Source organism: Octopus sinensis, linkage group LG7 (assembly GCF_006345805.1).
Source record: "Octopus sinensis linkage group LG7, ASM634580v1, whole genome shotgun sequence".
NCBI lineage: Eukaryota > Metazoa > Mollusca > Cephalopoda > Octopoda > Octopodidae > Octopus > Octopus sinensis.
Window position 1 is genome coordinate 30,045,485 of NC_043003.1, and position 144,179 is coordinate 30,189,663.

Here is a 144,179-nt window from a genome sequence, read left to right on the forward strand (position 1 = left end):
CTTTATCCATGCCTAGGTTTCTAATTGGTCATCAGACAGCAGGGACCTGTCAAAGACATTTTCTAAGTCCACAAAAATCATGTAATTTTGTTAGTTCTCAGCTAACTATACCAGCTAGCTCATTAGAAATATATGGTTTCAGTGAGCCCATGTCTTTGTACAAAACTCAAAGTATACCCTATCTAACTGTAAACAGTCTCATACTAATTTCCTAATGACTATTTATTGTATTGCTTAACACTTGTACTTTCTTCTCTGTAAAATATCTGATTGTGGATGATAATGAGTCTACCACAGTCATTTGCAAAGACACCTTCTTGTACAAACAATGGTAAACTAAATAAGTAGCAGGTACTTTCCTGTACAAACTAAGTGTCTTCTACTATAGCCTGGAACTGACCAAAACTTTGTAATGGATTTGATAGATAGAAACTAAAAGAAGCCATCCTATAAGTGAGAATTATTTTTCTCCATGGTAAAATGCAGGTAAATTGCCTTCAAAAGTTAAAATATGTCACAAATATATTTGAACTAACCTAAAGTTTGTATATTTCTTATCATTGCTTAGTACTACTACTAATATATTTGTTCTGACTGGGTATTGGCAAAATCTTCATTTGGATATAGGAACTAATAGCAAAGTACACCTAACATTTATCATACAGCTTAGCCTTTATGTATTCTACTACCCATTCCTTTCTACTCCTTACAAACTCATAGTTATATTTAAAAACTTTATTTACTTTACTATTCCATCCTTGTCATATACTGCCTATGTGTGGTCCTGCTCTAATTATGGAATTAGTTCTTGACTTGCAGCATGTTTTATCAAAATCCAAATCTCTGTTATACTGCAATTCTTTATCAAAAATTTAGATTTCCAATAGATGTTACTAATTCCAATAAAAGCTATTTTCAACTTCTACATCCCCCTTTTCTAAGTTATAGTTCTATTCTCAAATTGATAATTTGAAATATTTATTTTATTTTTGAATTGACATGTTGAATACAATAACTTGCAAACAAAACCATTTCAGTTAAAGAATAAAAAAATCTTACAGTAAATCACCTTTCTTCCAAACTTATTGCATAAACAACTGATATAGATTATTGCAGCTTAAATTCACAAAGACAAAAGTAATTGAATCATAATACACAACTATCAACTGTTTGTAACATCAAAATAGTGACAAATGTGTGAAATCAGATCAGATATTTATATTAATCCAAAGTGAATCAATAAAGAGGTTTATGAATTTATATAAAGTTTAATCATACATATCATAACTTCTTTTATTTACACTGATTTTCTACCAATGAAATGGCCCCATTGACACAAGTAAGTCCAAATTTATTTGCATTGTAGAAGGTTCAGTTCAACATTATATCATTATTGCATAGTACTAACTGCCTCATAGGAATTCCATTGTGGTTTCCTGAAATAATAATTGGTATAATTTATTCAAAGTAATTCTATTTTTTCATGTCTTGTCTTTCAAGTGATTTTGTCTATGACTACTCAAACTACCATTTTTTGGGAATGTTTCTCCACATATATCACAATGATATGATTTTTCACCTGTGTGAATACGTCTATGTCGAGTTAAATGTTGATTATCAGAGAAGGTTTTACCACAAATATCACAATAATATGGTTTTTCACCTGTGTGAACACGCACATGTAGTGTCAAATGACTGCTCTGGGAGAACGTTTTGCCACAGATATCACAGTGGTATGGTTTTTCACCTGTGTGAACACGTACATGTAGTGTCAGGTGACTACTCTGAGTGAATGTTTTACCACAGATATCACAGTGGTATGGTTTCTCACCAGTGTGAATGCGTTTGTGTTTAGATAATTTACTACTGTCAGAAAAGGTTTTCCCACAGATATCACAGTGGAATGGTTTCTCTCCTGTGTGAATTCGTTTGTGACTCGTCAGAGTACCATTCTCAGAGAAGGTTTTCCCACAAATATCACAGTGGTATGGTTTCTCTCCTGTGTGAATTCGTTTATGAGTAGTCAGAGTACCATTTTCAGAAAATGCTTTCCCACAGACATCACAACGATATGGTTTTTCACCAGTGTGAACATATTTATGACTACTCAAATAAGAATTTCGGGAAAATGTTTTTGCGCAAATACCACACTGATATGGTTTCTCTCCTGTGTGAATACGTTTATGAATAGTTAAGCTATTACTATGGGAGAATGTTTTGCTGCAAATATCACAGTGATATGGTTTCTCTCCTGAGTGAATATATTTGTGTCTAGTCAAATGACCATACTGAGTGAATGTTTTGCCACAAATATCACAATGATATGGCTTTTCACCAGTATGAATACGTCTATGATTAGTTAAAGTGCTACTTTCAGAGAAATTTCTACCACAGATATCACAATGATGTGGTCTCTCACCTGTGTGACTGTATCTATGACTAGTTAAATAACACTTTCGAGAGAATGTTTTATTACAAATATCACAATGAAATGGTTTCTCACCAGTGTGAATATATTTGTGAACTGTTAAACTACTATTATAAGAAAATGATTTACCACAGATATTACAGTGGTATGGATTCTCAGCAGAATGAACAGCTTGGTGTCTTGTTAAGTGACTATATTTAAAGAATGTTTTACCACAGGTTACACATTGATAAATGTTCTCATCTATGTAAATATATTTATGAATAGGTAAAGAATTGCTTTTAGCAATCATTTTACTATAAGTCTCACAATGTTTAAGATTTTAAGCTTGTATGAATTCATTTTTAATCAAGTACATTATTAGATTGTGTGAATATCTTCCTACAGGCATTGGAGTGTTGAGATTTTTTTTTGTATTTACACATGAGATACAAAACTAGATTCTGACTGCATTTGATTGTGAACCTTTCTTTCACACAATTTCTCCTCCACAAGTTTCCTCCTTCTTTTATAATATATATTTCCTTTTTGTAAATTTAGTTAAATTTCAGATGTCTCATGAAGAAGAATATATATATTATATGAAACTTTCAATAAATACTGAAGATTACAATATATATTCTCTGGGTGTAAAATGTGATGTTTCACAAAGTCTGTAGATGTCTTAGTCATAAAGAAACAGTTTCAAGATATTTTATTAGGACAGTTATTTTTCTTTTTCCTTCAATCTTGGAATTAAAAACAAGTAAACTGACTCTAGCTTTGAAGAGACGCCTAGATATGAAAGATATTATACGTATCCCTTTATAACTATAACTTAAATTTCACAGAAACCTAATCAAGGTTATAAAGAACAGTTAATTAGGTTCCTTGATAATGTCTGTCTTCCATTTTCAAAATCTGAAGTATTTCTTGATATATCTTGAATCAGCAATTACCATTTCAATATCACCACAAACTCTGAAATAAAGAATATAAAGTAGAAAGGATACTGAAAACTGAGCATGAGGGTTATTAAGCAGGGGAGACTTCAACAGAGACACGAGATGACAGAATGATAATAATAAAAAGGCTCAGAAAACATCTCCATAAGAAAGAGATAATAGAATGGATATGTAGCACAAATGGATGATGTGGTGTGTGAATGGGGACATTAGAAATGAGTTAATGATAAGCTACACACAGATGTCAAAAGAATAGCATAATTAAGGATCATAAACATGACAATATAAGGCTGGGAAGCTTAGACAAGAATAAGATCATTGAAATTCTAGTTCTAATCACTTCTGATAACAGATCTTTAGTAACAGCTTGATATCAATGTTGAGATGTCAGTTTATATGTATAGATGTGTGTATGTGTGTACTAAGAAGTTTCCTTCCTAACCACATGGTTCTGGTTCAGTCACATGGCATGGTACCATGGATAAGCATCTTCTACTATAGTTCCAGGCTGACAAAAGTCTTGGGTGTGCATTTGGTAGTCAGAAACTGAAAGAAGCTCATCATATGTTTATTTATATGTGTGTGTGCATGTGCTACTGTCTCCTTTTTTTGATATCACACTAGCAGTATCGCCCGACGTTGCTCGGGTTTGTAAGGGAAATAACAATATAAACATTTTTAGAGAGTTACTTCCCTTATATAAACCGAGCAAAAAAACGCATTAAAAAAAACGAAAATATGATGGTAAATTTTTTTTTAAATCGTAGACTCATCGTAGACGCGCACTAATACTCAGAAGGGCTCGATATGAATCACGACAATAAGATACCCGCTTTTGGTTAAACTGCACCACAAAATGTGCAGTTTAATGTGCAAAATCGGAGGAGACAGACTCTCACACAACTTCAGTTTTATATATAAAGATAAAAGTTGTAAATGAGTGTTAGTGTCATGCAAGCAGCACTCTTTATTTCCCATATTCCATGAAAACATGTCTGGTGATGGGGAAATATTATCTCACTTGAAAACAGGTAAGGGTTGGTGACAGGAAGGACAGCTGGCCATACAAAACCTGCCTCAACAAATTTCGAGTAACCGATGTAAGCAAAGAAATAAATGGATATTGAAATGATGAGATGATATATATATATATTTTTACACACACACACACATGTATGTATATACACCTGTGTCATTATAACTTTTATATCCACATTCCATGCTGGTATTGGATGAATCAGTTCTTATTTGGAGTTACCGCTCTCACAGATGGGTCAGGAGATTGTCTCACTTGTACATTCCATTTTTGACATGGCTTCTATGGCTGTATGCTGCTATTCCTAACACTAACCACTTTACTGAGTGTAATTGGATTATTTTATCAAAGCACCAACTCAAGGGAGGTTGTGGTGTCCCCAACCAGACTAAAGAGTCTTCTCATCTCTGAATTGCCTCTACCCTTTTGTCATCCACTTTACAGAATGTACTAGCATATTTTACCATAGTACAAGCCCTGATGAGGTTGCACCGTGCAAGGCTAAAGAGTCCTCACTACCCAACAATGTTTCTGCTCACTCAAGGTAATATGATCAAGAGGGTAAATAGGAGTGAGAGTAATGACAGAGGAAGAACAAGGGTGAATGAAAGAAGACAACAAGAATATAGAAAAGGAAACAGAATATGAGAAAATAATGAAATAAAGAGAGTGATAGCCGCTACATGTTTGCTTGTGTGAGACAAAATAAGAGACAAAGATACAGAGAAAGAGAAACTGAGTGGTTGAAACTAATAGAGATGGGTGGTGGTAAGAGAAAATGATGAATAGTAAGAGTGAGTGGGATAGTGAGGAAGTAGTAATAACTAATGACACAAAAAATGATGGTAGTAAGTATTGGTTATGATCTAACATAATCCTTTACAAATAAGTATGTTGCAAAGAGAGAGGTTGAATAAGGATGGAAAGAGGTTTTGAATCTGCTCATTATCCAGACAGCATGGCACTGTGAACCGAAAAGATACTCAGTGTCAGAGAAATTAGATGGTTGGATAGAACCATTGCTATCTTTAGTCATACTTGCTGCATAGTACAATGAATAGAAGAAAAAAGTGAGTGATAGAGAGTTGAGAGAATTAAAAAAGTGATGGGACACATTAAGCAAGAGACCTAAAATGTAGGTATATTATATCTCCCAATTTCCTTCATTCACTCCATTTTAATGCTTGCTCTGCCATGCCTTTATGGGTATTCTCCAGCACCAAATCTTGCAACACAGTCCCTTCTTATATCCATCAAGAGGCTGAACATATTGAGGTCAGTTTTCACCACTTCATCTCATATCTTCTTAGGTCATTCTCGTCCACAAGTTCAATTCACTATGAGTGTTCTGCTTTGTACAGCTGCCACCCTCCATATACATCTGCCCCAGAATAAACTTTATCCTTGCCTCTTATTCTCAGATTTTCTTTCATACATACTAACATTACACATCTAGAAAATCAAGCTTGCTTCATCTCTTTCTGCCAATCTCAAATCGTCTCTATTTAAGAACCACGTCTAGCAATTGTGCAGCATCACAGTTTGTATACAAGTATCATACAATCTACCTTTTACTTTGAAAGGGAAATACCACTTTGTTTACCAGTGGATGTAATAGCTCACTGATCTTTTTCCAACTTGATTTTACTCAGGTTGTTGCACTTTTGAAACCACCAACTTCATTATATATTAGGTCACCGAAGTGAAAAAAACAACAACACAGAACAAACAAAAAAAGCCAACTTCTAAGGTACTATTTGGACGTTTGAAAGTCTGTTTCACATGTGTACTTGTGTTTACATGTAAATTTGTTGCTGAGCTTTTTGCTGACTGAACTTCTGTACCTTGCTTGTGAGACTTACAAGTCATTCATCACTTGCGAGCTTCTTCAATATTCAGCAAATTACAGTGTGGATGCCTTCGGTAGCAACCACCACATTACAAAAATTGAACCCAGTCATAGATCTTCTATAATGGAATAGGAGAAACGAGTTGTTTTTGACAGCGAAAGTGAACACAACAGTGACAAAATATACGTAGATGAGTGCTAAAGCATCATAGGAAGGAAACGTAGATCCAATGGGTCTTTTTTTATATTTTACATGAATATATAATTCATGAAGAATTCGATGACAAAAGTTTAAAATAAACACATTCACCAATCTGTTATTACTGCAGGCGTTCTTTTTATTCCGGAAGTGATTTTGTCCAGCATCGGATCATATAATATACCCAGAGTTAATCAATTTGTAGCATCTCCGTTTCTCTAACCAGTTTCAATTTATCGTGTACATCATTCAATTTAAAATGTAACTGTGAAAGTGCAAAATCAAACGTAGTCATCGCACCTATAGAAATTGCAGGATAGATGATTCGAGTAACTAAAATCGTCTTTCTCTACAGGGAAAAGTCTATGTCATTTTTATACATGTTATAGTTTAATTATCGTACGATTCCTCATGCGAGCAGTTCAGAAAATCAGATCAGTGCACCCTAAACTCTCCTCTCCCATACACCAGCAGAGGTGGTTTAAAAAATGATTTGAATACAGAATTGGAATATTTTGTGATGCAAGCTGGAAACAATACTGCTATCATTACGAGGAATGGGATTGGATCTTTGCTTCATATAGACCAAATTAAGCCTAAACGTAGTCACTTTAAACACTAGTGTAGCTAGTGGGGGCGGTAGGGGCTGCACTTTTGGGGTCTGCTGAAGGCAATGTATTTCTTGTGGGGTCCGGGGGCAGCACACATACTAGCTACGCTAGTTACTTTAAATAAGCTAGTATAATGACAAGAATGGTGACGATACTAATTTTTCTGGTAGTGCCCCTCTTGGTATGAGAAGCACCTGTGGTAGTGACGAGGAACACTAGGGTAGAAAATGTTGTAAAGGAAATCGTAGGAATACTCGATCTATATGTGTATGAAGACCGGGAAATATGAAGATGTTAGCATAATAGAACCAAAAACGATGGCTTACCTAATTATATATTGTGTTAACAAGTCTGAGCAGAGATAAGAGACGAGAAATTACAAACAACGTAGGGAACAAACAATGGTTTTAATTGCTTTTGGATTTTTACCACAACTGATGTCTTTCGTTAAAGTGACGATAATTAAGTACAATAACACGATAAACCAAACTATTTATATACACAGAAACTGCTTTAGCAGTTGTGACAATACGTTACAATTAATGACAAATATTTCAAAGTCATAAATAGTAAATAGTTTCTTAAACTGAGCGTCACCAATGCTTATTTTTAAATAGAAGTTAAGCCTGCGTGTAAATAACATCTCAGAATTAATACATATTGAGGGTGGTTTCAAAGATATTTGCACTAAAACATATTCAATAATTAGCTACTGATAGTAGATTAACTTACTGTTTTCTTTGTCTAACCTCATTCTTTGATGCCACAGTATTGATAGGTGAAATAAATATATAGGTATTAACAGACATAATACACTTCTTACATATTCTTTTAGCTTAATTCACTTGTTTCACAGAAAAACGTGATCAATCTATCGAATAATAAGCCATACTTTCGTAAAACTAATTCTGCATAACTACAGATTTCGGCGGAGGTAAAGGACGAGCACTGCACCCCATTTCGGTTTTTTTTATTCCTACAGAAACCCACTTTTTCGACTGCGGAGATTTCAAATCTGCAAAAAAAAAAAAAAAAAATTGGTGAAAGACTTCCACTCCTCCATGTTCTCGCAAATTATTGGGTTTTTTCCCCAAAAAACAACTACGTTTTCGGATACGGAGATTCCGGAAAATTGCCAAAAAACGGAATTTTGAAATTTCTGCCCCCCGCCCTAATTTCTTCATTTTTTTCACTTTTTTCTGTAATGCTAACCCTAACTCTAACACCCTAACCCAAACTCTAACTCTAAAACCCCAACCCTAAAACCCTAACCCTAACCCTAGGTAGAAAAATCTTTTGAAAATTTTTTCAGAATCATAATAACCGTATTTTTCCGCATATTTTGACAAAAACAATTTCTGAAAAAAATTTTGGAAATCTTTTTCAGAATCATAATCTCCGTATTTTTCCGCATATTTAGAAAAAAAAATTTCTGAAAAAAGTTTAAAAGGAAGAAATTAGGTGGGTAATTTCAAAATAACGATTTTTGCCAATTTTTTTGGAGATTCGTATTCTCCGTAGCCGAAAACGGGGGTTTATGTAGAAGAAATATTTAAAAAAAAAAAAAAAAATGGGCTGTTCTTTGGGGGGGGGGGGACAAAAGGAAGTCTTGCCAAATTGGGTTTTTCAAAATTTTACCCCCTTTCCCCAATTTTTCACTTTTTTTAAAAAGAAATTTTGGTCAATATAAAGATCCTCACCCGGGAACAAAAAAATTAAAAATTAACCAGCCTGGTGGGTGTTAACAAGTGTGTGGAAAACGAATATGAAAAAATAAAAATGCTCGCTGATGACCCTGGAGATGGGGAGGGGACTTTCGGAAAATTCACAAGATCTGATTTTTCCGTCATAAATTCGGATAAACTGGATATATATATACTCTTTACTCTTTTACTTGTTTCAGTCATTTGACTGCGGCCATGCTGGAGCACCGCCTTTAGTTGAGCAAATCGACCCCAGGACTTATTCTTTGTAAGGCCAGTACTTATTCTATCGGTCTCTTTTGCCGAACCGCTAAGTGACGAGGACGTAAACACACCAGCATCGGTTGTCAAGCAATGCTAGGGGGACAAACACAGACACACAAACACACGCATACATATATATACATATATACGACAGGCTTCTTTCAGTTTCCGTCTACCAAATCCACTCAAAAGGCTTTGGTCAGCCCGGGGCTATAGCAGAAGACACTTGCCCAAGGTGCCACGCAGTGGGACTGAACCTGGAACCATGTGGTTGGTAAGCAAGCTACTTACCACACAGCCACTCCTGCGGCTATATATTGATTTTTTTTAATGGAATCCCACGTTTTTGGTTTATTCTTTAAAAAAAATATTTCAAGCATCACATTTTCAACATTTCATCATGCTATCACAGTTTTGTGAGATTTGGCTGTTATTTCTAGCATGTGGATAACCTGCTTGAAGGCTTGAGGGTGTATATATATGTCCATGCACGACAGAGTGTAAGCGCCCTGAGAGAAATGTTGGGCATTAGAAGCATTGGATGCAGCGTGCAGGAGAGACGATTACGTTGGTATGGTCATGTACTATGGATGGATGAAGAGAGATGTGTGAAGAAGTGCCACTCCCAAACTGTTGAAGGAATTTTGGGTAGAGGTAGACTCAGGAAGACATGGGACAAGGTGGTGAAGCATGACCTTCGTACGTTGAGCCTCACAGAGGCTATGACAAAAGACCAAGACCTCTGGAGACAAGCTGTGACTTCGAAGACCCAACAAATGAAGTGAGTTCATGGCTTGCAGCAGTACATAGGGCCTCACAGAGGAAATGACGAAGACCGAGACCCCTGAGATATGCTGTGACTGTGAAGACCCAACAAATGAAGTGAGTTCATGGCTCGCAGGACAGCCTGCTGTGCTAACCCTGGATCATAGAGTGACCCGCTGTTCTCAAGGAGACCTATTGAGTCAAGTTCGTTAACATCAAAATATAATTCAAATGGAAATTGTAGTTAAGATACCGGTACCGGTGACACGTAAAAAGCACTGTCCAAACGTGTCAGATGCCAGCGCCACCTGACTGGCGTCTGTGTCAGTGACACGTAAAAGCACCAACTGATCATGGCCGTTTGCCAGCCTCTTCTGGCCCCTGTGCCGGCGGCACACAAAAAACACCCTCTACACTCACGGAGTGGTTGGCGTCAGGAAGGGCATCCAGCTGTAGAAACACTGCCAAACCAGACTGGAGCCTGGTGCAGCCTTCGTGACTTACCAGACCCTGGTCAAACTGTCCAACCCATGCTAGCATGGAAAACGGATGTTAAATGATTATATATATATATGGCTGTGTGGTAAGTAGCTTGCTTACCAACCACATGGATCTGGGTTCAGTCCCACTGCGTGGCACCTTGGGCAAGTGTCTTCTACTATAGCCTCGGGCTGACCAAAGCCTTGTGAGTGGATTTGGTAGACGGAAACTGAAAGAAACCTGTCATATATATGTATATACATATATGTATGTGTCTGTGTTTGTCCCCTCCCCAACATCGATGGAAGTATGGTTGATGATAAATATCAGTATGGGGGATGTGGGTGAGAGAAATGATATAACACAAATTCGTAGAAGATTTCATTAAAAAATATCCATTTTTCTGAAAGTTATGATCCCCCAAATTCGGTGGGCTGGGGATTCTCTTTAAACACATAGTTTGCCTTTGGTAGGAAATATGTCATCAAAGTGGAGTGAATTACTTCTCAGACAAATTTAAAGATCCTGCATATTTAATTCTCAACTTAAGCATCTTTTAATTCCATTTTCTTTTTATTGCAAAATGAAATAAAGTTTTTTTCCTTGCAGTCTTGCTAATCACGAATAGCACTATTTCAAACTTCCTGGGAATGATCGGCATGATGTAATTCAGAAGTTAATCATGTTAAATCCCACCTTCTATGAAGTTACAGATTTTTGAGGGACGATAACAGACATGAAATAGTTCAAAAAACATTTTTCGTGCTTTGTTTCTTTCTGCTTTTTCTTTCTAATTTGTCAGCTGTTCAGCAGTCATCTTCCTTTATGTTCTTCAATGGCTGCACTAATTCTGTGTAATATATATATATTAATCTTTTATATAATCTTTTACTTGTTTCAGTCATTTGACTGTGGCCATGCTGGAGCACCACCTTTAGTCGAGCAAATCAACCCCAGGACTTATTCTTTGTAAGCCTAGTACTTATTCTATCAGTCTCTTTTGCCGAACCGCTAAGTTATGGGGACGTAAACACACCGGCATCAGTTGTCAAGCGTTGTTGCGGGGACAAACTCAGATACACAAACATATACACACACACATACATTCATATATATACATATATACGACGGGCTTCTTTCAGTTTCCGTCTACCAAATCCACTCACAAGGTTTTGGTCGACCTAAGGCTATAGTAGAAGACACTTGCCCAAGGTGCCACGCAGTGGGACTGAACCCGGAACCATGTGGTTCGGAAGCAAGCTACTTACCACTCCTATGCCTATATATTTTTTTTTGTGTGATACAAATATGAGGAATGTCTACACTTGTTAATTGATAAGTTTTACCAATATAGTTTAACAAAACCACTCTGAATTATTTCTATAAGTTTAAATTTGTTTAAATTATGCAAATTACCTACTCTGAGTCTCTCGGATACAGAAGATAAAGGGACAATTTTCATGCTACTGAGGCAGAAACGGGTGACTATGTGTTCTTATCTCAAGACAATAAGTCTGCTCCTTTCCTAGTGGCATATCAACATTGGAGAATTCTTGAGATTATTCTCCCCTTATAATATAGAGCTGATCTTGATTGGTACTTGGTAATTATGACACACACACATCCTCTAGAAACAGAGACCATTTTTATTAATTGAAAATATATGCTGTATAGTATTAGATATACTTCTGTTTGTATATGCTATTCCTTTTATTGAACTGGGTACTCATTTAGTTTTGCGGGTTTTATGTGCAGGTAGATGCATGTGACACACACTGGCCAAAGATGTACACAATTCCATATATGTATCTTAAATAGATTGATATTAATATAGTTGCTGGTTATGGCTGGCCTCCTGCCACCCACCCACTAATTTAAGAACCTAGTGATGGGTAGCAGTAAGAGGATTTTGAATTTTTATAGAGATTTTCAATGTTGCATCTCCCTATTACAATGAGCTTTGGCAGCCAGCAGATTTAAGGGACACCACTACTTAATGCTGGGACCTAATACCTGCAAAAGGAATTGCCACTGTAAAGTCATTTGGTTTACTCCACCCTTTTCACTCAACATCAAGACATACATGGGAAGGATATTCCTCAGATTAGTGAACAAGCACTTCACGTAATCCCATAGATATGGATTTTTATTTAATAGAAACAACTTAAGGGTCTCTTTCAGCTGTATGTTCAGTGCTAAAAAAGATTTCAGTGAGCACCCCTAAACCCTGCACAGAAGCAGGATGCCCCTAAGGCTGTGGTCAAGGAGGCTGAGGTGGAGTCTGGCAGTAACAGTTGTGATAGCAGCACCAACAACGTATCCAGCGGTAACAATGATTGCAGCAGCAGCAGTAAGAGCAACATTAGTAGTACATCTGGCAGCAGTTGTAGCAGTACATCTGACAGTAACAGCAACACTGGCATTGGTAGTGGTAGCAACAGCAACAACTGCAGCACCAACATCGTATCTAGCAGCAATAGCAACAGCAACAACAGCAGCTGCACCAGCAACATGTGTAGCAGTAGTGCAAGGATCCAGACACAGAGATATGTTGGGGCAACAGAGAGCCCCTTCAAGCGATGTCTAAACAACCACAGGTCTTCTTTCAGGATCCCAGAGAGGTGCAATGATATATTATTGGTCAGCTGTGTATGGCCTTTAAAAGAATAGGGGATGTCATACAATATTAAACAGTAGCTCCTGGAACAACCTGGACCATACCTTAATGAGAGTAGATAATGTAAACCTTGCATGGCCAAGAGAGCAAGGATCCTGAAGAACTTGCTTAACCAAGAGGCCTTCTTAAACTCCAAAAGTGAAGTATTTAGTTAATGCCCTCATCAGAGGAAATTTATGTTGAAAAACATGGAATTCCCCACTATAGCTATGTAAGCTGTTCCTGTGCTTACAGCCACAACAAGTCACAACAATTTTTAATAACATCCTATTGTAGGAAATAATTATAACTATTGGACAATTTTAATTACAAAATAACTATTTACAATGAAAAATAAGCGCTACAGATTGTGGATATTTTTTAACAATTATTTTTTGTAAAATGATTTTATCTATAAGACAATTTTAAATATAGAAATAACTTTTAATATAAAGTAAGTCTAACGAATTACAATTTTAAACATAGAATAATTCATAATATAAAAGACAAAAATAAAATTTCAATTCAAAAGTTTATTTTAAAAAAGAGGCATGAAGATCATTTGGGCCATACCCTTATGATTTTTCCGTGCAATGGAATCTAAATTTATTTTATAATTTTTAAGTTAATTACACCTGATAAATGTTGAAGTGCAAAATTACTAAATTCATGTGATAACAGAATTGCATTTTATCTAATAGAAGTTCATCTTCAACATTTAGATGTTTTGAACAAACATTTCCATTGAATTGTTAAATTTGAGCTGTGTTAATATTGGATTTTATGACTGATTTAATTTCATTGTGGGAACAAGCACAACTTCAAATATGTCCGAGAGCCATGAAATATGTATGATACTGCAAAACTAAAATGCAGTGACACCATCATGCACTTCTAGATTGAACTGTGAAACTGCTTCAGCGGCTTGGATACTCTTTAACAAACTGAGTCCAAGGCTGAAAACCAGTAGCACAATTTTAAGCATCACATGTAAAGATTAATAACTCAAGAATTCAGGTTTACCAGGAACAAGCAAAAAGATTGGACATAAGACTGCACTACAGAATTCATTGAGAGTTATAATTGTGCTTGGACACCATTAACTATCAAGTACTCAAAAGACAAACAATTCATTTTGCCTATGCTGGTGACAATGAATACTGTTGCTCTGGACATGAAACAGGTAGCTCCTGTTGAGGACTCATGAAAACTGAACCAACTTAAGTCAACTGTGAAGGGCTACCTATCAACAAAAAAAAAAAATTCTTGGTATTCAAGGCGTAATTATTTTGAATTTTGAAGAAACATCACAGTCAATGATGTGACCATTTTATGACCCTACTCAACTATGATTTGTTCATAGATACTACTCCTCACATATTATGAGTGCCTAAAATATAAAGGTGTGCAAATCTAACCACAAACTGAAGAACAAAGCCCCAGGTGTAGATGGTTTGTCTGGCAAAATCCTCACAAATTATTTCAATGTCTTGTTTTCCTGGTTGTACGGTGTAATCACCTGCATCTAGGAACAGGAGACTTAAAATCTCTCCAACAAGACTGGAGTGACACAAGTCTCCTCTCTTTCTTTAAGAAGTATGATACATATTCTTGCAACAATTAATGAGGCATCGCAGCCAAGATATTCACTGTCATTCTACGACAAAATTTCTCCATGAGCATCAACACAGAGCACAAAATCAGTACAAAAATCTTTGCTGATGCTCCATGTTTTGGATTTTGTGTCAAATTCTGTTTGTTGTCATTGATAGAGTGATTCTTTTCAACAGCTCTTGCTCAAAAGATACCTCCCTGGGTTTTGGTAATGCATTCTGCTGTTGACAAAACAAAGTCATTTCTGATGTTACACCAGAGTCCTTCCCAGAATGACTTAAATGGTAAGGTAGACAGCTAAAAAGAGAATTAGTATGATCAAACTGGATCTTGAATCAATGTATAGCATCTGCCATTAGAATCATGACTGGCATCAGGCATATGTGATTACATAGCATGGTCAGCTTCTGTGGATTCAGTTTCAGTTTTAACAATATATATATATATGTTTGTGTCTCCTTGTCATTAACATTGCATATTTGTAAATGAGTGTCAGTCATTTCCCTATTCAGCAAAAAACTTATAAGGCCATGGAAAAATATTACTTTGCTTGGAAATAAATGAGGGTTGGTGACAGGAAGGACATCTGGCCATCATAAGAATGCCTCAACAAACTCATGCAAACATGCACATTAAAAATGATAACAATGATGATCTATAATAGTTTAAATGCAGTCATCTGCAAGGGAACTCTTTTCAATTAAGACCGGACTTTTAAAGTAAATCACCCTTCCAGCTACACAAACTTACTATACTATAAATAACTGATAAAAGATATACATTGTAGATTATTGCAACTTCAATTTAAAGTCACAAAAGTAATTCCGTTACGAAACACAACTATTGTCAGCTCATAACATTTTAATAGTGACAGATATCAGTGTAAGCAGATAAAATATTAAAATTTAATTATAAAATACATCAACTTTATTTGTTATTTAAATAAATGATCCCATTTACACATGTAAATCTATATACACTTCTTTAATCATGCTGAAGAATGTTCTGGAAATTCTCCAGATTGTGTTGGAGAGAGAAAAAAAAGAAAGTATAGTTTGTAAACATTGCAAATCAGTAAAATTATTTTTTTATTAATCAGTGTATGAAAAATTTTATTGAAAATTTTCTTAACTATGTAAAATATTTGGGTGATATATAAGACAAATTTTTAGAAAATTAACAGTTAATAAAAATTACAACACACTGATTTATAACTTTTTGCAAATGTTACAAAATATTCTTAAATAATTCAAGTAATATTATATAAACATGTCTTTCGTTAATTTTCTGTGATGTTCTTCAAACATTCATGGTATTAATTCCATTATGTCATAAAGTAATAATTTTACAAATTCTTTTAATTATTTCCCTTGTTTTACAGTCTGTTTTTCATGTACTTTTTGTTTGTGATTAGTCAAAATTTTATTCTTAGAGAAAGTCCTACCACAGATGTTGCAGCGATATGGTTGCTCACCAGTGTGAACAGGTCTGTGGCGAGTTAAATGCTGATTATCATAAAATGTTTTACCACAAATATCACAACTGTATGGTCTCTCACCTGTGTGACCACGTACATGAATCTTTAAATGTGTATTCTGAGAGAATGTTTTACCACAGATATCACAGTGGTATGGTTTCTCACCAGTGTGAACCCGTACATGTTGAGTTAAATGAACATTCTGAGAGAATGTTTTACCACAGGTTTTACAGTGGTATGGTCTTTCACCTGTGTGGATGCGTATATGATTAGTTAACCTACTACTACGAGTGAATGTTTTCCCACAAATATCACAGTGGTATGGTCTAATTCCTATGTGAGCTTGTTTGTGACTAGCCAAACTATAATATGCAGAGAAGGCTTTCCCACAGATATCACAATGGTATGGTTTCTCACCAGTGTGGGTACGTCTGTGGACAGTCATGTTACCTCTTCCAGAGAATGTTTTCCCACAGACATCACAACAGTGTGGCTTTTCACTTGTGTGAATGTATTTGTGAACATTTAAATTAGAACTTCGGGAGAATGTTTTACCACATATACCACACTGATATGGTTTCTCACCTGTATGAATACGTATGTGATGAGTTAAGCTGTCAGTCTGAGAGAATGTTTTCCCACAGATATCACAGTGATATGGTTTCTCACCTGAGTGAATATATTTGTGTCTACTCAAATGACTTAGCTGAGTGAAACTTCTCCCACAAATATCACAGTTATATGGCTTTTCACCAGTATGAATACGTCTATGATTAGTCAAAGTACTGCTGACAGAAAAGGTTTTGTCACAAATATCACAGTGGTGTGGTTTCTTGCTTCTGTGAATAAGTTTGTGTCTAGTCAAATATGTATTCTGAAGGAATACTTTACCACAAATTAAGCATTCAAAATCTTTTTGATCTGACTGAACACCCTTTGAGAATAAACGAGTTTTTGCAATTGCTTTGCTGTAAATTTTTTTAACCTTAAGGCTTGTAAGCAGTACATTAGACTGTGTAAATGTTTTCTTATGAATGTCAAAGGGACATGATTGCTTTTGTACATCTACATGTACCAGATTAGATATGTCATTGGATTCAGGCTGTGTTTGATCATAAACCTGGTTTTCACAAAGCTTTTCTTCCATAATTTTCTTCTTTCTTCAATGATATATTTAAAAAAAAGGAGATTGATTTATAATGTTCAATGAAAGGTAAGCAAATTCTATGAAACTTCTTAAATACTAAAGTTAGAATGAATTTTCTTTTACAATAAAAGTTGAGATTTCACAAAGTCTGAAGATATCTCCTTCATAAGGAAACAATTACAAGATATTTTATTAGGACAGTTTCATTTCCTAGAGTTCAATATTGCAAACAAAAATCAGCAAATAAACAAACTCCAGTTCTCATGATCCACTCTGATATGAAAAGACATTATAGATAAACCAAATTGAATCTTCATGTTCTATGTCTCTGTTACAATCTATTGTGTTCTTGATAATGATAATCTTCTGTTTTCAAAATCAAATTTCTTGATACCAGCAATTACTATTTCAGTATCTACACAAATCCTGAAGTGAAGAATATAATGATATAATGTAGAACGGACGTTATGTACAGAGAACAGACACAATAGTACAGACATACAGTGAAAACAAATGAAAATTTTGAAGGGAAAAAAATACAGGGATAATAGATTTAGACAAGCAGAATATTTTTTATTAGTGTTAAAATATAGAAAGTTTAGAGTAATAGTATGTATAAACAGATTGATTTAAATGTCTTTATATCCACCTATCCATGCTAACAGAACCACCTCTGTTTACTACAAGAGAGCCTATATGTGATTAATGAATGCGAGAAATAGGAGCCAAATATTCCTGGAATTATAACCTGTCTTGAAAATGAAATGTAGCTTGAGAAAAAGTGGGCTGGCGTGTTATAGAAACCTAGCTCAAACTCGCGCACTTTTATGTTGTTTCAGTGTTTTGTTTAAATAAAGGAGAAACAAATTCTTTATTTAAGGAATGTTCTGTTTTCAGAATGTCTCAAGATAAGATTTCTAATATGGCACTTTTCCTGTCGTATCATAGAATGGTTAATACATGTTAACACAAAAACTATTTGAGGTAGTTATCGTTTTCGTCCGCACGATCTGATTTGGTTTGAATTTCCAACATTAATGTAGTTTTACATGCTAGTCATGAAAATTACATTGTTTTTTTTTTTTCCACACTATTTAAAAATGAAAATGTTACAACCCTTTAAAATTCGAATTTTTTTGCTAGTTTTAGCCAATAGAGATTAAACATAAATGTAAATAACATCTCACCATTAATACATATCGCGGATTGTTACAACAAAGTTGTTTGCACGAGAAATACTAAAATATCCTGTTCAGCAATTAGCTATTGACAATAGATCAACTTACTGTTTTCCTTCCGTATTTTCATACTATTTGATGCAATAATATTTAGAAATGAAGTGAAATCCAACATCTTGCTCCTTCCATGAACTCAAAATCGATGACAGATCAACTTGAAATTCATTAATACAGAGCTGATGAATGTATCATTAGCCGCCTTTTCGTAAAAAAATAATCCTTATAAACTTAAATGATATTTGTTGGCTTTATTGCATAACAGAGGGTTCATAGATTGACTGTTGTTATCGAATGATTTCATTATTTAAATTTTATAAGGGCAATGAAATGGCAGAATCGTTCGACTGTTGGTAAAAATGCGTTGCACCATTCGTTTCGGCTCTTTAAACGTTCTGAGTTCAAGTTCCACCGACGTCAACTTAGCCTTACATCGCTCCAGGGCCGATAAAATAAAATACCAACTAAGTCTGTGTGTGTGCGTTGGTCATTCGGTAATGTCTGATTATTTTTTGCGACTGCTACTGTGTTGGGCCGTTCATATTGAATATGTGGTTCTATGTTGGCTGCTCGACTGGCGCAAGTTAACTGCTGACTGTCTGCTTGTCTCTTGACAGTCCACCTGGTGATGGCTACTTTCCCTCTGCCGTATGTCTGACTGTATTTATAATGGTCATGACAGCTAGAAGGACAGACACACCACAGGAGTAATTTCTACCTGTGTAGGTCGCCTTCTGTCCACTTGAACCTTAAATGACACAACTCAGGTTTTATGTCGAAGAGAAATCCATCCATCACTTTTTGACAGGACAACGAAATTTGTTTCACGCCTGTTTGGCCAGTGGTGGATCAAACGAGCGAGAATCATTAGATTCGATTTCGAATTTCAGCTCGGAAAAAGGAAGTGCTAGTTTTTACAAACTATATTAACTAATGTGTCTTTTTTAAGACAGTACGGTGTGATTTGGTTGCTTTTGCTTTTTTCTCTTAAAATGAAACATTTGGTTTTCGTTTCTGTATTTCATGTAATTCTTGATGTTTTTATATCCCGCCCCCAATCTCCACGGAAAATTTGCCGTACTTCTTCACATTCACCAGTTTCTGGATAGAACACTTTACTCCACATTCTTTCATTTAGACTTCTCTCTAAATCTTTCTTGGGCAGTAGGAGGATGGCTGCTATCTGCCACGACATTATTTGTATGATGTCTCTCAAAGAGGGATAATGTATTTCACTAAACGCTACAGAAGCATTATTTCTTTTCACATCTTAATATGCAACAGGACTTTCTTTCCAGCCTAATTTCTTGATCATTACAACCATAATGAAAGTTAGACACTTTCACAGATATATATTGTTCTGAAAAACTTAAACTCCTACTTCAACTGTTGTTTATTGTAGAGCTGAGGCGATTTTCCTTTTCGACTTGCACTTTAGATTAAATACCAAAAAAATATGGATATTAGTGTCTTACTAATGTTTTCTCGAGAAAGAAATTCAAGATTTATCTTGAGAGTTGGGAGTACTATTGAAGCTATCATCGAATCCATCAATAAAACAAATAAATCAACGGTGTAGTCCTGTGGGAACAGTGTTCCCTTACATTTTCGGAGAGGGGAAACAGTGTTACCTCACTATTGCACAGAAATCCAAGCTTAAAATTGTGTAACGTATTGAAAATGTCCACCTTTAAAATTACTTTTGCTTCAGCTGAACTGCACACACACACACACACACACATATATAAATATCTCTTTGAAAATCAAAGAAAAAGAAGATATCTATGGACAACTGCTTCGAAACCTCCAGCTTCTATATCCAGACTATGAATTCATATTCATACCAATAATTGGAGCACTAGGTTTTGTTAGTAATTGCTGGGAAAACTGGGATTTTCAGAAAGAGAAATCGACCGGCTTATTCGTACTATTGCAATCTGTAAGTGGAACAGTAAAAATATGCAAGACTTTTCTCAAGTTCCAAATGTGAATTTGCCTGTGTTAACTACATCCCAAAGATGGAACTTTGTATCATTGTTGGAAACCGGCTCCCTTCTCAGTGGAAGATCTATAATAATTTTTAAAAAATAGAAGAAACAAACATACAGAGAGAGAGAGAGAGAGAGAGAGAGAGAGAGAGAGAGAGAGAGAGAGAGAGTGAGTGACGGTGGGGAACGTATATTCAATATCAAAGACGTCCACACATTCCATACACAGTCTTGATAAGCGATTGTCTTTTGAGAGACACAAGGGAACGAAGGGGCTGACAGAATTCACACACACATCCATCCATCCAGCATCTTCGCCCACCATTCCTAGGAGGGGGGTCATTGGGATAGAGTCCTCAGGTACCTCCTCCATCAGAAGCAACTATCATTAGACTTCCAGATGGATTCCCAAGTGTGACCATATGAGACGAGAGATATTATCCAACCATATCGTTCTTAGTCTACTCCAAGGTCTCCTATAGGTTGGCTTAGCTTCAAGTGTCTATCTTGCGATTATTTCCTGCGGTTTTCTGATCAAGTGTCCAGAGCTGTGACCTTTTATCGCAGGGAAATTGGGGCTCGACCTGGAGAGAGTCCTTCATCTTGGAGCTACATACCTCGCTCGGTCCTGGAACCGAAACTACAATCTTAAAATCATGAGTGCAACATCCCTAACCACTAAGCCACACACCTCTACATTATCTAAAATGTATCTGGAAAATTTCATGAAAAAATGACTTGAAAAAGATGCATGGTAACAAGGCCGGAAAATTTAATTGTGCCAGTAGTTGGTGCAAATTACGGCGCACATGTTGATGTAACCCGACCCCTTCCCCACTTAAAAATTATTTTTATTTTTACGGAAACCCACATTTTTGACTATGGAGATTCCGATTCTGAGAAAAAAATTGGCAAAATCGCAACTTCAAAATTTACCCTCCCCCCCACACACACACACACGCATTTTTTTTATTTTTCGCTTTTTCAGAAAATTTTTTAGGCGAAATACAGAAACAAACAGAAAAATACAGAGATTATGATTCTGAAAAAAAAAAAATTGCTGCTAATGTCGCTGGCCATTAACTGTGGCAATGTCTTTGTTATTTATGTCTGCAGACGCATTTGAATACACCGTTCGGACTCTTATTACCTCCCCTCCCATTTTCTTTCGTTGCTAATTTCACTTTTTCTTTTCTTTGTTTCCTTGTTGAAAGAATCTAGGGGCTGCTATTTGGATGGTTGGATTCTATTTTCACTTATATTTTTCTAAAGCGAAAGATCGCTTTAATTTTTCGATAATATAGTTTTTTTACGAAAGAAAACTTAGTAATGTCTGGATAAAGATTTATCGCTTGATTTAGTCTGACAACGAATTTGTCCAAATGTTTATAATTTCTATCAATTTCATTAGCTTCTTCTGTCCGTCAGTGTTATTACGAAATGCAAAAAGAAATATTATACTAAGTGACGAGAAATTACATAAGCCTAACTATCAACAGACTGTATTTTCGGGTATTTATTATCTTTTTTAGTTTCTTTCCCTAAACATTTGTAACTAATTTTTTTCTTTATATTTTGCCGATTCCACAAGTTTCTTTCTTACACGCACGCACACACACACACACGCACCAAAATTACTTGGGTTTAAACCATGATAATCTTCATTTTTTTTTTTTGTTTCCTTTAATATGCTTCTGAACTTCAAACAGCGAGTTAGAACATACTTGGGGAATCCGTAAACTTTTATTAATCGTATAACATATCCTGAATCTCGAGAATTAGTTATTTTTAATCCAATCCTTATGACTTGAGGGTGTTAATATAACATGGGTACGCCACACATCCACTTTACTGGCACTCCGCGGATTCCGACGAGTGTTCTGGTTGATCCAATCAATGGAACAGCCTGCTTGTGAAATGAATGTGCAAGTAGCTGAGCACTCTCCTGACACGCGTACCTTCACGTAGTTCTCAGGGAGATTCAGCGTGACACAAAATGTTACAAAGCTGGCCGTTTGAAGCATTGGAACAACTCATTTTTTGCCACCTGAGTGAACTGGAGCAACGGGAAATAAAGTGTCTTGCTCAAGGACAGAACTTGTCGCCATGAATCGAACTCATAATCTTACGATCGTGAGCCGAATACTCTAACCACTTGGCCATGCGCCTTCACTACACGCTCACTGGGCATTTGGGAAAGACACATAGTGCTAGTCTTACACTCACCTGTGACATGAGTCTGTTCATTAGTTTGTGTTTGAATCATGCATTAGGACTCCTTGCCAAATTCAACATTTTTAGTTTTACCTTCATAGAATTAGAGTACATAATCTAATATATGAAAATTCCGAGACATTTCATAGCCAAACGGCACAGGCACAAATTTGCTAATGGGACAGGACACCGGGACATATGGTATCTCTTTTTCCCCCTACGAAGAAATTTATATGGAATGATTAGCATTAAGTAAGCAGGAGTTTTCTAGCCCCCCCCCCTGCACTGCAGCAGGCCGAGTCAGTTACTAGTCTTTATAGAAAGACAAAGTCAAGCACAGCAGTGTATAAGTTGTTGGGTCTTCTATCCCTTATGTCAGAAACAATGTCACTGACTCTGACTCAGTTTCCCCAGGCATTCCCTTTCTACCACTTTCTCCAACAAGTAGTAGTAATAATCCTTTCTAAAATAGGCTCAAGGCCTGAAATTTTACAGGAGAGGACTAGTTGACTATATTGAAACCAGTGCTCAGCTGGTACTTATTTTGTCAACTCCAAATGATGAAAAGTAGTAGTAATAATGACAGCACAGATATAGATGGCAATTCCATCCTCATATAAGTCCACCACACTATTCTAGATTACCTAAGCCCAGTAAGCCTGTGTTATATTTTTTGTTACTTTTTTATTATTTATTGATTGTATGTTAATAAACTTCATTGTAAATATTATTCTAACCATGAAACAATATTATTGAGTGTTTAAAAATTGTTTGTAGGTGATATTAGGGAGACAATTTTGTGATCATGCAATGAAACCTATTTTTTTGACATATTCTATTATTAATTTATCACGGATTCATTTAACATTATCTTTTTTTAAAACCAAACCCCCATGATAAACAAGGATAGACATGCATATATGTGTGTGTATGTTCTGTGTGTGCACACACAAATACAATAGGTTTCAATTTCTGTCTACCAAATTAACTTACTAAGCTTCAGATGGCCTGGAGCTATAGCAGAAGACACTCATGTGAGATGCAGTGAGATTGAACTTATAGATGGTGGATTGGTCCATTTAATGCGACTCACTCAGAAGGCTATAATATCATTTAACAGGAACAAGGTACAAAGAAATACATGAAACAAGGTGGTGACTTTAAATGTCTTTAATGCTGGCCCCAAATATATATACACAAGCTGAATGAAAATGATTGATGGATATTTATTCATACATCTACATGCATTTGCATGGGTTGTATGTTAGCTGTTAACCCTGGTGAGGAAAGCTCACAAACAGCGATATGTTAGAACCAGTGCAGTATGTTGGTGCTCTTTAGATGTTGTTAACAACGTTGGTGAGAGACATGATGGTGGCAACAAAGATGGAGGTCACTGCAATGTGGTCAGTAGTTAGACCTTAGAAGGTCTGGAACCAACAGACTCCGAACTAGAAGGAGGTGAGTTTTTATAGCTGATGGTAGGCTCAACTAGTGTTTAGAACAGACTGTCTCACGTGTTTATATGGAGGCTGTGATTGGTTGTGTTGCATATTGGTGCGCGATAGAGTAAGAGACAAATACCAACCAATCAGAGTGGTAGACACAACAGGGTCCAAAACAGTGCTCAAAGGTTAGCTGTCACCTTCTACATTCGTATGTATATATATATATATATATATATATATATATATAAGAGAGAGAGAGTAAGTTCACTACAGACAGTCCCCCCACCCCCAAGTCATTTTGTGGGAGACAAAATAGATGATAAAAGGAAGATATTTCTGTAGCAAAGAGGTGAGATTAAATAAAGCAAATTTCTCATTTGTAAATTTGCAACAAATATGTTATGTTTCTAAATATTATCAACACTGTTGCAATCTACTCCATTGAAAGCCTACCTCTACAAAATTTCATTAAAAAACGTGTATTTTTCAGAAAGTTATTGTCTGGCACCAAGCCTTGTATATGCCCTCATTATACACCACTATGTTAACCCCCTCTCTTTATACAATATAAAGCATGATTGGATAAATCAATCAACCAACAATTATTTGGTTATTATAAAGAGATTTTGTCTCATTTTTTAATTTTTATTTCAGATTTTCTTTTGACATTGAGAGAACATCAACAAATGTATGAAATTTTAAAGACTGCTGAATTACATTATCATCAAGAAAGCTTGTGACAGTTTATCCAACTATGATTAAATTACTGTAAAAAATTAAATTTCATTAATAATTGTGGTGTTGATTGGAAATATATTAGTTGGATGGTGATGGTCATATTGGAGAAAATTTGACATTACACCAGAACTATATTTTTGTTGTGTCTGATATTTGTTTCTTTGAAATATTGGCAAAAGAGTAAATTATGGAAGAGAAACTGTGTAGGAGTGAAGTTCATGGTGAAATACACTCTGATAATCTTTGTGTATCTAATCAAACAATGTACATTGAAAAGAAATCAAATCTCAGTGGTAACAATGGTAAAATATTTGCACAAAGAACTAACACCTCAAAACATAAGATACTCAACACAAGCCCACTCCGTTACCAATGTGAAATTTGTGGTAAATGATTCCTAATAAAAAACTTTTTGTCTTTACATAAATGTATTCACACTTCAGATAAACTATATCACTGTGACACCTGTGATAAAACATTCTCTGAGAGAAGTCAGTTAATTTGTCATATATGTTTCCACACTGGTGATGGATTATACAACTGTAATATTTGTGGTAAAACATTCTGTGCGAGAGGCAAATTAAATCGTCACAAACGGATTCACACAGGTGAGAAACCATATTACTGTGATATCTGTGGCAAAACATTCTGTGGGAATAGTAATTTGACTAGTCATAAATGTGTTCATACAGGGAAGAAAGCATACCACTGTGATATTTGTGGTAAATCATTTTCTCACAATAGTGCTTTGACTTGTCATAAACGTATTCACACAGGAGAGAAACCATATCACTGTGATATCTGTGGTAAAACATTCTCGCATACTAGTGGTGTAACATGTCATAAACGTATTCACACTGGTGAAAGACCATACCACTGTGATATTTGTAATAAAACATTCTCCCACAACAGTGGCTTAACGTGTCACAAACGTATACACTCAGGTGAGAAACCATACCATTGTGATATCTGTGGGAAAAATTTCTTTCAAAGTGGTAAATTAACAATCCATAAACGTCTTCACACAGGTGAGAAACCCTATCACTGTGAAACCTGTGGTAAAACATTCTCACGACATGATAGCTTAAACATTCATCAACGTTTCCATACAGGTGAGAAACCATATCACTGTGATATCTGTGGGAAAACATTCTCTCAGAATACTCATTTGACTAGTCACAAACGTATTCATACTGGTGAAAAGCCATACTGCTGTGATATTTGTGGCAAAACATTCTCTCATAGTGGAATTTTATCAAATCATAAACACATTCACACTAGACATAAAGCATGGCACTAAAATATATCCTATGGTAAACATTGTCTCAGAATGGTAATTTAGCAAAGACCTGAACAGAAGATGAATCATAAAAGTTTGAACCAAAGAGAGAGCCTCTATGCAACAAAATTTCTTTTAAATCATACACTATTGTCTTTAAAAAAGATATATTGAATGCTGTAATCTGAAATGAACTTTGTCTATAAGCAATAAACTTGTTTCACTTATTCAAACAATGTACTTAAATATTATTATTTTTGTCAGGTTGATCATGATAATTAGGTAGAAGTGAGTGGTAAAGGTAAGAGGCTGTGTTCTACAACATGAATTACCCATCAATTAATGTTTTGCATTTCATATATTTATTAATCAATCAATTATATTTACATATATACAATGTATAAATTGTAATAAAAGTATGTTTTGTGATATTTAAAGTTTTAAACTGCTTAAGATGAAAATAATATTTTAGTTGATACTGTTATGTATGATAACTGTACATAGTATAAACAGAGCAAGGCTTGTAATTATATGGAAAGATATTTGCATGTATATAAATATGTATGCCAGCATTACAACCCAAGTTTGATAACCTTTTGCTTGTTATTGCAAAAGAACAAGTAGAAGAAAGCGAGAGCATCTCTTATGGAACTGAGTAACAGAATTCTGTGTAGCACCAGAGGCTCAATATTCCAACTTTAAATAACATTGAGCAAAACTTTTAGAAATACAATTTGGCAGGAATTCACACAGTTGTCTATAAAGTCCGCTGCCTTACTGGTTACATGCCTGCTGAAATTGGTTGGTTGAAAAAAATCCCTGTAGTCATTCATGCCTTTTAAGTTTTCAGAGCTGGGCATGCCTTTTATGGAATTATATTAAGGGTCTGGTTTTAAACTGATAATCTGAACAAGATGGTCTGAATGTAGGCAGAATCCTCGCTACACATTGAATAAATTGAGATTGCATTGTACTGACCGAGTCCATTTTGTGAACATTGGAACCATCATCAAACATGAATAAATTATATCACAAAACAAGCAACATATCCATGTCCTGTCTATTACATTGGTTTTTCACACATCAAAACACTGCATGATAAATCATGTAAAATATATAATATACTCGTGACTGCGGCCATGCTGGAGCACTGCCTTTAGTCGAGCAACTTGACCCCGGGACTTAATCTTTGTAAGCCCAGTACTTATTCTATCGGTCTCTTTTGCCGAACCGCTAAGTGACGGGGACATAAACACACCAGCATCGGTTGTCAAGCAATGCTAGGGGGACAAACACAGACACACAAACATACACGCACACATATATATATACATATATACGACGGGCTTCTTTCAGTTTCCGTCTACCAAATCCACTCACAAGGCTTTGGTCGGTCCGAGGCTATAGTAGAAGACACTTGCCCAAGATGCCACGCAGTGGGACTGAACCTGGAACCATGTGGTTGGTAAGCAAGCTACTTACCACACAGCCACTCCTGCACCTATATATATGCAAATCTGCATGTTAGTTGCTTCATATCATTCGGTTATAATCATGCTAGGCTTCATGAGCCTGACAGCAGAAGACCAAGTTGTCAATAGAAGCAACAGAGGTTGCCTCAAAGTGGCAGTGGATTAGATGTGAACCCTGGGAGGGTTAGTACTAATAGGACAAAAGCTGGGGCTTGATCAACTCTGGCTGGTGGGTTTGATTGTTGAAAGACCTGAAACATCCAATGGTCTCTGGAAACGTCACTGATGATGTGTTCAAGTACATCAAAGGATAATGTAGGATAAAGTTAGTGGATTTTCTCTAATATCATCACCTTCATTGTTTTATTTTAACATTTAAAAGAAAAAAAAATTTTTTTTTCATGTTTAAAACTGTTGGACAATAAAACAAACTGTCCATTTCAAACCAATTGTATATGTTGCTTAGCAGACCAGATGTCAGTACTTCCTTCCATAGTCTGTCAACTCATGACTCCTTTTGATCACCCTACATAACCATAATTGATTAAGAACTTTACTTTCTTACTATATCATTCTTTGTTTGATCCTACTATGTGGCACGTAATGCAGGTATCTCCTACCAGTTTCAGGTTAACCATGAAACCTGTCAGATGACCTAAGTAGCAAATGTCAAGTTGAGATGTTGGTGATTCATGCAGTTGTAATATTTATTCTCAACTTCCTAAAATAGTTGATTTATATATAATTGTTGCTGTATTGATTTCTGTAAAAATATAAACTTCACTACTTGGAACCATTTTTACAGTTCGTTCTGTTGGAGTTGAACTTTTGTGAACATTGTTCCAGAAGCCTCTAAGACATTGTGATTTAGAATTAGTGTCAAAGTAATCTTTAACCTGGCCTAAACTATGAATTTGTAGTTTTGAAAAACATTACTGTTTGAAAATGTGTAGTGGTTACATTTTCCACTGATTTGGAATGAATGAACTTAACCCTTTTGATACCAAAACATCTGAAACTGTCTTTGGTTCTGTGATACCAATTTCCCTGCTTGAAAGTGTTAATTTCAAAATTCTTTATAAGAAAGGCAGTGAATTTCACCAAAAATATGGTAATGAAAAGGTTAAGATCTAGTCTGGTTATATTTTACTGACACAATCCATTTTAATCAGTTATTTCTACAGAATATAAATGCATATTTTGATGTAAGAGTTAACCTAAATCTTGTCCTTCAGAGAATTTAATCATCTCTTATTATAAAAGGCAGATTTTATCTGCCTCCCTTTGGGAGTTATACAAATCTACAATATAGGATTTCTTCAATTACAATTTACCTAGCAATTTTAAGAGTACAATGCATGGCGTCATGCCAGGTCCAGTTTTTAAAATTTAAACTCCAATTAAGCAAAATTTACAGAAAACTCACATTCTGGTGTGTGTGTCAAATGCTTTTCTTAGTCTGGTTTACACCACACGCAAACGCACACACACAGTGGGCAACGAATAAAGTGAAACTAGATGTAATATTTGTTTCTCTCTATCACGCTGATAGATACATGAGTAAAATGTATGGGAAGCTAACACATAAGTGTGAGTGAAAATGTTCTTGGAAGAGAGTAAATAGCCAGAGATAGTGATTTGAGGAACACTCATACATACATACATACATACATACACACACATACATACATACACACACACACATACATACATACACACATACATACATACATATACATACACACATACACACACACACACATACACACACACACAGTATTGAAGCTTGAGAACAATCAGATACATTTGCAACACATCTGTTGAAAATATTATTGTTCACACACATACATATACATATATACATACAGACAGACAGACAGATAGACACACACACACACACACATGATCCAGCATGGCCACAACCTCAAGGCTGAAACATATAAAAGAATAACAGAATATAAATGTGTGCATGTGTGTGAGAGAGAGAGTGTGTGTGTATATGTATGTATGTATGTATGTATGTATATATATATAATAATGCGGTTTTTTCAACAGCTTGAACTAAAAGTCAGAGGGGAATGGGATAAACTACTTATATTAACTTGCTATAAAAGCAGGTAGTAATTTTATCTTGTCCTTATTCATAGTGCAAGTTTTGAAGAGTGCATTTCGATTTTAACAGCTATTTTTTTCAAAGCTATATTGGAACAGCCTAGAAGACGAGCCTCATCCTGAAAGATCTGTAGAACTCGACAAGGACATCCTGAAAACCCTGGTGGAACAAAATCTCATCGTAACTGTTGAGGAACTAGCAGAGAAGCTTGGATTTGGTCATTCAACCATTCATTGAGACCTGTGTGCTATCGGAAAAGTCAGCAAATTGGGTCAATGGGTTCCTCACGAACTTTCCGAGTCTAATTGCATGCAGAGAGTGAATGTATGCTTTTCTTTGCTGTCACATCTCACCACTACTGCGCTATGTATATCTATATATATAAAACTGTAGTTGTGTGAGTGTCTGTCCCCTTCGATTTAGATTCCTAACTACTCCCACATTTTGCGGTGCAGTTTAACCAAATTCGGGTAGCTTATAGTCGTGATTCATATCGAGCCCGTCTGAGTATTAGCGCGCGTCTACGATGAGTCTACGATTTAAAAATAATTTAACATCATTTTTTATTCCATTTTAATGCATAATTTTTCGTGTGTCGTTGGCGTCCACGCTCACACCTGCACCTGTGGGGAAGGGAGTGTAAGGAAATCAACGTCGTAATGCGTTGTCAAGGAGACCAGCGTTCTTTTAGAACAACGACTTCATCGCTTGAAGACACCAAAACAGAAATGGCTAAGAAAGCGTCTACATGAGGCTAAGAAAGCGTCTACATGAGTCTACGATTTAAAAAAAAATTTACCATCGTTTTTTTTCCATTTTAATGCATTTTTTCGCTATTATATAAGGGAAGTAACTCTCTAAAAATGTCTACGATGAGTCAACGATTTTTCAAAAAATTTACCATCATATTTTTTCCATTTTTAATGCATTTTTTGCTATAACTCTCTAAAAATGCTTATATAGTTATTTCCCTTACAAACCCGAGCAACGCCGGGCGATACTGCTAGTTGTAAATATAAAGTACCAAACAAGTAGTGTGAAACAATTGTTATACTGAGTAAATAAAAATGTGGTTTTTTCCATGTGATTATGTTCGTATATGCCATGGCCAACCCTCAAACTTCTTTTTGTTAATTAAATCTCTGATAAAATTGTGTTGGTGGCACATTTATGGTTTATAGTTCTTTACTATGTACTTGATCTGCTAATGGTAGTCTATCAGTTTCACGGTTAGGCTGTTGGTTACTTAACTGGCAATACCACTGGGGCTTTACCCTAGTTTATGGAGGCTGGATGAACACTGACAGCACAAAAAACATTATCTGTTTGCAAGAATAGACAAACTTAATGATTGTGGTCATTCATTAAATTTTTTAATGGAGGCCTCATTAAAGTTTTTTGATCTAGCATTTCTGAATCTTGGTTCTCTATGTCAGATATATAGGCTTGCCTTTCCTTTGACCTAAAGGCATGGGTGAGAGAACCCTTATTGATAAATGCAAAGACCATCCAAAGTAACTTAAATCAGTCCTGGCTTTACTTTTGTTCTTTCTTTCTTTGCATTGTTGAAGGCAACAGACACATTCCACAATTAATATTCTATAAAAAGATTTTTCTAAAAGTATTATTTCATATTAAATGTAACCACAAGTAAAATGAATCATCTGGGATGTTTAAGTGAAGTTTTAAAAAGGAACATCACATACATAACTTAATGAGCATAATATTAAATGATCAATGCATCCAAATCTAACCTGAAACACCAACGGGCAGGGGAATAAAATTGCAAAAATATTATTCATTCAGCCCCCACCACCATGTGAAAAGTAGTAACAAATATAAAGGCATGTAACTTTTTTGCTTGTGAGAACATGGAAGACTGGTGTTGAAAAAATCTGGTTACCAAAATGTGGTAAATGGAGCAGCCAGCTGAGCCAAAATGGTAAGCTATGGGTATGTAATGGTGGATACTATGAGACACACACACACAAACGATCTAAATGCTGTCCTGTTTTGTCTGTATAGTGCATTGCAAAGTCTGCATGTAATGCAGTAGATAAGGTTGGTTAAAATTTTGAGTGACATCATTCTGGGATTTTAGATTGTTTAAAGGTGTATTGTTGGGGTGAAGTTATAGAAGTGACATCTGTGATGAGAGCATCTGGTTAGGGGGCGAGGATGTTTCTAATCAGCAGGTTATAGAGATTCCATTTCATTCTGATGGATAATAATAAAAATAAGACTGGGAAGATTGTTTTAGAAAGACATAAATATTACAAAATATTCTTTAATAATTCAATTAACAAAACAATAGTATATAAACATGGTTTTCAAATATTTTGCATAATGTTTATAACATTACATAAACTGTCACACAGAAATTCCATTACAAAGTAATCATATATACAATTTCTTTTTAAATAATTCTATTGTTTTACCAATTGACTTCCTTTGGGATCATAGTACCATTTTTAGAAAATGCTTCTTCACAGACATGGCGCTGGATGTGTTGCCTGTGTGAACAGGTCTGTGACGTGTTAAACTCTGCTTATCAACATATGTTTTACCACAAATATCACAATTGTATGGTCTCTCACCTGTGTGACCACGTACATGAAGTGTCAAATGACTGCTTTGAGAAAATGTTTTACCACAGATATCACAGTGGTATGGTTTCTCGCCTGTATGAATGCGTAAATGTTGAGTTAAATGAGCATTCTGAGAGAATGTTTTATCACAAATATCACAGTGATATGGTTTCTCACCTGTGTGTGTGCGTATATGTCTAGTCAATCCAGTTCTGTCAAAGAAGGTTTTCTCACAAATATCACAGTAAAATGGTTTATCTCCTGTATGAACCTGTTTGTGAATAGTTAAAGTTTGACAAGCAGAGAAAGTTTTTCCACAGATATCACAGTCATATGGTTTCTCACTTGTGTGAATACGTTTGTGATGAGTCATGTTACCTCTTTGAGAAAATGCTTTTCCACAGACATCACAGCTGTACGGCTTTTCACTTGTGTGAATGGATATGTGTCTATTCAAATAAGAACTTCCAGAAAATGTTTTAGCACAAATACCACACTGATATGGTTTTTCTCCTGTGTGAGTTCGTTTATGAATAGTTAATTTATGACTTTGAGAATATTTTTTACCACAGATATCACAGCGATATGGTTTCTCACCCGAGTGAGAATATTTGTGTGTAGTCAAATGAGCTTGCTGAGAGAATGCTCTCCCACAAATATCACAGTGATATGGTTTTTCACCTGTATGAATACGTTTATGCTTAGTTAAATTACCGCTGTCAGAAAAGGCTTTGTCACAGATTATGCATTGATAAACTTTCTTATCCTTCTGAACATTTTTATGCAAAGATAAAGAACTGGTTTTAGCAATTGTTTTACTATAAATTTTTAAATATTTAAGCTTTGAGCTTTTATGAAGCAATTTTTGCTTAAATAAGGTATCAGATTGTGTGAATGTTTTCATATCATTGTCAAAGTAATCTGATATCTTCTCTGTATCTTCATATGTCTGATAAGATATGTCACTAGATTCAGACTGTGTCTGATCACAAGCCTGACTCTCACACAGTTTATTCTCCATAATTACTATACAAATATTCTAAAATATTCTGTAATTGTCAAATACCTCCATGGAGAATACTGAAGTGCTTGAATCCACTTAATAAATTGAAGTTGCAATGTATTTTCTTTTGAACTAAAAAGTGATATCTGATAAAGACTGATGATGTCTCAATCATAAAGTTTCAAGATATTTTATTAGGACTGTTTCTGTGTTTTTTTCTTCTTCAATTTTGGAATTAAAAACCAGTAAGTAAACTGACCCCAGTTTTCAATAAACGCCCAGACACAAAAGAAATTACACATAAACCAAGATAGATATTATGTTATCATGTCTATATTATCTCTTTATAACCATAATATAAACTTCACAGAAACCTAATCAAGGTCATAAAGAATAGTTGAGTTTTTTGATAACGTCTGTCTTCTATTTTCAAAGTCTGACAAAGTCCTTGATAAATCTTGAATCAGCAATTACCATCTCAATGTCACCATAAATCCTGAAATAAAGAATATAAGGTAAAAAGGACAATGAAAAAGTAACACAAAGTTTATTCGAGAAGAGGTATTTGATCTCAGACATTGTGTGAGATGTTGGAATAATAAAGAAAAATGAGAAAATAGTTACAGGATGACTATGTAGTGTGTAGGTGAGTCTGTAGGAAAACATGATAAATTTCTCTTTTTCCTTGAGCACAAGTTAGTTGTTTGGACAGATGCTAACCAGGTAGGGTTGCATTGTACACATTCAAACAACTTCCACCCAAGGCTAGAATGTGCCTTCAAACAGAAAGTTAATTGAGTCGCTGTTAATACGTTGCACAGTTAGCCACATCATTTGAAGCTTCTCATTCTATCAGCCTCATCCAGAACATGGAAGGTAACCAGTTCGCTTTCCTGGTTATTATATTCATTGGATCGATAAGTTATTCTGAGCAATTCTGACTCTTCATACCTAATTTTTCTCTTGACATTCAAGTTGTATGCTGCGATGAGTTTATATCAATTTATCTGGCTTGCAGAATTTAGTCTCTTCAGTAGTACTAGCGTCTGTACTATGAAATTTATATCCAACTTCATCTTAAAGGCAGTTGAACTCATGTAAATATGTAGTAAGTGAAACCAAATCTATTTATGTCTTCCATTATATTCTTGTTAGACTGAGGTCTAAACATTATGATTTGTACAAAATAAAAGTTCCTGTTACACACAATTGTTCAGCGTTCTAAAAGTGTGTAAAATAAATTGTTTTATTAGACCATAAAAAGAGATTATTGCCTTCTGATTCTTTCTGCACACAGTTGACTTTCTTCATTATGATATTCTTGAATGAAACTAATGTTTGTACTAATCGAATTTATCATGGTTATTTGAATGTATATTCTGATAACCTTTGCATATTGACTTACAAGGTGTTTAATAACTTTCTGTAACGCGTCATATTACTAACTATCATATCTTTTGCAAAAAGTCATTCAGAATGGAGATAATGATGGGATACATAGACGTAGAAAGAACAGAAGCGAGACTGTGTACGAATAGATAAGTCAAAGATGTTATCTGCATAGTAAGCAATAATTTAGCTAATGTTTGCATATTTCATGAAAAAAAAAAAACATATCCATTTCCAAAACGTCAAGCAAAATCCAATTATTAAAAATTCCCTAGCATGCTAGATATAGCAACTGTAAAGTTCTTTGCAGCTCTAAAACATTTTGTCTCCCTCATTATTACAACAACAATACATTTGTAATTAAATGCTACAATTTACATAATGTAACTTCTCATTGTCATTCTAGCATTACTACAGCTTGATGTCTCCCCCTATGCTTTTCTTTTCCTTATAACAGAAAAAAAAAAAAAAGGAGGAGTGTTTATTGGACATGTCCACTACAGACTGCTAAATGTTTAGGGTGGGGGAGAACATACTCAGAATAAAACAGCAGTTATATTTTCCTATCATGAGCGCTTCCGGCCACTGTGTCTGAAGACTCGTCAATACTGTCAAGCGCAACAATTGACATGTAACATTCTGACCATAAACAGAAATATAGGGCTCGACGATATAAATACAAGTTTGCTGAGCCGATTAGTTCGATTTGCATAAACAGTGCTTCTTTGACAGTAGTGTGTCGATGTTGAAAGGCAAAGGAAAAAGACAGAAGAGTTGCGACATTAGAACAATTTGAAACTAATACTTGAAAAATCTATGATGGATTTTATGATATAGTTTACGAGTATGACAGTAACTATGCAGTACGATTTAAAATATGTGATTGCTAAAAGATAAGCAAATCTTAAAATAATTTTCACTTGATTTATATGATTAACACGTCTAATTAGAAATTACACGAGAAGGTACAATCAACGGTTGGGTGTAAATATATTTAATATTTCCACCGCATTTTGATTTAATTATATCTTGTTAAAATACAATAATTAAGCATGAACACAAGATGAACCTATATATCTATGTACACACACGAGAACTCGATGAACTAGAAAATTTCCCTAGATGTCAGAAATAAAGGCTGACAAAAACTGATTTGGCTGAATTAACACTCGGTTGACAACGAGAGAAAAAACAAGGAGAACGTCGTGATAACATGTGATAATTAATAAACAAATACTGGAAGTTACCATGTTTAATGTCGGCTAAACATTTCTAAAAGTAAATAGATAATGGAGATTAAACATAAAAGCAAAATAACAAGTAACCATTAATACATATGATGAGTTGTTACCATTAGAAATACTAAAACCTTACATTCAATAAAGTTTTCTTTCTGTCTTTTCTCAAAATTTGGTACAAATAATACAGGGATGAACAGACCTAGACATTAACTGTTGTGCGACAAAATTTGGACACACTTCCGTAGTTTTAAGCAGCTATCTATCAGCCGTATTTTCGTAAAAGGATTTCTCTTTCAATAACTATTTGCTGGCATAAAACATGCGCTTTCCTTTCCAATTTTTAAATGTATGAAAAAAGTTGTCCTGCATCTTATGCGCCCCTATTACGGTTGGAAGACTGAATGTCCTAGGCTAGGGATCCGGATAAGTATATGTTTGTTTCGTTCAATAACGTAGAAGATTCGGTAAATTTTGGGAAATACACCCACACGCGTTCCACTAAGAAAAAAAAATAACTGCGGATTTTTTGCGTGGAAACAAGGGTAATATTTGATTCTTTCACTCGCACGATTTTCTCTAAGAAAAAAAATACTCGGATTTTTTGCATGGAATCAAGTACCTTGACCTCCTAATAAGCTACAAACTCCTTGTTTTTGTTCGGAAAAGTGGGGATGGAGAACCGCCCCCAGCATATCCCGGAGTCATTAGAATTTTTTTTTTTCCGTTGAATGAATCCAGTGATCGGATCTTTTCCTTTTGAACGGCACAGGTCAACACAATTTCTAGTTAACTAAACACTTTAAAACTTCGTATACTGGTAGTTTTAGACGCAGCAAATGATTTTAGCTCACTAGAGGCAATTCATTGGTTAAAATTCGAAAATTTAAACTATGTTAAACAAACAAATTATAATTTTCTCAAGAAAGCCAAGAGGAAAAAATGTTTTATTTTGACACATTCTACCAGTATACGAAGTTTTAAAGTGTTTAGTTAACTAGAAATTGTATTGACATGTGCCGTTCAAAAGGAAAAGATCCCGGTGATCTCCTAGTATGCTACAAAACCCATTTTTGGGTCGGGAAAATGGGGTTAGGTGAGGTGGGAGCCTCGGAAATTTCACTCCCCACTCCCATTGATCTTTCTATCTGCACGATTTTCACTAAGAAAAAAAACTCAGATTTTTTTGCATGGAATCAAGTACCCTGACCTCATAATATGCTGCAAACCCCTTATTTTTGTTCGGAAAAAAGAGGTGGGTGGGAAACCGGATCTCACCCTCTATCCCGAAATCATTGGAATTTTTTTTACATTGAATTTATTCAGGTGACCTCCTAATATGTTAGAAAACCCTTTTTTTTGGGTCCGGAAAACGGGGTGGGTGGAACCCTCGGAAATTTCACCCCCATTTTCAAATATTTTTTGCTATTTCTTTCTCTGCCCATAATTTTAGATAGCATTTAGCAGAAATATGTTTTCGGGAGAGTGTGGATTACGTTAGATTGAAAATTCAAAGAAGTTTGAAATGAATAAGTAAAGATGTAGAGGTTAGAGAAGTTAGTGGTAACGAAGTGTGGAGAGGTAGACAATAAATTCATCTTTAAAAAAAAACACGTTAGAGTTTTTGCATATATGAGTGAAATGAAGTAAAATATTAACAAAATATCTTTTTCCTACCTCTTAAAATCACTGGATAAAATATATATAATCCCGAATAGATTTTCCTGGCTTGCCACTCCTCAGTCAAACCGATCAACACATGCCAGAATGGAAAGCAGACGTTAAACAATAATGGTGATGATGATCATATATATAATTATGATAGATTGTTACCTATTCAATATTTAGGTAAATAAACTTAGTCACCCACTCATTCTCTCTCTCTCTCTTCACTGCAGTTTGTGCCATATAAAAAGCATCCAGTACACTCTGAAGTCGTTATGTTAGGAAGGGCATCCAACCATAGAAATCATGCCAAAACAGACAGCAGAGCTTGGGTAGTCTTCTGACTTGCCTGTTCCTGTCAAACCATCATATTCTTGCCAGCATGGAAAACAGATGTTTGATGATAGTGGTAGTGGTGATGTAATGATATTGATGATGATGATGGATGGTTTCATACTTTATTCGAGTATACTGTCACAACATCATATTTACATCCATACTTTACACTTAGTACACTGTATGAAATTTTTACTGGCTCCTTTAATTCCCATCAAGCCTGGTAGGCTCCTTCTATCTTGGTGGTTGTAGAATCCTGTTTTCTAAAATCTTAAGTTTTTGTTAAGTTTACTTTGAGGCCAATTGATTCTGAGTTTTGCTTCTATCTCTGGCATTCCTTCTTTAAATTTATGGCAGATTCAGCTATATGAATTAAGTTAACATATACAGTTCCTACAGAGACTATCTTAAACTTCTCTGTTTACAACCTTAAAAGACTAAGTAAATAAGAGGTAGGGTGAGGAGTAAACCTTAGTAGACCTCTACTCACATGTTAAGTTTGTCATTGTACTCATAACTCTCATCTTGCTGACGTCACTTCTCTATATAGGTTTCATGGTGATCACAAGCCATTCATCTACTTGTAGCAAGCATCTGCCTCAACTTGAGTTCAAACTACTTATTCTTCAATTAGAAGAAGATTTATGTAAGTGGAAACAGAATTTTTCAAATTGTGTGATGAAGTTTTAAAAAAACTTATGATGGTCAATAACTACACATCAAATTTACTGACTGACATCAGCAAAAATACTAACAATCTGTTGATTGAAAATCCATCAAGCTTTGATTTAGCTGAGTTTTTATATGAAGAGAGGAATGACAGATAGTCAGATGGTTTCTCAGTTACAGACAGACAAGAGAGAAACAAACTCAGTTATGTATCCCATCAGAGGTTATTGACCATTGGACAATGTAAACAACTGTAATTGCTACTCATCTAAAAAATGGTAGGAGACACATGCATTCATATCTACATATAAATAAGCTACCCAACTAAATCCCTAACATGAGCAGAACATTGTCTTACAGAATCAGGTTACAACATAATTCACATTTGCCAATGGTGTCTGTATTTCTTTTCCTTGAACCCATCATTTCCACCTTTAACAATAAAACAATTCATGACTTAAAAATGACAGATTACTCTTATTTTTCTTTCAATATTGTTATTGTTTACTACTCCTAGTTCCCTTAGCAAAATCCAGATTACAGAAAGTGGAACCTTGTCAAAGAACTTATCCAGGTCATTGTATGGTAGGTACGAGGGCTTACTCCTTGCTAAGTAATTTTTCTGTTATTGTCTCATTAGGCAGAGATTTTTGGTAATACCTTTTGTAGCTGAAACCTAAACCATGTAGGTTAATTCTGTTCCAATGGATTGCATTAGCTGGGTCATCACATCATATATGTGGACACAGTTTATACAGAACTTTTTGGATGCGTACAGTTTATACAAATTCACATGAATGGATACACACACAGGTTACTAATCTGTAAATCTTATCTGTAATATCATTCTGCTAGGGATGATGTATGTTTTGTTTAACTATGAAATAAAATCAAAGACAATCTACTATGCCCACAAAAATTTATATTTCTACTAAACTATGGAACAAAATCAATGAGGTGGCCAATACTGTTATAAACAGCATTTAAATTATTTGCAAATTATTTCAATGTGAAATAAATACATACATACATAAATATATATGTATGTGTCAAGTGTGCGTGCATGTGTGTATGTGCAAGGTTTTTTTAAGAATTCACTGTAGGACAGCTGCTATACTTCATTCAAGGGGAGTGTATGTTCAAGTCCAGTCTTATGCCCTTTTTTGATATGAAAGGAAAGATGTACAATATATCAAAATTTTATTAAAGCATTATCAACATAGTCATACAATAGTAGAATTAACATCTTTAATTTCATTGCATAGTTACACAGTTAAGATTATTTAAAGTGTTTGATTATTATTTCTTAATCATTTTAGTCATAATGGAAAGACAAAGAGAAGTGAACTAATATTTTTTAACAGAATATTATATATAACACTTCCTAGAGTATATTTACTCAGGATGTAAAGATAAAAATAAGAAATTAGAAGAAAGATAAATTGAGATGGGTATAACAAATATAATTTTCAAAGATGATTTATACTTTTTTTAAAAATGACTTTGAAACTTTACTCTACCTCAAGAAACAAACATCACAGCAACAAATGCAGTTTCAAAAGAAATTATACACTTCATGGGTCTCTGTAAACTTCAGTCTTTCAGTTTTCAACAAAACTGTGGGACTTCCATGGATGTTGCTAGTTTACTAAAACCTGCATGCTTATGCAGTTACTAATTGTTGATACCGCAGCCATCACTACATACTAATAAGGCCACTGATCTTTAGATCACCCCCTACCCAACCTAAACAATGAATTAGATTATCAACATATAGGGACATCATATATTGTAACCATATCTGAAGTCTGTCATTGACAATAATAAACCTTGATGAATGCCTACATATACACTATATTCTGTATCTTTCAAGTATCAAAATTTTAGTTAGTCATGGCTCTCCTCATAATTTATATCTTAACTCTTTTGACACCAACCTACCTGAGGCTGCCTCTGGTTCCATGATTCAAACTTTATGTTTTAAAGTGATCTAAATTAAAACTTTCCATAGAAATTCCATATTAATTTGTTTCAAACACCAGCTTAATAATGACAAAGTTATTTTACTATTTTTTTTATTTTCAAAATCAACTGAAACAAAGACAATGTATTTCAACAGAAATATATAATAACAAAAATTTTAAATCACAAAAATACAACTGTCAACAGCATCAATAAACATAGTGACAAATGTCTGTGAAACCAAATTAAGTTTGATGTTAATCTAAGGTAAATTGTGAACAATTTTACACATTTATATAAAATATAATTATATAATATTTGAACACCTCATTTGTAACTGACATTAAACCAGATACATTGACAAACAGTCAGTTCCATTATCACATCAATTTTATTTAACATTTTTCCAGGACATCCCAGAAAAAAAAAAAAATAAAATATCCAGTTTGAGAGAACCTGACACCAGAAATTTCTCAAATATGAGATTTTTCAAGTTTGAGAGACATAAAAATAACACAATAAGGTAACATAACAAATCAATGAAATTAATTTTAATATATTGTGTGTGAATATTTTATTGAAACTTTTCTCAACCAAATAAACATTTTGGCTGGTATCTGATAAAACAGTGTTATAGAAAGTTAACAATAGTAAATATTACAACACTGAGACATACAATTTTCTTTAAAAATGTTACAAAATATTCTCAAATACTTCAAGTAATATAACATTATATAAACTTTACTTTCAGCCAATTTTCATGATGTTCCATGACATTTGATTTATGATCAGTAAAGCTACCATACTTAATGGATATTTTGTCCTGATTTCATAAGTTTCTTATTTGCGTGCATGAACAGGTTTGTGACGGGTTAAACTTTGATTATCAGCATATGCCTTACCACAAATATCACAGCTGAATGGTCTTTCACCTGTGTGACCACGTACATGAAGTTTTAAATGACCTCTCTGAGAAAATGTTTTACTACAGATATGACAGTGGTATGGATTTTCACCAGTGTGAATACGAACATGTTGAGTTAAATGACCATTCTGAGAGAATGTTTTCCCACAGATATCACAGTGGTATGGTTTCTCACCAGTATGCATGCGTATATGTCTAGTTAATCCAGTACTCTCAGAGAATGTTTTCCCACAGACATCACAGTGGTATGGTTTCTCTCCTGTGTGAACTTGTTTGTGACGAGTCAGTTTATTATATTCCGAGAATGTTTTCTCACATATATCACAGTGGTATGGCTTCTCACCAGTGTGAGTACGTTTGTGAACAGTCATATTGCCTCTCTGAGAGAATGTTTTCCCACAGACATCACAGCTATATGGTTTTTCCCTTGTGTGAATGTATTTGTGTCTTTTCAGATAAGACCTTCGTGAAAATGTTTTAGCACAAACACCACATTGATATGGTTTCTCTCCTGTGTGGGTTCGTTTGTGAAGAGTTAATTTATCACTTTGAGAGAATCTTTTGCCACAGATATCACAATGATATGGTTTCTCACCTGAGTGAGTATATTTGTGTGTAGTCAAATGACCTTGCTGAGAGAATGCTCTCCCACAAATATCACAGTGGTATGGTTTTTCACCCGTATGAATACGCTTATGCTTGGTCAAATTACTGCTGTCAAAGAAAGTTTTGTCACAGATTATGCATTGATAAACTTTCTTATCCTTCTGAACATTTTTATGAAATGACAAAGAGCTAGTTTTAGCAATTGTTTTACTATAAATTTTTAAATATTTAAGCCTTGAGCTTTTATGAAGCAATTTTTGCTTAAATAAGGTATCAGATTGCGTGAACGTTTTCATATCATTGTCAAAGTAATCTGATATCTTCTCTGTATCTTCATATCTCTGATAAGATATGTCGCTAGATTCAGGCTGTGTTTGATCACAAGCCAGACTCTCGCACAATTTATTCTCCATAATTACTATACAAATATTCTGTAATTGTCAAATACCTCCATGGAGAATACTAAAGTGCTTGAATACACTTAATAAATATTGAAGTTGCAATGTATTTTCTTTTCTAAAAAGTGATATCTTATAAAGACAGATGATGTCTCAATCATACAGAAACAGTTTCATGATATTTTATTTGGACAGTTTTTTGGTTTTTTTTCCTAGAGTCTAATCTTGGAATTAAAAGGCACCAGTAAACTGATTTTAGTTCTTAAGAGACACCTAGATAAACCAAGAGAATCGTCATTTTTTTAAAATTATTTTTTTAATTATAATTTGTTTATAAACTTCATTGCTGCTTTAGGTTACAGAGAACAGTTACTTGTATTCTTGATAATGTCAGTCTTCTGTTTTCAAAATCTGACAAATTTCGTGAATTGGCAATGTTGCCACAAACCCTGAAATAAATAACATAAGGTGAAATGGACAATGGAAAGTTGACACAAAGGTTATTTTGAAGGTAAATCTTGACTAGAGATACTGAAATGATATGTACAGAAGAAAGACACAATAGTATGAATATGTGTAAATGGAAGATGTGATATTTGGATGAGGACTTTGGAAAGGAGATAATAAATATGCTGGTGTAGAAAGAAGAGTAGAATGTTTTTTCATAAATGTATTTACAAATAGATCATTTATGAACATAGATCTGCATGAAAAGTAATAATTCAGTCAGTTCTATCACATTTGATGCAAGAAACACTAAAAAAAAAAAACTATAACTAGAAATGATTATTAAATGAGAATAAAACAATATTAATCAATGACTAATATAATTTTATTAATTATGGCATGTATAGGCAACAACTCCTGGTATATTTTGATCTGATCATGGCCTCATTAGCGAAGCATACAGGAGTAAAAATGGAAAAATCTAAGTATATGAACAAATTTATACATTGGGTTGTATAGGAAAATAGAGACACATCTGTTTCAGTCTTCTTTTGTAATTTACATTACCGATAAAGCCATATTAGTCTGAAAAAATATCTTAGAACAAATATCTCAGAGATATTTTTTCAGCCAAAGTGTAATTATAATATCTTAATAAGACATATATAAATTTATGTTAACAAACCAATTCTCATTACTATTGTAAATTCAGAAGATACCAACAACCAGCTGTGAAACACTGTTAATAAATAACTAAAGGAATCAAAGCAATTCATTTTCCAGGTGGGTTGATATTATTGCAGGCAATTTGAATGTCTGCATGGAATATGGTCTATTCAAAGGGTAACAATTCAATAGTAACTGTTTGGCTATATATGCAGTTGTACCTGTCATCAACTTTTGCCCTAATCTATCCAACTTACGCACAATAGATATACACGTGTATATATATATATATATATATACACACATGCATAGAGATATACTCCAAACTATGGGTGTTTGATCTCTTTGCTTCTTATTGGCCTGTTTTAAGCCATAACCTCTAATTATCCTTTATATTCAAAAGTTAACCTTCTCAGACCAGGGCACTAGTGTTTAACTTTACCTTCCACTTGGGCTCCTGAGCATAAAAATTAATAGTTCCATATATTGCTCAAGAATAATGATTGTAGGTAAACTAAAGGACAGAATTGGCTGCATCTTATTTCTCTGCATGTGTTGTCCATTACCGCTTTACTGAAAATATGGCAGAAATAAAATTTAACCTATTTCTGCTATTGCAGGAATACGGCGTGACAGGGTTAAGTTTGAATGAACCACTGATCCAACAGACGTTAGATTTGTTCAGATCGATGTAAGAAATCTCACCTGTTAACAATTTTACTTGATGATGGTGGATTATGTGTTATGTAATCTTCAATGAATGCATTAATAAAATTCTACTGGAACAGCTGTCGTATATTTTGAATATCATTTATGTTTACTTTATATGTACGTATATATCTATGTATCTGTTTTTGTCCCCAACAACCATTGTCGGTGTGTTTACGTCCTGGTAATTAGCAGGTGGGGAAAAGATTCCGATAAAATAAATACCGGGCTTAAAAAAAGTAAAAACAAGTACAGGTGTCGATTCGTTCGACTAAAAATTCTTCCAAGCGGTTTCCTGCACGGCCGCAGTCTAATAAATGAAACAAGTAAAAGAATATATTACGAAATACACATTTGAACAGAGGCTGGAGAGAAAAGGAACTACAAACACCAACAAAAAATAAATGTTTTTAATTATATTTTACTGCCATATATTAAAGTGAATTTAATAAGCACACTGAACAAAAAGTAAACGTATGTATTCATATTAATTGATACAGAGACATCGTCAGAAGAGAAACTACTCAGATATATAAAATATATGAACACTGAGTACAAACTGTGATTGTAACAAAAATCAGAAGACAGAGAGAGACAAAACCAATGGAAAATATGTTACAATTAATAACAAATACTTTAATGTTACCATACTGGTAAATGACTTCTAAAAGTAAGCATCACTGATGTTTCACTTGTAAATAGAGATGACACCTGCATCACCGTGAGGTGTTTATATATTGTGGTTTGTTAAAACAAAGGATTTTGCACTAGAAATACTAAAATATCATATTCAATAATTGGCGACTAACAATACATCAACTTACTGTTTTCTTTCCAACTATATCGGTCTGTTGATACATTTTCAGTTACTATTTCTACCTCTGACAAAACAAACTTCACGGATAGCACAACAAACTGATATTCTTTTAAACAAAACTAAATGACATTAATTCATGAGCCGTACTTTCGTAAAAACGTTTTTTTTAAATTATTTTCCACAATAATAATCAGTATATTGATGCAGGAAACACTGTACATAAAATTCAATTTCTATATAATCTAAATATAAAGACTGTTACATTTCGATCAACCATAACATTTATTTTACTAAAATTGATAAACAATATAGTCAAGGTGTACATAATAACTTAGTTATCTTTAAAATTCTCCAGTATGAAGAAAAATCGATATCAGTTAATGACTTAAGTTATTTTCGTTTTACATGTAAGCACAGGAAACTGACGATACGAAAGAAGTTGTATAAGAAACATTTAACATTAAAAACTCTTTATATACTTATTGCCAACTTTTGGTTTTATTCTCAAGGAATTTGCTGTTGAAAATATCATTCATCTGACCCACTGACTCGCATTCCAACCCCACATTTGATAATTGACTTCTGTCTTCAACAGTTACAAAATGTCACTATAATTTTATTGTGAATTATAAAAAATTTGCTCAAATAGTTATTCTATTTTAAGCTAGAAGTGAACTAACAGAAGCTTACACAGCACACAGGTAGTGAGACATTTTAGTGAGCAGAGGTGATGGATATATGCTTATTAGAATAGAAGCTGGTATGCCTGCAACAGATGAACGCAATGAATTGTGCGTGTTTAAGAGTTCTCACCCTTCCCCGTTTTGAGAGTAATTTTCATTAATGTTGATGACTTTCGTTTTCATTCGGATTTATTATTCCACATGATTAAAAATTTAGTTTTTTTACATGAAATATGGTATTTTGCACTAAAAGAATAGTGTTAGCAAAAGTGTGTATTGGAAATGATTTCAATATTGAATTTAATTTGTAGATGAATTTTAATACGGTACCTTCCTCCTCTTCTTTTATAACACATAAAGCAGAAAGTCCTTCCATATGCTGTTGATGTTGCCACTGAAGATTATAAGTGAAAGCAGAAAGAGAATCATGGAGGTCAACATTGTAGGCCAATCTTCTACCTTATTTCATAGGGTTTCGAGTTTAATCTCACTACATGTCATCTTGGATAAGCATCTTAACTTTGGAATGACCAAAACCTTCATCATCATAATTATCATCGTTATAAGTTTGTTTTCCAAGCTGGCGTAGACGAGATGACTCAACAGAAATCAATGAGTCAGAGAACTGTCCTAAGCTGTAATGTCTGATTTAGTGTGGTTTCAATGGTTGTATACCCTTCCTAATGCCATCTACTTTATAGAGTGTACAGGATACTTTTTTTTATAGCACTGGCACTAATGATGTTACCAAGTAACTCATAATACAAGACCCCTCAACTGAGCAAGGAGGGAATTAAAGGCATGATAGAGGGAAAGGAACAAATATCACGCTGCAGAGTAGAGAAATGGTTTCCCCAGCTGGGGTAGAGAGAGTGAGAGAGAGATGAGTGATATTTTGGTCAATGGATACTGCATAGAAGCTTATCAAAGGGACCATTTCAGTTCTAGAATTGTAGACTTAATCTGTCATCTAGTTAAACATCACCATATAGATTTTGAATGCTTTTAGTGGAGAATCACTTTATAGTAAACATTCAGATCAGGTCTCTTGTCTTCAGATAACTTTCCCCTACACAAACCAGTTTTAGAGCTACTGGGAAAAATGATGGATACTGTCTCTTCACCTAAAGATTAAGTAATAAAAATGCTGTAAAGTGAGTGGCTGATTGACAGGAAATGAGATGAATCAGATGTCAACAGCTGTATCTGAATTGAAGTCTGAACAACTTGTATAAAAATATGATGCCTGATAATGAAACACAATTGTTAAATATGGAAGATTCACTGCATCTAATGTGTGATCTGTTAGAGGTGCAAATTAGTTGAGCATTAAAATTATAAACTAGACTTTTGAAACATTAGAATGAAGTGGTTAAATGTGAGGTGATTAAATTTCACAAATCAATTGACATACAATTATAAAAAAACTAGCTTAAAAACCACTCTCCATGTGGACTTTTAATCTAGCTCCAGCAGAGGGCCAATTGGGCTTGCAACCCAAAACTAAAGAGAGCTAAATAACATGACTATATGTCGTAGTGGTGTTTGATTAGAGATTAAGGATGGATGAGCATTAATTCTGTAATGTAGTCATTCTATTGTTCCAGTTCCAAGTTGAATTACAGCCACTGACCAATTTGTCCCAAAGTTCTTATCTTAACATAAAATTAACGAAGTAAATGTCATTTATGAAGGTGGTGTGAATCATCCAAGCTTTACCTGCTAGAAATAGCAACCCAAATGCTTTTAAATCAGATCCTAATATTGGGTGTTCAAGAACCAAACGAAGGGCAGATTTTCAATCCCAGGATCATCCTGATTCCAAAGAGATATAATATGTCTATGTAGAGCAAATGTAGACTGAGATACAAGGATCCCAGAGACAAAATTTTGCTTTTATTAATATAGACATAAAAGATATGTCCAACTCATGCCAACCTGGCAGAAAAGAAAATGATACTGCTACTGCTATCTGATTATTTTTTATATATTTCTTTATATGTCAATTCTGTCTGTTTGTCTCTCTTTACCTGCCTGCCTACCTACCTACCTGTAAGGCCCAAAATATCTATACAGTCCAACCCATGCTAGCATGGAAAGCGGACGTTAAATGATGATGATGATATTCATATATGTATATATGCTTGCGAAGACATGTTGGGGCAAGCGAAATCGAAGTCAAAATCGAATTGAACCATCCAGGATCCCTGGTCTGGTGGTACGTAAAAAGCACTATCCGACTCGTGGCCGATGCCAGCGCCGCCTCCACTGGCTTCCGTGCCAGTGGCACGTAAAATACACCAATCTGACCGTACGACAGGCACCCATGCCAACCCCCTTGCTTGCGAAGACATGTTGGGGCAAGCGAAATCGAAATCAAATTGAACCAGCCAGGATCCCTGGTCTGGTGGTACGTAAAAAGCACCATCCGACTCGTGGCCGATGCCAGCACCGCCTTGTCTGGCTTCCGTGCCGGTGGCACATAAAATACACCAATCCGACCGTGGCCGTTGCCAGCCTCGCCTGGCACCTGTGCAGGTGGCACGTAAAAAGCACCCACTACACTCACGGAGTGGTTGGCGTTAGGAAGGGCATCCAGCTGTAGAAACACTGCCAGATAAGACTGGAGCCTGGTGCAGCCTTCTGGCTTCCCAGATCCCCGGTCGAACTGTCCAACCCATGCTAGCATGGAGAACGGACGTTAAACGATGATGATGATGATGATGATGATATTATATCATATATATTTGTACTTTCTTTTCCTACTGTCTCTCTTTTACCTTTCTGGCAGTTAATGATGACAATGATGCAACCGCTGTCATTTTCGAAGATAACTTCAACAACCTAATAAACTATAAAGTACTTTCACATCAACCACAACTCACGGTCTGAACATTTCAGCATTCCTTGATGAAGCTGCAAACCTTCTCTCTTTTTGTCAGTTGTTTTACTAACCACCTCTACATCTGAACACATGTGAATCCATTACAAATACATTTTTTTCAGACCATTTGCACAGCAAAATTATCATAAACATGGTCATTACATTTTGGACACATCTGGCCCACCATAGTATTGTGGTTTTACATAGGTATATTGTTTTACAGTATATCCTTTGTCATTCTCTACTTAAACAGTAATTACAAATTTCTTTCTATTGGCAAGGCACATTCCAATACACTTCATATCTACAATTTAACTTAGTTTCTTTGTATTATTTAGTGTTACCCACTTTTTCCATCACTGGTCACTCCTCAGACCTACGCATCTCTTCTCATCTTTACATTCTTACAGCTTCTACCCACCCAGACTTCATGGTCTCCTGTGTCCATCCATTTCTGTTCACCTTGTATCTTGATGGTCAACTCTAACTTCATTTTATCTCTTTCCAGCTCTACTCTGGCCACTCCCATCCTCTCTTCTATAATGTGAATAGCTGTATAACTCTTCAACATCAAGAAACCTGTTCTGTTCTGCTCCCTTCATCCTATAGCATGAAGCTGCCTCCCTCTCTACTGAAGTCCTGCCAACTCAGCCAAAGGGATGGAGGGTAACCACACTAGTGCTAGTGCCATGAAAATAATACTAAGTACATGCTATAAGTGGTTGACATTGGGAAGGGAATTCAACTGTAGGAACCATACCAACACATATACTGGAGCACAATGCAGTTTTTGAACCCATCAGATCCTGTCAAACTGACCAATTTATACCAGCATAGAACACAGACTTTTAATTTTGATGATGATAATAATGTTGATTATCAAAACTGTCACCTCATCTATTTAGTTATTTCACCATTGTTTAAGCTTGGCTGGTGGGGGAATTTACCTTACATAACCAGCCAACCTACTGCACACATAAAAAAAGGTAATATATCTATACAGTTTGGTATGGACAGAAAAAAGAGGAAAGAGTTCTATGTACATTTCTTTCTTATTGGAATATTGATCAGTAACTGTGCACTCACTCTGTATTCAAACTGTTAAATATGCAAATTAGTTGAGCCAGTTTGCCTTCACCTCTAAAATAAGTTTATAAGCAGTGTGTTTGAATTAGAGGGAGTGCTCAGTTGCTTACAAATGCAGTGTATAGATATATTGTTTGTATTCATCATAACACATAGTGATAGCTATTAAATGTTCTATTGCACATAATAGCAAGATCTTCACTGTTTTTCTCCACTTGGTATAACCCCCCCAATTTTGCTTTCGGCGCTCTCTTCTAGCAATGATGTAAAATTTCGGCAGTGATGCCAGGAACTATTCTAAATACATTGCCCTGTATATTCTGTGCAATACCCCAAAATACATTTTATTGTTTGGTATTTTTTACTTGTTTCAGTCACAAGACTGAGGCTATGCTCAGACATATCCTTGAGGAATTTACTCAATTAAATCAACCACAATACATATTTTAAAGTCTCATACATATTCTATCAATCTCTTTTTGCCAAACTGGTACATTGTGGGGACATAAACAAAACAACACAGTTTGTCAAATAGCGAGAGACAAACACTACATGCACATACCCACAACAGATTTCAGCAGCACAATTTCTACCAACAAAATCTACATAGAATGCATTTAGTCAACCAGTGCTTCTTAATCACATAATCAAGTTAAAAGAAAAATTTTATTTTACTTTACTTCCCATTTTGCATTGCAAATGTGGTGAGTGTGTGTGTGCATGCATGCTTGCATTTATATGTGTGCATGTATATGTATGTGTATATATAATGATGACAAATGTCTGTGTAACCAGAGTAGATAAAGTGAATCATTTAAAAATATAACTACCATATATTTTTAATCATTAATAATCTTATAGAAAGGTTTATACATATAAATAAAGTTTTATTCTAAAACATTAATTTTCTTCGTATTTACAATAATTTTCAACCTGATAAATGATAAGTTTAAATTTACATTCAGTTCTATTACCATGTTTTAGAATATTCTGGAAAAAAAATCTTTTAAAAAATATGCAGTTTATGTTAATGAAAATATCATTTTTGTCCATTTTCATTGTATTATCTGTATCACAAAAATTCCCTTGTGATTTCATGACATAATAATTTGTGATAAGTTTTCAAAATAATTCTATTCTTTTATTGTTTATTATCCATGTGCCTTTTCTTTATGATGAGTCAAGCTCCTACTCTCAGAGTAAGTTTTACCACAGATATCACAATGATATGGTTTTACACCAGTGTGAACAGGTTTGTGACGGTTTAAATTTTGATTATCAGCATATGATTTACCACAAATATCACAGCTGTATGGTCTTTCACCTGTGTGACCACGTACATGAAGTGTTAAATGACCTTTTTGAGAGAAGGATTTACCACAGATATCACAATGAAATGGATTTTCACCAGTGTGAACACGCACATGTTGAATTAAATGACCATTCTGAGAGAATGTTTTCCCACAGATATCACAGTGGTATGGTTTCTCACCTGTATGCATACGCATATGCTTAGTTAATCCGCTACTGGCAGAGAATGTTTTGCCACAGATATCACAGGGGTATGGTTTCTCACCTGTGTGAATACGTACATGTTGAGTTAAATGACCATTCAGAGAGAATGTTTTGCCACAAATTTCACAATGATACGGGTTGTCACCTGTGTGCACACGTACATGCCTAGTTAATGTACTATTGTTTGAGAATGTTTTTCCACAGGTATCACAGCAGTATGGGTTGTCACCTGTGTGCATGCGTAGGTGTCTAGATAATATACTATTGTTTGAGAATGTTTTTCCACAGATATCACAATAAAATGGTTTATCTCCTGTGTGAACTTGTTTGTGATTAGTTAACTTATTACACACAGAGAAGGTTTCACCACAAATATCACAATGATATGGTTTTTCACCTGTGTGAATACGTTTGTGAACAGTCAAATTACTTCTAACAGAGAATGTTTTCCCACATTCATCACAATGAAATGGATTCTCACCTGTGTGAATACGTATATGTTGAGTTAGATGACCGTTCTGAGAGAATGTTTTCCCACAGGTGTCACAGTGGTATGGTTTCTCTCCTGTATGCATGCGTATGTGTTTAGTTAATCCACTTCTATCAGTGAATCTTTTTCCACAAATATCACAGTGGTATGGTTTTTCCCCAGTGTGCATACGTATGTGTGTGGTTAATCTGCTACTTTCAGAGAATGTTTTACCACAGATATCACAGTGATATGGGTTGTCACCAGTGTGCACACGTACATGTTTACTTAATGCGCTATTGCCAAAGAATGTTTTCCCACAGACATCACAGTGGAATGGTTTCTCAACCATATGAGTACCTTTGTTATTAGTCATACTATTTCTTTTGAGGAATGTTTTTTCCAGAGACATCACAGGAATATAATATTTTTATAGATGTAGTTTCAATTTCACAGGAACTTAACCAATGTCATAAAAACAATTAATCAAATGATTAAAAAACAGTTCTTGATAATGTCAGTCTTCTGTCTTTAAAATCAGACAAATTTCTTGGTAGCTCTTGAATCAGCAATCCCCATCTCAATGTTAACACAGACACTAAAGTAAAAAACAATGAAAAATAAAGAACATGAAAATAAATTACGAAAAAAAAAAGAACAAGAAAATAAAGTAAAAAAACAATGAAAAGTTAACATAGAGGTTATTTAACTGAAGAGATTGTAAAGGGAACTGGTTGCTTCTTTACACTTTTGGGGTGCAACTTGGGTGTGTAACGAAATGTGAATATCTTCTCTGCACTGTTTGGGTGCAAGAAGCACCGTTAATTTTTATAGATGTAGTTAATTTCAAGTTTGAATACCTTCGGCGTGCGAGAAATCACCCGAAAAGGTCCTTTATAAGGAGAAACAAGAGGTCCTTTGACACAAGCAGACGTATATTTCTCTCTGTCCGTATTTGATAGCAGTCGGCTGAAGACTTTAACCAAATTGTTGCAGACAACATCGTCTTCATTTTTCCGCGGCCATCTTTAACCCGTTCTGTTTTTTGCGGCTGAACATTGTAAAATCTTACAAGCGATTAACTTTCAGCCTTGCGCGCCCAGAACCAAGGGATATCAGATATACCACTTATTTCTCACCGGTATAAGACAATAAAGTATATCTATTTTTTACGTCTGCGTTTTGTGTTTCTTTGACTGGTAGAATCTGGATTATTAAAAGGCAACAGATTGTGATTGCTTCTTGCACCCAAACAGTGCAGAGAAGATATTTACATTTCGTTACAGGTGCAACACAATTTCCTTTCTTTTTGTTTCTAGAAACTACCAGTCGGTAACAAAACGCAACTTTAAAAATATATACGATTCTTTATTCTTTTATTCACAAATGAAGCACGATGGTATACTGGCATCCACTTAGTTCAACTCAGCAAGGCTGAATTTTAACGTTTGTAAGAATATTACCCAAATTCAGCAGTTTGTAAGAATATTACCCAAATTCAGGTCAAATCCTAAGCGTCTGGGACAGGAGAATAGGCTGATCACACGTTTAAAAATATGTCCTTTCTCTTCTATCGACATGTCTCAAGTCAACGATGCTATTAAGGAACGCGATAGAATTTCTTCCCCAGTCTCTAGCGCATGTGGGAACTTCCTTATGCCTTTCCAGAAGGTTCCAACCCCGCACACGCACACTGAAGAAGGACGTTCCGCACACGCACACTGAAGAATGACGTTGCGTGTGCGCACACTGGAATATGACGTCACTACAAGATTATCAAGAGAGGTTAATTGGCAGAAGAATAAAAATAAGGTTAATTGGCAGAAGTACGTCCGAAGCTACGTGTAGTGGCTTCCCTGAATAGGAACTCAGCTCTACAGGAAAGCTTCAGTCTTCGGGAAGATGGACAAATCTGGAGATTTGTCAAGACTGCTGAAACGTGGAAGAGAGATACCAGCTGGTCTGAGTGCTCTCTACCCACAATAATTAAAAAGACTACAGCAACTCAGGGAAACTAAGCCAGAACAACCTGCCATCCTCTACACACCATCATAAACTGCGAGCAGGGTACAAATCGTTGTCCTTAAATGCTCGCAGTTTATGCAACAAAATACATTTGTTCAACGCCTACGTCAGAAGTGTTGATCCTGACTTCATCACTGTCACGGAAACATGGGCGCATTCCTTACTCTGTGATGGGGTTTTCAACATTACGGGGTACAACCTCTTCCGTAAGGACCGCACTAACCGCCGTGGTGGTGGTGTGATGGTCTACGTTCGTTCAAATTTTTTGGTAATTCCTTGTGCTGATTTGAACGAATCACAAGAAGAAGTTTTTTTCTGTGACGTGCGTATGACCATGTCAACACTCCTGCTTGGCGTTGTTTATCGTCTCCCAAATTACCATCGGGACACACAGCTTTGCAATGTCCTCCGAGCTGCTGCCAGGAAAACAGCCACTTATGTGTTTATTGCAGGCGATTTCAATCATCCTGAGATCGATTGGGAGACCTTCCATTGGCCACAGAGTGCAAACGATTTTGTTGAGCTTGTACTGGACTCAAACTGGTCACAAGTAGTCACCTCTCCAACAAGAGGCGACAACACCTTGGACCTGCTCTTCACCACAACTCCTGAAGCGGTTATCAATTGCACTACGGAGGAACCTCTAGGTGACTCTGATCATGCTATGATCATCGCCAATCTGGCTCTTGCGGGCAACAAAAACCTGAACCATCTCCAATCTGCTTCCTTCGATTGGAAGAGAGCAGATTGGAACCTGTACCACACTGAACTACAGCACCCAAACTGGCGTGAATTCTACAACTCTGGAGATGTGAATACTATACTCCAGAGTATCCTGGACTCAATATGGGCAGCATGTGCAGCATCAGTGCCACGTAAACAAAAAAAGAAGAACCGCCCCAAAAGGGCAATTTGGGAAACTTCAGCGGTCCGACTTGCCAGGAGGGAACGTCGGACTGCTGAACGGGAATACAGGTTGCATAAATCAGACACCAACAGGAAGAAGCGGAATAAATCCTCCAACCATCTCAAGCAGTGCTTGAATTTGAACAGTGCATAGCAGCCAATCCTGACAGCAAGGTTTTCTGGAAATATGTGCACTCAAAGCAGAGACCTCACTCTCCAGTGGGCCCTCTTCGCAACCCTCACACAAACCAGATCACTGACGACCCCAAGGAATGCGCAGAACTCATTGCCGAGTGCTATGCAAACATATTCACTGTTGAAAGTCAAAATGTACCATCTTCACCATCACTAACAGCAAACTCCATAACAACTATGGAATTTACACCTGCAATGCTGCGACGTCACCTTCAAAATAAGCGCAACTATGCCTCCCCTGGTCTCGATGGAGTTACATACCTGCTTCTCAAACGTGGCAGGCACTTCCTTTTACACCAGCTTTCTATTTTCTTCCAGTACTGTCTCAACAATGGTGCTACTCCGGAGCAGTGGAAAACTGCCAGTGTCATTCCTCTGTTCAAAAAGGGCGACCGCACATCACCTGTCAACTATCGCCCAGTCAGTCTCACTAGCTGTATTGCAAAACTGATGGAATCATGTGTCAGAGAAACACTCTGGAACTTCTGGAGCTCTCACAGTCTCATCCGACCCTCACAATATGGATTTGTCCCTAACTCCAGCTGCAGTGACCAGCTTGTCGAGTTCCTTGAGGACATTACTCAGATTACTGACAGTGGCTCATGAGTGGATGTTGTCTACCTTGACTTTGCTAAGGCTTTCAACTCTGTGCCACACAAAAGGCTTATGGTGAAACTCTCTGCAATGGGTGTGGGGGATGACCTTTTTAACTGGTTGAAATCCTTCATCCTCAGCCGAAAGGAGGTAGTCACAGTTCTAGGACAGCACTCTACACCATATGAGATGTCATCGGGTGTACCACAGGGATCTGTCCTTGGCCCCCTCTTGTTTGTGGCATACATTAACGACATAGATGCCAATTTAAAGAATGCCACAGTATTGAAATATGCAGACGACATCAAGCTGTACCTTGAAATCAAGAGGACAGATCCTGATGTCTACAACTCTTTCCTGCAATCAGACCTAGACACAATGCAGCAATGGATCACAGACTGGCAACTGAAACTGGCTGTGGACAAGTGTACCACCATGCATTTTGGGAGAAAAAACCCTGCGTTCACATACTCCCTCCACAACACTGATATCAAGAAATCCTCTTGCGAGCGTGACCTAGGCATCACTGTCAGCAGTGATCTGCGTTGGTCAAAGCATATCTCTAAGATTGTCAGGAAGGCCGAGGGTGTCTTGGCATCACTCAGCAGGTCTTTTGTTAGCCGCTCTCCAGCCATCTAATTAAAACTGTATACAGCTATGGTACGACCACACTTGGAATTCGCATCATCAGTTTGGAACCCCTATCTTGCACAGAACATTGACCTCCTGGAATCTGTCCAGAGACGTGCAACCAAACGCATACCCTCCATCAGACACCTACCATATTCTGAGCGCCTTGTTTCCCTGGGCATGGATTCACTGAAGCTCCGGCGTTTGGCGACGGACTTGGTAAACACCCACAAAGTTATCAACCACCTCACCAACAACAACACTGAATACCTTTTTGATCTCCATGTGTCTAACACACGTGGACATGCCTACAAAGTCAGAAAACAATACAGCTCCCATGACTTTCGGAAACATTTTTTCACGCTCAGAGTTGCTGAAGCATGGAATAAACTGCCTGCGTCAGTTGTTGACTGCCATGACACTGCATCTTTTAAGGCCCTCATGCTTTCCGAAATCCGCCGAAACTTCACCTGATTATATATACACTTTAGATGAGTTGTAGTGCACCTGAGCACTGTACACAATTATTATTATTATTATTATTATTATTATTATAAGAATAAAAATAAGAAAATATCTACAGAGGGAAGATGCAATACTCTAGCTTTGTAATGTAAATGGATGATATAATGTGTGGATGAAGATTTTAGAAACAAGATGGTAGGCTGATTGAACGAACAAATGGCAAGGACATACATATATAAAGTAGTGAGTTGAAAAAGTTTGATTTGCTGATATTGTTCCTGGAGTTACAAAAAATTCTCTCAAAAGGTTACTTAAAAGATCTAAAATCAGGCAAGAGAGATAATACCTACAAGATCAGCAAATCAAAACTTTTAGGAAATACAATGCATTAAAAATGTGAGTGGAGTTGGTCTTTGAAACCAACTGGTGAAAGTAACAAATGTTTATCTTATTAATCCTCCTCAATGAAGCATACTCAACTCAGCTGGCAACAAGACTTAGTGTGTGAGTGTGTGTGTGTGCATGTTTGTTTCTCTGTGTTATTTCTACATTCCAAAACATATAAATACAAAAAAAAAAAAACAGGACATACACACACACACACACACAGGTACAAGCGCACACGCACAACTCATTAGCTTTCTCTTTCCTACTGACAATTGACAAGACAACATGTGGTCACGGAAATCACCGAATTCAATGTTTACATTATTTCGAGTCAAAACAAGCATATTCAGTAATACACAAAAGGCGATTGCCGAAATGCACAAATTATAAATACAGTGACTTTTATGCAAAAAATAAAGAACAAATATGTTTTCAATCGCTTTTCACAGACATTTTTACTGATAAGATTAATATTTTTGATGTATAAAAACATTTCTGCGCTTTAAGGTTGTTGTTTCATTAAAATGAATAAACACACAAAATACAAGACAAACCTAGATAATTATAAACAAACTGAATGTTCAAAATATATCGAGACTGACAGCGAGCTAATTCGATTGAAACGGGACTAAATACTAAGAGAGCAAAACAAAGAGAATTTGTTATTATTGCAACAATCCATCACAGATAGTAACAAATACGATACTATTTAAGAAGAGTGGTCCCGGTGCGCGCAGTCGCGTATTCGCGCTAGCTAGTCGATCTTTACTTTGTGTTTTTGTTTTATTTACTTTGTGTAAAAAATTATCTTTTTTTTTTTATTTACTTTGCTAGGTAGTCGATGTAGGATTGACTAGTCACAACAAGCTATCGCGGATGCGCGCACCGGGACCGCTCTTCTTAAATAGTACCAACAAATACTGGAATGTCACCATGCATAATGTTACTAAATAGTTTCTAAAATTGAATATTGCTAATGTTTACATTTAAACAGATTAAACCTGAACGTAAATAGCATCACACTATCAATACATCATATTGTGGATTGTTACAAGAGACGTTTCCATTAGAAATAATTAGCTACTGAAAACACATCAACTTGCTGCTTTTTAATCTCTTTCTCATTATTTGGTGTTATAAAATTGAGAGATAATTTGATCTATGGATATATACAGACATAATATACTTACTATCTGTCCAATAAACCATCTTTACTGATTCACAGAACCCAAGTGATATACTTCCATGCAGACTTAATCAAATCTTCAGCCGTATTTTCGTAAAAACGGATCTCTCTCTCTTCTTTTTTGTTATCCAGTACTCCAATATTAAGATGTGTAGCTGAAATTTATTTCTATCATCAAACAAATAGAGTACTTATGCTGTGATTGGGTGATCCTACTTATATCGAAGTTTTGCCCTGTAATTGTATATTTCGTGATTTCAAAGTTGCACTTTTCTATTTCAAGAGGGGTCAAAATTTTCGTCACATTACTGCGACCTGTCACTCACAAAATTCCACTGCAGATGTTTTAAAGTCCTTTTTCTTTTCTCTCCCTTTTCCTTGTTATACTTACACTGATATAAATCTGTTGTACAGATGTTTGATCTTTTGGAACTAGTCACTTCTGGGTTCTAGTCTATGCTGGCATATCTATTGCAAATATCAGTTATACACTATGGTGTAAACGTTATTAATCAAGGAATAGAGGTGCAGGTATGGCTGTGAAGTTGAAACTTTTCTTCTCAATTACATGGTTTGGGATTTATCCTCATTGCATCACACATTAGGTATCTTCTATTATAGCCCTGGGCCAACCAAAACTTTGTGAGCGCATTTAATATATGCAAACTGAAAGAAGCTAGATATCTACCTATTTGTCTGTATTTGTGTTGCTTTGTCTTGACATCACATGATAGTTGTAAATGAGTGTCACTGTTATACAAGTAGTGTCATTCATTTCCAACGTTCTGTGAAAACGTGTTTGGTCATGGGAAAATATTACTTTACTTGGAAACAGGTAAAGGTTGGTGAGAAGAAGGGCATCGGGCTATACAAAATTTGCCTCAATAAACCAAATTTGACCTATGCAAGTTTGGAATAGTAAGCATTAAAATTATGATGAAAATTAAATCTATTTTCCTTTTCCTCACAAGTAGGGGAAACAATTCTTGACTTCTGATGTTAAACCTTGTTAACTGCAAAGATTATGTAATGCATTGATTACAACATTCTACTGCCAAGCATGTCAATTAAATATATATACAGTTGCATGTGTGTATGTGAACATGTGCACAAGTGTGTATATGTGTGTGTGTGCATGTTTATATATATATATATAAAGTGAGTCTGCATGTGCATGTGAGTGTATGTATATGCCTATGTATATATACATGCAGTGTGTACATACTTTTCAGTCTGTATGCATACTCGCATTTATAAAAATGTGAACACATGTATGATATGACAGTCCAGCTAACATGCACTTTCAATTTGAAAGTAAGTTTGAAAATTGTGTCTTTATGTGCTCCATATAGCAAAATTGGTAGAATAGTCAGTACTGTTGATGACAGTGTGTGTAGAAATATCTGTTCTTCACATGACATCATGCATAGAATGGACAATTTTCTGTGTCACAATGTATGCAACCAAGGTAAGTGGGGATGTCAGTAATTAGATACACCTATTGATATTGCAGTACATTAATCACCGACTAGATGAGAATTAACTTAATTTAAGCATCAAGTATGCAAATTTGCATTACAGATAAGTTATGAGATACAATCAGTCATCTTTCAGGAGAGATTTACTACAATGTTCCCCTTCCAGATTGATGGTAACAAAACGAACAGCAATAAATTATGAATTTACTCCAGCACAGAAAAATAAATGTTTAATGTGTAAATGTAAGTGTAGTTATGAAATTCTTGCATTAACAAGTAAGTTGGTATGAACTAGTCACTAACATTGTTCCAGGTTCAGTCCCACTGCACAACACCTAGGGCAAGTGTCTTCTACTATAGCCTCGGGCTGACCAAAGCCTTTTGAGTGGATTTGGTAGACGGAAACTGAAAGAAGTCCATCGTATATATATATATATATATATATATATATATATATATATATATATATATATATATATATATATATATATGTATGTATGTATGAATATGTTTGTGTGTCTGTGTTTGTCCCCTCAACATCTCTGTCACTTAGCGATTCAGCAAAAGACCGATAGAATAAGAAGTACTAGGCTTACAAATGTAGTTCACATGGACATACCCTTTAACACTTATAACATTTAAATACTTCAACTTCATCAATCATATTCTGATAGCAACAGTAATGTAACATGCATTCTTCTGTGTCACACTTTTACTTTCTACCCTTAAATGGGTAACTTAGCTTTTCAAACTTCATCCTCCTATTCAACTATTGTATACTGCTTTGCTCCAAGTCCTGCTCTAACTGTACAATTAGTCACTTCTAACATGTTACAATTTGACAATATCCAGTCCTCTATGATGCTACAAGTCAAAATTATATCTCTCAAATAACATTGAGAGATATTTGTCAGCACATCTAGATTTTCTTTCTCCATTTGTGTCTCTGCTTTTCATATTATTTAACATTCTGCATGCAATAATCAACAGGTCAGAGTGTTTCAATTAAAGTTAACAGTTTACAGCAAATCATCCTACTTCTAAATACACAAACTTATTCTTGCAGAAACAAATGATGAAATAGTTTTTGTAGATTATCAAAACTTTAATTAAAAGACAAAGAAATACATCAGTCACAAAATAGAACAATTCATAGCATTAAAATGATGACAAATGTCTGTGTAAGCAAACTAGATACTAAAGTTAATCCAAAATGAATCATTGAAAAATGTAATAACCATGTAGTGGAGAGATTCATACATTCATATGAACTTTTATTATAAAACTATGCACTGCTTCTTATTTACAATTACCTTCCATGCTTCAGTTCTATCATCATGTAGAATGTGTAAGAAAAAAGAAAATCTCCAGATTATATTTGTCCATTTTCCAAAAAATTCCTTTGTATTATCTGTCCCATAGAAATTCCCTTTTGCCTTCATGAGGTAACAGTTCATAAAACTTCTTCAGATTAATTCTTTTATTGCTTGCTGTCCATGTGCCTTTTTTTTATGATTAGTCAAACTCCTATTCTCAGAGTAAGTTTTACCACAAATATCACAATGATACGGTTTTACACCTGTGTGAACTGGTTTGTGACGATTTAAATTCTGATTGTCAGCATATGATTTACCACAAATATCACAAGTGTATGGTCTTTCACCTGTGTGACCACGTACATGGAGTGTTAAATGACCTTTCTGAGAGAAGGATTTACCACAGGTATCACAGCGAAATGGATTCTCACCTGTGTGAATACGTACATGTTGAATTAAATGACCATTCTGAGTGAATGTTTTATCACATATATCACAGTGATATGGTTTCTCACCTGTGTGGATGCGTACATGTTGAGTTAAATGAGTATTCACCGAGAATGTTTTCCCACAGATTTCACAGTGGTATGGATTGTCACCTGTGTGCATGCGTATGTGTCTAGATAAATTACTCTTGCCAGAGAATCTTTTTCCACAAATATCACAGTGGTATGGTTTCTCACCTGTGTGCATGCGGATGTGCTGAGTTAATCTATTACTGACACAGAATCTTTTACCACAGATATCACAGTGGTATGGGTTATCACCAGTATGTATGCGTATGTGTCTAGTTAATGCACTACTGCCAGAGAATGTTTTCCCACAGATATCACAATAGTATGGATTCTCACTACCCTGAGCACCTCTGTGATTAGTCATGTTACCTCTTCAAAAAAATGTTTCCCTACAAGTATTAAAATAGCATGGCTTTTCACTTGTGTAAATAGGATTGTGTCTATTAAATGGATATTCTAAAATATGCTTACTACAAATACCATTTTCATACAGTCCTGTGTGGATCTTTTGCCAAACATTAATTTATCAAATGCAGCAAATATTTTTCCACAGATATTGCAATGATATGGTTTCTCACATAAATGAATATATTTGTGTGTAGTCAAATGACTTTGCTAAGAGGTTACTCTCCACAAATATCAAAACAGTATAACTTTTCACCAGTATGGATATGGTTATGCTTGGTCAAATTACTGATGTAGGATAAAGTTTTACAAAAAATTATGCCCTGATAAAATTTCTTATCATTCTGGACATCATTATGCAAGAACAAAATTTGTTTTTGGTAATTATTTAACTATTAATTTTAAAACATTTAAGCTTTTTAGCTTTTATGAAAAAAAATACTTTCTGCAATAAAGGATTAAACTATATAAATGTTTTTTTACTGGTATACAAGAGACAAAATTTGTATTTTTGCGTAGCAACTAGATTCTGATTTAGCTTGATCATGTTACATATCTCTATCACAATGTGCTTATAATCTTAATTCAAACATTAAAGCAACTTCCTCAAGATTTTATAGATGTGTTACTTGTAATCTATTCTTCATAATACCAGTTTTCTTTCTTCAAAATCTGGTGAAGTTCCTTAAATATACTGAATTCCACAATACCATGTCATTGTCACCACAAAACCTGAAATATAAAACATAAGGTAAAAAGGACAATGTAAATGAAAGTTATTAGAGAAATAGGGCTTGACTAAATTGAATGAAAGAATAAAAGGGAAAGAGCAGAAAAATAATATTAAGGATATATAAAGGAAATGACTGATGTTATGCATGGATAAGAACTTTTGAAAGGAAATAACGAGACACACAGATATAGAAAGAAATCAAGAATTCTTTTTGTAGGAGTATACACATATAAATAGCAAACTGTTGTCTACATAGAAGGTAGAAAAAAAAAGCAATGAAAATTTAACACAAAGATTTGAAGAGAATGGGGACTAGACCAGAACAATAACAATGTTACAATAAAAAAAAAAGAAAATACTGTGAAGGTAAGACGCAATAGTATGGACATATAGTGTGTAAATGAATGATGCATAGATGAGGTAATAAATGAAGTATACAGATGTAGAAAAACTAATAATTTATTTATTTATTTATTTTATGTGAGTGGACTATAATATAAATAACTCGGGGACACCATCAATCTACTAAAGAAAACATACCCATCAGAACTAGGCAATATCAATGAGTACATCTCTTTTGGACTGGATAAAACAATTTAATAACATTGGAAGTAACACACAATACAGCGATGTACATGACATTGGGACTTTGATGGAGCGAAGCTATGAGGTGGTTACCAGGGATATAAAAGAAAGTTGGATACACACCCTCGGAATAGGGGCGGAAATCTAATTACAAAGATTCTGTTGTTCACAATAAAATTGGATGAGAGCTAAAAGACAGTAAGGAACTTAGGGAGCATAAAATATTTTATGAGTTTTATGACAGAAGACATTAAAAGCAATCCACCATATATGGATGCTAAATAATGCATTTTCATTTAACATTGTCTATTAACATACATATACGAATAGATGCCTCGTCAAAACACAAAACACTTTGGAAGAACAAAACATATCGGGACTCAGAACAAACTGATATGATTGAAAAGAGATTTAATGACAACAGACAAAAAACAAGATTTGTTATTAATTGTGACAATCTGTCACAAATGATACTTGAAAGTTACTATGCTTAATGTTTGGTAAATAGTTTCTGAAACTGAATGTCGTTAATATTTAAATTCAATCGAGTTTAAGCCTGAATGTAAATAACAACTGACTACCAATAGATCATAATATGGATTGTTACAACAGAGAGGCTTTTTGTACTAGAAATATTAAAATAATTAACAACTGACAAAGCATCAACTTAATGTTTTATCTGTCTCTCAGTATTTGGGGAGATAATCATATACAAGGAGATATGTAGAGATATAATATACTCACTATATGTTCAGTCAAGAAATTCCACTGATTTCACAGAACCTTAGCGATAAACTTTAATGCAAACCTAATTCATCAAATCTTCAGCCGTGTTTTCGTAAAAAAAAGACTTTTTTTCTCATTATTTTGTGTTGTAACACCGAGTGATGGTCTGATCTGTGTATGTATATATATATATATATATATATATATAAAGAGAGAGAGAGATGATATACTCAATTTATGTGCAGTCAACCAACTTTATTTTCACAAAATCTACGTGACATACTTTAATACCAACTTAATCCATCAAATCATCAGCCGCACTTTCGTAAAAAAAAAATAGATACATCTCTATTTTAAACTTTCTTCTATTTGCTTTTTATTTATTTATTTTTCTCTCTTCCCATTCTCTGTGTGTTATCTTCCTTTATTGGGAAATTGTACGTAAATTCTATTTTTGTATATTAGCTACATGAACGATGTTATCAAATGTTTTCTAAAATGAATGCACATACAAGAAAACAGAGCAAGTTGATCAATTCCTTGTGAGTGAATTTGACAGATGATAACTGCGGAAGGCCATTGTATATGTGTGCCAGCCATTTAGGTTTGTTTATGCCCCTATAATCTAGCAGTTTTACACCGATAAAATACTAATTAGACTTGGAAAATAAGAACTGGGGGCAATTTGGTCAATTTAACCATTTAGGGCAGTACTCCATCATGGCCGTTGACAATCTGGTGTGTTTGTTTGCCAACCCAGGCTTCGCTGCTCATCAAGCTGAGAAGAGTAAATTATCGACCACTCTCTGACTGATTTGTAGTCCAGCCTGTGGGTGTAGAACCTTCAGCCTACATACCTGCTCTTGGAGCAGAGATGGCTATCTACAAATGCGAACCCTGTGAGTCGGAGTGGCTGTTCCAGTGTGTCACCCTCACCATCCTCCTGGGCAATACCTTTTCTATTTTGTCCACCAGGACCATGAGGCAGACTGACAAGTTTTATGTCTTATAAACATAGCAACAAAAATGACATTAAATAAAAACCAAGTTTATATACAACTGTTTGTCTGGTTATCTATGACTGAGATGTACGCTATGACTGTACGCTAAATTCTTAGAATTCCTGAGCCTCCCTCCCAACCGGTTTGCCTCCCCTTACTAAAAGGGTGGTGTACGTGGATACTATTTCAAGTCCATATAAGGAAATATTATTGCATCATCATTTTTTAAAGAAATAAGATTAATCACCATGCAATGACTAAGGAAGATAGTCTGATAAAGGGGCATATAAGCTCTTCACTGAAAAAAGACTTTCCCATCCGATATATATATATATCCTTCTGGTGCAAATGGTTTTTTATATGGCACTGTTTTTACAATCCTTTATATAATAATGGTATTTTTATATTGGCTTAAAGCTTATGGCGATCAGCGTGCAATGACTAAGGAAAATGGTCTAATAAGCTCTCAACAAAAAAAAAGAAAGCTTTCCTATCTGCTGCTTTGGCATGGTTTCTATGTCAACCATTTTACAAAGTGTACAGGAGGCTTTTTATGTGGCACCAGCACCAGTAGAGGCACCAAGTAACTTGCAAGATGAATACTTATTAACAGGGAGAAGGAGTGAAAGATTAGAGAATAATAGAAGGACAGAGATAAGAGACTTACTATGAAGAAGAGATAGGGAGAAAGATAGAGACAGTCAGATTGAGAGAGAGGGAGAGATAGGGAGAAATAGATGGTGTTGAAGATACATTGGGATCTACCTGTAAGTATAAGTGGTACAAAGGGGATAGAAAGGGATGCTCCATAAGAGTGTGAGAGGAGCAGCATGGAAGACAGATTTTAAATGATGATGATGATGTGCTGGGGCTAAATTTGACAGTTTGCATGAGAGGAAAAGAAAACATAATATTCTATCAAAAAAATAAAAGTACTTTAAAAAATAACAACTAGATAACGGTTGGGAGGTGACAGTTTACTCAAAGTAGCCACCCTCAGTTTCTATCACAGCAGCCACAAGATGGTTCTGGAACATGGTGTACGCATTCTTCAGTGTCTCTGGGAAGATCTTCAAACACCTCCTTGATCTTAGCCACCAGTTCAGCTGTGGTATTGAAGGCAGAGCAGTTGGTGTCTTTCTCAACCATGCCCCACACATAGTAATCCATGGGATTACAATTGGAGAATTAGGAGGCTAGAAGTTGGGGCTGATAAAGTCATAGAAATTCTCTGACAACCACTTCTGACTCTTTCTGGAGGTATAACAAAGAGCTGAATCTTGCTGCCACACACATGGACTTCCAGCAACAATCCTCTCAAGCAGGGATTGACCAGTTTCCAGCAGCTTCATATAACCATCTGAAATGAGCCTAAAGCCCTGATCAAATATGTGGGTATGAATTCCAGTGTGCAGATGCAATTAGAACGTCTTCTGTGTCCCTTCTTGCTGGCCATGGCTTTGTAGCCTCTGTTGCAGCTGTCCAGGTCTTACAACCTTTACAGAGCACTGAGCAGCAGTCATGATGTTGGCATTTTTGATACCTGCTGCAAATCATTAAGATACATGTAACTCTTTTTCAATATTCAGATGGCTTCCAATCTCCCATGTCAGCTAACTTTTTCTTAACTACAACTTTAATCTTTATGCTTTCTAGTGATGTTGATTGTTCACAAATTCATTAAGTTGTTCTTGAAAAAAAAAAGTGACATAAAAAAATCATCAAATTTAGCTGAGTACCCTGTATGTGTGTGTGTGTGTGTGTGTGAGCTTTTACTAATCAATGCCATACTGTACAAAATAACTAGTTTTATTTAAAGTAAAGCATTTATATCAAATCATCCTACTTCAAAATACTTCTAATAGAAAGAAATGGTGAAATAGTTTTTATAGATTATTGCAACTTTAATTGAAAGACAGAAAAATACATTAATCACAAAATAGAACAGTTCATAGCATTAAAATGATGACAAATGTCTGTGTAAACAGAGTGGATATTAAAGTTAATAATTTAAAAATATATATTTTTGATCATTAATAATCTCATAAAGAGGTCTATAGGTTTATGTAAATTTCCTTTTATAAAACATTAAACTGCTTCATATTTACAATGTTTTAGCCAAATAAAGTCAAAATGACATGTAAGTCTATATTCAGTTCCATTGCCATGTTGTAGAACATTCTGGAAAGAAGTTTTTAAAAAGTATGTAGCTTATGTTTGTCAAAGACAAACATTGTTATGAAAACATAGTTTTTATCCACTTTCTATAATGTTCCCAAAAAATTTCATTGCATTATGCCTCAGAAATTTGCTTGTGAATTCATGAAATTTTTCAAAATGATTCTATTCTTTTACTGTTACTTGTCCATGGGCCTTTTTTTTATGATGTGTCAAACTCCTATTCTCAGAGTAAGTTTTACCACAAATATCACAATGATATGGTTTTACACCAGTGTGTACAGGTTTGTGACGGTTTAAATTCTGATTGTCAGCATATGATTTACCACAAATATCACAAATGTATGGTCTTTCACCTGTGTGACCACGTATATGAAGTGTTAAATGACCTCTCTGAGAGAAGGATTTACCACAGGTATCACAGCGAAATGGATTCTCACCTGTGTGAATACGTACATGTTGAGTTAGATGACCATTCTGTGAGAATGTTTTCCCACAGATATCACAGTGGTATGGCTTCTCACCTGTATGGACACGTACATGTTGAGTTAGATGACTATTGTCAGAAAACGTTTTACCACAGATTTCACAGTGGTATGGATTGTCACCAGTGTGCACACGTATATGCTTAGTTAATGAACTATTGCCAGAAAATGTTTTACCACAAATATCACAATGGTATGGCTTTTCCCCAGTGTGTACACGTATGTGTTGAGTTAAACCACTTCTGTCAGAGAAATTCTTTCCACAAATATCACAGTTGTATGGTTTCTCACCTGTGTGCATGCGTATGTGTCTAGTTAATCTATTACTGTCACAAAATTTTTTTCCACAGATATCACAGTGGTATGGATTATCACCAGCGTGCATGCGTACATGTCTTGTCAATGCACTGTTACCAGAAAATGTTTTTCCACAAGTATCACAAGGGAATGACTTTTGTCTTATGTGAACCTGTTTGTGTCGAGTCAAACTATTACAGACAGAGAATGTTTTCCCACATATATCACAGTGATATGGTTTCTCACCTGTGCGAGTAAGTTTGTGATTAGTCATTTTACCTCCTTCAGAAAATATTTGCTTTCAACGGTATTAATGTATTTGTGTCTATTCAAATTATAAGTGAGAAAATGTTTCTGCATACCATGCTGATAATTCTTCTCCTAAATATATATATATATATATGTGTGTATGTATATGTGTGTGTGTGTACAGTTAATTTATCATTCTGCAAGAAACTTTTCTCATAGATTTCAGTGATATGATTTCTCACCTGAATGAATATATTTGGATTTAGTCAAATACCTTACTGTGTGATTGTTCTACCATAGATATCACAGTAGTTTAGCTTTTCACCAGTATGAACATATTTATGCTTGATCAAATTATTGTTGTCAGAGAAAATTTTGGCAAGATTATGCATTGGCAAGCTTTGTATTTCTGAACATTTTTACAGAGACAGCTGTTTTTAGCAACTGATGTACTGTGAATCCTAATAGGTTTGAGTTGGCATGAAGTGTTCTATTGTGAATTAGAAAAATTTTAATCTGGTATGAAGTAATTTTTGTTTAAATAAGGCATTAGATGATGTGAATACTTTCTTCCTGATGTTTTTGTGATGTGATTTATTCTGTACACCTACACATAACAGATTCTGTTTGTTACCATGCTTCATGTCTCAGTTGTAATATGTTTACAGTCTTAAATTAAATTTCAAAGTCACTTATTTGAGGTTATAAAGAACAGCCACTTGTGTACTTCATAATGTATATCTTGTCTTCAAAACCTGACAGATTTCTTTAAATAAAAGGAATCTATCATTACCATTTCAATGTCACCAGAAAACCTGAAATAAAAAATATAAGGTATAAAAGGACAATGAAAAGCTAAGATGGAGGTTATTAGAGAAATGGGGCTTGACTAGATTGAATGATAGAATAATAAGGAAAGAGAAGACATGCAATAAATCATCTAAATTTCTGATCAAAAACTAGTCAGCTATTTTAAGGAGACTTGTTTCTTTTCAGCAATAACACAATCAACACTGATAGAAATATCGACCATTTGATTACTTGTATATCCATACATTGTCAATGTGAATGGATAGTTGATCTTCAAATTGAAATAGTTTTATTGATTTACTGATTGTTACATATATCTATGCAATAACGTAATTGTAAGGTCTGGATGCTGAACAAATTTAATTGGTTTCTTTTATTCCCCACCACTCCCAACAAAATATGTTAAAAGTTATTTTGAAAAGCAAAGCTATTGCAACATTTCGTCGTCATTATTATGTCCCTTTAATCAACGAACTTTACAATGAAGTCCGAGAACAGTTTCTGATTTCACTATTAACTTTTATTACAATGACTACGGAACACCGCTTGAGACTGAAATTGATAGAAAGTACTACAGGAGACATTGGACCTTTGATGTTATAAAGAGGAGTGGTGGTCATGGAAATGTTGAATGGTGAAGGTGAGAAACATTAGAAGACATTATCAATATAGGGACAGAAAGATGAAAAACCTCTGATGGAATATATGATACAGGTTGTGATGTGTACAATAATAAAAATGTTGACGAAAATAAAAGGCATATTTACATAAGTGTGCCCCGCGCCTCTGACTTTGTTTCCTCATAACTTTCTAAACAATATCTATTTTTCAATATGTTCTACAAATATGTTTCAGATGGTATAGATTACGATTATATTAGAATATGTTGCGAATTTTTTTCGGGGGTTATTAGAAGAGTTTCAGATAATTTACATGTCCTGACTTTTGTTTCCTCATACGTTTTGATGATGATTACAAATATGTTGAAAAAAAAACACTTTTGAGGAGTATTCTACTCTTTCCCTTCTGGAATATGTTGAATGAACATTAAAAAAAAAATGAAAATGTCAAGACCTATAGCATACTAAATAGCCTTACCAATAAATTTACCTCTGATAATTTTGCTTTTCCAAATTATGACGGTATTTCTGGAAATTTTCATTTTATTAGAAAATATTCATTTAGTGAACTCCAGAAGGGAAAGGGAAAGAAATTGTCAGCTACATTATCATATTTTTAAAACATAGTTGGAATATACATCATCAGAACGTATGAGGAAACAAAGTCAGGACGTGTGAAATATCTGCTACCCCAATCAGTTTTTCTTATCTCACATTAAATTCCGATATAATCGTAGTATAAACCATATGAAAGGTATTTGCGCAGTTTCATTAAAAATATATAAATTTTTCAAAATGTTATGAGGAAGGCCTCACTTGTGCAGCTATGCCCAACAAATATATTTCGGTAGATGCTAAAAAGCGGTATGAAGGGAACATGGGTCCTGCGAGTCTTTATATATTATACTCAGGAGTTTTACAACAGAACCAATTAAAAATACACATATTCAGCAAATACATGAGATTGCTAAAATTTACAAAATATAATTACATATTAGTTTATTTATTCATACATTTATTTTCTATATCAAGTTTATTAAATGCGTCTGATTAGAGATTTGAAAATTACGAATGGAGCAAACATTACTTATTTTTAACAATATTTATGTAAATATTTAACAATATGATGTCTAGCATGTTTGCACTGCTCTTCGAGGATTTTATATTTCATTAAAGTGGATTGTAAATAAACACATGGAACACGAGATAAACCTAAACTTCTCTGAATGTTCAAAATATATCAAGGCTCTCTACAAACTGATTTTATTAAAATAAGATTCTCAAGAGAGAACACTGTGACAATTAATAAACAAATAGCTATCGTATATTTAGTTCAACTTACTGATATCATTCATTCTGTATTTTCCCACAATTTGATGTCATAATATAAAAAGGAGAACAGATCTGTGAGTATTTACACTGATATATATCTTCAATAAATAAACTTGGTTGATAACATAAAACTTAGTTATATACTTTAATAAGATAAATCCAGGTAGAATGCATCAGAATATACAAGCATAGCCAGGAAAAGAAAAAAAACAACGAAGAGGAGTTGAGAGAATTTCATTACATTGTGAGGAAGAAACAAAAAATAATTCATCAAATTCGTCAAAAACAGAAGAGAGAGAACAGAAAAGGAGAATAGTATTAAGTCATCTTATGAAATTGAAGCAGAATAACAAATTGCAGAACGGAAGTGTGGAGAACACTGTTTTGCACCCTAAAGAGCGAAAAGCCGAGGAAGATAAGCAACTGACTGACTATAAAGATTAAGGAAATGTGTGTGTATGTTGAGTGTGGTGTCCTGAAGTGTGGAGGGTGTGAATAGAGCATAAAGAGAGGGCTAGATGTAATGTGTGTGAAGATGTGGACGTGCTCGTGCTGGAGTTTATTAGTGTATACAGGGGGAGGTTGCGAAGAGAAAGGTATGGAGGAATGCGCTGTAATAACGGTCGCTGTTTGTGATTCCCAATTTCAGGCGACAACCCTCCAACTCCTGGCTCTGTTTAGTAGTTGCTAGTGAGGGTTTTACGAAGTCGGAGTGCAAATCAGCAACTTCTTTAAGTCCGTCTTTTACGACACGCAGAGGAAATGTTGGATCTATTCTTTGACATGATGGTCTCCACTCAGCATGAGATGATAGTAACTTGATAATTAATCTCAGCCTCGATTAGTATGTGTTTAAATTGAGAATGAATTGCTATTACCAATGCAAATGAGAGACAGGAGTTCTGTTTTGTAGCATAATGTCACAAAATGAGAGATACAGGCCGGTGTGCCCTGGAGAATTAAAGTAGCAGACTATAATATAATAATGAAATTATTGTATACAGTGCTCAGGTGCACCACAACTTGTCAGAAAGTGCGTATAGAGTATATGCAGTAATGTACAAATGTCTGGAAAGCGAACAATGTAAGAATCAGATACATGCTTGTATGTGTATGGAGGGGAGAAAATCAGGTGTAGTGTTGGCGAATCTCAGAAAGCATGGAAGTTTTGAAGGATGCAGTGCTCCGACAACTAACAACTGATGCCGGCAGTTTGTTCCATGCAACTCTCAGTGTGAAAAAATGTTTCCTAAAGTCATGGGAGCTGTGCTGTTTTCTGACTTTGTAAATATGTCCACGGGTGTTAGACGGGTGGAGTTTGAAAAGGTGCTCAGAATTATTGTTTGTAAGATGGTTGATAATTTTATGGGTGTCTGCCAAGTCAGCTGCCAGACGTCGGAGTTTCAATGTGTCCATGCCCAGGGAAGTAAAGCGTTCAGAATATGGCAAATGCCTGATGGAAGGTATTCTTTTGGTTGCACGTTGCTGAACAGCTTCCATACGATTGATATCCTGGGCAAGATAGGGGTTCCAGACCGGCGATGCCTCAGTGATCTGGTTTTGTGTTGGACGCCCAAGAAGTATTCTGTAAATTATATTGAAGAGACTTCCTTTTGTACCCCCTCCTACTTTTTTTATTCATAGAAACCCCCGTTTTCAGGTACGGAGATTACGAATCTGGAAAAAAAATTGGCAAAAATCGGCATTTCAAAATTTCAATCACCCCACCCTTTCACTTCATTTTTTACTTTTGATAAAACATCATTTTCTCTTGGTTTTATTGAGAAAATTCTATAGTTTGTAAGATATTTCATCAGAAATTTCGAGCATTTCGGCAATTTTAACCAATCGATTACCTCCATTGAGCTAAAATCATTTGCTGCATCTAAAACAGAGACAACATCCTGTCACTATGACTTAAAACGGTTAGACTCAACAGAAAATCATCCGGTAATTACCATTTGAATGGAAATGTTGTTTTTGCTATAAAACACATATTGCTAGGTTTGTACCACCCCCTTGAGACCCAACTACATTCTAGCTGAAAAATATAGAATATCTCATGAGTAATATAAACGTCCTAAATTCAGATGTTACATGTTAATTTAAAGTCTTAAACTTATCTTTATTAACATGTCTTGAATTATACATAGATATACACAAGATTTACACAGATATAAGAGTTAGAACTTGTGATCTACCTGCGGACCTTTTTCTTTGGAAATTTTTGCCTGCCACACTAAAAAATTTCCCGTATAAGCTTAGTTGGGGTAAGAATAATGTTTTACAGTATAAAAAACATGCCAACTTTAAGAAGTTATTGGTGAACGACATGAAGAACCGGTATACATTCATCCATGTCATCAGGAACATGGGTATAGTCTTGCAGCCTCCAAAAGAAACTTATGAAGTCGCTGGGTTGGCGATGAGATGGCCCGTATGAAAAGTAACCGAGCAACATGTTTCAAGTACCTAGCTCTCATTCAGGGTCGAACAATACACTTTTTCAGACTTCCCTATAAATGCTCAGTATTTTGAGTGTGAATTGAAAGGTATTTATATAAAATTTCAGTAAATGATATGGATCTTTACCTTTTGACCAACAGATTTTAAGAAATAATTTGTTTTTAACTAAACACTTTCAAACTTTGGACGCTGGTAGAATGTGTCATATAAAATATCTTTTACTCTTAGCATTTTTGAGAAAAACTTATATTTAGGAAGTTATTTCACGTGAAAGGTAATTTCCATGTTGATATTTGCTTATCACTTAAGCTGCCTTTTTATTTTAGTTTATCACATGACATTAAAACAAAAGTTTCTCATCCAAGATACATAAGTCAGTGTATGAAATTTTATGAAGAATCGATCAACATCAATGGAAATTGCAGCTGTGATACCAGTGCCGGTGGTACGTAAGAGAACCATCCAAACGTGGCCGTTGCCAGCGCCGCCCCGTCTGGCCTCGTGCCGGTGGCACGTAAAAAGCACCATCCGATCGTGGCCGTTTGTCAGCCTCGTCTGGCACCTTTGCCGGTGGCACATGAAAAGCACCCACTACACTCATGGAGTGGTTGGCGTTAGGAAGGGCATCCAGCCATAGAAACATTGCCAGATCAGACTGGTTCTGGTGCAGCCTTCTGGCTTCCCAGACTCCAGTTGAACCGTCCAACCCATGCTAGCATGAAAAGCGGGCGCTAAATGATGAGGATGGTGATGATGATATTATCAGGAATAACATCGTTCATCTAACTGTAATTCGATTACGGGAAAATATTTAATTTAATTTATAATTGTTAACAATACACATGTATCGTCCTTTGATGGATTAAATAATAGAAATAGTTGAAATATCAGAATGTTAGAATAAGATTTTGTCATCTTAGAAGTATGATAGGCATGACGATTATATTTTTTTTCTTTTTAGTTTGGAGTGGGAGCAGAACTCATTATATTTTCAGACTACCCTAGATTGTTGAGGTTTAGTTTGAGATTTGGCAGTTGATTCAAGTAAGAAAAATGTGGAGAGACTTGGGAGAAATAGATAGAACAGAATGCTCAATGTTTTGGGTGGATGAAATGGTGTAGGAGGGGAAAGTGCTACATATTTTACAAAATATAGAGATATATTCAAACATAAACTGTCTTGTAACTATTATTCAACAACTAGCTGCTACACCAATATTTTCTTCTCTCTCCACTTTACACACCTTTATCCTTTGCACAAGAGTTGATGGTGATGATGATGAGACTGCCTTTTCAAAGGCACCTTCCCGTACTCTGATACACCAAGTATTTAAACATCAACCAATTTTCATGATTTAAACATTTTAGTTGTTTTACTGATCACCTCTACATTGACCACCACAACTAGTCCCTCGATTCTACTACAGCTATAGTTAACCTAATTCATTCGCACTCTACATTCAGCAGCACCATTTTAAATACACTTTTCCTCCAATGACATTGTAGTTCACATAAATACATTCTTTTACAATTTTAAGCACTTCACTCATCATTCATTTGACATAAAATACAAACTGTCATTCCTTCTACCAGCAAGCTACATCTGACGTCTATCATCCAGCCTTGTCTCTATATATTCCTCTGTTACTTTCATTCTAATCCAACCAAAACTGTCACTTCTTTTAACAACCCTTATTTACTTCCCTATTTCATCATAATATTTTAAATTGTTAATCTGGGGACCCTGCTCTAATTATAGAATAAGTAATTAGCTTGCAGCATTAGATCTGTTATCAATGTATAGTAGTCAGTCATTCTATAATTTTCAATCTAAATACATGTTTCTAATTCTATTGAGAGACATTTTTCAACATCCATATTCCCCTTTTCCAAGTTATGGCTTTCTTCTCAATCAAAAATAATTTTTTTTCAATTATTTTACATTTTGAATGCAATAACTTGAAAGAGTGTGTATTGTAATTAAAATTGGGCTTTTACATTATTGGTTTGGTCTGGAGGTAAACACTACGTATACGGCTTCTGCAGGCTCTTAGAGACTGGTGAAATTGACATTGTTAACATGTCAACATTGAACAGTAGTGAAAAAATGAGCAGGAAAGAAAGATCTACTCATACTGGGTGGAATATTAGGTCGCTCTTGAGTGCTACTGGTAACATGTAATCCAGTACAACCTCTTGCAAGGTCGGGTCGTTGGTGACTAAACTGGCAACCCCACCAGGCTTGCTTGGTGAGGAGGGTGTTGTTGGACACTCTGCAGGATGAAAAATAAGACTTGTCAAAGGGCGGATGAACTCCTGAATAGTCAACAAGCATCCAACAAAATGTCTGTAAATATGTATATACCTTTTTTTTCATGTGTATATGTATATTTTTACTCTCTCTCTCTCTATATATATATATATATATATTATTTTATGTCTTTTAAGTGCATATCTTTTACTTTTCTTTATACAATATTATTTATATGTAATTCTTATTCACACATAGCACCTTTTTTAATTTTTTATTTGTATTTTTTTTATATGTATATATATATATATATATTTACTTATATATATATACTTAGAGCCCGAATTCTGAAAATGTGGCTAATGGGGCTCTGGTATTGCAAGTCCCCAATGGTGGATCTGTTCCTAGTGAAGGCGGATGAGGGCAATGCCATGCAAGCTAGCTATAAAGGTGGACTACAACAAACTGGAGTTCCAGCAGCTTGCCACAGGGAGCCTGAGAAAGGACCAGAAGGGCTGATCCCAAGATGGAGCATAGGATCTTATCCACCAACTCTGGCAGCTTGTTGCAGCAGAAGACAAGGGTCAATTATCTCGAGACTCCTCTTGCCATTGAAGACCCCTCGCCTTCTGTCAAGTGCATGCAGCTGAGAGCTGTGCATCCTCTCTGGCATCTTAAACTTTTCACAGCACAAGCTTCACCTTTCATCCTCTCTGCAAGTCCTGCGGCAATGGGATCATGTGGCAATGGGGGTAGACTAGGATGTAGTTGGAAGCCTCTAGTTGGAGTCCTGCACATAGGTAGCATAAGTAAGATGGTCATTGTTGGATGGACCCACGGACAAACATCCACCTCGGTCCTGCTTGTGCATCCAGCAACCCTTTTCAGGGACAGCACTGCCTGCCCCATATGGGGAAGGGCCTAGAAAATGTGGCTCACAAAAAGCTCATTCTCACTTGCTCGACTGGGTAACCAGTCCCAGTGAGTCATACCCAAACATGTGGTCGAAACCAAGCATCAAAATTGAGAGAGAAAAAGAAACCCTCGAACCTTATCCTTGCATGTTGGAATGTTCACACCCTCCTTGATGACGTTTCACATGATGAGCTGGACACTCGATGTCCCCCGCGATGCACTGCTATTGTAGCCACCAAACTCAAGCGTTATAATGTCGACAATGCTGCACTCAGTGAAACTCATTTCCCCGATGAGGGTTCCCTCACTGAAGAAGCTGGTGGATACACCTTCTGGAAAGGACATCCCTCTGGGATGCCCTGTTTGCATTGGGTTGGTTTCGCTATCAAGAACAACCTATTGGAGAAAATTCCTGGAATATCCTGTATCAGCAAGCACCTGATGACAATCAAAATCCCACTTTTGAACAAACGTTTTCTAACAATTCTCAGCGTTTATGGACCAACTCTCAACTCTGACGAAGAGATAAAAGATGCCTTCTATGATTCTCTGCATACTGCATTTCGGAACATCTCCCGATCAGACAAGATCGTACTCATGAGTGACTTCAACTCCCGTGTTGGGTGTGACAATACCACCTAGCAAGGGATCTTTGGTCTTCACGGTACAGGGAAAATGAACGCTAATGGACTGAGATTACTCACCTTCTGCTCCGAGTATGACCTGTGCATCACTAACACCCTCTTTAAACAGCAGGACATTTACAAGACATCATGGATGCACCTGCATTCCAGAAAGTGGCATCTCCTAGACTACATCATTGTCCGTTGTCAAGACATGGGTGATGTCCTCCATACTTGCACAGTGCATGGAGCAGATTGCTGGACGGACCACAACCTTATCTACTCCAAGCTTAGAATCAACATTCAACTCCCTAGTCGACAGCATCAAAATGACTGAACACTACGAAACTGTATGATCCTGAGAATCGTGGCCTCTTTCAAGATCAGCTTGCCAGCAAATTGGATACTCTCCCACTCCCTGATCCTACCTCAGTAAACCATGAGAAGCTAGATGATATATGGAGCAAACATATCTCCCTGATCTTCTCGATCGCAACTGAACAACTAGGACACACTAGACGTCGCAATCCCGACTGGTTTGATGATTCTGCTGATGGGATCCTCCCTATTCTAGGAAGTAAAAACCAGGCTCATGATGCCTACCTCTCGAGCAGGTCCAACGCACACATCCAGAATTGGAAAGATCTTTGCTCGGAATGTCCTCAAGATACATCAAACTTTCATACATGTCAAACATTTGAAAGTCTAAGGAATATGAGAGTACAAAATGATAACTCTCAAAAGCTGCCTGCACACACATACCATTTTATTTTTACAAACAAAACTATTAGAAATGAAAGATGAATGGACGAATCTGCCTGTATTGAAACATCAATTCAAAGACAAATAAGTACAACAATTGTTGACTGTTCACAGTATCACAATACTGATAAATATTTCCACAACCAGACTCGTTATGAAAGTTAATCTGTTGAGAAGATCACACATTTAAATAAAGTTTAATTACAAAACATTGCAATACTTCATTTGTTATTTACACTAACTTTCTACCAGAGAAATTGTCACATTCAAAAGTGTAAATCTTTAACTCATTTTCATTACAGTAAAAAGTTTAAAAAATCTCCAACAAAGGTTTTTCAGGGAGAGACTATTGAAGTAAAGAAAATTAAATTTTGTCCATTTTCTTGTAATGTCCAATCATATTTCATCAAATTCTGTCCTAGAGGAATTCCTTTCAGTTTCATGAAGTAATAATTTGCACAAAGTCTTCCAAGTTATCCTATTGTTCTAGGGTTTGACTTCCATGTGACCTTTTCTTATGATTAGTTAAAATTCTATTCTCAGAGAAAGTTTTACCACAGATGTCACAATGATAGGGTTTCTCACCTGTGTGGACAGGCCTGTGACGAGTTAAGCTTTGATTATCAGAATATGTTTTACCACAAATATCACAGCTATATGGTCTCTCACCTGTATGGCCACGTACATGAATTGTTAAATGACCTCTTTGAGAAAATGTCTTACCACAGATATCACAATTGTATGGTTTTTCACCTGTATGGACACGTACATGTTGAGTTAGATGACCATTTTGAGAGAATGTTTTACCACAAATATCACAGTGGTATGGTTTCTCACCTGTGTGTGTGCGTATGTGTCTAGTTAATGTACTATTGTCAGAGAATGTTTTCCCACAGATATCACAGTGGTATGGGTTGTCACCTGTGTGTATGCGTATGTGGTTAGTTAAACCACTACTGTTAGAGAATGTTTTCCCACAGATATCACAGTAAAATGGTTTATGTCCTGTGTGAACTTGCTTGTGACTAGTTAAACTACTGTATGCGGAGAAATTTTTCCCACAGACTGTACAATTGTATGGTCTCTCACCAGTATGAATACGTACATGAAGTGTTAAGTGACTACTCCGAGAGAAGGATTTACCACAGATATCACAGTGAAATGGATTCTCACCTGTGTGAATACGTACATGTTCAGTTAAGTGACCATTCTGAGAGAATGTTTTCCCACAGATATCACAGTGGTATGGTTTCTCACCAGTATGCATGCGTATGTGTTTAGTTAATCCACTTCCATCAAAGAATCTTTTTCCACATATATCACATGGGTATGGTTTTTCACCAGTGTGCATACGAATGTGTTTGGTTAAGCTATTACTGTCAGAAAATGATTTCCCACAGATATCACAGTGGTATGGTTTTTCCCCTGTGTGCATTCGTATATGTCTAGTTAATGCACTATTGTCAGAGAATCTTTTCCCACAGACATCACAGTGGTATCGGTTGTCACCAGTGTGCATCCGAATGTGCCTACTCAATGTACTGCTACCAGAGAATGTTTTCCCACAGATATCACAGTGGTATGGGTTGTCACCAGTGTGCACACGTATATGTCTAGTTAATGCACTGTTGTCAGAGAATCCTTTCCCACAAATATCACAGTGGAATGCTTTATCTCTGACTTGTTTGTGATTAGCTAACAAAGAGAAAATTTTCTCTTCAATATCACAATGGTATGGTTTCTCACCCATTTGAGTATCTTTATGATTAGTCATATTCCCTCTTTTTAAAAATGCTCTCTTAAAGATAACACAGAGGTATGGCCTTTTCCTTTTGTGAATGTAATTGAGTCTAATTCAAATTAGAACTTCAGAAAAATGTTTTCATACAAATACCACATTGATATGTTTGTGTGAATGTTTCAGAATATTAATTCGCTATTATGCCAAAATGTTTTCCACAGATATCACAGTGATATGGTTTCTCACCTAAGTGAATATATTTGTGCATAGTCAAATGACCTTACTGAGAAAATTCTCCACCACAAATATCACAGTGGTATAGCCTTTCACCAGTATGAATACATTTATACTTGGTCAAATTGCTGGTGTAGGATAAGTTTTACCACGTGATTGTGCATTGGTAATTTTTTTTTTATATCTCACTGAACATTTTTATGCAAAGACAAAGAATTGTTTTCAGTAATTTCTTTACTTATAGATTTTAAAATAGTTATCCTTGAATTTATATGAAATACTTTTTGCTCAAATTAAATAAGGGATTAGACTGAATGAATGTCTTATAACTGATGTTGAACTGATGTGATGTTTCTGTGAATCTACACATGTCACTAGGATCAAGATTTGTTCACATTTTCAGTGACTGAATTATATATTTATAAACTTGATTTTAATTTTGCTGCAACTTTTGGTAATGAACAATAGTTACTTGAGTACTTGATAACATTAGTTTTCTGTTTTTAAAAAATGACAAATTATTTGAACTGGCAATTTCCATTTCAATGTCACCACAAACCCTGAAATAGAGAATATAAAGTAGAAAGGACAAAGCAAAATTGACATGGAGGTTATTAAAAAGGAGGGACTTGACCAAGGACATTGAATATTAAAATAACCAAGATCAGAAAATACTTATAGAAGCAAGACACAATAGTATGGATATATATTGGAAATGGATGATGTAATGTGTAGATGTGGACTTTAGAAGGAAGATAATAATGGGATGCACAGATAGAGAAAACAGATCAAAATGATTTTAGTGGAAATTAAGTATGAACAGATATTAACTGAAAAGACATTTATTTTTCAGACATCTACTAAACATATATGAATAAGTATCTTGTACTATCACCTTGGGTCAACCAAAGCTTTATGAGTAGATTTGGCAATGAAACTGAAAGAAGCCTTTTGTGTATTTAATCATCATTTTAAGATCCAGTTTCCCATGCTTACAGAATTTGTTGAAGCAGATTTTCTATGGCCAGATATGTTTTTCATGGAAGAGTGGAAGCAAATGGAACAGCATGCGTCATGGTGACATAATGCAATATCAAGACAAGAATGCACAAAGTACACATACACACATATATATAAGGCACAGGTGTGGCTCTGATAAGAAGATTGCTTCCCAACCACATGGTTCCAGGTTCAGTCTCACTGTAGACAAGTGTCTTTTACTGCAGCCTTGGACCAACCAAAGCATTGTGAGTGAATTTGGTAGACAGAAACTGAAAGAAGCCCATCGTATATATACATGTGTGTGTGTGTGTGTGTGTTTGTCCCCACCACCATTACTTGACAATCGATGTTGGTGTGTTTACGTTCCCATAACTTAGAGGTTTGGTAACAGAGATCAAAACCCTTTAAGGCAGTGCTCCAGCATGACAACAGTCAAATAACTGAAACAAGTAAAAGAATATATATATATATATATACATACATATTGCACACCCATGATTGCAAGTTCATGGTTTTGATTTCCATATCAGTAGTGCATTGTGTTCTTGAGCATTGCATCAGTCCACTCAGCTGTAAATGGATAATCTAGTAGCAGGCCACATCATTCAGCAGGGTGACGTTGTTTGAAAGCTACAGCAATACAAGGAAGTGTACTGTGATCAGCAGTGTATAACATCCAATAATCTGGTCAATACAGTGATATACATACATATATATATTCTTTTATTCTTTTACATGACTGCAGCCATGCTGGAGCACTGCCTTAAAAGGTTTTTTTTTGGTCAAAGAAATCAACCCAGAACTTATTCTTTGTAGGCCTAGTACTTATTCTATTGGTCTTTTTTTTTTGTTAACTGCTAAGTTATGGGGACATAAACACACCAGCATCAGTTGTTAAACAACGGCAGGGGGACAAACACAGACACACACACACTTATATATTGGGAATCTTTCAGTTTCCATCTACTAAATCCATTCACAAGGCTTTGGTTGGCTTCAGGCTATAGTAGAAGACACTTCTCCAAGGTACCATGCAGTGGGATTGAACCCAGAACCATGTGGTTGGGAAGCAAGCTTCTTACCACACAGCTACACCTGAGCATATATATATATATATATATATATATATATATATATATATATATATATATATATATATATATATATATATATATATATATATATATATATTATATATATATATATATATATATACACACACACACACACATTTCAGCCACATATGTACACATTCTCATAGGAAAAGATATTTACTCAAAATAGTCATATTATTCAACATAAATTATTTCATACAGCTTCAATAGTTTACCATTATGAAATTCAAAGAAAAATGCCCATTAGAAACAGTTCCTTGTTTTTACACAAATATATCATCATCATCGTTTAACGTCCGCTTTCCATGCTGGCATGGGTTGGACGATTTGACTGAGGACTGGCGAACCAGATGGCTGTACCAGGCTCCAATCTGATCTGGCAGAGTTTCCACATCTGGATGCCTTTGTTAGGAAAACCTCTGATGAAATAGATGATATAGATTGTTGTGTATGACAATATAACCATTCACGATTTAAAATACTCGTGAATGGGACTAAAAATTAAATGTGACCAACATTCTTTCGTTTTATGATCGCTGAACGAATGCGGAAAAGTATCGTGAATAATTGACATTAAAAATTTTGAATATCATTTTTTTTTTTTATCAGTACTGCAATATTGTAATCTATTGTACTCTCCGTAATTTTAAGAGTTGACGCTAAAAAAAAAAAACAATATCGAAAAATGTTGAAAGCAGAAAAATTCAGGAAAAGAATTCAAAATTTGAAAAACTATTTCTGGTAAAATTGTAGGGTCTTTTCTGTACACCAAATTTGGAAACAACTAAAACACTATTAAAAAAAAAGTATGACAGCAACAGAAGATCTAAATCGTAATCTCCGTTGTTAAAAACACGAATCTGGAGAAATAACTTTATTTGGTGGAGGGAGAGAATGGAGAGGAAGGTTTTATCCAACAAGTCCGCCCGATCATTGTTGAATAGTGTCATTATTTCCACTTTCATTTTCCAATCATAAAATGAAATAATACCATATAACACATAAATAATTTTTTAATGTGCTTACTTAGCATGTCTAATCAAAGATAACCAAGACTGGAAGCCACAATAAAATGATAGCAAACAGAATTGTTCAAATTCGGTTTTTAAAAACATGTTTATCATTATTGATTATATACGATGTATAACATCAACACCCAGTATAAACTGGGTATTGATGTGTTCCTATTTCTTTAAAGTGAATATAATTAAACACACTGAACACAAGAAAAACATATTTTATATACACATAGAGGCTTAATCAAAAGAGAAACTCAACTCTGGATATCCAAAATATCGACTGCAATTGATTTAGTTCAAGCGAGATTTAGCTGACAGAGAAAAACGATGCAGAACATTGTGATAATACGTCGTAATTAATAAATAAACTTTAATGTCACCGTGTATAGTGTTGCTAAATAGTTTCTCAAACAGAACATCACCAACGGCTATTTTCTTTTTCTTTTCTTTTTTTATATAAAAATTTAAACCTGGATGTAAATAACACCTCACCATTAATATTGTAGGCTGCTAGAACAGATGTTTTCACAAAAATACTAAAACATTGTATTCAGTAATTAGCTACTAATAATAGATCAACATACCGTTTTCTTTCTGTCTTCTTTCATTATTTGGTGTAATAATATTGAGACATGAACAGATTTGAGGGCAATTAACGGACATTATTAGTACACAAATATACCAACAAACTCAATTAGTGAACAGCAGTGATAATACAGCCCAAACTAACCGATACAGATACATTAGTATAAATTCTTCAGCCATATTTTCACAAAATGGGTTGTTTATCCATTCTCTATTATGTTATATACATGGAAGGAATGGTATGTATAAAATACTATGATTCTAAAAAATCAGCATCCAAGTTTTTTTTACGTAAATCATTCTGGGTTTGGATTAATTACATCCTAACTGAAAGAGCTAAAAGCGAAGTTAACCTTATAGTGGGATGAGGGGGAGGTGGCAAAATAAGGTGCTTTTACTGCATTTTTGACTTGAGACAAAATATATATTTTACAAATGTTCCCTACCTAAGCAAATGACCTTCCCTAAATTCATTAAAAGCATAATAACGTAATCTGATCTCAATTTCAAAAATTCTCGCCATTCTCTTTGAGCATATAAAAGACAATTTTGGCTGGGGCAAAATGAGTAAGCCAAGATAAAATAAATTTGCCACTTCAGTTTTCCAGAAAACTGACTCATACACATCAATATCCATCAGAAAGATCAGAAATATAAAAAATAATAATAATAATAATAATAATAATAATATCTAGGTCAAAGGAAAGAGGATCAGGGAAAATGGCACATGATATGAAATTAACAAATCTCAACTAAATATAGAAAAAGCCTCAACATAAAATATTATCTATAGCTTCAACACGATCTGCTAGAGAGTCCTCTTTGTGATATAACTACTCACCATGCAGTTCAGGAGAAGAAATGATTGGAATTAGACATTGCTCATTTTACCTCATGTCTATGCATCATGTTTTGAAACTTGAAAATTATTAAACTAGACATTCGTGTGCAAAAAAATTGACTTGGAATCCAAGAGAGAAGAATATTGATTGTTAAACACTGAAAATTATCCAGATATTTTGTTAGCAACCTCAATTACAATCAAGTCAAATTTGAGGAAAAATTTCTTGATAAGAGGACCTACCAACTGGCTATGTGTCAGACTCTCTCAACTTCAACAGCAACAACTGTGCTGATCAATTTTTGCTTATGATGCAACAATGCAAAATAACCTGCAACAGTTAGTTCTTAGGAAGGGTGTAATGCGCTTGTTCGGGATCAACACTTGTAATGGTAAAAATTTGTTGTTATAATTGCATACTGTAGGATGTGAAAGATGAACAATGCATGAAGTTTTAAGAAAGTATTTATTTACCGTTACGTTGAAAAATACCATACCTCAACAGGCAGGTTATAACATTGGAGAGCATGCGAAAGAAAGTTAAATGTGGTAGAATTTTTTTTGTATAGTTTGGTGTACACAAATTGTTAGTAGTAATTCACAGATAGCGATAGATGATGTTGTAAGAGAGCAGAATTAGAGCTAGTGAAAGTTGTAGGGTTGTGGGACATTGTCTCACAGTTGCTGACAGTAAATTTAATTTCTCTCGCTGACCATTATCTTTAGTAGTTGCATTCCTTGTGATCATGATTCTAGCAGTCCATTCCCTAACTAATTGAGTCATCACGAGCCGCCTCGCTCAATTGTCGCCAAGTGACTGCTTGGTTGAGTCATCACCATGTGACTAGACTCATTGAGACTTCACAGACTGATTTTTGCTTGGGGTATTCTTGCTTTTATAACTATCCAGTTTAGACATATCATTGGGAACAATAGATTTAGTTGGTGGTCTTGTTATCTCTATTCTAGCTTTTGGTGAAGTAGAAGAGGTTAGAAAGGGTCAAGTGGTGAAGACATTATTTTGGCCTGGCTAAAGGCATCTGGAAAACGTAAAATTGCTGTCAGAGAAAAACAATTGTTCCACAGTGGGAAAAGTTCTGTTGCTGTTGTTAATTTAAATTTGGCTATGGTGGATCGAATCCACTTCATGCATGCAAGATCCACTACAAATCTTTTCTACTCTAGGCACAAGGCCCAAAATTTTGGGGGTAGGGGCCAGTCAATTATATTGACCCAGTATACAACTGGTATTTAATTTATCGATCCCAAAAAGATAAAAGGCAAAGTCAACCTCAGAAAAATTTGTACTCAGAACAATAAGACAGACGAAATATCGCTAAGCATTTCACCCGGCATGCTAACATTTATGCCTTGCAGCAGTGGAAAATAATGAAAATTCAGAAGTTATTCATTAGGAAATTTCAGTTGACTGAGGATTTTTTTACTTATATTATTCAGTACTCCACAACTTAAATTATTTCTAAATTCATGGCATTGGTCTTCTTGAGTTATTTCCCATAGCTTGCTTTAGGTAAACTTCTACTCACCCTAAATCTATTTCTATATGTAAAAATCCTTGTTGTCGAATGATAAATCAGGTTCAACTTTGACCACTGTCCAATAATTTTGAAACAAGGTCATGCCAGTCACCTTATGAGATTTTCCATTAAATATGTAAATTTTGTGAAGGTGAGTTTTGATTTCTTGTATCTCTTTTTATTTGACAGTTGTTGACAATTATCTCCCGGTTTGTTTTCTTTCTCCAACTAAAAAGAAATTTCTATTTATTGAGAAATTTTTCCATATATCACTTATTTATTACACTGTAGGCATTTGGTATTGATCAAATTGAGGTTTATTGTTTCTCTATAAATCCACAAGAAGAACTGCTGACACTCTATTCAAACAATTAGTCTTAAAACAGTAATAAATTTTTCTCTTGCTCTCCCTCAAAAAGATATTCCAGAAGATACAGACCTGTAGTGAAGTTCAGGTTAATACATAATTAAGTCAACACTATGATACTTACATCATTTACATTTGATGGATACTTGTTCTCATCCTGTTTGTTGTTAACACAAACAAAATGAGGACAGCCTTCATCAGGTGTCTTGGGGAAATTTTGAACCTGGTCTCATTCCTAAGGTATTTTTCAATGTTATTATTATTATTCAGGTCACAGCTCTGAATCAAAATCTTAGGGTTAATAGCCCGTGCTCTTAGCTACTATGCTATATGCTTGTGGGCAATTATAGAGGGAATTTTAGGGCTTATAAATCTAATATTCTCCTATCCTTCCTTAATACCAGTTCCCATATGCTATTCATATCTGCATTTGGTCTGCCTGTCCTAGCATATGTGCTGCTTCTTTTAGTTTTCATATTTTCCACTGGTGTTCTCTGTTTATTATTTTAACTTCACTCCACAGTGGAAGGTGGTCTCCATTTCTCCATACATGATCAGCTATACCCGATTAATCAATATCTCCTCATGTCACAGCTTTGCAATGTTCCTCTACACTTTTTTTGCGGGGGCAGCATGTTTCGCCTTTGTATAACCTACCACAGCTGCATGGGATGGAGTACAAATTTTTGGTCATATTCTCTTCTATTGGTGATTTTACTTGAAGGAGATATTTGCGAAGTGTTCTATTACTCTTGAATACTGTCCTGATGTCATATGGGCCACATATCTTTCGTATCTTTTTGGAGAGGCCTTTCACATAGGGTAGACAGACTGTGGACAGTTTATTGATTTCGTCCTCTCTTTTCTTCATAATTGGAATGGATAGTATATTTTTGGGGGTAGTTGTTGCTTGATAGATTGTTACTGAGCTGTGGCATTTCATTACACAATCATACTCTGTAGAATGATTTACTTGGCCCTAAAACATATTTCTATGAAACCTAGCATTACTAGGGCCAATCAGGAAACTTTTATATGGTCACATAATCTACAAGAAATTGCAACCAATCTTCCTCAAATTCTACCTTACCTTCATAAAATCAAATATATCCAATGTAAAAAAAAATCCTGAAATTTCACAATACCATCATTCTTTGTACAAGAGTTACTTGGCTGTAAAATTTATTCCTTACAGCTGCCATTTCCTTAAACTTAGTATTGCAACTATTTCTCTAACTCACAAAAATTAAACCTCATTTTAAACTACATATCCTTTTTCGTGAGTTCTACTAATAAAATAATGAGGTAGTCATAGTGACCATAATGGGTTATAATTACAAAGCTCAGCTTTTTATCCAACTTTCTGGGCTGACATCTCGCTACTACTCTGATGAAGGCATTAGAACTACTCCATTCCTCTCCGATGAATCTACCTCATTTCTTTTGTTAACCATTTTCCTCCTGTATTATGATTTAGTTCTTCAATGTTTTGATATATATGCAATACTTGAACACACCACCAGTGTCACTGGGTATTCTGGATCTTAAAACATACATCCTCATCCAGGCAATCCAACCTTAATTGATCAAGCCTAAGGTAAACAGCATTCTACTGACACCATTAACCATCTCTTTTCAACTAGAACCATCTAGACACTTTCTCAACAGCTATATTGTTCTTGATGATTCTTTTGCTTGTTCCTGTAATACCCAGATTTTCATAGGCCTGACTTATAGTATGAACTGTAAACCCTCAGCTGCCAAGCTCCATTGGCAAAAACCTTGTTTTTCACCCACTCTTACAGCAATCCTCCACCAACTTCTGGTAATTGGCTCTCTTCTACTCATGTGCCTCCTGCATCCTCTCTTTCTAGGGCATAATTAATTCCAATAGGACTAGCAATCTCTCAGTCAGTTTTCTCAAGTGTCACACATCAAATTTGTCATCCCTTTCTTCTAAATTTTCTGTTTCTACAGTCAACAATTCGTAAAATCAGTTAACTAATTACTTAACACAAAAGTAAACTAAAACCAGTGAATGTGTTATTATTGGCAGAACGGTGCTCCCAAAATACATCAACACATCAGAAATCTTGTAAAGCAGATACAAAAGTGACGTATTTTTGTCTCTGTGTAACCAGCCTGGATATTAATGTTAACCCAGAATATATCAGTAGAGAATATCACACATCTATATAAAGTTTAATAATAAATTATAACAACACTTCAACTGTTACTTATTCTAATTTCTACAAATTACCTTCATCATCATCATCATCATCATTTAATGTCCATTGTTCATGTTGGCATGGGTTAGACGGTTTGACCAGGGCTGGCAAGTTTGAAGGCTGCACCAGACTCCAGTTGGATTTGACATTGTTTCTATGGTTGGATGCCCTTCCTAACACCACCTTGTCACATGTAAATCTATATTCAATTTCATTACTATGTTTCTGAATATTCTAGAAAAAAGTTAAAAGAAATTTCAAGCTTATGCTTGAGAAAGGAAGATGATAAAACTATATAAAAACATTGCAAATAGGTGAAATTTAAAAAAAATTAAACTGTGAATAATTTATTGAAGAATTTCTCAACTATGGAGAATATCTGGCTGGTGTGGTATGATGAAATAGATTGTTTTAAAAAAGTTACGCATACAGGGTATCCAAAAGTTATCTTTATAACTATTACATTAAAGTTGAGCTCCATCAATCAACTTATTTGCATGTTAAATAAATATCAGTGAAATTTTAATTTATGTACTTTGTTTTAATATTTAAATTAATTTCCTTTGTCTTTAAAGATGCTTATTATATACTATTTTTCATTTCTTACTGAATCTTTCAAATTGTAATGGTAATTTATAAACGACCTGTATTAAATATTAAAACAGTTATTTATAATTTTCCATATAATCAATTATTATACTCTGATATATTCACATTAGCATCCTCATCTTGGTTGTTATTGTCACAATGTTTTGGATGATGTAACCTCCAACCTATTTCAAGTGTCTGTCATATTCAGTTACATATAATAGATTATTCTTATGCTGTTGTTCAAAGACATTCTCCTACATCTGATACTGCAAGATCAGTCTTCATAAACCAGAGATTAGCTGGAGTTTAGCTGAATTCAGCTAAACTACGAAAGAGAAAAAGAAAGTTTATACTTCCTAATTTCCACTAACTATTTGTCCAATGGGATAACACAATAATGAATATAATCATTAAGTGCTAACTGTAATAGTTTTGCGGGTGATTTATCATCATCATCATCGTTTAATGTCCGCTTTCCATGCTAGCATGGGTTGTATGATTTGACTGAGGTCTGGCAAGCCAGATGGCTACACCAGACTCCAATCTGATCTGGCAGAGTTTCTACAGCTGGATGCCCCTCCTAATGCCAACCACTCTGAGAGTGTAGTGGGTGCTTTTACATGCCACCAGCACAAGGGCCAGTCAGGCAGTACTGGCAACGGCCCGGCTCAAATGGTGCTTTTTATGTGCCATCTGCACAGGAGCCAGTCCAGTGGCACTGGCAACAACCTTGCTTAAATGTTTTTTCACGTACCACCAGCATGAGTGCCAGTTAGCTTAAGTTAGTAGATTTATAAGAGGGTTTAGTTGAAACTCTGAGTATGTTACTGAATATAGCAGGAACCTAATAGTTGGAGGTTAAAATGGTTGAAACCTTGACTACAACAACCACAATGAAAGTACTTATCTGAATATCCCTATTTAATAATATCCTACATAAATGTTGAATGATTATTTGATTCCTCTAGTCATTTACATCATATAGAAAAAGGTGAAGAGAGTAAATGAGATACAAGAGATTTAACATCAGTAGCATAGGGTGAATGTAAATACTAGGTTTATTGGCAGGAGTAAGAAAGGGAATAAATGACAAAATACTTATGGGAGAAGTTATCCAAATCAGAAATTTGCTTCATTTCATTGTATTTCAAGGAAATATTTTTCTTTTGAAAATTAATACTCATTTTATCATTCTGTACAAGCATTTAGGATTTTGATAAAAATTAAATTATAATTATTATATGCCATTCATGGTGGCGGTGGGTAATATTCTAGTATCAGTGTATAATAATAATTCCTTAACTCAGAACTCATGACAAAATTTTAATTAAAGTAACATAACAAAATTAAATGGACCCAACTTTCATTCATTTCTGTAATAAAAATATTACATTGACTGTCACATAAAAATTCCAATATTTCATTGTAATGTCTCACAAAAATTTCCTTCTCGTGAAGCAATAATAATTTGCCCAATTAATTCCAAGTAATTCTATGTTTAATGGTTTATCTTGCATTTAACGTCATTAGTGGTTAGTCAAGCTACCATTTTTAACAGCTGTTCTTCAACTGAAACCATGAGGAGTCACTCACCATTGTGAATACGTCTGTGACGGTTTAAATTCTGATTATCAGCATATGATTTACCACAAATATCACAGCTGTATGGTCTTTCACCTGTGTGACCACGTATATGAAGTGTTAAATGACCTTTTTGAGAGAAGGATTTACCACAACTATCACAGTGAAATGGATTCTCACCTGTGTGAATACGTACATGTTGAGTTAGATGACCATTTTGAGAGAATGTTTTACCACAAATATCACAGTGGTATGGTTTCTCACCTGTATGCATACGTATGTGTATAGTTAAACTATTACTCACAGCAAATCTTTTCCCACAGATATCACAGTGGTATGGGTTGTCACCTGTATGCATGCGTTTGTGTCTATTTAATGTGCTATTACCAGAGAATGTTTTTCCACAAATATCACAGTAAAATGGCTTCTCTCCTGTGTGAACTTGTTTGTGACGAGTCAACTTATTAGATTCAGAAAACGTTTTCCCACAGATATCACAATGGTATGGTTGCTCACCAGTGTGAATGTGTTTGTGCTTAGTCATACTACCTCTTTCAGAGAATGTTTTCCCACAGACATCACAGTAATATGGCTTTTCATTTGTGTGAATGTATTTGTGTCTATTCAAATCATAACCCCGGGAAAATGTTTTAGCACAAATTCCACATTGATATGGTTTCTCTCCTGTGTGGACACGTTTATGAACAGTTAACACACTATTTTGTGAAAATGTTTTACCACAAATATCACAGTGATACGGTTTCTCACCTGAATGAGTATATTTGTGCGCAGACAAATGACCTTTCTGAGAGAATGTTCTACTACAAATATCACAGTGATATGGCTTTTCACCAGTATGAATACGTTTGTGCTTGGTCAAATTACTACTGTCAGTGAAAATTTTGCCACAGATTATACATTGGTAAACTTTCTCCTCTTTCTGAACATTTTTATGCAAAGACAATGAACCATTTTTGGTAATGTTAAAATATTTAAGCTTTGAGTTTGTCTGGTGTAAGTTTTGCTTAAATAACAAGTTACATTTAGTAAATGTCTTATTGTTGATGTTTAAGTGATATGCTGTTTTCTGTGCATCTACACATGTATGAAGAGATGTGTCACTGAAGTTGAGCTGTGTTTGAGCATACAATTGACTTTTGTAAAGTTTATCCGCCATAGCTTTCTTATAAATCTAGAAAAAGATTATTTTCAAATGTCGAATAATAAATAAAGATGCTCTGACACTTTTCCAGATTTACTGCAACTATTCCAGTTTTATCATGTGCATCTCTGTAGCAGGATGGTCACACTGTGTCTCTGCATGTTGTAAAAGGTATATAAAAAAGTTGACAGCAAGAAGGGGATCTGGCTGTAAAATGCTGCCTCAGAAAACACATGACCCATGCCAGCATGGAAAAGCAGATATGAAACTGATGATGATTCTCAACAATTTCTTAAGTCGTAATGCATTTTTTTCTTATAAAAAGTGATATTTGACATCTGTAGATGAGTCAATCATAAAGAAACAGTTATAAATCTTTTATTAGTTTTTTTTCTTTCTTGGAGTTAAAGTGGAATTAGAAACTAGCAAATGAACTGACTCCAGTTCTCAGGAAGACAAACAAATATGGAAGTCATTACGCCAAGACAGTCCCTATGATATCATGTTTATACTGTAATCTGTTTATAAACTTAATTTAAATTTCACAGAAACTTAATTAAGGTTATAAAGAACAGTTTTTTTCTTTTGATAATGCCTGTCTTCTGTTTTCAAAATTTGATATATTTCTGGATATATCTTGAATCAGTAATTACCATTTGAATGTTCCCACAAACTCTGAAATAAAGAATATAAGGTAGAAAGGACAATGAAAATGAACATGTAAGTTATTACAGAAGGACCTTAAACAGACATGAAATAGAAAGGTAAAAAAAAATACATAGAGGAAAGACACAATTATATGGATAATGTGATAAAAGGATGAGGACTTAAGAAAGGAGATAGAATGGGATACATAAATCTATTCTATAATAGTTTAATGAATGTAACTTTTACAAGAAAGCAATTATTAAAATGTACACTACCTAGAAAAGTTTTATAAATTCCAATTTTAATGTATTTCTTTTTAGCAAAATGTGATTTTCAAGATTTTTTTTATTATTGAAGAGTTCAGCTTCATGATTCAATAACAAAACAAATCTTTATTTACTGTGACATAGTTATTTAACTCTGCAAGATAGTGATTTTTAATGTTTCTGTCCCTACCTGGCATACCTACAGAATTGTACCCCATCCAACTTTGTTTCCTCATAACTTTCTGAAAAACAGATATTTTTAATAAAATTTTTTTAAAAATATGTTTCAGATGGTTTAGATTACAATCATATCAGAATTTGTTAAAATCTTTTTCAGATGTGGTGGGGAGAAGAGCTTCAGATAATTCTTTTGCTTCAACTTTGTTTCTTCATAACTTTCTGAAAAATTAGTCCTTTTTAATGCAATTGTCTACAAATACCTATCAGATTGTGCAAATTATAATTACAACTGAATTTAATGGAATAGGAGTGGGTGGATATATCATACATCTCAATTTTGTTTCCTCATACATTTTGATGATATTGATTACAAATTACATAGAAAAAAATATTACTTTGAGAACAATTCTACCGTTTCCTGAAAATTCTCCGAAAGAAATCTTTGTAGAAAGGAGAGTACATTGCTAACACTAATTATTGGTTACATGTTTCTTTCATTAATTTACGGCAGCTTTAATCTCTATCTTTTAAACAAACTCAAATGTAGCCCATACTCTACATGGTTGTTTAGTATGTTAGAAATAGCAGGGATCATGTGGGCTTCAAAAGTAACCTGTTTTTTAAACATAATTGTAATTTGCATCATCAAAATATATGAGAAAACTAAGTGGAGATGTGTAAAATATCTCCCACATCCATTCTTTCCCCATATTAAATTCTGATATAATCACAATATACACCATCTGAAAGGTATTTGAAAATTGCATTAAAAAATACCCCTTTTCAGAAAGTTATGAAGAAAGTCAGACAGTAAACACTTATGCAGTTCTGCCCTAAATTTACTTACTAATCAAGTTCTATGAGACATAAATGATAAGAAAATTTAGATATATCAGAAAAATTACACAAATTGAGAATCAAGTGTGTAAATATCATTTAGCAACTTGTAAGTCTTTCTGCTAATAAAACAATACATAATCATTTGTATTGGAGCTATGTACAAACAGATAATCCAGGATCAATATCTGCATAAAAAAAAACAATAGTTTCTTTTTTTAATAGATTGTTAAGGAAAGAATGGTCAATTCTTGTAGCTGTTGTAGGCCCACTGATTGATGTTGTTAGTGTTTCTCTTGAACAGTTGCAGTTTGATTGTTGCAATAGGCGCAGGAGTAGCTGTGTGGTAAGTAGCTTGTTTACCAACCACATGGTTCCAGGTTCAGTCCCACTGCGTGGCATCTTGGGCAAGTGTCTTGTACTATAGCCTCAGGCTGACCAAAGCCTTGTGAGTGGATTTGGTAGACGGAAACTGAAAGAAGCCTGTCGTATATATATATGCATGTGTGTGTTTGTGTGTCTGTTTGTCCCCCTATGCTTGACAACCGATGCTGGTGTGTTTATGTCCCCGTTACTTAGCGGTTCGGCAAAAGAGACCGATAGAATAAGTACTGGGCTTACAAAAGAATAAGTCCCGGGGTCGAGTTGCTCGACTAAAGGCGGTGCTCCAGCATGGCCTCAGTCAAATGACTGAAACACGTAAAAGAGTAAAGAGAGAAGAAATTCTAGAAGATCAACAAACTAACAAGGAAGAATTGATAAAAGTACTTGGTGTGGGACGTAGTGGTGTAGACACAAGCCCCCACCCCACACAGAAAGATGAGCTACAAGAGAATCATAAGTGCGTGAGTTAGGTGACAGGAGACTGGTCAATGATGGAATGACAGAAGAGATACCATGATTGTGGGTCAGAAGTTGGAATGTACTGGTGAGTGACTAAAGGCCAATTAGTCGGGTGCCCTTTCTCTGGATGTGGTCCAAGATGTCTGTGTGTATCCGCTTAATGGGCTTCTGCACAATTTCCGTCAACTCAATTTCACTCACAAGATCGAACTGAAACTATTTGCCCAAGATGTGTCGGAGAGAGAGAGAGACAGACAGACAGACAGATGGTAAGCTATCGTAAAGACAAAGCCTAGAGTAGCTGATAGGATTGGAATGCTCTTTTACTTGAACTAGTTAATGAAAACTATTTTGATATAAATTACACTGATGTTAAGTAACGTATTGTTTTTTGTTGAACTATTATTATGTCTAAATTCACGCCTTGACACACCGATGAAAAACATGTAGATACATTGTCACAGAAAATAAACAATGAATATGTTTTCATTTAGTAATTGTCTATAAGCATGTTATTTAGCACGTGTCTGATTAGAGAATGTCTGACGAGAAACTATAAACAACGATAAGAAGGCAAGCAGAATAAGAAATTTAATAACAATTTTATCACGACTGATTATTGTTTAACATCTCCATTCATTTTGATGTTTTTAGATTTTGTTAAAGTAAATATAATTAAGCGCACTGAATACAATATAAACATATGTATATTTATTGTCAAAACAAATTCTCGATAGAATTCAGTAGGCTCCGTTGAACCTTGGGGGTGTGCAACCAATTAAAACACTTGGTGCTGCATTGATGCCCTTCCCCCACTTCTCCTTTTTCTTTTCTCTCCCTTTTTTTTTTCTTTTCGTTGTCTTCCTTTTGTAAAAAACTTATATTATGAAAGAATCACAACTATTGCTACATTAATAAAAATTTAGAATTTGAAGACACAAAAACCGAGACAGAAAGTCAACGTGACAAACTATAAATTAGGAATTCTAGATGTCCAAAATATATTAAAACTGTATAAACTGATTTGATTGAAATTCAGTTGATAAAGATGTATGACAATGGGAAACATTATAATAATCCGTCACAGTTAATAGCAAATACTTCAAGATCATGCATATTGACGATAAATAGTTTCAAAAACTGAACACCAGAATGATTTTTCCATGAATGTAAATAACAACTTGCCAGCTTAGTCCACGTAGATGTTACTACACATAAACATATTCAACAATTAGCTGCAGAAAAACAGATCAACTTACTGTTTCCTTTCTGTTTTTCACGCTGCTTGGTGAAATATTGAAAGTCGAACTGCTTTGTGGATATCTACGAACATACTGTAGTAAACGGCAGTGTTTACGCGAAATGTAGTAAACATACATTTGACGAAGTTCATTGACAACATACGACACAAGCCTGTCATAATACCGTTATGCAGACCTAATTAATCCATAGAATCATCGGCCGCGCTTTCGTAAAAGGACCTTTCTCTCACTCATCATTTTGTTTGATTAAATATACACAAGACGTAGAATGTAAAACCTCCTTTAAATAATACAAATTATGAAGACTGTAAGCAATTCCATTAATGTTGATATGACTAAAAGGTTTAGAAAGAAACATTTGTAGTGGTAGGTATGCCTGTGTGCGAAGAAATTTGATGTCCAACATGCGGTTACAAGTTCAATTTCACTGCATGGCACCTTGGCGATTGTCTTTTACAATTGCTCCAGGCTGACTAAAGCTTTATAAGTGGATTTGATAGACAGAAACTTTAAAAAAGCTTGTTACATAATGTGTGTGCGAGTGTTAAAGCCGTCTAAGGATCCATAAATCTGGAAAAAATGCACTTGTATATGTCAGTAGAATGGGTATATTAATTGAAGGTGTACAGTATTATATATCCATCACAGCCGATTTTACCAATTGGTTTTGCACGTGGCCGATGCCAGCGCCGCCTCGACTGGCTTCCATGCCGGTGGCACGTAAAAAGTACCAATCCGACCGTGGCCGTTGCCAGCCTCGCCTGGCACCTGTGCGGGTGGCATGTAAAAAGCACCCACTACACTCACGGAGTGGTTGGCGTTAGGAAGGGCATCCAGCTGTAGAAACATTGCCAGATAAGACTGGAGCCTGGTGCAGCCTTCTGGCTTCCCAGATCCCCAGTCGAACCGTCCAACCCATGCTAGCATGGAGAACGGACGTTAAACGATGATGATGATGATGATTCAACAGTGTTAAATAAGTTTGATTATTTAACCCTGCACTCTTCAGAGGTAGCCATTATGGAATGAAATATGGTGACTCTTCTCTTCTCAATCATATATAATAATAATAATGAAATTATTGTATACAGTGCTCAGGTGCACTCATCTCCTGCAGTAGCCTTGTGTACAAATGAGTTGCCATATATATATATATATATATATATATATATATATATATATATATATATATATATATATATTAGTGTAAATTTGGAGGGCTATATCTGGGCAAATACCATGCTGGCTCTTAGTTATGTTCTCGGTTACAGGTAACCACATCAGTTACTATTTAACATCTATGATGTAACAACCATAAAAATATGCCGTATGAATTTATAAAATAAAAGGAAATAAACTCCTACTTCATTATAATTATTGCTTGTGTGTGTGTGGTTGTCACCTACTACTGCTTGACAATCTGTGTTGGTGGGTTTACATCCTTGCAACTTAGTAATTCACCAAAAAGAAACTGATAAAATAAGTACCAGGCTTAAAATAAGTACTGGGGACAATTAGACAAAATCCCTTAAGGCAGTGCCCAAGCATGGCTGCAGTCCAATGACTGAAACAAATAAAAGTAAAAGAAAAAAGGAAAAATAGGAAATACTTAAGTTCATTTATAGAAATGGAATCTAATGTTTTGGGGCTGTTCTTTCATCTAAGATGTGTTCACATGTCACTGTGATAAATATATAAATAAACTGGAAAAGAAAAACATTAAGCAATGGCTAAAATATTTCCATTGTCTCAGCAAATAAGAAAGACAATTCCAGACTTGTTTAGAGTTTATTCTAAGCTCAACATTTAAAAATTATCAGTTTATATGGCTTCTAATTGAAACAATATCTTTCAAAACATCCTTCATGTACACTGTACTTTACTAAATAATAATTAAGTCTATAAATACAGTTGTAAGATTTCAAATATTCTATGTTCAAGGAAGACTAAAAAAAAAAATGGTTTTGCAATGTAAGGTTCCAACCAAGTTCTGGTATCAATGAAAACATAGTATAAAACAATACTTTGGAGAAATTCATAACTCTCAGTTATCTAAAGTGAGTGAAAGTAGAAAATTACCAATTGATTATTTTTACTTTTTATTGATTTTACACAATTTATAAATATTTTAGAGACATAACTCCTGACTGCCAGCTGTAGAGTATAAAAAGAGCATAGAAATAGAGAAACGGATTACTAAAATGAAAAATGTAATCAGAATAAAATTATTGGGGAATGAGGATACTGAAGACAAGGCAGTTTTGCTAGAGAGAGAGAGAGAAAGGAGAAAGATTAAAAGAATTATTTGGTGAACAAATTGTAATAACAGAGTTGCTGGTTCGAAGCGACGAACTACCACCAGTAGTACATAGTAAATTGAAAGTAAGTGAAATTTGTAAAACTTAAAATAATGTTTAAAAAATGATTAGCTATGATGTATCAACCCAGATACTGCTTCTACAAACCACTCTGATACCATCAAGCTGAATGATGGCTAGCTTGATAATTACAACATGACAGCTAGTGGAAGCCATCATAATTCAAACCAAGAACATGTCCACTCAGCACTCTTACAAACCTATTACCTTACACAACAGCAAGTTTACAGAGCAGAACTTTGCAAAAGCCTATTTTATTTCTTACAAACCTACACATATCCTTGGCAGTCACAACCCATGTTTCACTGCTATGTAGCATAGCTGTTCACTCACAGGCATCATACAGACTGCCTTTCACTGAGGGAGAGGCCCTTTGTTGCCAACAGAGGTAGGAGCTTCTGTTTTTCCTAGCTTATTCTTATTCTTGCAGCTATGCTCTTGGAGCAGCCACCTCTGCTACTGACTGGGTCACCTAGATAGCGGAAGCTATCAACTACCTCTAGCTTACCTACCTGGCATTTGATAGAGTCTATTTTCTGTACATTTTTAGTGTTTATTGTACCAGTCCACCTTCCACACACAAAACCGATTTTCCCAGTTAACCTTCCTCTGATATTGCTGCACCTCTTGTGTCTGTAGCTTGCACTTGGTACATCTTATGGAATTTCTGTCTACACCTTTCCTACAGATGAGCAGGGCCATCTACCTGAAGGGATTTGTGATTTGTCTGCTTTCCTACTTACTAAGACTTTGGTTTTTGCTGGGTTAACTCTAAGGCCCTTTGATTCTAGACCTTACTTCCACATCTGAAACTTCTCTAGTTCTGGTAGTGATTCAGCAATCAGAACAATGTCATCAGCAGAGAGAAGATCCCAGGGGCAGCCCATCTTAAATTCCTCTATTATTGCCTGGAGGACTATGATGAGCAAGAGAGGGCTCGGGAGTGATCCTTGGTGAATCCCTACTTGTACTATGAATTAATTACTATATTCGTTGCCAACCCTCACCTTACTGACAGTATCCCTGTACATGGCTTGTACAGCTCTCACCAACCACTCATCTATCCCTAGTTTCTGCATTGACCATCAGATATGAGATCGGGGGACCCTGTCAAAGGCTTTCTCCATGTCAACAAAAGCCAAGTACAGAGGTTTGTCTTTGGCTAGGTACTTCTCCTACAGCTGCCTTACAAGAAATATAGCATCAGTGATGCTTCTCCTTGGCACAAAACCAACTCCTAATTAGTTGGACTATGACACTCTCCATGACTTTCATCACCTGATCCAACAATTTGATACTGCTGTAATTATTTCTAAGGCATCACCTTTACCTTTGTAGCAGTTGACTATGATGCTGCTACACCATAATCAACTGGGCATGACTTCTTTGTGTACCACCTGATTAACTATATGGGTGACTAAACTATAATCCACACTGCCAGATATTTTAAACATCTTAGCAGTTATTCCTGATGGGCCAGAGACTTTCCCCATCTTCATATCCTTCATGGCTTTGTCCACAACACTACTGTCTATTTGGATTTCTGGTCCCTCTGTTGGAACAACATTACACAGACTCTCCTTCTTCCATGAGTTCTCTAAATTTAGTAGCCTTTCATAGTGGCACTTCCAAACCTTTTTCTTTGCAGAGTCACTAACTGCAAGTGAACTATTATCCATGTGAACACACCTCTTATGGACTAATTTATTAAATTCAAAACAATGTGAATGAATAAGCATTACTTTGGACAGAATGTGAATGCTAAATGACTAATTATCATAGTAAAGTAATAGAGTAGACAGGAGGTGAAAGACCCTTGAATGATAGATGAAAAGTGGAGAGTAAGGATTGCAAAAGTGTGGGAGAGAGTAAAAAATGGATAGAAACAGAGATGGAGGTGATCTGAGTAGTGAGATGCAGTAGTGAAAGGTGATGATGGTAAGAACAAGGAATTGACATCAAAAGGAAATTAGTAAGTGGAGAGAGAAGGATGACTGGCAGTATTAAAGGGGTGATGAAATACACAAACTTATACAGCAGAAAGAAATGATGGAATGATTTTTCCAGATTATTGCAATTTTAATTAAAAAACACAGGAGTAATTCAGTCAGAAGATAGAGTCATCAACTTTTCATATCAGAATAGTAGCAAATGTCTGAGTAAACAGAGAAGATATTAAATATAATCCACTGAAAAGTCCACATGTTTATATAAAATATTACATCTTATCACTTACCCTAAATTTCTATAAGATAAATGGTTAGAGAACATGTAAATTTACATTGTTCCATTATTATGGTGTAGAACATTCTGCAAGAATTTTCAATTTATGTTTATCAGAGACAAAATAAGACAATGAAAAACATAGTTTCTGAATTGCTCCAACCATCTACTTTTTCTAATCTGAGTCACAAGAATCCTATGTAGCTTCATGAAAATAACAGTTCTTATAAATTCTTTATAATGTTTTATTCTTTTATTGTTTGTTTTGCATGTGCTTTTTCTTTATGATTAGACAAACTCCTATTCTCATTGTAAGTTTTACTACACATATCACATTGATATGGTTTTACACCTGTGTGAACAGGTTTGTGACGATTTAAATTCTGATTATCAGCATATGATTTACCACAAATGTCACAGCTATATGGTCTCACACCTGTGTGACCACGTATATGAAGCGTTAAATGACCTTTCCGTGAAAACATTTTACCACAGATATCACAATGGTATGGCTTTTCACCTGTGTGAATACGTACATGTTGAGTTAAATGACCATTCTGTGAGAATGTTTTACCACAGATATCACAGTGGTATGGTTTCTCACCTGTGTGCAAGCGTATGTGTTTAGTTAATCCACTTTTGTCAAAGAACCTTTTTTCACAGATATCACAAGGGTATGGTTTCTCACCTGTGTGAATACGTACGTGTTGAGTTAAATGACCATTCACCGAGAATGTTTTACCACAGATTTCACAACGGTATGGATTATCACCTGTGTGCATGCGTATGTGTCTAATTAATGTACTGTTGTCAGTAAATGTTTTGCCACAGATATCACAGCGGTATGGTTTGTCACCAGTATGAGTGCGTGTGTGTCTAGTTAATCTACTATTACTAGAGAATGTCTTTCCACACATATCACAGTGGAATGGCTTGTCTCCTGAGTGAACATGTTTGTGATTAGTTAAGTTATTACATACAGAGAAGGTTTTCCCACAGATATCACAGTGGTATGGTTTTTCACCAGTGTGAGTACGAATATGAAGTGTTAAATGACCCCTTTGGGAAAAAGTTTTACCACAGATATCACAGTGAAATGGATTGTCACCTGTGTGAATACGTACATGTTGAGTTAAATGACCATTTACAGAAAATGTTTTGCCACAAATGTCACAGTGGTATGGTTTCTCACCTGTGTGCAAGCGTATGTGTTTAGTTAGTATGGTTTTGCCAGAGAATGCTTTTCCACAGATATCACAGTGATATGGTTTCTCACCAGTGTGAGCATGTTTGTGATTAGTCATATTACCTTTTTCAGAGAAAGTTTTGCCACAGACACCACTGTAATATAGCTGTTTACTTGCGTGAATGGATATGAGTCTGCACAGAAAAGGACTTCTGGAGAATGTTATAGCACAAATACAATATGTTTTGTCTCCTTTATGAGTAAATTTGTGAAGAATTTATTTATCAATTTAGAAGATGTTCTCCTCCAGATATCAAAGTTATATCGACTCTCACCTGAATGAATACATTGGTGTGTAGTCAAATGACCTTGCTCAGAGAATGGTCTATTACAAGTATAACAGTGTTATACCAGTATGACACTGGTGCTTAGTCAAATTATTGTTACAGAAGAAACATTTGCCACAGATAATGTATTGCTAAATTCTTTCATCTGAGCAATTGTTTAAATAAGGTATTAGATTGAATAAATGTTTATTTGATATGATTTCTTATGTGTATCTACCTACACATGTCTGATAATATATTTTCCACATCTCAATTACACTGTTTATAACCTTGATTTTAATTTTACAGCAATGTGGAGTTATGGAGAACAATTACTTGTGAACTTGATAATATCATTCTTCTGTTTCCATAAACTGAAAAATTTCTTGAATCAGCAATTTGCATTTCAATGTCACCACAAACTCTGAAATAAAGAATATATGGTAGAAAGAACAATGAAAATTTAACATGGAAGTTATTGAATGCTAAAATAACAAAGAAAGATCAGAAAATACCTACAGAGGAAAGACAACAATATGGCTATGTAGTGAAAATGAATGATCCTATGTGTGGCTAGAAAAATTTAGGAAGAAGATAATATTGGGATACACAGATACATAGCAAAAGATACAAGAATGTTTTTAGTCAGACTTGTAGGAACAGATATCTCAGGGACATCATTTGCATTGAAAACTATTGTTTAGTTACTATTAATATTTTTAATACAATTAGTATTAAAAAGCTAGGAAATAATGACATGGACAGTAAAACAATAATAGTCAGTGAAAAATATAATTATTTTTGAAAACTCTCATCTGTTTCCAAGAAAGATAATATTTACCCTTGACTAGCCATATTTTCTTTGTAGAATACAAGCAAAGGACACTACTTGTATGACAGTGACGCTCATTTACAATTATCATGCAAAGGTAAGACAAGGGGAGACTAACATATACACACACACATATATATATATGTAAATATGTGTGTATATCCTTGAATATATATATATATATATATATATGAGTGCAGGACAAAAGCCCCACGGTTATATTTTGCTTTTTTCACCTTTTACTTGTTTTAGCCATTAGATTGTGGCCATGCAGAGGAATCACCTTTTTTATTTTTACTTGTTGCAGTCATTAGACTGTGGCCATGCTGGGGCACCACCTTGAAGAATTTTTAGTCGAATGTATTGACGCCAAAATTTTAAAAAATTTTATTTGTTGCTGTTATTAGACTGTGGCCATACTAGGGCACTGCCTTGAAGAAATTTTAGTTGCAGAAAAATCAGCATTTTAAAATTTTAATTTAAAGTCTTTTGTTTTCTTCTCTCAGCACTTATAGATTAATGAGAATGGGCTGACCTTTTGAACTTTCTCTGGCCATAGAAGGTCTAACAGAATTATGGCGCTGAAGGCTCGTCCATTTGAACATACTTCTTATCGCTTTTATATTTCTGCACATTTTTTGAAGTAAATGCTTTCTCTTTTGTTATAATTCAGGCAATACGTACATTGAATAGTAAAGTCTTGTGTTCTGTTATTCTATTCTACTTATTTATTTTCGATTGAATATATTTTGTTTACTTACTGGAATTTTGGAAAATAAAAGTTTTTTAATAATTTTAATAGTCAGAACAGTTGTTAAAGGAGATCTCCTTTGTGTTTCAAGCACATTCAGAGACCTGGCTTTTCTATGGAGATCAAACTTTGTTTTCAAAGGTAGGAGTTCAACAAGATGATCCTCTAAGTTCCTTCCTGCCTTCTCTCATCTTTATGGATACCATTAAGAAATGTGTGCTCTAAATTTATGGTGTTTGGATGACAACACACTTCAGTAAAATAAGTACAGTTTTGCCAGGTTTCTCCCACAGACACACACAAACCTTGGGTAAAAATTAAAATTGTCAAAGTGTGAATTAATTTTCATGAATTCAGATTCTAGTCAGAGATAGCCAATTTTGAAAGGTTTCAAGCTGCAACCCATGGTATCAAGCTCACTTACATATAAAAGTTAATCCTTTTAAGAAGTCCATTCTGCTGGAAGCAAAACTTTAAAAGGTATGGTAGAAAAAGATCCCAGGCAAGATAAACACAAACAGTACCCTGTTGATTGTACCCAGCATTTTTATAATTAGGCAGGTGAATGCTAAAGGCAGATATGAAAAAAACAGGAACCGGCAAGATTTTATGTATATCTCATATTCATAGGTTTTATTAAAGAACTCGTTAAATATAAACACATTCAGCATAAAAATGAGATATTAGTTGAAATATGCTAACAGTAAAAAATACATTTTCATTCAGTTATTTTTTACTGACATATTTACTTAATACGTCTGGCATAAACTAGAGGCGAGATGTTGCAAACAATAGAAAACAAAAAATGTTTGAGATTACTTTTACAATAATTTATTAATAATATCTATGATGTATTATCTTTCTACTATATTTTGATGTTTTGGAATTTCGTTCAAATGAATATCGATAAGCATGCTGAACATACAATCCCTCGACTCTCGTGGGTGTTACGTTCCAAAACCTGTATTTACATACATGTACTGAGTGGATACACTGACCGGGTGTCCAAAATAAGAGATATAACCGTGGAACGTATTGCTTTGTCATAATTCATAACAAATTATTCAAGATTATTATGAATGGTAAACGTCACTGATGTTTATGTTACGAAGAAATCTATTTGCATTTCATTTACATTTAAATAGAAATATCTGAATGTAAATAACATCTCACTATTAATACGCCATTCAGTGGGTTGTTACAACAGAGATGATCGCACTAGAAATACTGAAACATAGTAACAATGAGCTAACAACAGATCAACTTACTGTATTTTGTCCTTTCTTTTCTTTTTTACTATTTGATGTAATATTAATGCGTGGGGGGCGGAGCAGTGGATATTAAAAGACAGAAATTATCTAACATGCTCAATTAAGTGAACTAAAATGACAACACAAAACAAGCTGACAGATTTTGGTACAGACCTAATTAATGTATTAAATCTTCAACATTATTTTCGTAATATTATTTTCAAGTGGTAACGAATTTAGTGCAGTGCAGTGATCATTAAAAACGCTAACTAGAAACAACGATTCACTCAAATAAATAAAATTCTTTTCTTCTCTAGGCACAAGGCCCGAAATTTTGGGGGATTGCGGGAGAGCAGTTGGTTAGATCGATCACAATATGTAACGGTAAATTTTGACCCTTTCATTCGCACGATTTTCACTAAGAAAAAAAAAAAAAAAACTCGGATTTTTTGCGTGGAATCAAGTACCCTGACCTCCTAATATGCAGCAAATCCCTTATTTTTGTTCGAAAAAAAGGGGTGGGTGGGAAACGCCTCCCCCTATCCCGGAGTCATCGGAAATTTTTTTGGTTAATGTTTACTTCTTGACCCGGAAATGAAAATCGAAAAGAAAAACATACTGGAATGAGTGTAAAACAATGTGTAGGAAACGAATATGAAAAAAATGCGCGCAAATCAACGGGAGGGTGGGGAGAGGACTTCGGAAAATTCACAATGGGTTTTTTTTCAATGAAATTTTATATAAATACCTTTGAAACGGCATATATTATGACTATAAAGTAATTTATGGGAAAAATCTTCAGGTGGGGAGAGGACTTTCGGAAAATTCCCAAGATCCGAATTTTTCCTCGTTATATTCCGAAATCACATTTAACTTTCTACAGATACCCTAACGTAGTACTACTACACTACGTAGTGTTTGTTTCTCCCCACTTTCAATAAATTTTAATGTTTTGGCTTCAATTTTGTTTCATTTTCAATCATCTTTACGCTTTTTTTAACCCTTCGTCGTTATTCTCATTCATTCGTTATTACTCTGTCTGTCTCTCTCTCTCTCTCTCTCTCTCTATATATATATATATATATATATTATATATATATATATTATATACATACATATATATATATATACATATACATACATATACACATATATATATACACACATACATGCACACACACATATATATATATATGTGTGTGTGTGTGAATTTTCTGAAGTCCTCTCCCCACAAATTACTTTATAATCGTAATGTATGCCGTTTAAAAGGTATTTCTATAAAATTTCATTGAAAAAACAAACATTTTCCTAAAAGTTATCAGGGGGAAAACTCGGATTTTGTGAATTTTCCGAACTCTTCTCCCCACACCTTGGAAAAGATTTTCCCCAGAAAGTTCATTACAATCGCAATGTATGCCGTTTGAATGGTATTTCTATAAAATTTCATTGAAAAAAATCCCATTTTCCTAAAAGTTATGAGGGAAAAATTCGGATCTTGTGAATTTTCCAAAGTTCTCTCCCCACCCTACCGTTGCTTTGCACGCATTCTTTTTTCTTTTCACATATTCGTTTCCTCCACATTGTTTTACACACATTCCAGTATTTTTTTTTATTATTTTCATTTCCGGGTCAAGATGTAAACATTAACCATTTTTTTTTCCAAGTTGAATGCATTCTGGTGACCTCTTAATATGCTACAAAACCCTTTTTCGGATCCGGAAAACGGGGTGGGGTGAGGTAGAAGCCTCAGGAATGACACCTGCACGATTTTCACTAAGAAAAAACAAACAAAAAGAACTCGGATTTTTTTAATGAAATCAAGTACCCTGACCTCCTAATATGCTGCAAACCCCTTACTTTTGTGTAGAAACGAAAGTGGGGGAACAGAGACCCGAACCACCCCACCCCCATCCATATCCTGGAATCATTGGAAATTTTGTTTTCGTTAAATGAATTCCCATGATCTCCTAAAATGCTATAAAACCCAGAAAATGGGGTAAATCCCTCAGAAATTTCACCCCCACCCCCATTTTCAAATATTTTTTGCTATTTCTTTCTTCACCCATAATTTTAAATAACATTTTGCAGAAATACATTTTCGAGAGAGTGTGGATTATGTTAGATTGAAAATTCAAAGAAGTTTGAAATGAATAAGTGAAAATGCAGAGGTTATAGAAGTTAGTGGTAAGGAAGTGTGTGGAGAGATAATGAATGATAAATTCATCTAAAAAAAAACACGTCAGAGTTTTTTAATGTATGCGTGAAACAAAGTAAAAATATATTAAAACAAAATATCTTTTTCCTATCTCTTAAAATTACTGGATATAAAATATATAATAATCCCAGATTGCAGAATAGATTTGAAAAACTAAAGCATTTTCTCTTTGCAATTTTTGGCACCGAGATGAGTTTTATTTTTGTGTGGGGAGAGAGAGAGGGAAAGAGAGAGTGAGTGAGAGAAAGAGAGAGTGAGTGACGTAGTTTACCTAAAATTTGAATGGAGTAACAATATATCATAATTATATATATCATTATATATCATCATCGTTTAACCTCTCTCTCTCTCTCTCTCTCTACCCACACAAAAATAAAACTCATATTGGTGCCAAAAATTGCAAAGAGTAAATGCTTTAGTTTTTCAAATCTATTCTGCAATCTGGGATTATTATATTATATCCAATGATTTTAAGAGGTAGAAAAAAGATATTTTAATATATTTTTACTTAATTTCACACATACATGTAAAAACTCTAACGTGCTTTTTGTAGATGGATTTATCGTCCATTATCTCTCCACACACTTCATTACCACTAACTTTTATAACCTACATATCTTTAGCATTTTTAGAGCTGGAGCCCATATGAATGGAAGGTGAGATGTGTGTGGAAGGAAAAAAATGTATAAAGAATAACAATTTTTTTTTTTTGATGAGACTATATATTGGTTACCAAAGAACACCACCTGAATATAACAGTTGGTGTTAGGAAGGCCATCCAGCCATAGAAACCATGTCAAATCAGATTAGAGTCTGGTGCAGCTCCCCAACTTTCCAGCTCTGGTCAAACCATCCAACCCATACCAGCATGGACAATGGATGTTAAATAATGATGATGAGGGAAACATAATATATGACAACTATCATCATCTTCACGGTAGTCAGCCTCCCCTTTTACATCCTCGTCCTCCACTTCATTATCATCACCATTTTTACAGCTTCTTTTTTCCATACAAGGGTTGGATGAGAGTTATTTAGACAATATTCTACAAAACTCTTTTTTGGGTCCAGAAAATGGGGTGTGGTGGGATAGGATAAAACCCTCAGAAATTTCACCCCCATCCCCATCTTGCTCACTTTTGCTGTGGCCACCACCAGAATCTGCATGTCAGCATGTAGGTAAACAGACTAGTCAATAGAATGTTCAAGTTGTCAGTGGTAAAAAATGCTCAGACTATCACATGTGATTCATCAAAGCATGTTTGATTGTGCAACAACTTAGCATTACCACTAAATCCTACTCCCCAACTAGCAGGAATTTAGCCTTTTTTTTTTTTTGTCACCATATTTCTCATAAAATGCTGTCTTTGTTTAATTTAATTTCAAAAAGTTAAAATATCTTTCTCACAATTTAGCTGATGCTGGGACCAAAAATTGACGTGAAATTTCCTTATCTGCACGTGTATGTTTGTGTTTCCTTGTTTTTACATCACATAATGATTGTAAACAAGCATTAATTATTTATTGCCAATCTGCCACGAAAAGATGACTGACAATGGAAAAATATCATCTTGCTTGGAAACAGACGAGGGTTGGTGATATTGTTTTCATTTTCTATAACTGTATAAACTGCTTTCTCAACAATGCGGTAAAATTTTTTTTTTTCTCCAGAATAGATGTAGGAGCGGCTGTGTGGTAAGTAGCTTGATTATGAACCACATGGTTCCGGGTTCAGTCCCACTGCGTGGCACCTTGGGCAAGTGTCTTCTACTATAGCCTCGGGCCGACCAAAGCCTTGTGAGTGGATTTGGTAGACGGAAACTGAAAGAAGCCCGTCATATATATGTATATATATATATATGTATGTGTAATATACATGTATGTGTATATGTTTGTCCCCCAACATCGCTTGACAACCGATGCTGGTGTGTTTATGTCTCATTAACTTAGCGGTTTGGCAAAATAGACCGATAGAATAAGTACTAAGCTTACAAAGAATAAGTCCTGGGGTCGATTTGCTCGACTAAAAAGGTGGTGCTCCAGCATGGCCACAGTCAAATGACTGAAACAAGTAAAAGAGTAATTAATGTAGGACTTTGAAAACACGTCACAGATCACCTATCTTCTGATAATGTTGCAGCAATAGTTTCATCAGTAGCACCTGTCTCTATAATAAAAGGTAAAGTGTGGTCATTTACAGCAACCACAGCCTGTTTGATATAATTTATAATAGAGTTGATGCAATTTACAGTATTTTCAGACAGAAGGAAATTTGTACAATAATCAGTTTGTCTTTATCTTTTAGTCATGAGGGTTGGCAATACCCATGATTCTTTACAAGGACTCTAAAACAGGTAGGGGAAGGGAGATATCATTGAACTGGAGACCAAAAACAAGTCCTTGCAACTGAGTGAACTCTGCAAAAGACACCAATGATGCCAAGTGGTAGTGTTATAAGGGATTAAGGCTACCGCCCAAGCAGGAGTTGAACTCAGAATGGAGAGAGCCAGAAATTCTGCAAGACATCCAATCCAACATTTTGTTTCACCATCCATAGTCTTGTGATGAGATTTTATTTTTGATAATCTGACCCCAAAAATGTTTGAATATATTCAAGACTAAAAGGTATCTCATACAAATGAAGATTATTTCTTCAACCTTTATAGTTTAAATACACAATCATGACCCAATACAAACTCTATTGAAATTCGTGTATACTTCTACCCAGGTTTTGATTTATGGAGGCACGAGTCTGGCATGTTTCATGCGGTACTTTAACACAAGTTCTACCTGTTTTAAAAGTTATACTTATCTATGGTTTATATCTATTATTCTTGTTTGTGTGAGTTTGCAGTAGGATTTTATGACTTGATGCTCTTCCTATTACCAACCTTTACTGTCTTTTCAAGTAAGGAAATCTTATTTTATTCCAGAAGTATTCAAAAGTACAGAGCAACCTGCTATAACATCAATTGGTTATGTCAACATCAGTTTCACTCAAGCAGCAACAAGCATGGAATATCAACATTCACACACACATGATAGGCTTCTGTCAATTAAATTCACACACAAGGCATTGATTGGCTTGACACTTTCTCATAATACCAGAATGCCTGTGCATATAAAAAAAATGTGTATAATGTCTCGAAAATTACAGGCTAAACAGAAGAACACAAACTTCAGTTTGTTTTGATTAAGTCAGGTCTGATAATGATTAGGACATACTTGAATCCTCTATTTCCATAGCTTAAACTTTTTACACATTAAAAAGAATTTGAAGGTTTGTGAAATTTGTGTGATTTCACTACTCTGCCCATTACATGATAACATTTAAATTAATTAAATTGTTCTGATAAAATAGATTTCAAAGATAACTCCTAAGTAAAGGAAATATGTTTCCAGTAGCTCCTCTCGTAAATATTTCTTTGAAAAAAAAAATAACACAATATTATTAATATCAAACTGCTGTTACATGAAAAGCTATGAGGTCCCAAAATTGGTTTCAAATTTTTGGCACAAGACCAGCAATTTTGGGGGAGGGAGTAAGTTAATTATATTGACCCCAGTACTCAACTGGTACTTATTTTATCAAAAAGATGAAAGCAAGATCAACCTTTGCAGAATTTGAACTCAGAAAGTAAAGATGGAGGAAATGCCACTAAGCATTTTGCCCAGCACAGTAATAATATTAAGGTTATTCTATTAAGGTAACTAGGTACTGAAGTTATTCTAAATAAATCAGTGAAGGCTTCTGTCAATTAAATTCACATATTTATCATTATTTAATGTTCATTTTCCATGCTGGCATAGATTGGGCAGTTTGACAGAATCTGATGAATTGCATCAAACCTCCACTGTCAGCTTTAGCATGAATTCTATGGCTGAATGCCCTTTCTAATGCTAATAACCTGAAGAGTGTATTGGATGCTTTTTTCATGCCACCAGCACTAGTGAGGTCACCAAATAACTTGCAAGACAAAAAATGAAGAGGAAGAAGGAAAAATCCTCCTTGATTAAAATAAGGTAGTATTTGAGAGGGAAAAAAGGAGTGGTGGTTTTATGCCAAATGTTAAAGCTAAAGTGTGATGGAAGGATAAGCCCAGGTGTCTTGCTATATAGGAGATATAAGGCTACCTTTCATTATATAAGGGTGAGATTAATAAAAAGAAGATAGAGGTGGTAGTGGTGGGATGCTTGAGTATCTTAAGATACAAGAGAGGATACAGACAGTGGATCAAGGGCACGGAGTTTCATAAGAGTGTGATGGGAGAGTAATAGGTATAAAGTTTAATTGTAAATTATAACAACTCATTTCTAACACTAACTTTCTAGTAGATAAATGTAAATCTACATCCACTTCTATTACTTGTAGAATGTTCTGGTAAAAGGTTAAAGTAAATCTGCAGTTTATATTTGTCTGAAAGGAAAGGAAGAAATATATTACAGTATGAAAACATTAGAAATCAGTGAGATTTCTGCGTTTGAATAATCTTACTGTGTGTAAATAATTTTATTGAACCCTTTCTCAATCATGTAGGTCAGCTGGCTGACTTACATAATGACAAAATAGATTGTTTCATAATGTTAGAAATAGAAAATATTACAACAATGTGATATATAATTTTTGTTGAAATGTATAAATTATTTTCAAATATTTTGACACTTTTGATACAAATCCATCTGAGACTGCCTCTGGTTCTATGACGAACACTTCTTTGTTTAAAGTGATCTAAATTAAAATCTCCACTAAAATTTCATATTAATTTATGCTCCACAAATGAGCTTAATAATAAGTTATTTTACAAAATTCTTTATATGTTTCAAAATAAATTGAAACAAAGGCAGTGTATTATAACAGAAGAGTTAAATAAAAACATTATATAAACACAACTTTCATCCATTTTCCATTCAACAAAATTTCATTGTATTGACTTATGAAAATACCCAGGTGGCTTCATGAAGCAAATTCTCCCAAGCCATTCTATTGTTCTATGGGCAGGCTTTCATGTGATTTTTGTTTATGTTTAGTTAAACTTCTACTTTCAGAATAAGTTTTACCACAGATATCACAATGATATGGTTTGACACCTGTATGAACAGGTTTGTGACGATTTAAATTCTGATTATCAGCATATGATTTACCGCAAATATCACAAGTGTATGGTCTCACACCTGTATGAACACGTACATGAAGTGTTAAATGACCTTTTTGAGAAAATGTTTTACCACAAATATCACAGTGAAATGGATTCTCGCCTGTGTGAATACGTACATGTTGGGTTAAATGACCGTTTTGAGAGAATGTTTTCCCACAGATATCACAATGATATGGCTTTTCACCAGTATGCATGCGTATGTGTATAGTTAAGCTATTACTCTCAGAGAATCTTTTCCCACAGATATCACAGTGGTATGGATTGTCACCAGTATGCATGCGTATGTGTCTAGTTAAAGCACTATTACCAGATAATGTTTTCCCACAGACATAACAACAGAATGGCTTCTCTCCTGTGTGAACTTGTTTGTGACTAGTCAAATTATTACATACAGAGAATGTTTTTCCACAGATATCACAATGGTATGGTTTCTCACCAGTATGAGTACGCTTGTGTTTAACCATGCTTCCTCTTTGCGAGAATGTTTTCCCACAGACATCACAGTGATATGGTTTTTCGCTTGAATGAATGTACTTGTGTCTATTTAAATCAGAACTTCGGGAAAATGTTTTAGAACAAATACCACACTGATATGGTTTCTCTCCTGTGTGAATACGTTTGTGAACAGTTAATTCACCATTTTGTGAAAATGTTTTTCCACAAATATCACAGTGATATGGTTTCTCACCTGAGTGAATATATTTGTGTTTAGTCAAATGAGCTTGCTGAGAGAATGCTCTCCCACAAATATCACAGTGATATGGTTTTTCACCAGTATGAATACGTTTATGCTTGGTCAAATTACCACTGTCAGAGAAAGTTTTACCACAAATTATGCATTGGTAAATTTTCTTTTCTTGCCGAACATTCTTATGCAAAGACAAAGAGTTGTTTTTAGTAATTGTTTTACTATAAATTTTTAAATATTTAAGTTTTGAGCTTGTATGAAGTAATTTTTGCTTAAATAAAGCATTAGATTGTGTGAATGTCTTTTTAATGATGTTTGAATGATATGGTTCCTTTTGTTTATTTATACATGTCTGTTTAGGTAGGTCACTAGATTCAGGATGTGTTTGCTCACAAACTTGACTCTCACACAGTTTATTCTCCATAATTCTTCTATAAATATTGTAAAATATTATGTTATTTTCAAATGCTTAATGCAGAATAATAAACTTTTAAAACTTCTCAGCAAATACTGTCTTATAATGTATTTTTTCATAGAGAGAAAAGTGATATTTGACGAAGTCTGAAAATGTTTCAGACATAAAGGAACAGTTTCAAGATATTTTATTACAAGTTTTCTTCCAAGATTTCAATCTTGGAACTAAAATTCAGCAAGTAAACTGACTTCAGTTCTCAAGATATACTGAGATATGCTTGACATTACACATAAATCAACTGAATCTTCATTCTCTATTACTGTTTATAACCTAATTTAAATTCCACAGCAACTCCAATAAAGCTGTTAAGAACATAATATCGATAAGGTCAGTCTTCCGTTGTCAAAATGTGACATATTTCTTGATATATCTTGAGTTAGCAATTATCATCTCAGTGTCATCACAAATCCTGAAATAAAGAATATAAGGTAGAAAAGTCAATGAGAAAGTCAACATCAATGTTATCAGTGATAGGACTTGACTAGAAACACATTGAGTACCAAAGAAATCTATATATATATATAATCATATCTATATAGGAAAAACAAAATAATATGGATAATATGATGTAAGGATGGGAACTAGAAAGGAGATTATAATGGAATATGCAGCTACAGAAAGAGAACAGGAATCATTTTAGTGGGACTTCAGGGATGATTCTTACAAGGAAAACAATAGAACATGTAATAACGTCAAATTAACTTGAAAAAAAGTTACAACACTGCGTAAACATTTTTCTTACTCTTTACATACAATGATGTTTACATTGATGAGTCAAGACGTAGATGTCTCTGAGCAACCACCAACAGCTACTGCAATTTAGGTAAGATAATGGTCTTTGATGCTGTGGAGGGACGGCCAGGGAAATATTGAATGAAGACTAAAGACAAAACATATTGGAACACTTTATCGAGAGTGCTAAATGACGTAAACTGATAGTTACATTTTTTTTTCTTTTTCAATAAAAAAAAAACTGAATATGATTAAACAGGCTGAATGCAAGATAGATTTTTATATTTATACATACACACTCTTAAAGACTCTGTAGGGGGGAAAAATGGATGTCCCAAATATAATTTCACTACAAAATGAATTGTTTGAAATGAGACTCAGCTGACAAAAGAAAGAAAAGAATTATGGAAAGCATTGTAGCAATATGTCACCATTAATAATAGATAATTTAATGTCACCATAATTAGTAGCTGTAAATATTGTTTAAACTGAACATCGCTGACCCTTAATTTTAAAAAAGTAATACATATTGTGAGTTGTTACAGCAGAGACATTTTTACTGGTAACACTGGGGAGTCTCAACGTAGTCACCCGCTCTGCTAGAAATAACAGCCACCTTCACTCGAATCACAACTACTGTCTTAAAGGAAATGACACATTAGACAATGTAATCCGAAACAAACATAAAAAAAGACGGGATGGTCAGAGTTGGAATGCCTTACATCATAGGTTTGTTCAGTCGGGGCTAATTTGGGATGAAAACAACAATAACATCGTTAGCAACCAACAACAAATCAACTTACTTTGTTTTTATTTTTTTCACTCATGTAAACAATATTAGGTGAACGGAGCTGTGGATATTAATAAACACAACATACTTTTCACATGTTCGTTCAATGAACTTTTTTGATAACAAGCGAACAGATTTAATACACGCAAATCAACAGCTGTACTTTCGTAAAATGACTTGAATTATATTGTTCAGTATATAGGTGATGGAATGGTAGAATCGTTAGAACGCCAGAGAAAATATCTTGAGGTATTTTTAAGGGGTTCTTTACGTCCTGAAATCAAATCTAGCCGTGATCAACTAAGTCTTTCGTCTTTATGTACTCTTAATGAATGTAACAAACCACCAGCCGTACTTTCGTAAAAGTCTACCATTTTAAGTTAGTGGTAGATTGATCTCTATGTTTTAACAGTTCAATAGAATAGAATTTGCTGTGTAAGTTTCATAAGATAGAAACATGCACCAGTGAGTTTTAAAGACCAGATCCACTTCTATCTGTATCATTGTTTACCCAAAATTTTAAGAGTTGATCTTATTGGAATCTTTCTTTTATATTTGAATCACCATCATCTAGAGGGAGTTTCTGTCTATTAACTGCATATATAATGTCTATATGTGTTGTATTTGATTTTAGCATGCATAACGCTGTCTTCAGTGCCATTACCTTCATTCTACTTCTATATATATATATCAGTACTAACTGTTAAATATGTAAGATCCTACAATATGTATTAAGTTTTAAATTAGACTACGACAGTAAAATGCAAAGTTGAGAAAGTCGTTTCTTGTGGTAGTTTTGTGCGTAGAATCAGAAAATGAACTCCGTTTTAATGAAAATTACTACTTTTGCTTTTTAGTAATCCTATCAATTTTAAAATTTTGTATGTAAAAGCTCTAAAGATTTTTTATTTTACAGGACTTTTCAGATAACTAAATATTCATTTAATAACTTTAATATGCCTAAAAGGGCTTACAAAAATTCTCCAGATAAGTTTTGTTACGTTTGTAGAAATTATGTGATTAAAGAACATCAGCGAAGTTTCACTACTCTTACCAAAAAACTTTACCGCCTAAAGGCCAAGTTGGAGACCAAGAGAAGAATTGGGTACCTCACATATGTAAAAACTGTTCAAGCTCGCTGTGAAGATGGCTTAATGGAACACAAAAGCAGTTGCCATTTGGTGTTCCAATGGTTTGGAGGAAGCCTTAGGACCACACATCAGACTCTTACTTCTGCTTAGTTGACATAAAAGGTCAACTTTCAAAATTTTTATTCATATTATATTATAATACTTATATTATTATAATTTGTATTGAATTTATTCTCTGTAATATTAAAATTTTTAATTCAACTTTTTTTTCAGGTCTCACCAAGAAAAGTGGAAAATCCATTGTATATAGTAAACTTCAGATTAGTTGTGTGTAGTGTGTCCCATTCTGCAGAGATACCACTTCTTGAACCGCCTTCAGAAATGCATCCACCATCCAATTCAGATGACACAGATGCAGGACTCATGAACTAGCACAAGCATTATTAGAGCCAAAGTTTTTTAGGCAGCCAGAATTAAATGATTTAGTACGGGATCTAGGTTTAACAAAACAGCAAAGTGAATTATTTGCCTCTCGGTTTCAAGAGAAAAATTTACTAGAAAAGGATGTAAGGATTATGAAAGTTAGAGCTTGATATGATAATTTGCAGCATCATTTTTCAATGGAGAACAACTTGTGTTTTTGCAACAATATTCAGAGATTGTTTAATGACCTTAATATTGTCTATGGTCCAGAAGAATGGAGATTGTTTATCAATGTGTCTCTATACATTACTAAAGCTGTTCTCTTACTTAATGGCAATGCTTTCCCATCTATACTCATTGCACATTCTGTAATTTTAAAGGAAACCTATGAAACCTTGGCTTTTATATTAAATAAAATCAACTACGATAAACACAAATTGCTCTGTGCTGATTTAAAAGTAGTTGCGCTGTTAAATGGACTGCAAACTGGCTATACAAAATACATGTGCTTCCTTTGATATGGGATAGTAGGTCAAAAGCAAAGCACTATATCTGTTCAGAATGGCCATCATGTGATGTTATTTGGGAATCTCTTGTCAAAAAAGAAAGAGTTCTGTTGCCTCCACTACACATTAAATTAAGTCTCATGAAGCAATTTGTTAAAGCTCTAAAACATGATCAGCCGGTATTTGAGTATCTGAAAGGTAAGTTTCCTAAGTTAAGTGATGCTTAAGTAAAGGAAGGCATCTTTGTTAGATTGCAAGTTTGTCAAATTTGCAAATTCGTTGGCAGTGATTTTGATTCAACTATGAGTGCATTAGAGTTAAATGCTTGACATAGTTTAAGACCGTTTGCAATGGTCTGCTTGGAAAATGTAAAGTTGAACACTGTAGAACCTTTGTGGACAAACTAATTCAATCATATTAAATGCTAGGTTGTAATTTGTCTTTAAACATCCATTTTTTACATCTGCATTTTGATTTTTTTCCTGGAGATGCTGCAGATGTTAGCAATGAGCATGGAGAAAGATTCCATCAAGATAAAGGAAAATGGAGTCCTGCAATGCTTGCAGATTTCTGCTGGAATCTCCAACATGATAAACCAGATGTTAAACATAAAAGGATGCGAATATATAGTCAACAATAAACTGAAACAAAGACTCTTATAAATGAATGTTCTTTTTTCCATTTTTGTATATATGACAATGTGTCTGCATGCAGCAAATATGTTTAATAATGAAAAATTTTACATAAAACTCATGAAATTAGCTAAGTATTTGAAATTTAAACTATCTATCTAGGTCATCCCACAGGATACCCCAACACTATTTCCACACGTTTTCCCCATTCATCTCGATCTTCTATAATGGTCCTCAGCTCCTGTACCCCTTCCATACCAGTATCTTCCAGCAAGTTGTCAATATAGGTCGTCTTCCTCCTTCCTCTCCTGGTTCTTCCTTGTGTTGGTTGCCAGAGAACTAGCTTGTTAGAAATGCAGTGTCCAGCTAGCCTACTCCTTCTATGCTGTATCTTCAGTGTTACTTTTGGTAGTCCCTGGTATAAGTCACCATTTGTTGTATGACTCTTCCAGGATCCATTGAGTGCCATTCTAAGCATCCTCATATAACAAACGTCCAACTGCTACTACAATGCTATAGTGAACGTCATGTTTCAGCCCCATATAGAAGAACAGACTGCTGTTGCCAAAACTTTCAATTTCCTTGCTAACTTTGAACTCCATACTTTTCTTGATTTGTGGCATGTGCTCCAGGCAGGAGCTCTCCTTGCTTCGATATCTTTTTCAGTACTTTGTGTCCACACACCAAGGTATTTGAAATTTTCAACTACCTTCAGCAACTGACTGTCTCTCACTGACATAGGCATTTTCATGGTTGAATACTTGCAGCTGTTTTCTTTGCATTATAGTATAACCCTACCTTCCTTGATTCCTGCTCCAATCTGTTCAGCACCTCCTGTTAGTAATGCCAAGTCATCAGAATAGTCTAGGTCAGTTACTGTTAATGTCTGATGCTGTCTACTTCTTTGCCTATGTAGTTTGAATCCCAGTTCTTTCTTGCCCTTGAACATTCTACGCATTACATAGTCCAGAACGATGGTGAAGAGATAATCTGCTAGCATGTCACCTTGTAATACTCCGGCTTTGATTTCAAAGTATTCTGTCTCTCCATCAGGAGTGATCACTTTCACTCTGGTGTTCTCGTACAACTTACTTATTTCTCTCAAAATTCTTGGTGGAATATCGTATGCTTTAAGTATCTTCATCATCATTCCTCTATATACTGAATCAAAAATCTATATAGATAATGATAGCCTTCCTGTTATGGCCCTTAACTCCCTCTATCAGTCTTGTAAGTGCAACAATGTGAGATGTTGACCGTCCTGATCTGAATCCATTTTGATTTGGTCGCAATTGTTTGTCTATCTTATGTTGTATTCGGTTAAGTATCATCTTGTTGACTATTTTTGCAACAATGGAAGACAGAATGATCCCTCTGTAGTTCCCAGTATCACTTAAGTCTCTAGTTTTGGGCAGCGGTAGCAAGTCTATCTCAGACCATTGTTCTGGCTTCAAAATTTCATTTAGTAGTTTGTTTGCAAATTCAAGGGTAATGTCTAAATCACATCTTTTTAGTACTTCTGGTGGAATGCTGTCAGGACCAGTTTGTTTTCCTTCTTTCAGGTTACTTGTAGCTCTTTCTATTTCGTTTTTTTGTGAAGTCTTCATCTTCAATTTACAAACTGTCAAGTATCTTTGCTAATTCTTCATTTTCTGTTTCACTGTCAACTTCTGGATCCTTCCCAAGTAAGTTGTAGAAATGAGTGTACCACTTCTTGATTCTCTCATCCTTTGATTTCCCTTTGATGATTCCCTGCTTTGTGACCAGTGATGGAGTTAATCAGCCTCCAGCTTTCTCCGTGCTTACTCTTTACATCTGCCTTTCCAACCTGAGAGATCATTTCACCCAGTTCCTCTTCTTGAATCTCTTGGTACACCTGTTTTAGATCTCCTTTCTTTGTAAAGTTTGTTTAGTATCATTGTTGGCAGCTTTTTGATAGTTGCTGAATGCCTCTTGTACTTCACTGCATATTTTTTCTACCCTGGGATCATCAGCTAACTTTCTCCATTTCATCCTCTTCTTTATCGGTATCAGTTTTGCTGCCGCTTCTTCATTTGATTGCACAAACTTGCCATATTGCTCTGTAACAGTATTCCTGTTGTTGGATCGTTCAGCAAATCTGTTATGCACTGTAACTGTTTAAAGCTGTTGAAGTTCTGTATTTCACAATGTAGACTAATTGTAGCATTCTTTTTTTGCTTGTATGTAGACTAATATGTAATCTAGCTGTCACTAAGTGATGGTCACCTACTAAGCTGCTGAAGTTGTTATATGCTTCTACATTGTGCACAGATTCTTCCATTTCTTATTAACCAGTATGTAATCAATTTGGGACTGCTACCATTAACGTCAGCGATAAATGTCCATTGTTTTCCTTTCTTTTTCTTGAACAGAGTGCTAGCAATGCAAAGATTACATTCCACCACATGATCCAGGAGAAGCTGGTCATTCTTGTTAGTCTCCCTATGCATCCTTGACTAAATGAAGATTAAAATCACTGCATTCTTTGGTAACATGGTGTTTTGGTATTACATTGATGACATTTGTCAGTGTTTCGTCATGCTCCTCTGCACACTTGCCTCCCACTGTGGGTGCATAGTTAATAACTACTGTGGTAGATGGGTTTCTATTGAACATGGCTGTGACTATTCTGTCATTTACTGGTATTACTTTGGCCAAAGCTTTCTCTGCCAAACCGTTGATTACTAATCCTACCGCTCCTACTGCTTCACCATTAGTACTTCTCTATACACTTGTTGTTATTAGTGTGCAGCCCTCAAGTCATTCAATGAGAGTAGGGTCTTCTTCATGCACTATCTTGTGTTCAAGTACTCCAGAGTTGTTTAGTTTGCATTTGTTAAAGTCGTTAGCCATCTCCAGACGTTTCTCTTTTTTCCTAGGTGTTCTTACATTGAGTGTTCCAATTTGCAGGTACTTTTTACTATTCATAAGTTTTTAAACTAAGATTTATTTTTAAACATAAAATTTAAACTAATATACTAATATAAGCGAACCATACGTTCGTGGTCGTTGCCGGCGCCGCCCTGTCTAGCCTCCGTGTCGGTGGCACGTAAAAGCACTATCCGTTCGTGTCCGTTGCCAGCCTCGCCTGGCCCCCGTGCCGGTGACACGTAAAAGCACCATCCATTCGTGGCCATTTGCCAGCTCTGTCTGGCCCTCGTGCCGGTGACACGTAAAAGCACCATCCGTTCGTGGCCGTTTGCCAGCTCTGTCTGGCACCTGTGCGGGTGGCACGTAAAAAGCACCCACTACACTCACGGAGTGGTTGGCGTTAGGAAGGGCATCCAGCCATAGAAACACTGCCAGATCTGACTGGGCCTGATGAAGCCTTCCAGCTTCACAGACCCCAGTTGAACCGTCCAACCCATGCTATCATGGAAAACGGACGCTAAATGATGATGATGATGATGATACTAAAAATATAAACATCCTGATATATTAAAACTTTAAGACCAGTCCCTACAAGGTTTATTTAATTAGAATGTATAAGCTGAAGTATTTAATTGCCATTTGCTAAAAATTGGTGGGTGATAGAGAAAATCTAACTGCAGATTCATTTTTAGCACACCCAATTTCATAAGGCTGCAAAGATTTTAGTCTACATAATAAAAAAAAATTATTGTACAGTGCTATTAGTGTGTTAACAGTCATTAGTTTCATTGCTATAATGTACATGAGAACTTAACCAGTACTCTGTTATGATGATAGTAAACAAGCCTGTGTTTTATGTCAGTGGATAGAAGTAAGTAACAGCTGTATATGTGCTCTGATTCTCATAGGAATTGTCATCAGCAGTTGTATATACTAATTCTAAACCCGCTAATATGTTTTTTATCGTTATGACAATTTTTTTTACCAACAAAGATAATAATTACATATATAATACGTATGTATATGATACATATATAATATAAAACATATTTGATATTAAACTACAAATCCAAAACTGAAGAAAATACAAACATGAGCAAAGAAAGAAAAACAAGAGAAAGAGGAAGAAAAAAAAACATGAATTCAACTCTCTTTTGCACAAGGCCAACAATCTTAGGTTCAGGTAGTTAATTACATCAACCCCAGTGCTTGACTGATACTTATTTTATTAACCACAAAAGGATAAAAAGCAAAGTTAAACTCAGCAAAATTTGAATTCTGAATGTAAATTGCTGGAAGAAAGACCACTATGCACTTTGTCTGATGCACTATCAATTCTATCAGTTCACTGTCTTAAAAATGAATGAATTGTACATACACATAGACACACACGCATGCACACACACACACACACATCTATATACACGTGTATGTGTAGTGTAGATTTATTAGGTAGGTGGTACAAGCATTCCAAACTGAACTGACTTTGTTTTGTTGTTCTTTTAGTCATTTAGAAAAGAGCAAACAAAACAAGAATAATACTTTGATTAACTTGCTTAAATTCACATCCTATTGACAGTGTAAGAAAAAACAAAAACGAAAAATAAGGGAAGGATTCTATTTTATGTTTGAGTTACTCTAATTAGTACAAAGAAATGTTTGACACTTATATCATACACATGCGTGTGTGTACTGGTTTACATTTGTGCTCTACAAAAGTCACATCCTAGAAATGGTGTTGTCAACAAATTGTCTGTATTTTGCCTTTTAAAACCCATGGAATAAGAGATCCTTTACTTGAAGCACGGGTAGTGGTTAGTAACAGTAAGGGCATCCAGCTGGAAATCATTTCCTCAATAATAGATTCATCCAACCCATGCTACCATAGAAAAATATGTAAAAAAAAAAAAAACCCACATATACCTAATGTTTTTGTTAGAGTGAATTTCGGCTTCCTTAGATCAGCCTTCACCACTTCTCATGTTTCTTTCAGCCTACCTCATTGTTTTAGTACAGAGATTGCATGTTTATACTAACATAGTCTTTTCCTTTGCACATTACAGTTGATTCCTCTTATACCCATTTTGCATCTTTCATTTCATCTATGCTTAGTCATTTCATATGTATATATACTAACATTACACATACAGCAGATATGATTGGTTCATTTTTTTCCAGCTTCTACACATCCTCATTTAATGTCTATGTTTTGTTCAATATTACACAAACACCAAACAATCTGCCTTTTGTCCCAGGAGAAAATCTCTTTGGTGTCCAAACCAATAGCTCCACTATGGCCACAGCCTCTGAATGGAGCATATAAAAGTAACATATATAACGGGCCTCTTACACTTTCTGTCTACAAATCCACTCACAAGGCTTTGATTAGCCTGAGGCTATAGCAGAAGACAGTGGCCCAAAGTGCAATATGGTGGGACTAAACTTGAAACTACATGGTTTGGGAGCAAACTTCTTAGCCACACAGTCATTTCTCTTCTTTTTATTCATATTGATCATAGCTACTTTGCAGAAAGGATTGAGTTCTGTATTCTTTCTTACTGAGATTTTTTTATCTTTGCAATGATTACTTTCAGACTTTTTGATTTTAGGCATGATTCCATTTTTTGAATTTTTTTCTCTAAGTCTTTGATTAATCCAGCTATATGAACTATGTCTTTGGTATATAAAAATTCTCATTGTTGACCAGTCTTTAGTTCTTTTGCTATTGCTTAGAGAATTGTAATTTACAGGAGTGAAACAAGAACCAAGTTCTGTTGGTCAATTAAATTCTTTGCTAAACTTGTTGGTAACTTTCACCATTCTAGCATAGCTTGCAGTTCCCACAACTATTCTTCCACACTCAGTTTTTTTAGCAGCCACTAAACTATAAAGCATGGTACTTTGTTAAAGACCTTTTCAAAGTCAACAAATGCTAAATATAATGGTTTGGTCTTTGGAAAGATCTTCTGTAGTTGTCTAAAAAGAAGATATTAGTGATCCTTTATCTTAACAAAAACCTAAACAGCAATTAATCTACGTTAATTCTCTTGTTAATTCGCTGTGCTTTAATGCTTTCTATCATTTTCATAACTTGGTTCATCAAGTCAATGCCTCTAGTTGGTTCTTTCTAGACCTGTAATAGTTGAATATGTACTACTCTGCCAGTCATTGGAAATGACTACATTTTATTTATACTCATTGCACTGTATAAACAGTATTGTGTTGTTACATATGAAATCAATTCCCAAGACGGTAGAATTGTTAGCATGTTGGAAGAATATCTTCTGATATTTCTTCCAGCTCCTTACATTTTGAGTTGAAATATTGCTAGGGTTAACTTTGCCTTTCATCCATACTGGGCCCATAAAATAAAGTATTTGGTAAATAGTGTTGATGATACCACTTGAGTCACTTGCTTCAAAAGTGCTAGCTTTGTGTCTTAATTAGAAATATATTAATTCAATTCTAAAATATCAATTGACTTGCATGCTCTCTGTTATATACTACTACATTAATCTTTATATCTTTATCATATTGACCTCCATACTTTTTAATTCTTGTCCCTCCTTTTTGATGGGTTTTAATCACTGCCACTCTAAGGCACTCAGTAGATACCTGATATATGTATGTTCTGTCTTGCTGCCAATAAATAAATTTTTTAATGATAACTACACCAGCTTATAAAAATGCTTTCACCAGGAGTACAATTTCAGTGAAAAGGAGAGAGCTGAGGAGGGAACCATGGTTAACTCCTAGTTGTAAATTGACTTATGTACTGACTATTTCCAGTTTCGATTTTGCTGATAATACTGTGCATAATTTGAAAGACTTTAATAATTAATTCCACGCCATTATCTGCTACTACAAAATAGCTTGTACTCCATTAATCTCCATACCACTGCTTCCTCAGTTTATCCAATATATCTACTCTTCCTATGCAATACCTCTCATCACCTAAACACTGGACATTAACTACATGTTCTTCACAGTTATTGGTACTATGACTTTTTCCATTACATATTTCACAAAACACATCTCCATCTCATCCTTACATTTCCCATCCATATAGAAAGTATTTGCAATTGCTTATCAAATGCTCTATAGTAATCTAATCACAATTAGATAAACAATGTCATAAATATTGTTGATAATGTCATTCTTTTGTTGTTAGGGTACTTTTTTTATGAGTATCTTTAGTCATGTCACCAAGTAACCTAGAATAAAAAGACAGTATAAAAGATAAGGATTGATTAAATATCAACATAGTGAACTAACTTGATAAGAGACATTGCAAATGAATTACTACTGACAGTAATGTCGTTGTGTCTCTTACAAGGTTGAACTTGGTTTTGATTTTCTTCTATCACAATTTTAATTATTTTAGAATATTCCTTCTCTACTTCTCATTGTGTTCAACATTTTCTCATTAAGAGCCCTACCAGAGTAAGCTTATCCTGTGAATTCACCATATCATTGTATAAATTACTTGAACAGTTTCTATATAACTTGTAGTACAATAATGTAATACTTAAATAGTTAAAGTTAAGGATGAATGTAAATTTAAAATGTTAAATGTAGGGTGAGAATGTAAGTTAAGCCATTTATTACCATTTTTCTTTTGAAAGACTGTTTTAATTTCTTTTGAAAATAATGAAGGATTTTATAAAATAACTTTGTTATTATTAAGCTAGTAGTGTTTGACACATAAATTACCATGAGGTTTTCACTGGAGATTTTAATTTAGATCACTTTAAAACAGAAGGTTTGTATCACAGAACTAAGGTTGTCTCAAGCTGGTTGATATCTAAAGGTACATGCTATGATTATGTACTCAGTCAAGGCTGTAGGTATTAATAATGTAAATTGTTGACTAAAGACCTTGTAGCGGTAGCTGATATCCTCACTGAGAGACACAACAGGAATGATCTCGTTTGAGATTACAGCCATGTTTGGCTGGGTTGTTCCTGCTGTGTCCACTGATCTGATTGGTTGACATGTGGCGCGGTTTGTCTCTACTTATTTCGCGCCACTGTCCAAAGCCAACTAACCACAGCTTTAGGATAAGGTCACATGACACAGTCTTTGGATTTTTTTCTGGAGCCTCTAGAATGCTTTAAAAGGCCTCAGAATTTACCATTCAAGGTCTTTGGTCTTCAGCCATTGACCACACCACCACAGAGCAGCCAGTTCCAGTACTTTTTTAAGTGGGCTGGTTATGCGACACTGGTGTAGGCTACAGTTGTGATCTCACTTTACTTGATGCATCTTCTCAGTTCAGAGGTCTCAGTTTTTCGTCATTACCTCTGTGAGGCCAAACGTTCGAAGGTCATGCTTCACCACCTCATCCCATGTCTTCCTGGGTCTCCCTCTACCACAGGTTCCTTTCACTGTTTGGGAGTGATACTTCTTCACACAGCTCTCCTCATCCAGTGCAGCCGTATCTCTTACATGCCACATCTAATGCTTCTAATGTCCAACATTTTCTCTCAGGGTGCTTACACTCTGTCATTTGTGCACACTGACATTACACATCCAGCGGATTATGCTAGCTTCAATTCATTCAAGCCTATGCATGCCTTCAGCAGTCACGGCCCATATTTCATTGCTGTGAAGCATGGCAGTTTGCTCACATGCATCGTACAATCTACCTTTCACTCTGAGTGAGAAACTCTTTGTCAGCAGTAGGGGAAGAAGCTTTCTAAACTTTGCCCAAGCTATTCTTATTCTAGTGGTAACACTCTCTGAGCATTTTCCACCACTACTAACTTGGTCACCAAGGTAGCGGAAGTTATCAACTACTTCTAGTTTCTCCCCCTGGACTGTAATGGAATCTGTTTTCCGAGCATCTGTGGTGTTTATTGCCCATGCATCAGCCGCACACGAAAGCCAGCTTCCCAGTTAACCTTCCTTTGATGTTGCTGTACTTCTTATGCGTCCATAGCTTACACTGGGTACATCTTCTGGAGTTTCTACCTACACCTTTCCTACAAATTGAGCAGAGGTTTGTGATGTGTTCACCTTCCCAATTACTAGGACTTTGGTTTTTGCAACATTGGCTCTAAGGTCCTTCAATTCTAAATCTTGCTTCCACACCTGAAATTTCTTCTCTAGTTCTGGTAGTGAATCTGCTATGAGAGTCAGGTCATCAGCATAGAGGAGCTCCCAGGGGCAACCTGTCTTGAATTCCTCTGTTATTACCTGAGCTTAAGCACTCTGTCGCATACCCTGACAACCTCTGTGACCTTATCCACCCATTTCTCCACAGGGAGTATGCCTACACCCCCTACTACCAGTATAAAAATCTGCTAAATCATCCATAGATTTTTATGGTGAATATATATATATACTCTGATAGGTAAGGTAGCTTGGAATCAACTCAATGAGCTAACCTTATTGAAGATGGCTACGGAAATAGCCAAAATTGGCCAACTGGCTGGTCAGTCTGAGGAATTCTTGGCTCTGTTTTCGGGGCAATTGCAGTCCCTGTCAGAGTATATGTTGTATGTTTTCTAGCAGCATTGAACCATTTTAGTTCCTGTTTCTAGCAATGTAGTTGTTATTTACACGCTTTGTCAAGTTTAGTTGACAACTATATCATCATCATCATCATCATCGTTTAACGTTCGTTTTCCATGATAGCATGGGTTGGACAGTTCAACTGGGGTCTGGGAAGCCAGCAGGCTGCGCCAGGCCCAGTTTGATCTGGCAGTGTTTCTACAGCTGGATGCCCTTCCTAACGCCAACCACTCCGTGAGTGTAGTGGGTGCTTTTTACATGCCACCTGCACAGGTGCCAGGCGACGCTGGCAAACGGCCACGATCAGATGGTGCTTTTTACGTGCCACTGGTACGGAGGCCAGTCGGGGCGGCGCTGGTAACGGCCACGTTCGGATGGTTCTCTTATGTGCCACCGGCACTGGTATCACAGCTACAATTTCCATTGATGTTGATCGATTTCGATTTTGGGTCCAAGGATCTAAGTGTAGGAAGTTAGTAAGTAAGCTTCAAGCAATCCATGGTAGGTATAAGAAAACAACATTCAAAACAATAACAATTTATTGGTGAGGGTTGTATGCTTTTCTCATATCAATGTTTGAGAAGCTAAAAAGAATTTCTTTTATTGCTTAGTTAGCAACTTGAGTCGCTATGAATGCAAATAAAAATCCAAATTAAGTGGGTGGAGCAGATAAAATTCAGGTTACATATGTTTCCAAGCTAGTGGATCCTCTGATGTAATGATTACTCAACAAGAGGCACTCAGCTAGCTACTCATAAGGCCAAAGATACTTTAATCATATGAAGGTTACATTGTCATTAAGGAATCTTAAGTAAATGGCCTGATGACTAGCTAATCCCAAGTCAACTTGCTGAAGATATAATTATATTTTTGGCAAGTTAACTTGAGATTTCTTAACGGCAATGTAACCGTCATATGATTAAAATATTTTTGGCCTGGTGAGTAGCTCGCTGAGTGCCCCTCATTGATAATTATTAGACCTGCTATATCTATCTTTATCTCTCTCTCACTTTATATATATATATATATATATATATATATATATATTGTATATGTAAAGTAACAGTTTTAGAGAAATACCATTGGTTTCATATGTAGCATGAACTAGACATATTTTCAGTTTCTCTTAACGAAAACTGTACTATGCAAAGAATGTTTTTTTTAAAACATATACACACATTTATACATATGATTTTAGTCCTTTTACCAATAGTGTTAAGTATTGTCCCTTAACTATCCCCTAATATTATCAGATAGAGATGGTGGGGAGGAGAATAGAGATGGAGGAAACAGGACATGGAGCTTATCAATTTGATTAATTTAATTATTTAAAAATTTTCAATAATTTATTTATTATTTGTTATTTCGTATTTTTAGATTCGTTCATTATTGATCACATTAAACATTATTTTTACTTTCTGTTTTCTGTACTGCCAACTTGCTCGATTATGCTTAAGTCAGTTTACGAAAGCGCGGCTGATGCTAAATATATTAATTAATTTTGTATTAGTGTCATTTGGATTGTTCAGTGTGATCAAGAAGTTGAGAATAGAAGAAGCTTATATCTTTTAATTGCTCACAAATCTGTTTTTCTCTCGATATTCATATACAAATAGTGAAGAAAATCAGAAAGAAAAAGTAAGTTGGTTTGTTGTCACTGACTAATTATTTAATATGATTTTTAGTATTACTAATGCAAACGTCTCTTGTAGCAGTAACAACCCACAATATGTATTAATGGTGATGCGTTATTTTACGTTTATGTTTAATCTCTGTTTAAAAGTTAAACATCAGTGATATTTGATTTTAGCAGCTATTTACCACCACTAAGTATAGTAGCATTGAAGCTTTTGTTATTAATTATGTCATATTGCTACAGTGTTCTCCATTGTTAAATCTTTACTAGCTAAATCTTATTTTTATCAAATCATTTTGTAGTCCGTCATGAAATATTTTGGACGAAGTCTTTGTGCTTGTGTGTAAGCAGTAGTTTGTTTTATGTTTAGTGTACTTAATTCACTTTAACGTAGTTTGAATCTTACATGTTAACTGCAACGAAATATGAAATTATCAAACTGCATGTTGTTGTCTTGGACATTATATATGTGTGTGTAATTACATTATACAATGTAGAAACCCTCTTCAAGACGGAAATGTGAGGAAAATTTGGCTGTAATTTATAATATTTTAGATGATCGTCGTATTAGGTGGTTCTTCATTATTATAACTGTAAACTCTAGAGAAAATCCAAATAAAAACATGTCAGAATAACAGTACAATACAAAGATGAACGTCATTAAATTTTGTAATAATAAAATAAAATATGGATATATAATTTTTTTAAAGTATAAATGATTTAACTGTATAAAATAGTAATTTAACTATATAAGATATATTTAATAGTGAAATCATTACTAAATTTGATCAAACAAAACACTCCTTGTTCAATACAATTTTATATATATTTGAGGCTTTTTTTTTTTTCTTTTGTCAAAAATTTAATGGCATTTGTTCTGCATTTTCTTATTCTGGCTTCGGTATTTTCAGTTTATGGCTATTATGGAAAATATTTCCGCGTATTTATTTTTTTACTAGATGAATATTAATAGTGGTAAAATATTTGGAAAAGGTAATTTTTAGAAACCTCCTTGCTTGTTAATAATCTAAGTAGACGGGTTAATTTCACTATTTCATGAATGGAAATTGCTAAGTTAGAAGACAAGCAAAATGCCGTTATACATAGATACTTACGCACGCGCTCACTGTCGCACACAAGTGGGCTTCGCGATTCAATAATTCAATACTTTAAAAATAGCGATAATAATAGAAAAGTTATTTATTGTTGTAACCATTGAAACTATCGGTCAAACTAGTACGTTGCTGAATATGTATATTTTCATCTTATTATCTCATAAATCTTGTTCATATAAAATGTAAATAATCTCCCATGTTTTCATCCTAACTTTTTAGCGCAACTGTAAATTAAACAAGCTGGCTGCCAGCTATGCGTTAGGTATGCAGATTGATCAGCTCTATGTACTGAAGCCCCAAGTAATAATTGTATTTAAAATTACAAAGAGTATATTCAGTTGCTGTTTAGATCCCGGCCCATGATTAAAACTAGTTTTGCTGATGCCACTTTTTACGTAGACAAAATACGTTGTTAGGTCATCTGTTTATTGCTTACAGTGTTGGTTGAAATCTTTAGATTTCTCCTTTGGCACACTTTCCTCTCCAATCTCCAGTTGTCACTTACTTTTACCTACCTCTCCTACTTATCGCGTAACGCTAGTTTTTCATTATATCCATCCCCTCACCCATTTCTCATCGCTGATTCTCTTATGCACTCTTGCAACCTCGACCCACTCACTTCTCACCTTGTACCTAGGTCCCCCCAGACTCCACATCACTACTATTTTCATCTCATCCTAGCTCTGCCTCAATCACACCACCCTCTCTTCTTAAACATGAGTAGCCATGTAGCTTCTCTGCAGCAAGAAACCCGTTCTGCTCTGCCCTCCACACTTCTCTCAATCTTTAATCTCACCACCCACTTCATCTCCTAGCATAAAGCCACCCCTCTTGAGATTTGCAGTCCTGCAAATTGCATGGTGACCTTACTAGTGTTGGTAGTATGAAAAAGCATCTAGCCATAGAAGTCAAACCAAAGCAGATATTGGGGCATGATGCAGTCCTTGGACCTGTCAGATCCTGCCAAACCATCCAGTCCATGCCAGCATGGAACACAGATGTTAATGATGATGATATATATTACACATATGTCTCAATATATAAAGTTTATTGGGCTATATATATTAGGGGTTAGGATTAAAAATTGTTTGTATGAACAGGTAAATGTATTTAACATTTAACACATATCAGTTGTCGTTAGTTTTATAAACATCATAAAGAATGAAATATGTGGCAGTTTCATGGGCAAAAAGAAAATTAAAAATTGAATTTGTGACAATTGCTTTTTTGCAAAATTGTTTCCTCCCATGATGAGTCATAAAAAAAATTTCAGAAGTCAAACATGAATATCTTTATTGCTACTTACATTCTCCAAAACTGATAGGGATGAAATGGAATTTTGGAGAAATTTTTATTGCTGAACTGTAATTTCTAATGTTTAAGGCACAGAAATCCAAAACAATATTTGAGAGCAAATAAATAAAAATGTTAGTATGAAACGTTTTTATTCTGAATATTTGTAAGCAAATCAATTAGCTCTTTTGCAAGTTCATAATAATATGTGTATGTAGTTTTGTTTCTTATGTATGCACTCGCTGTCAACAAATGAAATGTCAAAGAGATGTGTTTGATGTGAGGGTCACAGTTAAGATGATATCTGGTCTATATTAAGCAGATAAATATTTAGTAATTTAAATGCTGAATAATTTTGAGGGCAGATAGTGAATGACATGGAAGAGTTTAGCAGAAATTACACATTAGTATTAAATTTCTGTATAATTATACATCATAGTTAACAGAATAATCTTGTTCATTTGTATTTCTCTCAATATTGAGATAACAACTAAGTATAGTAGCATTGAAATATTTGTTATTATGTCACATTGCTACAATGTTTTCCATTGTTAAATCTTTGTCAGCTAAATCTCATATTATCAAATCATTTTGTAGTCAGTCATGATATATTTTGGACGAAGTCTCTGTGTGTAAGCAATAGTTTGTTTTATGTTTAATGTACTTAATTCACTTTAGCAAAGTTTGAATCTTGTATGTTAACTGCAGCAAAATATAAAATAATCAAACTGCATGTTGTTGTCCTGGACATTTTATATATATATATATATGTGTGTGTGTGTGTAACTATATTATACAACGTATAAACCCTCTGAGGGAAATTTGGCTGTAATTTATAGTATTTAAAATAATGTAGTCATAATCATCAGCATCAATTTATATCCCCTTTCCATGCTGAGTTTCACATGGTTATACACTGATTGATGTAGAAAAGTAGAAATGCTCAGACAGTAAATAACACAGGAATATCAGCAGTATGTAAAATGTGTTTCAGTCTTCTTATGACTTAACTAATGAGGTCATAATAAGGCTGGAACATATCCAATTATTTAATCATGTGGCAACTGAATTTCAACTAATTTAAGATGATATTAAGGAAACCAAGAAAATTATGTTAGGAAACCAGTTCTTCTTACTATTGTAAATTGAACAGATACCAGTAACCAGTAAAACTCACAGTGTAGTACTCCTTTCCCATCTAAAACTCCTGTTTCTGCACATTCAGATAACCGAGAATGTATCCAAATTTGAGTCACCTGATTGATGCAAAATCTCTCACAGATATTCTCCAGTCTCTAGCCCACAGGTAGGCTGTTGTATTTCTCTGCTTTTTGTATGAGTTCTGCAGTGACCTTTCCTTCTGGAACTGGCTGGTCACATGTCATTTCCACTCAGCTCCCAACTTATATCTCTCACCTCCCATTGCCCATGTTTTGTACAAACTCCTCAGGCACTGCACTCATCATTATACTCAGATCTTCCCCCAGAAAGTTGTCCCTCCGATCCTGTCTTTTTCGCAGTCCATTGACTTGCAACACTAACTTTTTTTACTATATTTCTGTAGAAGTACACTGCCTTTGTTGGAATTTATTTAAAAAAACATTGAAGTATTTAGTTAAATAGCTTTGCATTATTAATTTAGTGTTTGAAACATCAATTAGCATGAAATTTTGATTGAAGGTTTTAATTTAAGCCACTTTAAAACAGGGAATTTGTGTCATACAGCCAGGTTGATATCAAAAGGGTTAGGTAAAATGTTTACAGTATCAGTTTCCCCAGTTTTGAAAAGTTTGTAAAGGCCTTGAGTCCTGCTCCTCCTTCCAGACTTGAAAAGAAAATTAATTTATCTAATAATCTGTTAGTAAACTTTTCATTGACTTTTCTGTCTTATATACTTTATTTCAGGGTTTATGCTGATTCGAAATATATCAAAAACATGTTTCTGTAAGATTTTGAAAACAGACTGACAACATCCAGTACACAGTTAACTGTTTTTTAAAACCCTGATTAAGTTGCTTTGAATTTTAAATTAAGGCTGCAACAGAGATATGGAACATGAAGATTCCCTTGGTTTGTATGTACTGTCTTCCAGATCTGTGTGTATCTCGAGGAGGGAAGTAATTTTAGTTGCTGATTTTAAATTTCAAGCTTGAACTACCCCAATGCAATATCTTGTTTCTTTACAATCAAGACATCTATAGACTTTGTCAAATGTTACATTTTATTCTGTATGAGAAAATAACATTGTAATTATTTATTGAAAAGTTCCAGAGAATTTCATTTTCTTCATTACACATTGAAATTTAAAATTTTTTTAGAATATTTGTAAGAACATCATGGAAGACAAACTGGAGGAGAGTCAGGCCTGTGATAAAACACAGCCTGAATCTAGTGATGTATCTAATCAGGAGTGTGTAGATACAGAGAAAAAAGCTTACCATTTTGACATTCATAAGAAGACATTCTCACAATATAACGTACTTCTTACAAGCATAAAGCTTAAATATTCTAAAATGTGTAACAAAACAACTGCTAAGAGCCGTTCATTCTCCAAGGGTATTCAGTCAGATCAGACTGATTTTGAATGCTTAATCTGTGGTAAAATATTCTCTCGGAAATCTTATTTGACTAGACACAAACGAATACACAGAAGCAAGAAATCATACCGCTGTGATATCTGTGACAGAGCTTTCAATGACAGCAGTACTTTGACGAATCATAGACGTATTCATACTGATGAGAAGCCATATCACTGTGATATTTGTGGGAGAAGGTTCACTCAATTTGGTCATTTGAGTAGACACAAATATACTCATTCAGGAGAGAAACCGCACCGTTGTGATATTTGTGGGAAGGCATTCTCACAGGTTGATAGTTTAACTCGTCACATACGTATTCACACAGGAGAGAAACCATATCAATGTGGTGTTTGTGGTAAAACATTTTCTCGAAGCTCTTATTTAAGTGTTCACAAATCTGTTCACACCAGAGAAAAGCCACACCGCTGTGACATCTGTGGGAAAACATTCTCTGGGAGAGGTAACATGACTAATCACAAACGTATTCACACTGGTGAAAAACCATACCATTGTAATATCTGCGGGAAGACCTTCTCTGGATGCAACAGTTTAACTAGTCACATACAAGTTCACACAGGAGATAAGCCATACCACTGTGATATTTGTGCAAAAACGTTCTCTACCAGTAGTAGATTAACTAGACATATACGCACTCATACTGGTGAAAAACCATTCCATTGCAACACCTGTGGTAAAACATTCTCTCAAAATGGTCATTTAACTCAACATGTACGAGTTCACACTGGTGAAAAACCATTTCACTGTGATATCTGTGGTAAAACATTCACTCAGAGAGGTCATTTAACACTTCACATACGTGGTCATACAGGTGAGAGACCATACAGTTGTGATATTTGTGGTAAAGCTTATGCTGATAATCAGAGTTTAACTCGTCATAAACCTGTGCACACAAATAAGAAAAAATCATGATATCTATCAAGAAATGCTGAGAATGGACAATAGTTTGATAATCACGAAGTCATGGTACACAAACCATTAAACATACTTTGCTGAAAAACAAAATGCCCAAATTACTACTTCATGACACTATACAGGAATTCCTGTAAGATAGGTAATATAAAATGTCATGAAACTTCATGGAAAGTAGATAAAAGTCATATTTATATATATAAAACTTATGTAAATTGAGAATATTTTGCAATATGTCAAAGGAAATTATAAATCACCCTATTGTGCTACTGTTCTTGACTTTCTAAAACAATGTTTTATCATTTGCAATCAGATGTATTACATGGTTGAAAAGTTTTCAATAATAATATTCACACACAGGTTAACAAATATCACTAATTTGTAATATTTAAAAAAAAATAATCTTTTCAATAAACATTTTTTTTTTTTTTTACCCAGAACATTCTTCAACATGGTATAATTCACTAATTTACTTTGTAATAATTTTCTTATTTAGTCTGGTTGCACAGACATTTATCACTATTTTCATGTTATGAGAAATTGACAATTGTGTTTTGTGACTGAAATACTTTTGTGTTTTTCAATTAAACTACTATCTGAGAAAACATTTTTGTCAGTTTTTTTCTGCAATAGTTTGTGTATTTAGAAGAAGCATGGTTTGCTGTAAAAATTTGGTTTTAATGGAAAGAAAACATAAAACTGTAAAGTTGAGAATAGAGCCATTGCTTGGAAAAGGACAATGTAAGAACTGAAAAAGTGTTTTTTAATAGAACTAGAAACATTTAGCTAATAAATTACAACAGAGCATAGTGCATTGTTAACTCTTTTCTTACCATACACTGCTTTTATTTTAATTGATTCTGAAAATGATGAAGGATTTTCTAAAATATATTTATCCTTATTAAACTGATGTTTCAGATTTGATTTGACATGAAAATTTTATAGATTTTTATTGAGATCCCTGTAGAACAGGGAAGTTGTATCATACAACTAGGAGCAGTCTTAGGCAGGTTGGTCTCAACTAGGTTCACTTATAACATAGTGATAATCACATAATAGTGACGGATTTGCAGGTTTTATAGGATTAGATAGAAGAATATGTTGAGGCTAGGGTGGATGATAAATGTTAGGTGTCTTTTGCTAGTTGAAATTTAAAAGTTGTCCGCTTGCTAACAACTAAGTACTTAGTTTGCCAAGTCAGAAAAACGATAACATTAAATGATGTAGAAGTGAAGGGGCTCCGTTCAAATCTGACAAATAAGGTACTTTGTTTCTAACAAGCAGATTATGAGCTAAATTAAATTCAATTCATTGTGTTTTTAAATGTTTTTGCAAAGGTACCTGAGAGAAAAATGTTCATGACAAAAACATGGTAAATTTTTCCATTGTTTGTAGCACAAATATTTAACCAGTTCTCATTCTAAAAATTAAAAAAAAATTAACAGCTGTTTTGTATAAACCATTGTAAACTTATTTTGGTTCAGCCTTGCCTGCATTACATGATGGTAGAATATTAATAGGATTGAAATTACTTCATACTGAGGGGGAAATATTTCAAAGGGATTACTATGAAATTCATTCTTTTGATTCCAACCTCTCTGACACTACATGTGATGCTATGACAAACTTCTTATTTTAAAGTGATGTAATTGTTCCATCAAAATTACCTGTTATGTTCCAAACACCAGCTTTATAACAGCAAAGTTATTCTATTAAATTATTTCGTTTTAAAATATATTGAAATAGAAAGGCAGTATATTTTCACAGAAATATAGGAACAGAAGGGTTTAGAAAATAATTGAAGATGTAGAAGAGTACTTGCCTTATTGCCTCTGGTTTACCCAGTTACCATGCTGTTACTAACGAAAGCCTCATGGTTACAGCTTAGTGGTAGTTGATAATGAGCTGTGAATAATGGATGAAACATAATGATGGCATAAATACATGGCGTGCAGTTCAATAACATCATTCATAGCCCAATATCTATAAAGGGAATTTCTCACCAGTTTTTGCAGCAGAGGTCTTTTCATGTTTTAATGTGCACAAATCTGTTAAATATGATGATACACACCTATTATCCATATAAATTAGTTTTGTTAAGAGAACTGAATGAAATATGCATAATTATATCAAATTAACAATATTTCATTGTGAGAAACTTGGCAAAGGATAGCTATAGTTAAATATCTTTATTTTGAAGATCAAGTTGACTTAGTCTTTAAGTTTTACCTATTGGTATGTTCATCTACTCAATTTGATTGTTGCAAAAAGTTTAAGTCTACTTTCAATATAGTCACACTATTAGTAAATGTTCTGTTATTATTCTTAAGTGCTTTAAAATAAATGAGATTATTTTAACATTTAATTGTAAATTATATCAGTAGGCATTGAACATACAAAACATGAAGATTGAGAGAAGGAATACACTATACACATATCTCCATCACTTGTAATTTATGATGAAGAAATTCTAAAGATGGCAGAATCATTAGAATATAAGTAAAAATGCTTTGTGATATTTTTCTAAATGTTCTAGTTCAAATCCTACCAAGGCCCACTTAGCCTTTCACCCTTCTGAGGTCAATAAAAAATATAGTGCAAGTCAAGTACTGTGGTTGATGGTACCAATAACCATTTTCTTTTAAAAATTGTTGACCTTATGCTTAAATTAGAAGCCATTATTAGTAAGTTCTAAATGGTGGATGCAATAAATACTTCCATAACAAGCTACTGACAAAGTAGATTTATTTTACTACAGGATAAAACCTGCTTTGATATCTTGTGAATTTCAGTTTATTATATTACTTTTTTAATGATTAGCTGAAGAAGCATGCTTTGTTTAATTGATTCTGTGAGTTTATATTTCAACATTGTACAACATTTTATATATTATTGTATTTTATTTCTCTCACTCGATTTGAAAAATTATGAAATTGTAAGCAGTGATGTAGCATGGGTAAGGCCATAGAGGCAGTTATCTGGGTGCAAAATTTAAAAAGAAAAAAAAAGAAAAATTTTTTTAAAATAGCACTCTCCCCAACAGTACTTGTTTTGCCACTGGTACTAGCAACACATACTATACCACTATTTGTAAACTAGGACTTTTGTAACTTCTCTATTACTTTGATCACCTGCAAGTAAGGATAGTTTAAGAATAATCATAAATATATTTAAATTATAGTCTCAGGTTTCCAGCATATGGTTAAATAATTGCCATCAACTTCTGTTTCATTTTATGTGGGCACTTATATGAGAAATAGAAGCTAAATATCCCTCATAACACTCTTATCATGTTAAATAAAGATTTGAAAAAGATATTGTTTTGCTGCAGTTAAGATGGCATGTGTGGAACGTAAATATACAGCCAAATATTAAGTCCACTTTCGTTAATCAAGTGCTAACAAAGAGCATGGTCTGTTATGAAGACTTATCAACCTCTCTTTTGGTCATTGAAGAGTAGGTGTGTGAAGGTAGAATTTTTATCTTTAGCTGCCCCTATCACTTTTACTATATCTTTCTCCCAAACAGTACGGTGATGAAACAAAACTACTATTTTTCTTATATTATGTCGTGACCCTTCTACAACCAGAGAAAAATCAAGAGGTCAACTTATTCACATTAATTTCTGAGCACAGAAGCGAGAAAATAATAGATTTAAGATTTGCTTGACAATGTTGAGAAAAGTGGATTTGGTTATACTCCAATTAGCTATAGCTAGAGTATACTGTAGCTGTTTTGCTATATCACTCATCTTCCCAGATAATTTGCTGGAGGCAAAGGATCATTACTAGGAAAACTTGCAGGAACGTTAACTACGTGAAAATTGAAAAACGTTCAAAATTGTGAATGAAAAGTATTAAATTGCAGGTAGATGTGATGCAAAACCACGAAAAATAGTGGATATCAGGAGAGAGAATCTGAGGTGATGTATATGGAACTGGTCAATCCAAGGATATAAAAAATGGCATTTGCCCAAGATACCACCCAGTGAATGAAACCCAGGACTCCGTAGTGAGTCTGGATAGTTCAATGTTGCTTTATGTGTATTGGCAGCACTGAGTATGCACGTGATTCATTAATGAGCTGTGTATACATATGTGAGAACAGTGCAGCTGCAGACTTTCTGAGACAAGAAAGTGCATTCCCAATCCATGATATATTTTTTAAATTTTCAAGCAGAAGTGTGCTCACTGTGCCTTGAAAGAATTGCAGAGGCCAAGTGGGTCTGGCATTGTGGGCGTAGACTTTTGCAGTGCGAATGACATGCTGGGCGTTAAGAGCCAAATTTTCTCTATTTAACTGTGACCATCCACGGGTGTTACAGAGGTAAGTTGTATCTGGAAACAAGGCGCTGAAAGCATGATGAGACATCCGATGTGCGTTGAGCCGGAAAAGGAGCTGAATAGGTACAGACATGGAAAAACAAGTCAATGAAAACACGTGCATGTGTGTAACTGGGTGTAGGCATGCACACATGTATGTATGAACGTTGTAGTGGAAAGATTAAATAACCCACGGAAAATTAAGTAAATCTGCGGAAGCAGCAAACATTCAAAAGAAAACATGCAACCCGTGTTGAGAAAAGTGGATCTGGTTTCGAATAGGCTTTTCTATACTGTAGCTGTTCACTACAGTTATGTAGTTAAAAAGTTGCAGGTAGCCGAAATTAAAGCATAAATTAAATTGAAATATACATGCACTTTGTTCTAATTGCATCTAACAACACATTTACGATTCATAGCCTAAACATATCTAGAATTTTCGGCACAACTTAAACACAGAGATTCCGATATATTTATGTAACGATATGAAGAGAAGGTAATCTAGTTTTACCAAAACTACTGTTAAAGTGTTAGGGTTATGTGAAGTCAGAGTAGTTTTGGTAAAAGTATATTACCTCCCCGTTATATAGGTGCGTCGGCACTTCTGTAATTAAGTAGTAGCGAATTTTCTCCTGCAATATTTTTTTAGGGGGAAAAAACAATGTTAGTCATTGACTAATACATATCTTGGGTCTTTTCGGTTTGTACGGCAGTTTTTTTCTAGCGGTGTCATATGAAATTGTCACCCATAATTATGACCCTAGTATCGATGTATTGCATTTCAATCTGTTTTAGGGTTATGGTCAGGGGGGGGGGTATCTTTTTTTCTTCACAAATGTAAATAAACCCAATCTGTTTCTTAAACGAGGGACATGTTCATACGGCACAGAATGTTTTTTTACTTCAATAGATGTATTTGATTGGTTGAAATTGAAGAAAAATAAAAAAAAATATCTTACAAGCTATAGAATTTTCTCAATAAAGCCAAGAGTACATTCTACCAGTATACGAAGTTTAAAATTTTTTAGTAACCTAGAAATTATGTTAAAAACTGCCGTTCAAACCGAAAAGATCCCATATCTTTTTTTTTTCCCCCCTTTACTGCCACAATTATTTTATAGTACACTTTCTAGTGTTCTCCACAGTAAAAATGTTGACGCTCACTTTTTTGTCGATAGTACGAAAGTACGGCTGATGATGTGATGCAGTGTATCAAATTTCGTCTTATAATTTTCTTTTCTGCGTTATTGAAATTTATCGGATGGCCACGAACAAGATATAATCTCTTCATCTCCCAGTATTATGACACTAAATAATGAGAAAACAGTAAGTTATCTGACGTTGTAACAACTCACAATATGTACGCATTAATGGTGAGGTATTATTTACATCCTAATTTAATTTCTATTCAAATGTAAACGTTAGTGATTTCCAATTTTGAAAACTATTTGCGGACACTTAAGTATTCTAACTTTGTTATTAGTTGCATATTGTCGCAATATTTCCCAAACAAAGGCGTCAGTACTAACTGCTATCTAGACTATCGGATTATACTCACTGGATGATCTATAATGTTTAAAATTTTCGTTGTTCGTTAATTCACCTGTCAAGTCTTTGATCAGACTTGCGTTAAGTAACGTTGTAATTGAAAATAATTAAATGAAAATGTACATTTTGGTAATCATCATTAATAAGTTGCTGAATACATTTCTTTCTCACTTGTTCTGTCAGAGAACTACTGAAATGTTAGTCAGGTGCTAATAAAGACACATTGGACCCATGTTTCCTTTGTATCTACTTATAGCACTTTTTTATGCACTCAATAGAAAGCACTTGTAGTAACACACACACACACACACATCGCAAGCATATATATCGTCATCGTTTAAACATTCACTTTACCATGCTGCACGAGTCAGATGGATTTTTGTTGACGCAGATTTTCTACGACCAGAGGCCCATGTTTTCAAGCGTGGTAGTATTTCCCCAAGGCCAGGTATATTTTTACAGATGATTAGAAACAAACGATACCACTTTTATAAATACGCGCGCACACACACGTGTTAATGTGTGTATATATATATATATATATATATAAATGTATATTTATATTTAATGTAGGATAAAATTTTTTCGAAAAATTTTTTTATCAATGGCCAGTATATTAAAAAAATACCTTTAAAGGTTAAAGTTATAAACAACTTATAAATAAGGGCAAACGAAAAAATTTCTAATGCCAAATATGCCGAAATTGGACATATTGTCTATAACCACATAATTTTTCACAATACGCACGCTACTCGAAAAAAGGTCGACAGAAATTTCTAAAGAATTCCATTGTTACCATATCGGACCGATTTCAGGGTTAGTTCATAAAAACCCTCCCTTCGTCAGTGATAAATGTGGCAAAGAAATAAATGAGATACTTACTCATACCCATGGAAGAAACAAAATACTAAGTACCCCAAATACATCCAAAATAGAAATACTCCAGCCCATTCAAGACACGTGTGATTTGGAAGCATAAGAAAAATTTATCAAATTTTAAAAACTTTTCTTACAAAATATAAAGAAATATATGGAGGTGAAACTTTATGTGAATCAGGTTTGTGATCAAGCACAGCCTGAAACTAATGACATCAAATATGTGTAGATCCACAGAAGAAATCATATCTCTTGAACATTATTAAGAAAACATTCACACAATCAAATGCCATATTGAAACAAAAAATGTTTCCGAAATGTTGGAAGAAGAAATATATTTACAGTAAAACAATTAATAAACTCTCTAAGAGTACTTTAACAAGTCAGAAAGTTTGTAAATGCTCAGTATGTGGTAAAATATTTTCTCAAAATTGCCACATGACTAAACACAAGTGTATACACAAAAGCAAGAAAAAACACTATTGTGATATCTGTGGCAGAACCTTCTCTGAGAGCAGTACTTTGACTAATCATAAACGTATTCATACTGGTGAAAAGCCATACCACTGTGATATTTGCAGTAGAACATTCACTCAGTATGGTCATTTGAGTAGACATAAATATACTCACTCAGGTGAGAAACCATATAACTGTGATATATGTGGAAAATCATTCTCTCAGAGTGATAAATTAGCTATTCACAAACGTATTCACACAGGCGAAAAACCATATCAGTGTGGTATTTGTGCTAAAACATTTTCTCGAAGTTCTGATTTGAATAGACACAAGGACATTCACACAATTGAGAAGCCATACCACTGTGATGTCTGTGGGAAAACCTTCTCTAGAAGAAGTAATATGACTAACCACCAACGTACTCACACAGGTGTGAAACCATACTACTGTGAAATCTGTGGAAAAACATTCTCTAGTAAATTATCTACACACAAACGAATCCACACAGGTGAGAAACCATACCACTGTGATATATGTGGAAAAAAATTCTCTCAGAATGGTCATTTAACTCAGCATTTACGTGTTCACACAGGTGAGAAACCATACCACTGTGATATTTGCAGTAGAACATTCACTCAGTATGGTCATTTGAGTAGACATAAATATACTCACTCAGGTGAGAAACCATATAACTGTGATATATGTGGAAAATCATTCTCTCAGAGTGATAAATTAGCTATTCACAAACGTATTCACACAGGCGAAAAACCATATCAGTGTGGTATTTGTGCTAAAACATTTTCTCGAAGTTCTGATTTGAATAGACACAAGGACATTCACACAATTGAGAAGCCATACCACTGTGATGTCTGTGGGAAAACCTTCTCTAGAAGAAGTAATATGACTAACCACCAACGTACTCACACAGGTGTGAAACCATACTACTGTGAAATCTGTGGAAAAACATTCTCTAGTAAATTATCTACACACAAACGAATCCACACAGGTGAGAAACCATACCACTGTGATATATGTGGAAAAAAATTCTCTCAGAATGGTCATTTAACTCAGCATTTACGTGTTCACACAGGTGAGAAACCATACCACTGTGATATTTGTGGTAAAACATTTTCTCAAAGTAGTCATTTAACACTTCATGTACGTGGTCACACAGGCGAGAAACCATATAGTTGTGATATTTGTGGTAAAACATTTTATGATAATCAGAGTTTAACTCGTCACATACCTGTTCACACAGGTGAGAAACCATATCATTGTGATATCTGTGATAAAACTTTCTCTAAGAAAAAGATTTTGACTAATCATAAGCAAAAAGCACATAAAAAGCAAACCATAAAACAAGAGAATAAGTTGGAAGAATTTGTACAAATTATTACTTCATGAAGTATAAAACATACAACAGAACTGTATTGAAAGTGGAGGAAGGTAGACAAGAGTCGTATGTTCATTCAACCATAACATTTTTCTTCCAGAACTTTCTTCAACACAGTACTGGAACTGAATGTAAATTTACATATGTTTACGTAACTAGCTTACAGAAGGTTTGTGTAAATAACAAAGTTATAATGTTTTATAATTAAACTTTATATAAACCTCTTCATTGATTCAATTTGGTATAAAATTAATATCTGATCTGATCACACTGACGTCTGTCACTATTTTGATGTTAAACAGTTGATAATTGTGACAGTTACTTTTGCCTCTGTGGATTAAAATTCCAATAATCTTGAAAAGCCATTTCATCAGCTCTTTCAGCCAAATATAAGTTTGTGATTTTGGAAGAAGAGTGATTAATTATAAAAGTCCAACATTAATTTAAATAGATTCTTTGTAGGTTATTGTGTTCAAATTGTCAAATATATTTGAAAAGACATAAATGAATGATATTTAGAATAGAGCAATGACTTGATGAAGATGACAGGGAAGGAGAAATCTGACTCAATGGAATTAGTAGCATCTGTTTAAACATAGTTATAGCATAGCCACTTATTCACTCAGGCCCTTGGCTCTTCCTAGGGCACAGGCCATAATAATCTCTTTTCACTTACTCTTGTCCTAGGATATCCCCTCTAGTTTCCCCCCAGTTCCATCTTGATCTTCTCACTCTTCTTCAGGATACATTGCAAGAAGTTCCTTGGGCTTCCTTTTATCCTTAGAGTTATACCTTAATAATTGCCTAGCAACATTGTATTAAACCTCTTCGAAGAGTTACCCAATCCAGTGCCACTTTCTTTATAAAATAGGGGGTGTTGGTTTGCTTCCACAAGACTATGTTTCTGCAATGCTTCATTCTCCCTTTGCAAGATCCATCTGATCCCCAAGTCTGTGAAACTTATCTAACACAGTAAGGTGACAGTCCATGCGGGTGTATGGGATAGCATCTTGTTAAAAAATAACATGCTACAAACCAGTGATTAACTTTATACTCAGAGCAGGATCCAAACCAAGCAAT

At 34.8% G+C, this 144,179-nt stretch overlaps 10 protein-coding genes and 1 long non-coding RNA gene across 28 annotated transcripts in view; 3 read left to right on the forward strand and 8 right to left on the reverse strand.

Moving 5' to 3' along the window:
* Nucleotides 1-1,136: 1,136 nt before the first annotated feature.
* LOC115213965 (zinc finger protein OZF-like) lies at nucleotides 1,137-18,542 on the reverse strand. 4 transcript variants are annotated; one of them, XM_036504354.1, is made up of 2 exons: nucleotides 18,460-18,527; nucleotides 1,137-3,388 (listed from the first exon to the last, which is right to left on the reverse strand). In XM_036504354.1, the coding sequence occupies exon 2, from the start codon at nucleotides 2,718-2,720 to the stop codon at nucleotides 1,482-1,484; it is 1,239 nt and encodes a 412-aa protein (XP_036360247.1). In that variant the 5' UTR covers nucleotides 2,721-3,388; nucleotides 18,460-18,527; the 3' UTR covers nucleotides 1,137-1,481. The 4 variants fall into 4 exon arrangements, with proteins under 4 accessions (XP_036360247.1, XP_036360246.1, XP_029639593.1 ...); XM_036504353.1 differs by lacking the exon at nucleotides 18,460-18,527 and adding an exon at nucleotides 7,817-8,045; XM_029783733.2 differs by lacking the exon at nucleotides 18,460-18,527 and adding an exon at nucleotides 7,800-8,045.
* A 181-nt stretch (nucleotides 18,543-18,723) lies between these two features.
* On the reverse strand, nucleotides 18,724-45,371 carry LOC115214043 (zinc finger protein 239-like). Of its 5 annotated transcripts, none has more exons than XM_036504359.1 (4): nucleotides 35,177-35,999; nucleotides 32,099-33,747; nucleotides 21,269-21,292; nucleotides 18,724-18,844 (listed from the first exon to the last, which is right to left on the reverse strand). In XM_036504359.1, exon 2 carries the CDS (start codon nucleotides 33,267-33,269, stop codon nucleotides 32,118-32,120), a length of 1,152 nt encoding a protein of 383 aa, XP_036360252.1. In that variant the 5' UTR covers nucleotides 33,270-33,747; nucleotides 35,177-35,999; the 3' UTR covers nucleotides 18,724-18,844; nucleotides 21,269-21,292; nucleotides 32,099-32,117. The 5 variants fall into 5 exon arrangements, with proteins under 5 accessions (XP_036360252.1, XP_036360251.1, XP_029638931.1 ...); XM_036504358.1 differs by lacking the exons at nucleotides 18,724-18,844; nucleotides 21,269-21,292; nucleotides 35,177-35,999 and adding exons at nucleotides 41,251-41,254; nucleotides 42,505-42,888; nucleotides 45,085-45,371 and having other exon boundaries at nucleotides 31,930-33,328; XM_029783071.2 differs by lacking the exons at nucleotides 18,724-18,844; nucleotides 21,269-21,292; nucleotides 35,177-35,999 and adding an exon at nucleotides 37,556-37,795 and having other exon boundaries at nucleotides 31,930-33,747.
* LOC115214363 (zinc finger protein 2 homolog) lies at nucleotides 24,984-27,713 on the forward strand. Its single transcript, XM_029783558.1, has 4 exons — nucleotides 24,984-25,098; nucleotides 25,240-25,518; nucleotides 25,909-25,980; nucleotides 27,637-27,713. Exons 1-4 carry the CDS (start codon nucleotides 24,984-24,986, stop codon nucleotides 27,711-27,713), a joined length of 543 nt encoding a protein of 180 aa, XP_029639418.1.
* On the reverse strand, nucleotides 39,858-58,806 carry LOC115214076 (zinc finger protein 271-like). The gene is made up of 3 exons (XM_036504346.1): nucleotides 58,107-58,806; nucleotides 51,158-52,312; nucleotides 39,858-41,797 (listed from the first exon to the last, which is right to left on the reverse strand). The coding sequence occupies exons 2-3, from the start codon at nucleotides 52,124-52,126 to the stop codon at nucleotides 41,351-41,353; spliced, it is 1,416 nt and encodes a 471-aa protein (XP_036360239.1). The 5' UTR covers nucleotides 52,127-52,312; nucleotides 58,107-58,806; the 3' UTR covers nucleotides 39,858-41,350.
* Nucleotides 58,807-60,535: 1,729 nt separating this feature from the next.
* On the reverse strand, nucleotides 60,536-64,078 carry LOC115214364 (zinc finger protein 239-like). Its single transcript, XM_029783559.2, has 2 exons — nucleotides 63,879-64,078; nucleotides 60,536-62,548 (listed from the first exon to the last, which is right to left on the reverse strand). The coding sequence occupies exon 2, from the start codon at nucleotides 61,773-61,775 to the stop codon at nucleotides 61,047-61,049; it is 729 nt and encodes a 242-aa protein (XP_029639419.2). The 5' UTR covers nucleotides 61,776-62,548; nucleotides 63,879-64,078; the 3' UTR covers nucleotides 60,536-61,046.
* Nucleotides 64,079-65,467: 1,389 nt separating this feature from the next.
* LOC115214365 (zinc finger protein 678-like) lies at nucleotides 65,468-71,798 on the reverse strand. 5 transcript variants are annotated; one of them, XM_036504373.1, is made up of 3 exons: nucleotides 70,843-71,798; nucleotides 67,648-68,885; nucleotides 65,468-67,563 (listed from the first exon to the last, which is right to left on the reverse strand). In XM_036504373.1, the coding sequence occupies exons 2-3, from the start codon at nucleotides 68,093-68,095 to the stop codon at nucleotides 67,205-67,207; spliced, it is 807 nt and encodes a 268-aa protein (XP_036360266.1). In that variant the 5' UTR covers nucleotides 68,096-68,885; nucleotides 70,843-71,798; the 3' UTR covers nucleotides 65,468-67,204. The 5 variants fall into 5 exon arrangements, with proteins under 5 accessions (XP_036360266.1, XP_036360263.1, XP_036360265.1 ...); XM_036504370.1 differs by having other exon boundaries at nucleotides 65,472-68,118; nucleotides 68,176-68,885; XM_036504372.1 differs by having other exon boundaries at nucleotides 65,473-68,885; nucleotides 71,074-71,798.
* Nucleotides 71,799-77,888: 6,090 nt separating this feature from the next.
* On the reverse strand, nucleotides 77,889-105,804 carry LOC115214307 (zinc finger protein 721). Its single transcript, XM_036504382.1, has 8 exons — nucleotides 104,854-105,804; nucleotides 100,742-102,426; nucleotides 100,504-100,512; nucleotides 92,902-93,009; nucleotides 90,704-91,883; nucleotides 88,367-88,433; nucleotides 80,297-80,384; nucleotides 77,889-79,704 (listed from the first exon to the last, which is right to left on the reverse strand). The coding sequence occupies exons 2-8, from the start codon at nucleotides 101,792-101,794 to the stop codon at nucleotides 78,328-78,330; spliced, it is 3,882 nt and encodes a 1,293-aa protein (XP_036360275.1). The 5' UTR covers nucleotides 101,795-102,426; nucleotides 104,854-105,804; the 3' UTR covers nucleotides 77,889-78,327.
* On the reverse strand, nucleotides 89,608-115,252 carry LOC115214325 (zinc finger protein OZF-like). 2 transcript variants are annotated; one of them, XM_036504348.1, is made up of 3 exons: nucleotides 114,901-115,252; nucleotides 111,992-113,778; nucleotides 89,608-89,647 (listed from the first exon to the last, which is right to left on the reverse strand). In XM_036504348.1, exon 2 carries the CDS (start codon nucleotides 113,316-113,318, stop codon nucleotides 112,032-112,034), a length of 1,287 nt encoding a protein of 428 aa, XP_036360241.1. In that variant the 5' UTR covers nucleotides 113,319-113,778; nucleotides 114,901-115,252; the 3' UTR covers nucleotides 89,608-89,647; nucleotides 111,992-112,031. The 2 variants fall into 2 exon arrangements, with proteins under 2 accessions (XP_036360241.1, XP_036360240.1); XM_036504347.1 differs by lacking the exon at nucleotides 89,608-89,647 and having other exon boundaries at nucleotides 111,588-113,778.
* A 2,594-nt stretch (nucleotides 115,253-117,846) lies between these two features.
* LOC118764051 lies at nucleotides 117,847-130,467 on the reverse strand. The gene is made up of 3 exons (XR_004999844.1): nucleotides 130,322-130,467; nucleotides 128,186-128,191; nucleotides 117,847-117,861 (listed from the first exon to the last, which is right to left on the reverse strand). It is a non-coding gene; the product is annotated as an uncharacterized LOC118764051 (long non-coding RNA).
* LOC115213851 (zinc finger protein OZF) overlaps nucleotides 128,437-144,179 on the forward strand; it is a 42,236-nt gene continuing 26,493 nt past the window's right edge. The window contains exons 1-3 of one of the 4 annotated variants that reach the window (XM_036504343.1): nucleotides 128,437-128,589; nucleotides 132,221-132,301; nucleotides 132,901-133,505. In XM_036504343.1, coding sequence (XP_036360236.1) covers nucleotides 133,332-133,505 — 174 coding nt within the window. In that variant the 5' untranslated portion in view covers nucleotides 128,437-128,589; nucleotides 132,221-132,301; nucleotides 132,901-133,331. Of the gene's footprint in view, nucleotides 128,590-131,578; nucleotides 132,302-132,900; nucleotides 134,846-144,179 lie in introns of those variants that run through there. The other 3 variants (XM_029782790.2, XM_036504342.1, XM_036504345.1) reach the window with 3 other exon arrangements.
* Nucleotides 141,235-144,179, forward strand: part of LOC115214367 (zinc finger protein OZF-like) — a 3,611-nt gene continuing 666 nt past the window's right edge. Inside the window, exons 1-2 of one of the 3 annotated variants that reach the window (XM_036504340.1) lie at nucleotides 141,235-142,649; nucleotides 142,728-144,179. The exon at nucleotides 142,728-144,179 is cut by the window's right edge and continues 666 nt beyond it. In XM_036504340.1, coding sequence (XP_036360233.1) covers nucleotides 141,557-142,649; nucleotides 142,728-143,110 — 1,476 coding nt within the window. In that variant the 5' untranslated portion in view covers nucleotides 141,235-141,556 and the 3' untranslated portion in view covers nucleotides 143,111-144,179. The other 2 variants (XM_036504339.1, XM_029783562.2) reach the window with 2 other exon arrangements.

Coding starts and splice junctions, on each gene's coding strand:
- LOC115213965 (XM_029782969.2), bottom strand. CDS start 17,173: ATGGAAGAAAAGCTTTGTGAAAACCAGGTTTATGATCAAACACAGCCT.
- LOC115214325 (XM_036504348.1), bottom strand. CDS start 113,318: ATGGAGAATAAACTGTGTGAGAGTCAAGTTTGTGAGCAAACACATCCT.
- LOC115214043 (XM_036504359.1), bottom strand. CDS start 33,269: ATGGAGAATAAACTGTGTGAGAGTCAGGCTTGTGATCAGACACAGTCT.
- LOC115214076 (XM_036504346.1), bottom strand. CDS start 52,126: ATGTCTCTGGAAAAAACATTCCTCAAAAGAAATAGTATGACTAATAAC. Junction 41,798..51,157: donor AGAATGGTCATTTAATTCAA/CATGTGCGTGTT, acceptor AATATGACTGTT/CACAAACGTACTCACACTGG.
- LOC115214307 (XM_036504382.1), bottom strand. CDS start 101,794: ATGACTAATCACAAACATGCTCACACTGGTGAGAAACCATATCACTGT. Junction 91,884..92,901: donor AGTTAAATAACTATGTCACA/GTAAATAAAGAT, acceptor ATCTTTTTCTAG/ATTTATAAGAAAGCTATGGC. Junction 79,705..80,296: donor TAATGTTATCAAGTACTCAA/GTAACTATTGTT, acceptor GTTCTAATTTGA/ATTAGACTCAATTACATTCA.
- LOC115214365 (XM_036504370.1), bottom strand. CDS start 68,095: ATGACTAATCACAAACTTACTCGCACAGGTGAGAAACCATATCACTGT.
- LOC115214364 (XM_029783559.2), bottom strand. CDS start 61,775: ATGACTAATCACAGAGGTGCTCAGGGTAGTGAGAATCCATACTATTGT.
- LOC115214363 (XM_029783558.1), top strand. CDS start 24,984: ATGGAAGAGAAACTGTGTAGGAGTGAAGTTCATGGTGAAATACACTCT. Junction 25,099..25,239: donor AAATCTCAGTGGTAACAATG/GTAAAATATTTG, acceptor TTCACACTTCAG/ATAAACTATATCACTGTGAC. Junction 25,981..27,636: donor TCATTTGACTAGTCACAAAC/GTATTCATACTG, acceptor TAATCATGCTAG/GCTTCATGAGCCTGACAGCA.